The sequence below is a fragment of the Phalacrocorax aristotelis genome, chromosome 8 (assembly GCF_949628215.1).
Source record: "Phalacrocorax aristotelis chromosome 8, bGulAri2.1, whole genome shotgun sequence".
Classification (NCBI taxonomy): domain Eukaryota; kingdom Metazoa; phylum Chordata; class Aves; order Suliformes; family Phalacrocoracidae; genus Phalacrocorax; species Phalacrocorax aristotelis.
This window is the reverse complement of record NC_134283.1, coordinates 9,846,005-9,990,183: the sequence shown is the minus strand read 5'-3', so window position 1 is coordinate 9,990,183 and position 144,179 is coordinate 9,846,005. Positions and strand designations below refer to the sequence as shown.

The following is a 144,179-nucleotide window of genomic DNA, read 5'->3' as shown; positions in this document are numbered from 1 at the left end:
ATCAGATCTAAAACTGGATGAGTTGGTTGTTTCCTGATCTTTGTCAGGCATCGGCTTCTGGAGTGTCAGCTCGTGATTTAAAAACTGACACCAGGAGACGACAAGCAGCATTTACTCCTCCTGTGGTGGAAGGTGGTAGAAACAACTCATCTTCTAGAGTTGCTGAAGCGTGTCCAGAGATGGGCAACAAAGCTGGTGGAGGGTCTGGAGAGCAGGTCTGATGAGGAGCGGCTGAGGGAACTGGGGCTGTTTAGTCTGGAGGAGAAGAGGCTGAGGGGAGACCTTATCGCTCTCTACAACTGCCTGAAAAGAGGCTGTAGCGAGGTGGGTGTTGGTCTCTTCTCCCAGGTCACTGGTGATAGAACAAGAGGAAATGGCTTCAAGCTGTGCCAGGGGAGGTTTAGATTGGATGTTAGGAAAAATTTCTTTACTGAAAGAGTGTTCAGGCATTGGCACAGGCTGCCCAGAGAGGTGGCAGAGTCGCCATCCCTGGAGGTGTTCAAAAGACGTGTAGACGTGGCACTTCAGGGCATGGTTTAGGAGGCATGGGGGTGTTGGGTTGATGGTTGGACTTGATGATCCTAGGGGTCTTTTCCAACCTTAATGATTCTATGATTCTACGTTATGGTTCTGAGACTCCTCAATTTGCCTAAATTCTTCTTTAGGAAAGCCTGTGAGAAAGCAGTAATGTTGCTTCTAAATCTTATGTGTGAAACAACACAAACCGAATTTGGAATTAGACATAGAAATTTTCCTGATCATAGTATTGATATTATTTTATAAATTTCTTCTCTTCATTTTTGCATTGTCTAGCTGTTTCTGAAGTCAAACCAATTCACATATGTAGCACGTATCATAATTTAGCTAGTTAAATACTATATAGCACATGTCAGAATTTGGGTAGTTAAATATTAATTAGCTGCTTCATTTCTAAAGTCACTCATGTCTAATGCTTGAGCTCCAGATGTCTTAAAATGCCCACTTGAACTTAAGGAGTTTTTCAAAAATCTGTTTTGAATATCTGTTTGTTTTATGGGTATCATGAGGCCTACCAGAGGCAGTAAATAATAGCATAAATGTCCTTTAAATAAAAATATAAATTTGACAAAAAATAGATTCTTAGATAGAACTTTTTTCCCTCAGGAGCCTTTAGTCCCTTTCCTGTGCTAAGCCATCCTTATGTTTACATAGGTTCCTGTGTTATAGTGAAAAAAATTAAACAGTAATTCATAAATTAATTTTCTTTCCTTTCACTGCCTCCTAGCCGTCACTGGCAGAGCTGTTCTTTTAAACTTTTTGATTGGTGCATAATTAAGGAGGTATACGGCACAATAGCTTCCTATTTTAAAAAGCCATAAAGATTTAATGAGAACATGGCTTCAGGGCCTTCTTCAATGTGAAGGAGAAAAAAAGAAAAAAGAGGAAGGCACACATATTCCTAGTTCCTAGAGAACCCTGCTGTAGTACAATGAAATATTTCCAGACTGCTGTGGAAATTAAATGCTAGCCTCTTTTGAAGAGGCAGCTAACAACAGGAAGAGAAAAGGACTTAAACGATCAGAAAAATGAGCGTGCTTTGCAAGGAAAATGATTCAGGCAAAGTAAGGCTGATGCTAGCCAAGTACCGTTTGCAGATGGGTGAACCTTGATGTGTTAGATCTGCTGCCTTCTTTGTACATCACATTTGGTCAGTCTGGTTTATATCGTCACAGTTTTATTGTAGAAACAGACCTTTGCTTTCTTGGTCTTTTTGTCTGCCTAATTATTTCTAATTTGCCCCTTACAATGGCATTTTCTTTTAATTTTCACTCTAGAAGTGTTTTCCTTTCTTTGCTGCTTTATTCCATAAGCACTGTTCTCGCGTGCCCTCTCTGTAGCCCTTTTAATCTATCTGAGAGGAAAGCAAACTGATGCATCATCTAAGACTTCTCTCTGTGCTACTCATCAGACTGACTGTAAGATTAATTCAGAGGAACAGAGGGATGTATACCTTCCAAACGTAAAAGATAAAAACTTCACAGTGCTAAAGACAAAAGGTTCCAAGTTTGAATGATGCTGCCTTTTTAGATCCACTGGTCAGGGGAATGCAATTCTTAAGATCTATTCTTTAGCTGGCCCTTTGCAGCATAAAGTGCCCTTTGTGTTATGTGACCCTATAACGTAGAAAATTCCTTTCCTACAAAGTTCCCTACTCGTCATCATATGGAAATAGTGATGGTTTTTTAGGATGATATTGAAAGAGGAAGCAATATTTATAGAGCAGATGCTAAATTAATTGAATGCATTAACATGAAAGAGAGGACATGGTTCCAACAACAAAATTTGCTGTTGTTACATTTATTTATATTTAAACAGTACAAAGTACATCTTGAAATGTGCTGTAAATTGTCTGTCCATAGTGGTGGTTGACTGACGTTTCAAGGGAAAACAAGGCTCTTTGTGTCCCTGTGTCAGTGACAGCACAGAGAAAAGATATCAGACAACTTCTATGTGAATCATGGTCAGAACGGAGCCAAAACCTCAGAATAGGTGTGGAACCTAAACAGAAACAGATGGTGTCACCTTTTGCCCCAAGACATATGGTAATAAAAAATAAATACAATAACCTTGCACCTTCCACGCAGGTTACACACAGAAAGAGCAGAATGGGGTTGTACATTGTGCTCTCTTTCATGCTGTTGTTCTGTGTGTTTTCACATACTTAGGTGAAACTACCTCTGGCTTCTAGCTATCCAAATATAGATGCCTGAATCTAGATTCATGTGATGCAACCCATTTCAGGCCCTTTGAAAGTTCTGAATTTTTGCAAAGCTAATCCAAAGCTGCTGTAATCAGTGCAACCTTTCCATCCGCTATCATTGCTGGTTGTGGAACTAGATTTTGACATCTCCACTTTGCAGCGTAGGAAACAATTAACTTATGCTCTTTCTTCCCAGATCTATTCTAAAAACGTCCTCTTCGTATGCTATCCCTGCTGTCACATGAATTAGTTTACCATACGCATTTCCACACATTCTTCTACAAATATTATTTCCAAGTTCCAAGATGGACTAATATCCTTTCCAAAAAGTAGATCAAATTATTCCAGTTGGACTTTGTGTAGTCATAGGAGGCTCCAAAACTTTTCACAGACTTTTTAAAGAGCTTTTTATGTTTTATGCTAAAGTATATAGAAGTCTCTTATGTTTGATAAATATACAAACTATCTGTATTTTCAGAACCCTTTCCTGTGCTTCAAAAATTGTAGTTCCTTTTGTGTGACCCTCTTCAGCAAATTTCCTACGGGTGGTCATTGTGGTTAAAATAGTTTGATTTTTACTGTTGTTAAAAGAATTGATCCTTGTAATAATGATAGGCAAGCAGCTAAATTTTACTTGGTACCTTGTCCATGTAGATGAACAGATGGATTCACTCACATACATGCTCATATGGAATAGACATCCTGTTGTTTATCCTTGGCTTCCTGCAGCAGATTCTGCACTGCAAAGTCATTGTAAAAGCTTAGTAGTCTTGTAGTGCATGGTCTCAGCTGTAGGATCATCCTTAGCCTCTAGAAACTCAAACACAATGAGTATTTTGATATGTCAAGCTCTAAAGCTCTCTAGGAGTCTGGAAATATTCTGTGACTGAATAGAGGATCTGTAGAGGGTTGGAATATAACTTAGAATAAAGCAGAAGTGCTCCAACCTGTCTTGTAAAAAAATTAACAGTTTCCTACCCAAGTAAGCTTTGTGCTGAGACTTGAATTTGAATTCTATTTTTTTTCTTTTATTATTTTTTTTAGCATGGATAGAACAGCTTGCCAGTGTGAAATGTTAATACCAGTGCTGCAGTCTGGGTACTGAGACATGGGATATTACTGCTGTGGTTTGTTTTTTGACTGGGAGGAGATGGAGTGGCTGCAGATTGCTGTTGGTGCGCTTAGTAACACTAGTACTCTGGAAGTTGCTTTTCTTTCAGTTACCTTGTTAAGTTTGCACAGAACATTTTAATTGTCTGCCTGCAAAAATAAGGAAGACAAAAAGGCATTCCTGGGATGCTGAGCCCTCCCAGCACAGGCATGCAGAGCTCCTCTGTAGTAAAAGCTGTGTGTTTTATAGCCCATGCAGACACTCTGTGTCCCCTCTCCCCCTCCTCCTCTGATCCTGCCTTTTGTTGCTCTCTGTTGCATTCCTCCATGTGCACAGATATTTGTATGGTGATTTCTGATTTTCTTTGAAACATAATAGTGTGGTCATGGGTTGCTATAGAATAGATTGGTATTTAATTTGTCCTAATCTGTGTAGTGTTGGATCAGTGCAAAACTATAGTACAAATTGGTTGTCTTTATGTGTACATATTCCTTTAGTTATTGAGGTCCCTGGGAATGAAAAAGTTGCATTCATGGGATTCAAGAGTTCATGTTTTAGAAGTTGCCCCAGTAGCACTGCCTGCTGTTAAAGTCAAGCACTGCTTTCCATTAATAATTGCTTTTCATTGCTTAAGATTTTTCCCAAAATTTTAACTGCACAGACAGAAAGTTTCCATAGTAGGTGCTAAGTACTGTACTGACAGGCACAGTGGAAAGCTCAAGAATAATTGTCTGCAGAGCAAGGTTTAAACAGGGAGCAATAAATAAGATTTAGGTCATGCATTGAGCAGTGATGAGAAAACAAAATATTGAATAGCTCTTCATTAAGTAAGCGCTGCCTATTGCACTGTGGCAACATGGCAGAGGTCTTGAAGGGAAAATATTGTGAAATCACGTAATTGTAAATTATATCTTTATGTGCTATGTGTACATATAGACGTAATGGACAGGTATTCAAGTTACATGGTCATCTTAATGGCATTTCCTGACTTTTAAGCATTTGGTGCTGCAACCTTAATAGTGAGCTCTCTGTGCGTGTTATATTTATTGTGTGTGTTATTTCATTCTCTGATCAATTGTAATGAAATTAACTGTGTCGTCAAGTCCTGAAATATATTTCAGTTAATACCAGTGTTTCTGAATACCTTTGGAATGAAAGAGAAATAGCCAACTTGCTTGGCTTCCAGTGTAAGCCTTTTATGTGACTGTTCTAACAAGAAATGTATGCAAAGCCACTAGAATGAATGGCATAATTGCAAAGTGATTATTGCATGAGAGAGGACAGAATTGGTATTTAGCATAATATTCCTTTCCTTTATGTTTTTAAAACCTTAGTTCTAGGGAATACAGTAGAACTTCTATTTAAGCCTAATTGTTAGAATTTAGTGTTGTGCTGAAATGTCAATTTTAATTTCACAGCAAAGCTGAGACTTTACAAACACCATGGGATTCCTTGCCAGCTTCAGTGGAGAAACTGCTGAAACCTGCACAAACTTGCTAAAATGTGAAAACCTCTGTTTAGCTTACCATACAGATCATGCTCAGAGGCAAACCATACGTTATTGCTCAGACTGATCCAGTGCAGCAAGAAAGATCAATGTTTGGGATGTCTGTTGGTAGAACAGTTAAGGCCAGACACTTCATGGAGAGGCAACTGAAATGACCTAAGTTTCCCTGAAGTAATCGTTCTTCAAATGGATCTGGGAAGCAGAAGACATTCAGGGCAAGCTACAGTATTTTCAGATATGTTGAAAATTATTGTGATCACTGTTGTTGAGGGCTGCTGCATCAACCATCAAAAAATAATATATAGGTAAGAAAATAGTTTCATAGGAAGGATGGGGTTCATGTCAAGACCTTGTACTGCCAGTCGGTTATATTGCTTCTGTGTCATAAAACTGGTATTTAATACAGTTAACAAAAGTGGCCTTTAAATCTGAAGGAAACTACTTTGTGGCAGTTGTAACAAAGAACGTGTGGTGCCAAATTCCCAGAGCAGTCCTCTTCTATGCCACTGTAGTGCTGTCAACATATGGCACTGGCCTACGGCCAGCTCTCATGATTTTATTATTCTCTTAGGTGACTTTTATTGCTTGCAATGTAACGTGTGTTCTTTAAAACCCCATGTCCTGGAGATGACGTTTGAAAATAAATGCCTGTGTCTTAGCGGTACAGATACGGTGCAAAGTGTAAAGAGCGCAGGCACCCTAAAAGCTGAAAACCCTGAGACCATGTAACGTAACTGTGAACACAACCTGTGGCAAAAGCAAGGGATGAGGCTTTTCTTCTCCAAATGTTTCCTGTGGCACAAATCCAACCCTCCATTACCTCTTCTTACCACCTATAGCAGCTCATGTTGTGCTATTCTGCCTTCTTGCTCCCCTCTGGCTCCAGGGGTTAACTGAGTCAGCCAAATTTTCTCTGTTCCTCCCTCCAGCATAGTACCAGGCTCTTCCTTTGGGAATCACTTACCACCTTCTGGTAATAGGAGCTTGCATTCATTCTTCTTTGTCTCTGCTTTCTCGTGCATCTTCTTTTCTTTCCTCTTTCAACTTCTGCATCTCCAGGTTCTGCTTCCTGAGTGTGCAGCATCTTCTGCTTAGTAAAACCCTTCCATCTCAAAACTGCACAGGTGGCACAGGCAGACTTTCATGTACCAGCACAGGCATATCACTGCATGCATGGTCCAGTCTTCATTTCTGTCTCTGTCCTGATTCATGGTTTGGAAGAGAAAAAGTAGCACCCTTGACTAGAACTGGTCCTGCACTTCAAGGCAGCACAAGACCTGTGGAGTAGGTCTGTTCCTTCCTCTTCCACGCTCCACCTGTGCTGCTCTGAGGACTGACTCTGACATGAGAGAACAGAAGCTATGGAAGAAGATGGTTAAAATGTGACTGAAGAGCTGTATGGAATGCGGAAGAGACAGAAGGGCAGGATGGCATTGTGGAAGGCAGAGGAACTCCTGTGGTCAGGAGCAGTGGGACTGTGAAACATCTCTGTGTGTATGAGGTGACACATACTGGAGAAAATCTTTGTCATTCAAAAAACCAACACAACTAAAAATTAAAGAGTTTTGGGGAGAAAAATGAACTGTTTGTAGCCTGTTGATCAGAAGGGAGTATGACTATAATATTTTTTGGCAGGCAGGAGAAAAGGGATTAAGATTTGAAGGTGGTAATGAAAATGGCAAAAAAAAAATCATGAGGAGGCAGGATAGTATGTGTCTATTGTTGGAGAAAACAGAGCTAAAGAGACATGAGAGGAAGTAGGAAACAGTCCAAAAGTTCATAGCTGACATTGCCAAATTATTTCAATATATAATTGAAAGCTTTTTCAAAGGGATGGGAGAGAAATGGAATGTGAAAATGCTGAAGATCATTCCATCTCTTATTTTGACTTTAACCATCCAATAGAGGAGCAAGTCACCTTGGCACAGCTGGACCTCTTTCCTTACTCTATAAAGTGGCTTAGCCCTAACATATCTGATGCGCTTGGTAATTATAACGTGTACAGGTTGAAATGTTGCTGGAAATTATCAGCATACTTAGGTGCAGAAGGATTAAGACACTTTAAGAAGACAATTTTTTAATTCCATTGTCTTTGTCCTGAGCCTGAAGACTCTATGTGGCTTACAGTGGGAGTGAAAATCATGGTTAAGGTTTTGCTGAAGATCTGTAGATCAGTATGAAAATGGGGCCATCATGTTCTTGATTGCAACAAGTAGGAATCAACCTTATAATGTAAGACTATTCCATCTTTCATTTATGGAAACATCAGTTAAAAATGCAGCTTGGTATAAGGCAGAAAAATAAAATTAGCGAGAGTGTTATAATGAACACAATGATTTAAAAAATATGGAAGACTCTGAAAACGTACTATTCAAGTGCCCTTCCTTCATAGAGAAAAACTTCTCCTGACCCTGCAGGGTTTCAGCAATGTTCAAATATTAGGCTTATTTACTGAAATATTGATTGGATTATAACATTATGATGTTAGAATGAATATCATGCACTTGAGTGTCTGTGTTCTCTTTGGAAAGATATTTGATTCTGCAATAAGGAATGAATGTGCCGAGGGAATTAACATGCTGATGTTCAGCTAACTACTCATAGCAGCACAATACTAAATACTGAAGGCCTGTTATTTTAGTCATTCTTTTTTCCAGTGCTCTTAAAGTTTTGTTTTTAAAGAATTATACCCTCTGCTCCTCTGAGTGTTTCTATATGAAGGTCTTCCCTAACAGTTGCTTTTAGCTTGATTTCAGATGAACAAAGCAGTCAGCTCTTGTTAATTCTAAACCCAAGAGACTCCTCTTTCTGTACAATTCTTAATTACATGGCTTATTAAATACGGGGGCAGAAATGCAGCAAATTGTATGAGAGGGCTGTACACAATGAAATTAAAATCCTGCTAAAGACTGACCCACATCCACATCATATTACCCAGGCTTCTGAAGGTAAGAAGGAACAAACACAGACTACTGAAGGGCTTGGTACCTACTTACTAATATCACTGTCAGATTTCTTAGCAGACTCCCTGGCATAGGAATTACAAGACAGATATATGCATAGAGACTGCAGCCTTGATATATTGAGACTTGTAGTTCACACAGGGTATACAGGTCTGGAAGAAAATGTCCCACCCTTCGTCCCAAAGAACAATCCTGCCCCTTATTTAATATTTCAAAAATTACTTTCCTCTTTTCTTAGCACAGGAAAAAATCCACAAAAGGAACAATCAGTACCTCAATATATTCTGTCTTAAAGCTTAGTTAAGTTTTTTCTGTCAGGTTTTATTCTTAGTGTTTTGGGAGGTCTGGGAATTGATGAGCTCTTAGTCTGTTCTGTTGTGGAATTTCCTGCCATTTCCCAACACTTGGAAAAAATACAAAATTCAATAGCAACATAGTTTTTGCTGAAACAGGTTTCTTTCTGCCTGTCCCAGACATGCGTTCTTTCAGCACATGAGCAGGTGGCATCAGTATTGTCACACAGTATCTCCTCCTGGATTGTGCAGTGGATATTCAAAGCTTCCATGTTTATTAAAGGTGCTTGCAGCAAGGAAAGGAGGAAACTGCTCTGTTCTTGGTCAGGGAAAGAAGCAATAGACATTTATGAATTGCAGCATGGAAGAACTAGATGAGATATTAGGAAAGACACCCAAATGGTAAATAGGGTGAAGTCCTGAAACAGATTGCCTTGGGCTTGGGGAACCTCCATCACTATCCATTTCAGAGAGAATTAGGCAAATGTCTACCAGAAATTATGTAGTTATTGTTGATCCTGCCTTAGGAAGGAAGATGGACTAGCTGGCCTATTGAGTTCCCTTCCAGCTCTATTTGCTATGATTTTATGCTGCAAAGAAGCTGTGCTCAGAGTTTCACCAAGTACAGGATCTCTGTCATTTGTGCTTGCGGGACTGAAAGGATGGCAAAGCTTTAGTCTTAAAAGTTCTCGTGAGAGTAATCAGGAAATTTCTGTTCTACAGAGTTTTATTTCTTCATTTTATTAACATATTTTGTTTTAAATGAGTGTGTAAATCGAGTAAGGGTTAGTGAGTAAGCGTATAAGACAAAATTATTCAATAGGCCTGTTGTTTAGCTGCTGTGTTTGAATGAAAATGAATGCTTTATTCATAAACTCTACTCCTTGCTTCTTGACTTGATCACTGAGTCTTTCTGCTCTTTCTGCAGATCCATGAAATTAATGACTCTATCTTACAGGACTCTCTTCAGTAAGCAATTCACAGTTATCTAAACTGTTGTTTCCCTGTACTCCTTTCCCTTTAACTTTTTTACTTTCCTGACTCTGTGTGGGTCTTGTGTCGTTCAGGAGGCCCTGTGCAGCCCCTGTAAGGTTGGCTCAGTGTTTTTCTTCCCTGCAGTTCTGTGTTGTATAGCTTAATAGATGTGATAACAATCTGCAAAAATCTTAAGACTGTACATGCTGAAGAGAAGCAGGAATGGGTCCAAGGATGTGTGGGAAGAAGCTGACCAAGGAAGCATGTCTACTGAATATTATTATAAGTATCTTCACAGCTGGATCTATGAGAATGGAATATGCTTTCAAAAGATTTTCAGACCAGTTTAAATAAATTATGAAAACTGTTCTGCGGTGTCAGCTGTTGATGGTGCTGTCTCTCTCTTACCACACTATGAGAGCACATATGCTCATTCTTTCCTCCAGACGACGAGTTAAAGGGCATGAAAAACCTCTACTGCAGCTGCTACATATCATAAGAAAAAAATCCCTTGGAGTTTTGATGCTGGTTTGAAAATTCAAAGGCTACTTATGATCTTCAGCATAGCTGAGTATCTCTTAAGAAATTCAGTCCTCCTGCTCCCCTGTTTGAGATTTCTGTGGGTCTCAGGCAGCAAATTTTGCTCCCTTCTTTGCAGGTTCTGTTATTATTTCCACTTCCTGGTATTCCAAACCCAGAAGGTTTTAATGAATTCCGTGTACTTTTCTGCTCCTTGCAAGCACTGTTTGCTAATGCAATGAGAAAATGCTAATGGCAGTAATAAATTTGGTACATTTACTATCTTCTGAAACAAAACCTCACTGGGCTAGGTGATAAGAATGTAACTGTGCATCTTTTAGGTTTGTCTTGCCTGTTGAGCTCTGAGAAGCTGGGCAGATATGGAGCATGACGAGGCACACAAGGGACAGCCTCTGCTGTAATTGCAGGACCGAAGTCTTTGAAGCCACATTGGATCTCTGATTTGGTGAAAGATCTCTTCACCCTGCCTTCCTTCTAGGTGGAACTTCCATAGCCAGACTTCTCTTGAGATAGGCTCCCTTCTGCTGTTTTCAGGTGCAGTCTCAAACAGCAGAGCAGTGGTCATCCCTCTGTATTATTTCCTATGAGATTGTGAGTGAAAAACCTAGTCTTCATTGTAAGCGATGCTGTGGACAGTGTTTGTCCTCCTACCCTTCTGCATGTAGGTACTGCAGATGGAGCCCATTGGGGAAACGGTGCTTGCTTTGTGTGCATTCCCAGTGGTTTTTCTACCAGATCGTCTGCTCCCGTCCAGAACCTGGGGGCGAATGTATCACTAATGTTACAGCAGAGAATCTGATAAGACTTTCAGTTTTTTACCACCTCACTTTAAAACGCTACTATTGGTTTTCTGTCACTTGACTTCAGGCCTGATTAATACTATGTAAAACTGAAGATTTCGCAGCTATTCTTCAAAAGGATTTAAAGTCCCCTGATTTCCCATACTGAAGTAAGCAATTGCATTATTTCAATGTGAAGGAGAGAAAATTGAGATCAATATCCCATCGTAAATACAATACTGCAATTCGTAATAACAACGGTGATTTAATTTTTTTGAAAGCCAGGGGACCAAATATGTGACAGTTACCGTATAATTTCATAGCCACATATTTATGTGCTAAACTGCTCCAGTTAGTTGACTTGATGCCACAGGGCTCAAGGAATATATCTTCTGGAACTGTTCTGAAGAAAATGTCAAGTAACTTTCTTCTACAATATTTGGGGAAAACACTGTCTGTCCCAAGCATCCTTACCTTTTCCAGACTCTGTGGTGATTCAGGCTTCAATTTCCTCTAGGCTACAAAGAGTGAAAGGGATTATACACTCAATCAGGCTGGAAATCATTCATCTGCAGCCTGATTATCCTATAGGTGAAGACTTAAATGGCTGCCACCAGATTCAGAAAAGGTAAAGATGAATGATGAGTGGTTTGAAGGATGAAGTTTTCTTGCAGAGAACAGGGACGTTTCCCATGTTGTGATGTTTTGCCATGATGCTTCACCTCGGATGCAGCAGCAGTCTGCAGGTAGCAGGACAGAAAAAGTGGCAATTGATTATTCTTTTAGAAGTTATAAAGTTAGTGTGCTTTTGATTAAATCGCGTGAGAAGAACAGAAACACAGTAGACGTGCTCAGGCAGCTGAAGAACAAGGTTTTTACATGTGAAGACGGTACTCCAATGACAGAATCTTAAAGTCTGAACACTAAATCTAGGAGGTAGGGACAACTATTAATATTAATGGGAAGCAGCAAACTCTCCTAGGGACTTGTGGAAAGTGTAAGATGCAGAATAACTGTGCGTTCAGAGTAAGAAAAGAAACAGAATAGGGTACATTAACTGTCTCATTAAATTAAATATATGGATTACCATGTATTAAAACATGGTAACTGTTTGTTTTGCTGTTATTCCTATTGACCTCAGTAGGGATTATATAAACATACGGATGCAGGTTCGGTGCAGCTAGGCAGTATAGGTGCAGGTCCTTCTCTGGGTAACAAATTCATACTCCTGTCATCCACATCCAGAAGGACTTTGGTTTCCAGGATTCCTTATGATGCTGAGGAATTGCTGAAAACTTTTTCTGGAGATGAATTGGTTTGTTTTCTGTTTCTACAGCTAGATGGGGAAGGGTAATAAACCCTTTTGAGATGAAGGGATTGAGCTGGTGAAGTGCTGGGTAGGAGTTGGTATTAATTTCAGATCTAGAGGTGTTTGCATGTTATAGGTTGTGATAACTCTAAAAGTCTGACTGTTGGACTAGATTTACTTGAAGAGAATCTATGTTAAGGGAGTGAAAAAAGGTTAGATGACTCTCACAGAGAGAAAATAAGGAACTGCAGAATTTATGGATCCGCCCTGTGGCTGAGATTAGATAGCCAGTAACAGTAGCCTGGGGGGAAATGTACTATAATTTGCATGCGGCTAGGTAATTACAAGTTCCACCATTAAATCTTCGCCTCTACATATGGATCTATGGTTTAGTTGGGACAAGTCCAATTACCTTCCTGCACTCTACATGGAAATCTACTAGAAGTTCACTTGATGCAAAATAAGGCTGCCAATATGTTTGGTAGTATTAGTTTGATGTGAATATAGCATACCAGCTGGGGAACGGTGATGTGTTTCCATTTGCTTCCATGTATAATTCAGGATGTTCATAAAGAGCATGAACATCCCCGGATATCTGAAGGATACTTTGTGGCCATCATGGGAGTTCAATTGATTAGTTATCAGGGGAACAGTTGCAGAAAGTTTCACTCTGGCTAGTGAAATAATGTCATGCTTCCACTTAGTATAACATTCAATCTCTTTCGATAGCAGAGCGTGAGGAATAGATGCAGGTAATGGGACCCTGGATTTTTTATTGGAATCTCAGTCCTTTAATACAGCTTTGAATACAAATAGCAAGGTGTCATCAGTTCTGTACGTGGTTTGTACTCTTCTTCCAGCAAGTATGCTTGAAAGTTGTGCTTCTTCCTGTCTTTGCTTCCTCTCTGACCTGCTTATCCCTCCAGTCAAGGAAGCTTTTAAATTAAACCATTTCTGCTTATTCTTTCACAAGGTCTTTGTTAAGACAAGATAAAAACAGGATTAATTTTCTGTCTGACAAGTCTTTTGAAGTTCAGTTTTGTGAATACTGTTTTTTCAGTGGGTCTGGGCTGTGTCCTTGTAACCCGTGCTCCACTGAGAAGGGCCTAATTCATTTTTCATGTTCCTCCAGATAAGTGATCCTTGGAGAGAAAAGCAGTCTGATGTCACGCTGCTGTCCAGTAAGGGCTATAAAGAAATGATTGACCACATTTCAATCACTCATTTCAGCTTATTTTCAACTGATATCTGAAAGATTAAGACTTTGCATTGAACTGCAAGATCTTGCTTTCTCTCCATCTCTTCTTCAGTCTTTCCTTGCTGGTAAATAATAGATACAGAAGAACAAATAAAGCACTAAACATGTGCCCCTGGGACTGGAGTTTCCATCTAATCGGTGGTCCAGTCCAGTGTGAAATCTATTTGGTGGTTTAGGCTTGGTCCTTCTGGAACAGTATTCTTCCTGTGAAGATATTAAATGTAAAAAAATGCAGTACAGTGAAGCAATCACAGTGTCTGTTTGAGAAAGGCCAAAGATTAAGTTAACATAGAAGCAGATTTACCTCCCACTCATACAGAAGAGTGTCTGCAGGTCAGCCTTTACTGGAATGCTACAAGGGAGTCGGTATTGTGCCTACTCACACTCTCTGTCTAGCTTCTGTTCAATAGAGAACTTCTGGTTTTCAGTGCTTGGGCTTTCAAGTAAAAAGATTTTTATATATTGCATTTATTTTATGTATATATTCATGAGTATAATTATATATGCCTGTATATAAATGCATGTGTGTATATACATATAGGTAAAAAAATTAAAAAATAGTCCCCACACTATTGGCTCACATGGTGGAAACACCACCTGGCTATGCCTGGGAAAGCAAATGTCTGATGTCACTCTAACATCACTATAAGAATTTTCTTTTAATAAAAAAAAAAATCTACAGCTGATACCAGTGTGCTGTTTGCAAATCTTCATCATTACAGTGCATAAAATACACTGATTTTGAGCTTTTTAGCTTAATATATCCTTTGTATCTTGAAAATGGAATAGAATTAGACATAAGTAACTCAGAGTTGGATATTTCAGCTCATATTTTGTGCCTTTTGGATTCCTATGAAAAGTGCAATTCTATACAATCATTTGTCTTCCTTCAAATGAGTAATGATAATTTTATGTGAATTACCTTTGCATGCCAGAATGACCTGAGAGTCCTGGATAAGGTTCGTTGGCAGAAAAATGCTGAAAAAGGGAACATTTAATCACCTGTATATGAATGCAGAGACAGTTCAGTGGTTCCTAATGTATTCAAAAGTGACAGTGTCAGAACTTCCTGAATGTAGTACTTGGTGCTGTGGTCTGAAATCACATGCATATTTTGTAGTTTGGGCTTGGTCAGTGGGGTAACTACCAAACTGTTCATGGCTGTGGTGGTCCCTAGAAATATCCCATTGTATTTAAAAATTCTTTTAGTTTTGCTTCTCGTCTCTGTAATCCCAAGAGAGGTTGGTGGTATATGGCAGTAAGAAAATTATTCTTGCGTTGGGAGTATTAGGAATGTTATGAGTAGACTAGTCCCTTCCCCTGGACTTCCACTGTCCAAGGCTTGGGGTAGGTACTGTAATTCTTCAGATTTACCCAGTCTGTATAACACTTGTTCAGATGCCTGAAGATGTTTCCGTGAAGCCAATTAAAGTTAGTGGTGGGTGCGATAGAAAGGTTTGTAATCATGCTTTTATTTGTAGATAACAGACTGCATAAGAGGTTATAAGATATGCCAGACTTATGAATCACTGATGACGCCTCAGTCTTTCCTGTGTCTTTAAAAAGGCTAATAACAAATGCAGAGTCTTCTAACATTCCCCGTAACACTTTGTTACGTTGCAGAATAAAAAAAATTAAAGTGTGCTGAGGCCGACAGGAACTGTTTGTTGGCTTCAGTGAATATTGAAGCAGCTGCTAAATGAAATCTCACTGTGAACCCACAATGTTTATACTTTCTTTTTGTGGGGAGAATGCAGTAGATGGGAAAGGCAAGATATGTTGAAAGCTATGCATTGTTCGCTGTGAAGTAAAGCCTAGTGAAGAGCTTTTAGAAGAAAGAAAGCAGCAGTAATGTCTGATGGAAGAACTTCAAAACAAGTGGTAGCAGCAGTGAGGGTTTCCATCTTCCAGTAATATCAGTATGTCTCTCTCAACAGAAAAGTCTTGCCACAGGCAGGACTGGCAGATAGTGAGAGGTCCATATCTCCAATACAGTCTGATGAAGCAGGGGATGTCAAGCCAGTGGCTCTGTCTAAGCAGAACTTCTGAGGGTGTTGAAAGGCAATCTGCTTAAAAAGCAGGTGGTAAGATTTAGAAACCCTGTTTATCTTCATCCTTGAGAATTTTCATCAATAACAAACTGGAGTATAACAAATAGCAACTAAAAATTCTGACCAAAATATTGGATGTGATAAATAAAAAGCTGTCTTACTGGGTAGCTTGTGTGAAATGTCTAGGACACAAATTTCTGGAAGTTTCTGCTCATTACCATCTCTTCTCTTGAAGGAATTAAATAATATTGACCTTTGGAAATATGTGGCTCAATAGTTTATCCTGGCTTTAGATCTTGCCAGGCCTCACGACTATGTCTGAGGGGATTGTTTCAGATATATCCACGTCAATAAGATCTTATGTGAGGTAAAATAACCAACTTAAGAGAGTGGGACTCGGTCATCTTGTTGACAAGGTGCCTTCGTGCTAGATATATTTCCAATTGTTGATGGCATTTTCAGCAGATCCCAGAACAACGCTAGGTGAGTTCTAAAATTAATATCCTTTTTTGTGGTTCATTAGTTTGACTAGGTCTGGATAATAAACTGAGTTACAAAAAAACAAACAAGCAAACAAAAACCCGCATTTCATCTGAGATCCAATTCCAATACTGAAGGTGGGTAGGGGGTTTTTTTTGCCTTTTTTTAATTTCTTAAATTTTTTTAGAAAATTTGAACTTTAAGGAATCTTTATGGAAATTCTAAAAATGGCATGCTCATTTTTCTTTTCACTTTCATATGCCTACCAAGTCCCAATCAGAGTGATAATTAAAATGCTAAAATGCAATTAAATAATCTGTCTGTAAAGTGTTTCTAACCAGAAACTGAGATCTCTTGCAAGATTTACAGCTCAATTTTGCAGACCCAAGGGGATCTGGCTATTTCTGATGAGCCGAGATAGGCCCCTGGACTCCTGAATGCTTATCAGACCTGAACTCAGACGCCGGGCTTGGTGAAGTTCACTTGTCTCTAGCTTTAATATTGTTTTATCAGCTGTCATTGTATAACTTTCCTTCCTCCTGCCCCCTTAAAACCCCCTCAAAACCCTACCTGGCATTTTAAACCCAAAATTCTACTTAAATATTACTGACTTCAATACAATAGTTATTAGATCGATATCTTTTTAACTGCAATCTACAGACCCTGGTAGAGATCGACAACTGTATTAAGCAGTAAGGGTATTTAAAACCCTCGCAGATTTAAAAATCTTTAGAAATTTGGCCCACATAACTTCAGTGCATAAATATTTAGTTGTTAAATAAGTAGCTTAAATGGAATTAATGTAGGTTTACACATATAATTGCCACCTTATAAACACTGATTTCTATTACTGTATTAAACACAATCCTATGTTCTTTTAGTTTCCCCAAGACCTCATAATATTAGGAACATTATTGAGTATTTTATAACCTCAATTTCATAGCAAGGTAGGCCTGCCAGAATAGTTCTAATTATTTCCGAAGCATAATATGTATAATGTAATTAGAGACAATTCCTCATAATGGTAGAATTATTTTTTTTAAGAGTAACATGTTTGCTAGTCTGTATTCAACAATGTTCATCACTTTAAATTTAGAAATGTTTAAAGGTAATTATACATATCTTGAGCTGTAGTGAAGAAACATACAATTACAAGTTTGCTTAAGGGCTGTTCAACATTTGTGTTTTCTTTTGAAACTCTTCAAGCTTCAAGATTTGTAATTGTCCAGGACACTCACATGATTTGCCTAACTGACTCTGTTACCAGAGTGATACTTGGTGACACAAAAGCATAGGTTGGAAAAACACATTCAGAGGTCTATAACCAGAGGCTAATCCAGACTCCTGAAGTTCAAGGGAGTGCCCATTACGTTAGCGATTTTTTGACTTTTTGATTCCATACTAGAATTGGAATTTCATTATTAATATTTAATTCCATAATTACTTGATATTTAACCTTCTTATCACACTTGGGGAGGTGTTGAAAATTATACTTTTCTATGGGACAAAACTTCCATATTCCAATCAGCTTGATGTTAAGTTACTGTATATTCAGATAAGAAATAATTTAATTATTCTGTCATTCAAAATGCCCTTGCACTTCAGTACAATGTTCTTTCCCTTCCCTCTTGAATTCCTGGGTACTCTTAATTTTCTGCTCAACGCTGAGAAGGAACTGAGAACCTACGTATTTCTAACCAGCAAAGGTGCATGTGTGATCTTTTGCATTCTTAATTCAACTTAAATAGGAACACGAAGTTTATGTAAGAAGACATAAAAAGTTGGCCTTTTAAGATGCAACATCAGATACGGAAGAAAATTTAAAAGGCATGGGGTTATGTAACATTGCAAATGCAAGATTTAGTGTGAAGAAATGTGCCTTGTCTAACTGGTATTAGAAGGATAAGGTCATGCCTATTGCCAAGGGTTTCTGTGCCCTACAATGGCGATAGTAATGTAGTGCAATTATATGTCCATGGTATTCTGTCTCTCTAAGAGAATATGAGCTAGTAACTGTGTTCTTTTGTTTGTGGAGAAATTTTACAGAAATTGATAACTAAGGGCAGTTCTGATAAATACTGTGAGACGGAGATTTAGGCTCTGAAAAGTGGCAAAGGGAAATTTCTGGTCTGATTTTCATCTTTTGTTTTAAAGTAGAGGTGAATCTACTATGTACACAGACAGCTTGGAGAGCTGTATCTTTCCCCCTCAAGCTGTGTTTTTAAAGGTCCTTAGGAGATTATATAAAAGATGTTGACAGTTTGTGAAACACAGGAATCCTGCAGATTCATCTGCCATGTATCCGAATCTTTATTTCTAACACTCATGAAGTAATTATAGCCAGGCAAGCTTAAAAAGCTGTGGAGTTCTCACTTATTGTGCCTGTTCAGCCGAAATTATTAATTGAAAACTTAAGTTTCTAGAACTCCCGTCTTGGAAGACTTGAAGCAGCTGTTTAGACTCCTTGGTGAATGGTGTTGCTTTAAATACAGAATTAAAATATAACTCTAATGTTATTGATTCTTTATTGCAGATATTAATCTTGTCTTTTAGTGGTAAATAATAAACATAGGGGCAAGGGGAATAGGATGTGCTTCCCAATGGGATGTTAAGTAATTAAATTTTGAACTGTAACCACTGGATGTGGATATTTCATATGACTGCCCTCCTTTTATCATAGCTTTTTCTGCAAAACTGTATCTGTATTGTAGGTAGGAAGGGTGAACTCCTTTTGTGTAGTAACAAATTTTACTCAACTTCATTGCTTTGGGAGGCTGACTCATATTCAGTTTTCACTACGAAGAGAATTGGCAAAAAGCAGGATGGAGACCAGAAAGAGAAGATTCCTTTTCCTGTGTACGGGTGTGAAACAGGAGAGGTATAAAAAACATACAGGGCAGAAGGATTTCTGGAGAACTGCAGCCTCAAGTTAGATTCTTATTCATATTTAGGCTGAAAAAAAATGTTTGTCCTCATTTTCAAAATTGGTCAGGACTTTCTAAATTCGCTATGAGTGATTTGAGCTCTACACTTCTTAAAACCTAGGTACTTATTTTACGTTAAATATGGACAAGAGACCAATTATAGCCCTTATATTTTAAGCTGGGCCTAAGTGTATTACATACCATCATAGCATATTCAGTGAATCTCTAGCTCGTGGAAGATATTTTTCTATCCCTTAAGACATTTATAAAACCAATATAAAAGCCTCAGCCTAGTAAAATGCTTTGAATTGCCCAGAGGCAGGGCTTGCTGAGGCAGGTGAGTTTTGTGAGCCTAAAATAGCCTTTGAAACGTATGCACATTATCCAGTCACGTGTCGCTTAGCTGCTTCTCGGGTAAGCAGTCATTTGGATGACAAATGGCCTGGATAGGCAAGGTGTTGAGCATTTTGGGCTCTTGAATATTTAGTGGGATTGAGGGTGTCTGTCGTTTTCTGGACTGGATACAAACTGCAAAGGTCAGCTGTAATTAAAGACAGAACTCTCTATTTTTAATAGAGTCTGTGTGTTCAGTAGATATCTACTGTGATCTAAATATGTTAGGTATAAGACAGAGACTGGCAAGTTTTTCAGAACCACAGCTGGAGAGATTTTCTTTGTTATAATTGACAGATTAAGGATGTCTTTACTTTTGATAGTGTCGTAACTAATGCTTTCAGTTGGTGACATGATCACTGATAGTAATGACAGACAATTGGATCTGTCTGCCCATTTTAATGAGGTCTCATTGCAAAGGCCTTCTCCAAAGCAATCATTGTGTCACTAACCCTCCTAGTGCCTGTGAAATTAAAGTGGGGTCTTTCTGGAAATGTTCAAATTATTTCTTTTTTTTTTTTAATTTTAGTCTGTTTCTTAGTCAGAAAATTGGGGTTTCAGGATTGATTTCTGCTGGAAACCTGGATTTGGGTCTTCTGGAGCCAGATTTAGTTTATGATTCATGCTGTCTTGTTTCCATGGCCTGAGATTTTCCTCTCTAGCAGCAGAGCAAGATGAAAACCTGTGACACATCTGGCTAAAGAAATCTGAAATTGTTGATCATGTAACAATTTAGGTATATTAATAAGCTCTCAGTAGCTACTCTGGAAGTATTCTGGAATCAAACTTTTTCTTCTTCATCCTATATCCCAAGGAATCTACATCTTCCAGTGGAAAAAGTAGCGGACTTCAAGTGGTTATATTGAAATACAGATCTGTGGTTCCAGTTTGAATAACTGTATTTATTTGAGGAATACAGTGTGACATAGAAGTTTACTTTTGATAAATTTGTTCTGAGAACAGAATAGACATGTGTGAGAGAGAAAGAAATGCAACCCGCAAATCATCTGTTTAATGATTAAGACAAAACCCAGGTTATCCAGAGTGTGGCCACAGGGAAAGTAAGAATGTGGGTTTATAACAAAGCCCTGAACAATACCAACACAACAGTCATCTGGATCTTAAAAACACTAGTTTTATGAAGTTGGGTCAATTTATGCTTTCAGAAACATGCCAACATTTTACACTGATTTCTGTGGCTTCTTCTCTGAAGGAAATAAAAGCATGTTAATTTATTTAGAAAAACAGAATGCTTTACAGAAGAAATTTCCACATTCCTGTCCAGCTGACTTTTAATCCCCAAGTCAAGAACTGTTTAACACAATGCCATGCCTGCATGCAATACAAATTAGGAAAGACTGTGTTTTAAGCTTTTTGTACAGACAAAGCATAATAATACTGACTGTGGTAGTGGAACACATCATTTATTTTGCATGTTACACAGCATGTTAATCTTCACTGTAGCTGGTATTGACTAATGCAGTTTGAGTAAATGTACAGTTTTCTGGATCAGATTCAGAGATTGTGCAACCCATACCCTACAGAAATAGTTCATGCTAATTGTGCTGGTAAAACACAAGGCATCCTCACGGACTGTGTTTTCTTTTTGCCCCACCCCTGGCCCAAACACGCTGCCATGAATGACGATTTCTGGCTCCCATGTGATATTTCTAATAATCACATATATTTGCAGGCAGTATTTTGAAGCTTGGCATGTGGTAATAATATAGTACCAGTTAAATTAGACACAGAAGCTTTGCTGATTTATATATTGTTTTTAGTCTAGGGTTTTTTTTTTCTCTCTGTGCTTTCCCTTTTTAGGCTGAAATTCTGTAACATGCGTCAGTATGTAGGAGTTCCTCTAAAAACTCCTCTTAATGGAAGGCTTGATTATTAACCCAGAGATTGGGAGCTAAATGCAGGTAACTTGTGCCAAGAATGAGGGCATAATATGACCATACCATGCTGCAGCCATTCAATATGGCAATTCACACCTGTTTTTTCATCCCATGTCAGGTAAATGTTCTCAAAACTGACTTGACATGTGATTAATGGGTAGAATGGGGATTCAATCCTTAGCCATACCAGCCTGTAGTGCTATAAATTTAACTCTAAGTCTGAAAACAGCCCAAGATTTTTAGATTTACTAAATTGTTTCCAAAATATCATTTGATTATTTGTGAACAAATATGTAGAAGTAGTGAATGGCTTTCATAGTTGCTGAAGGTACATATATTTAAAAAATAAGTTAGCCATAGGTGAAACTAGCCAATACCTACATCAGTTTATTTTATCATTTGAGCAAATGGGCTGGAAGTCAAATTAGTCACTTATTTTGCTGTCATCTCTGCTCATTAGTGGGAAAAAAATAGAAATAAACAAACAGAATTGTTCTAAAAAGTAATATTTATTTAAGTAAATGTGTGCTACCATATACTTAAGGCTATGCAAATAAGAGCTTTCCTGTGTGCAGAAACATAATCAAAATATTTCCTTCAAATTAATTTATCTTTCTTTAATAGAATATAATGTGTGAGCTATTAGAAACCTCACATTTCCTCCTGGTAGCGCTAGACCTTGTTTACCTCTTGCGGCTTTTCACGGGTTTGGTTCACCTGAATTTTTTTTAACCCTTTCAGGAAACACTTGGTTCTTATTTTTCTGACATGGGATGAGTCTAGTGTAATTGTACTAAACTTGATCCTCAATTTCAAAATGAGTTGCCACTGTGGTGGTGTAGAAAAAAAGGAGTAGAAACGGGAAATTACTCTGTTTTTAAAATAGGCTTTTTATGAGTGCCTTCCAGGAGTGCATTAAGCAACATGACTTACATCTGTCTTGTGTATTTTGTTCTCGGATTCTCTCCCTAAGGGAGAATGGTGTGCACAGTGGAGCATTTTGTTTTGGTAGGGTTTGTCATTGGATTTGCTTTATATACAAACTGCCTCTGTTTATATTGGACAAGAGCGTGCCTTGCATGTGGAGCACAGGTGGTGAAATCTGTGATCCCTTTTCAGGCCTGTAGGAGTCATTGAAGGAATCATTACGATGCCGAGCCAGTGACATCACTTTACAGAGTGTCTTAACAAAACAGTTCTTGTTAAACATTTTGAAAACTCATTTACTCAAAGCATTTTGGGGGGGGGGGGACTGCTCTTGGTCTTGATTTGGGGATTTGTTTTTTCTTAGTTGCATAAGCAATTCCTATATATATGTTGAAAACCTCTGTATCTAGAGGGGACACTGAGTTCCACAAAATGAAGGAATTTCAATTTAGGAAATGTCAGCCAGAGCTCTCCTCCTAAAGACTTGCAGTACAAACCAAACTTTTCATTTACTAACAAAAATACTTTTTGATCTTCTCAGTAAAGGGCACAAGAAATAAATAATAGAAATGAAAGCTGATGGGAACGAGTACGGTTTGTTATTATTACCATTCTTAATTGGTTTTAGGTAATGTCCAAAAAGACCAATTAGAATGAGACTCCGCTTGTGTTAGAACCTATGTAAGCTAGTATAAATTTTACAGCTTTTTCTCAGCTGCATATCCTTTATAAGTACATTGCATGGTGTAGGCAGACAGGCTGGATACCAAGTGGAACAGACAATGCAGGAAAATATGTTGGCCTCCCTGACAATATACATAACTATGGAATGCAGATTTGTTTCTGTCGTTGCATTCACCCCTGTACAGCAAAGAAGTACATACGTATCTGGGCTGGAATTCTTCTGTGTTGTACATTATCTGCTAGACAGTAACAATAATTAGACTAAGTTTAGAATGTACAGAGTGGTGAATTTAAGTTTTCAAAACAAACTTGTGCTGGAGTTATGCACACAAGAATGCCTTAAATTGAGTATTGAAAGAAGAAAGAAACGGACTAAATCACTAATTTTCTGTGAAAAAAAGACTCTAAAATATGCTAAAGGATACAAATAGGCAGAAAAATACCATTGTAAGCTGGGATTCAGATCTGGTATCATTTCTTGTCCAGCTGTAAGACAAGGAAGAATAGAATTTTTTATCAGATTTATACAGTCTTGGCTGTGTCTCTGTGATGCTACCACTGTAACAATGAGACCATTTCCTTTAGTCATCCAGCAGATGCAGAAAGGATGCGTAACCTTCTGAAAAGAGTCTAACATAATTATCTGTAATCTGTGGTGGGAATACAGCATTGCCAGTGCAAGTGGTATGAATATTTGAAAGTAAAGAGAGAAGCGCAATCTGATCTAAAGATGTGTCCTAGAAAGTATGCTACTTCTTTATTTACCATAAGGGCTCACAATAGATTAAAATGTACATCAGGAAATTTCGTACTGGTATAATCTTTCTTCTGTTTACAGTTTTGCCACTTTATTACACAGCAAATTCCGTCAGACATTTGAATGGAACAGAAAATCTGGTTTGCTCCAATGCTATTTAATATTGGAAAAGTTAAGAAGAATAAGGAGAACTCACACTTCTTATTTAAGATGCTTCAACTTATAACTGAATCTGTATGAAAGGTCCATCTTCTTACAGAACATGTAACTAAGAAGATACTCAGGGCCAGTGGTTCTGTACATAGAAGTCTGTATATATTTTTCTAACATTTGAAAATAACTTCTATAAATCATGTCGTTAAGAAACTGTCTAAAACTAATAAAAACACCTTACATTCTTAAATCGCTGTTAGTTTTGAAATCAGAAGTAATAGTGGTCTCATGTTTTCTGCAGTAGGTAAAGCTGAAAAGTAAACACTAAACAAATGAGTCACGTGGCTTTGGTTGGCGAGTGATGCCAGAAGGGTTACGGCCTAGTGCCAGCAAGTGGCGGATTCATCTTCCCCGATAGAGAGTTCCTTACTATTTTCTATGCTGGCAGACATTAAATATTCTTTATTTTGCTAACTGTATGTATTTGGAAGTCATAAATTGCTTTATCCTAAGTAATTAGGGTAGTTTCAGGTAATAGGAATGATATAAATTATTTATCCTTTTATTCTCCTTTTTTTCTTTTTGGAGACGGAGAGGAATCATATTTTTATTTTACCTTTTTAAAGAAATAAAATTTATTTTGCTTGGGGAGCTGGGACTGTAAGAAAAACATGCAGTATGTCAAAATTTGCAGTAAAGTAATGAGCTCTCATTAACACTGTGTTCCACCCAAAAGTTTCTTACTCCTCCTAATAGCTTTTCATACCAACACAGTTTTCCCCAGTACAATCAGAGACTGTGTATAGCACCTAACTTTAAAATGACAGATACATTCAAAAACATGTTGCTGAGATTTTCTACTTACTGAATAGCTAAAGCAAATACACATTTCCTTCTAATATCCATGGCTGATGAAATAAAGACACACAATTGCATCTTGCTAAAATGTTAATATTTTTCAGCTTTTTTTTTCCTAATATACAGATTCCTTAGAATGTATACTGTATTTAAAGATATAATGCTAACTGAATCCTTGCAACAGCTTTCTGCAGTATTTCTATGGAAAAAGCTAACATTTCATGGGCATTTAAATAAGGGTGGGGTTTTAAATAAAATTTAGAGTCATTCTAGTTATTTTCCTCCAATCCATCACCAAGACCCCACAGAAACAGAGGATTTAAAATTATATTAATATACAACAAGATGCTGGGACTGGATGCACATGTAGATGGCAGTGGTCTGTTTATTCAGGTCTTAGAAACTAAACAAAACTGAGTTTGTAATGGGGTAGGCAGCGTGTGTGGGTGGAGGGTGCATGTGGAGTGAAAGGGAAAGTGGGTGATAGCTTGTCGCATTATAAATGTTTCAGCAGGAGGTATTTGGAATGGCTCCCTCACTTCCATGTTGTGAAATCATAAGGGAGTTATGCTGCATCCCAAATGAGTGCTAATGAAACCTTTATACCAGGCACCATCATGTATTCTGCATATGCTACATATGATGTGGGAAAAGTCAAATTAAAATTGAGGGAGAGAGAGAATATGCGATGGAGTGGCATAAAGGTTTTATCAGCATGAGTTTGGGAGGGGGTGCCTTACTCACAAAAGCAAAGCTGAATTTATTAGTTCGCATTTTTTCTCTCTCTCGGAGCCCTCGATCTTGGCACTCGCTGTAGAACTTGGGCTTATGGGCACAGGCTACAAAAACAGTTTCAATAATCTATTTTAAAACTCCTTTTTATCTTTTAATAAACACTTTTTTTGACAGAAGAGATGGTTCAGGCTACAAAAGTCTTACCAGCACTTGTTTGGAACGTTCTGTGTTTCTCACTCCTAATTTTGCAGTCTGGAATCGTGTGTGTGTGTGTGCATTTTGAGTGCTTTTAAACTCCCATATTTGAGCTTCAGGCATTAATCTAGCAAAAACTTCCTTATAAGAAGCAACATTTCTTCCTTTGCCTTCCCTCCTCCTTTTCTCTGCCACAAAATGTGTTTTTTTCCTTTTCCCTAGATGTATCATTTGCTCGTCCCTTCCAAACTCTCAGCATCTGGATGCTGTGCAATTCTGGATTAGTGAGTTTGATGTTGTATCCCAAGAGTGATCAAAAGTTGGAAATGTGAGAGTGCACTGCACAGGCTCTCCTAGGTGTTTAATGTCAGTGATGTAATGATCACCGTACCTATCAGAGGTCATTTTGTAAAAATGGTAAAACTAAAATCAACAAACATTTAAAATATCTTAAAAGAAAAAGACTGAGTTCTATAATTTTGCATCATTTGGCTTGTACTGATGATAGAGTCACATGTGCAAAATCAAGCTTTTCTAGGAAAGTAGCCACTGTGAAGTACTTGTGCCATTAGGAAGTAGCTTCCTATCTTCACCCTTGGTTTCTGCAATATTACTTTGGGTCTCTCTCTCTCTTGCCATTCCATATTGTTTGACCTGTCCGTGTCTGTAGTTCTAGAACAACCAGTATTTGTAGATTTTTTTAATATGTTAGCTGACTTCCAATTTTCAAACTAGAAATAGGCAGAAACAGTCTTTAATAAAGATGACCTTTACCTACACTGCAAGATAAGCAGCGACAGACGGAAGGAAAGTATACTAAAGCATGAAGGGTTTGTGGTACTTGTTAGTGACAGGAAAAAGCACTGCAAGACTTTTGTTACTCATTAAGGTCAATTGGTCATTATGTTCTTGCATCTATTGACTTTGAATCATGAAAGAAGAAAACCTTTCAGATTTTACAAGGAGGTAAGGTAGCATGGAGGAGGATTTTCCTCCCATGACTTGTCTTCTTTCTGACCTGATGCTTTCTCTCAGCAGGAGAAATTTCTCACATTGCTTTTTCTTTCTTGCCCAAAATGAGTGCTTTAATAACATCCCCACCCACCCGCCCTCAAAAAACCCAAAACCAAACCAAACCAAAACCAAAAAACATATATTATCTACAAAGGAAAAAAAAAAAAGAAAACAGGTGCAAGGTCCAGAAGATTTGTTCCTATATCTGATAAAGTTTTAACATTTTTTTTGTGGTTACTCTTCTTGAATATATTCTCTCTGATATATGGGTAGCAGGGAGGAAAAAATCAAATAATGGAGAAAGAAATGAAAACTATTATTGCCATAAATCTTCCCTTTTTCTCTATTTACTGAAACAGAAAATTGGCTAGCAGTTGAAATGCAGTGTATATACGCATGTGTGCATACTTCTGAACCTTTCTTACCAGTGTAAGAAGTGACATTTTCCTAATTTCAGTTTATATAAAAAAGGCTTTGCATGACTTTGGTTTTCATAACATGGAGGTCAAACAATTCAGAACAGAAACAATAACATTCTTCAGAAATTGATCCATGAAAATGTATTTAGGTTGTTTCTGGAATACTGCCCTTCAAAGCTCCTTCCCAAGTAAACTTGCAGTGACATTTTGAAAACAGAACATGGATGCCAGTAACTATGGGGATTTTTTGGATTGTTTCTGCTAATTTGGTAATCACACACAAAATACCAGTTACACAAATCAAACTCCAGTAATTTACTATCCAGGTGCCTGATCTTGTAACATCCAACATGCTGAGAAGACATTTGAGGATATTCAGCTCAGTTTATATATGTTCTCTATTGCTTTTTCTATTACTTTGATTGCTGATCTAACTTCCCCAGGCCTTTAACATTGAGAGAGATAAAGCTGCTACACTGTTAAAGCTCAAGGAATTGAAATATCAGAGTAATTTGATGTCAAATGGGTCATTCAGTTAAGAATTAAGGTTTCATCATGGTTTTATATCATTTTTTGTTCTTTTTCATAAAGAAACAAAATGTGGTGTTGCCTAGCTGGACTCAAGTGTTTGGGTAAGATAAATGTACTGACTGTGTGGATATAACACCCCCTTCCCTTTAGCAATAACATGGACAGGAAGGATTGTTGAACTGGAAAATCACAGGTCTGCAGTGTCCAGGTATCTGCGTGGTCTTCTCATCTCTGTCAGGCTTCATAAATGAAGCTTTGCAACAGCTTTCAGAGGTAAATACAGATCATCCTCCTTTTACAGAAGGGAAAACTGAACAACAGAGTGATTCCCAGGAACTAAAAGGCAGTGTGTACTTTTTACCTGAAGACACAGAAGTAGCCTGGAAGAGTTGGGAAGCTGGCTCAGGAGCCCTCCTGGGGTTTGGTACAGAGGATTTGTGTGGCAAGTTCACCCTCAATTTTCTTTGAACGTAGAGAGTCAGGCTAAGATTCTTTGCTTTTGTCAGAGACATTGCAAAAGGGTGAGAAGGGGAAGGGGCTTTGACAGAAAATGTGCAAAGAAGTCGTCTTTCTTTAACTTCCTGTGGCTATTCTTTGACTGCTGTCTTGAGCTCTCTCTCATTTGTTGCAGAATATTACCTGATACTTAAGCATTTAAATATAAAGAATACTTTATGAATATGGTAGATAATGTATTGAAAACATGCCAGTCACCACAATGATGGAGATCGGACCAAGAATAAAAAGCCCCATCTCTGATCAAGTGTTCATAGGCAGGGAGGAGTCCATACGCCGAGAAGGCTCTGGCTGGGTCCCCTGCTTTGTGCTGAGAGCACAGTGGTGTAAAAGCAAAAAGTCCGATTCCTGGGGGAAATGTTGGTTAATGTCAAGGTAGTTTTGCCTTCCTAGGTAGCACACTACCGGCCTACTGATTCTTTTTATGTAAAACCTGAATCCTGGAAAGGAATTACTTGACAACAGCTCTCATTAGTATTAATCTTGCTACTGTATCTTAGATAGAAGTTGAAGAAGCTCTATAGGATACCTGGTGGATTGTTATTCAAAACATACATATCTTCTTAAAGACTAAGAGTATCTGTGGATGAACATATGGGTCCATTGCCCCTACAAAGTCATACCTGTGAGAACAAATATCGTGAGTTGTCCATGTTTCGTTTTTATCATTTTGGGAGTAATTACACCATGAATCTCTTCTATTTGTGCCCTCTGGGGTTAGTTCTTTAAACTTCGACCTGACCAAATTTTCTTTTTCTCTCTGCATTTTTAAAGCAGGGAAAAGTATTTTCAGACTAAACATGACATGATTTCTAAAGGAAATACCATGTATTGATCCATAGTCATGTGGTCTGTTGTGGCTGGGATTGTTTTATTGCCTAAGTTTAATAGTTTTTATTGGTTAAAGCTTTTAGTCTCAAGTCACAGCAGTTACAAGGGAGCATTGTGAATGTCTTGTGGATGTAAGCAGGGTATTAACCTGTCTTGTTTAACTGCTAGCTCATTCCTCTAGAGGCATCATGTTTGTCAGATCATTTTTCAACTGTGTCGCACAGGCCTGCGTGTAATATTCATTCTCCCTGTAACAAGTTATTTAATTAATTTATAGATGGGGCGTTTAGGAGCTCCATTTTGTTACCCACTATTATTATCATTACTTTTAAAGTAAGTTTTGGATAAGTCTTCATTTTGTCAGGTTTTTTTTTCTCTTTTATTAAAGGCTGCATTCTGCACTGAGCAATCTTGTTATGATCATGCAGTAACTGAAAGTTATATGGTTCTGCTCTGGTTTAAGTATGAACATAGCATGACCAGATGGATGGTAGTAGACAGTATAATTTATTTTGTTGCTACTGAATTTCAGCTTAGCTTCCTATAGACCTCGAGGTACTTTCAAAGGCTTCTCAGAGGGGGCTGGAATCCCAGGGTTATCATGTAGCTTGTGTGAAGTGAGATTGCTGTTTGCCCCAAACCTTCCAAGTTCAGTTAATTTTACACCTACTCCAGTGCCAAAGTTCCTCTTTCTTGACTCTGACCCTTGAAACTGTCTACCCATTGCACAGAAACAAACAAGTGGAAACACAGCTATGTTAGAAAATCTGATGAACAAACCCTAGCAGAAGCAAAGGGCAGTTTGTATGTCTGAAAAGCATGTCCCTGAGGTGAAGACTAAGGAAGTATTTCCTAATCTTGAAGTAGTTTGCTGCTTCCTTTTAGCTTCTGTCAGTCACCTTTAGCTATCTCAGGTATTTATAAGGCACCTATCGCTTCAGGATCTAAGTGGCATGGGCCTCCTATGGAAGGCAGTTTAGATAAAATAACTACGTGGAATAACTAACTGACAGACTGCAGAGTGTCTTCAGATGTGAATTCACTTGGGAGAATGAGTACATCCCACAACATTTAACTACTAATATATACACTCAATTGTAAATATTTATAGTCTACAGTACAGCACAGAGTTTTGGCACATTGTCCATAAAATCTTGATATTTTGAGACTAGTAGAATTTAATTTTCATATATTTAATGCAACTACATTTTTAATCAGCTTTCCACAGAACTGTATGCTGAACTGCAGCAGGAGTAAAGTAAATATTAATGAAAACACATTTGACATAATCTTTTAATAATGAAGATCTACTGGGTAATACAAAAGTATTATAAATACAAAAACATACTTGGCTAAATTCTGAAGTAAGACTGCAAGACGAGTTTCCAGAGCCTCAATCAGGAAACGACAAATGTAGCAATGATAAACTTGGGGCAGTATATGTTTTCCTGTAGGTATGAAGGATGATGGGTAAAAGCATTTTGCAGAATGTAGCTTGGGTATCACAGAAATGCTGCTTTCTGCTGCAGTAAAATTCAGCATCAAAAATCTAATGCTGTTTTACACTTAGCTTGAATTACAAGGAGAATTATTTCAATTTATCACTAATAAAATATCTGATAATCATTTTAGTGGAAACTAGAACTATTCAGAAGATAGAGGTTACTTTACAAGGAATATAATATGGGCAGAGGTAAATTAAAGAACTCTTAACATGTTCTAGTGAAAATTATTGAGAACCATCTAAATGCGTGTATATTTTAACTAGAGGTTCTGGCTCACAGTCCTTAATTGTACTCAAAACTGTTGTTCCCAGTAATGTTGAACTCTGGATTGATGTAACTGTAGTGAAAATACAGTGAAGAAATAGGTGCAATTTATTTAGTTAATTTAGTTTAGAAATCAAAGGAAGGGAAAACATGTTAGAAATTACCTGCTGTTTTGCTGTTATTACAGAAGCAAAAGTTGTGGGGTTTGGGGGAGGGTTTTTTGTTATTTACACTGAGTCCATTTCATATGTTCAGGTGTTCTGCAGGTAAAAATACTAGCAGGTGCTGAGAGCACTTCAATTTATCCCATCTCATGAGCTCTCAATCTGAAAAGGTGACAAAAATGGCTGTTTCTGTGAGGTCTTTCACAGTGTCATGCTAGTCCTAAAACCCAGAGTGTCTATAACACATGTGCCATGCTTTGAGCAAGTAGAATACATTTTCTGTTCCTAAATAAAGTTTAATATTTTTCATCTGGAGTTGGTTTTCTACTGTCAGCAAAAAGGACCATGGATGCAGTTGTGTATTTATGAGCAAGTTTTATCTCTAAACAGATTTGTAACTAAAAACAGAAATATCTTTTTATGGGAGACAGCTGGTTGGGAGATTAAAGAAACACAGCAAGGGAGGGGAGTTCAAATTAACGAACATTCCTAGACAAGGAATGCCTGTAAGCATTAGCAAGCTTTTAGCTTGCGACCTAAAAACATATCTAATCTCATCCATGCGTCTGTACTGATGGGTTTCACTTTGTTATTTGCTGATAAAGAAATCTTTGAAAAGCTCAGCGTGGAGCCATAACTGTTGTACATCTTTAAGTATCAGACAGACCCTATAAACACGTGTTGGCCAAAAGTTTCCGATTATGCCATGAATTGGGGATCAAATGGTGCCAAGCAGTTAAATCTAACAGACCTTGTGCTGGTAAAGTTTTCATTGGGGCAAACTGTTCTGAGTCTTTAGCAGCTTCCCAGGAAGCTTCGAGGTCCTTGAGCAGTCTTGCAGAGACTTTTCCCCAGAACAGACATTTTGTTCTAGGGGAAGTAAAATTGGCTCCCTGAAGAGCAAAATGTCTGAAGATGGGTAGACAGGAATCAGCTTGTCCACAGCCCACTCGATGTGTAAGGCAGGTCATAATAGTACATTGTGTCGGTCATTTAAAACCCTTTCTGTCACAAGGCACCGTGCAAAAAAATTTGCATGACGTTCCTGCTGGTATCAAGATGGTAACCCTCAGATGGGAGCTTCTAAGCACATTTTTAATAACTGTACAGAAAGCCAGCTCTTGAAAAAAGAGGTAATTGTTCTGTGCAGTGAGCATTTGAATAGCTAGACCTTCAGTTATTTGACAAATCTGGTTGAACTTTTCTCATAAAGTATACAGTAATGTGTCATTTAAAAATAGTTGGAGTATGCCTGTGCATATTGTATTCTCTCTTTCCTTGTTTAAATATTATTACTAGGAATGCTGCCAATTTTGAACAGAACTATTGTTTGTTTTTAAATCAGTATAGTTACATTTGGAATTGTGTTCATCCTTCATACTGTATTCATTTTTGTATGATTTTTCAAGTTTGTCTTATAAGGGCACATCTTCTGCTGGAGTAAGCTAGCTCAGAGTTACTGACTTCCAGTTGCACCATAACAGAATCTTATCTATGTTCAGAAAATCTCCAGAAATATTTGGGCCAAGGAGAGAAACAAAGTATCGACATTCTTAATACCAACTGCTTTGAAGCTAGTTTTTTTTCCTCTTAAGCTTTACCTGATGTATGCTTGTGTTCTTGTCCTATATCTCACACATATCCCCTAAAAAAACTGAAGGGTGGAAATCCTGTCCTCAATGTAATTAGTTAAATCCAGGCTTCCCAATATAGATATTTTCATCACATCTGCTTTACTTGTTTAAAAACCAAAAGTTTGCTCCGAAAGAATGACGAGAAGAAGAAAGACTAAAATTATTTATTCTGATAGCTAATAAATGCATGAAAGAAGGAGAAGACTGACTTTACATTGCAGAAAATAACTTGAAGAAAAAATTTGGAGGAAGCTTGTAGGCTAGAAGGTATGTGCCTGCACATCTTTGTGCTGTGACCCCAACTCCCCCAAGAAGCTTCTGAATGTTGATATTTGGCCATAAAATATGGCTTAATGAAGGGGAAGTAGATGAATATAAACAGAAATGAGTTGAGAAACTTCAGCTCTGTTCCCTAGTTTCTCATCTTCTGTTTCATTTATGTGATATTATTTCTCCTACCCCACTCAGGATTCCAGGTCCTGTCTGGAAGATAGTTTATCCCCACCTATCTCTGACGTCCGAATTTCTCAATAGAGGTTTGTTTGAAAACTTGCAAAATCAAACCTTCCTAGAAAATATCAGAGAATATTTGGATGTACCCAGCACAAATACTAAGTCTGTGTGCTCTGGGAGGTCTCTCATTATCTGGCAATAGTTCACATCTATTTGCTCACAATCTGGCTTTTAGGTAGAACAACAAAATACGTGGCTGGTAAAAAAAAAACATAAAAATTAAATTTTAAAGCAGAAGAGTTATAAGACCCTTAGATTATGTTTCTGTCAAATCATAGCTTCAATGGAGATTTTTTCTGCATGTTTGATTTTGGGGGATTTGTGGTGGTGGTGGCGGTTTTGTTTTTTGGTTTTGTTGTTTTTGGGTTTTTTTAGATACTGCAGGATTGAGACTTAAATATTTTAGAGGTTAAATATGGAAATTTAGAACTGTTCTATTTACATTTTAAAGTGTTGAATGCAGGTATTTGTGGTAATTTATGCTTTCACCTTCATAGTTGCAATTACGTATATACATTGCAAAATCAGAATCCTATCTCTGAAAAATCTGTTTCTTTCATTACTTTCTGAGAGTATCATCAGTTTAGATCTTTCTCACACATGTTCATGGTTATATCCTAATGAGGAAACATTTTTCAAATTCATAAAATAAAAAAAAAAAAGGGGGGGGAAACAATGATTCTGATTCTTCAACCCAGGAAAGTAATGTGAGATTTGCTTTGTTTTGACTGGAATTCTTTCTTCATTATGTGCAATTCTAATCCAGAACACATTTTTATTTCCCTCAAATTGACATTCTTTCAGCATGTGCTTGGTTAGAGATCTACAAAAAGACTGAAGTACATTGTGAAAGCACAATTATTTTTTTTTTAACATAAAAATAGTATCGGTGAATATCTATTCCATATACTTATGCAGGGAATATTGTCCTTTTCATACTCCTTTCTGTCAGTTTCCAGTCATAAAAATTGAGATGGAAGGGACCCATAAATCGTTTGATGTATTCATCTGCTATGCAAAAATACTCACTAGATATTTCAAAATTAGATTTTTTTGTTTGGTCGTGGCTTGTTGGTTGTTTTGGGTTCATCTTGTTTTGTTCTCAAAATTATATAATTTGTGTCTTCCATTTATATTTATGCCATGTAATCTTGGCAAGTCACATCTTAGGTGTTTCTGCAGATGGCACTTAAAGCCTAGTTTTATTCATTCTAAGGACATATCTTGAATGCATCCTGGTACATCCTTTGTTCAGAAAAAATTTTAAAATTAAAAAGTCAAAATGGGTTATTTTTCATAAACATAAAAAATTGTAATCTAAACTTTACATTTGAGCAATGTTCATTTTTCCAGTGTGAATAGCCTTTGACTGCCTGGTGCCTACAGTAGAACTTTCACGCTCTTTGTTGGTGAGCAATATTAATGTTGACAATATCAGCTATAAAGCCATAAGAGGACTAGTTCTGTAACCTGTGTTTAAAACAAAATAAAATAAAAGTTAATAAATCGGTTTTGCTGTTCTTTTTCTTCTCTATTTAAAAAAAGAATCATCAATGTGGAGAACAATAGAAACTGCAAGTAAAGGAGCACTATGAAGGAAATTCCTTCTGTAGTACAGGCATTTATGAAGATGTGCATATGTATGGAACTTAGACAGCAAGTAATCAAAAAGTGTTTTTAATTTCAGGATTGGATAGAACCATTAGATTGTCTGGTTTGACCTTTTATGTGCAATAAATCTTGCCCTTTTACTTTACTGTATTGGGGCCCATGATGCGAATGAGGAATAACATTTTAACAAGAAAAGCCTGTAGATGAGAAAAGATGAAGGCATCATCCTTCCTTAATTATTGCTGTGTTGAATTATCCATTACAAATATATGCCCAGTTTGGATTTGTCTGGTTTCAGTATGTTTTATGGCAGGTATGTTTAGGATTTCCCCAGCTGTCTGTTATGTTCACTGTATTCATCAAAGAATTTAATACTGTTCTTCTGTAAAAAATAGTGTTTGGTCTCGCATGTCCGCCATTTGTCACTGAAAGTTCCCGTTATCACTGTGACATTACTGAGACAAAGTAACAGTTTGTTGGTGCAGTTCTAGCTACAAATCAAACCGTTAAATTCTAGTCTTGCTTGTGTGTCTCAGTGTCTTTGTGAAGGGGGTCTGGTTAGAATAACATTTCCGAAGTAATTTCTTTGTGCTATCTTGTCTTCTGGAGTCCACACTGTTTTCAGCGTGCATAATCAGCTTGAATGAATTTCCTAATAGCATTTCTGTGGGTGAAATTCAAGTATTTCCTTAAAATTAAGACCCAGCAGAAAGATTCATATTTAATTTCAGTTTCATTTATATCCAATGTTTGTTATAAATGTTCATGTTAATATTTTTAATGCCTTACAATATTTTTGCTAGTACTTTCTTAGTAGCCATAATACTTATAGATATTAATTGTTAGGATGAAGTTTGTGTTCTGCAGTACTGAAATCATAAAAGTCCCTGGTAGTAGGTAATGTAATAAGATATCCAGAATTACAACAAAACTGAAAAGTAGGTATGGTGTGTATTTTTTTGGTTTGGTGGGGTTTTTTTGGTGTTTGGGTGGTTTTTTTTTCTCTCTATTAGCTTGTATTCTTCCCTTTACTGGCAGGGCTACAACAGCACCAGTCACCTTATCAGTGAGAACTCCAAGGACTTTTTAAGTAATCCTCATTTAATGTTGAAGGATACAATGGACTGAACAGTTGCTGTCATACAACCAGGTCTAGGGTTCTGCCTGGATCCAAAATAAGTCCTTGGCAGGAAAATGAAATTAAGCTAAGGATATTAGTTCCTGTCACTGAAACACTTTTCAAATTTTGGAAAACAATAAGCACAGTTGCAGTAACAATTGAAAGCACTGCAAATAATAGAAAATATTTTCTTATACTGGAAACATCAAGAAAGTTATTTTAAAAAGAAGGAAACCTCCTGACATTAATGCAAAAAGCAAGAAGATTATATACCACACTATTGATTTAATACAACTATTATGCTGTTTAGTGGTTACTTAAAGGGTTAGCTGAAGGTTAAATAAGAGTAGTAGTAAAGTAGAAAGAAAGAAGAAAAAGAAGCAGAGGAAGATGCGGAAAGATAGAGTGGAATTATCTTATCGATAGCCTGGATCAATTATTTTTTTCCCCAGGAGACTTTACGAGATGTCTTATCATGATCCATAATTATCTCCTGCTACCGCAATAGCTTTCTCTCTCTTCTAGCAGCTAGACAGTTCTGCATCTACAATGTAGAATCCAATTTATTTTTATGTTGTATTCTCCATTCAAGGCATAACAAAATGCTTTTCAAATAGAGGCAGCGTTACATTTTTTCATAAAATTTCCATTGCTGTTTTCCCCAGTGAATTTTCCCAGATGGAAACACTGTTCACTATAGCAGTAGTCCAAGACATGTAACATATAGATGGTTTTGGATTGGATTAGTTGATACTGCTATATTGTAGTGAGCAAGTCAATATCAACAGGCCACAGATGGAGTTAGACTAACAGGAGATTTTAATAAGAATGTCTAAACCAAACATTTCTTCCCCAGATGTTTTAGTACATTCTGGTGGATATCTTAGTCCATATAAATCCCTTAGCACTGTCAAAGTTTGAGGATTTCTTTGGCTTCCTCTAAGGAATCTGTAAATGCTAAGACTTTTATGACTACAAACTCGCAAGATGACATAGAAGGTTTCAGTCATGACTTGTGGGGTATGTGCTGTTTATTTTCATACCAATAAGTAAGTCATTTTATACAAGGAAATTCAGAGGAGGAAATTGGCCATGGTGCAGTTTTTCTAGTTCCACAGATTGTGTATAACTCAGGTCCTAGCATGGCCTGTACCAAAAGGATTGAGGAAAAGTGAAATTTCATAACCTTGGATAAGTGGCTAAATCTGAAATAAATATTTCAGCTGAAATGGGATGGACATTTCAGGGTGAAGACAAGTTTCTTCAGTATCCCTGAAACAGGAAGATTTCATGTAGATCAGGTCACAAAAGGCAAGCCAGAATCAGGTATACCCCACCTTTTGTGCAACGGAGAGCATAGTAAAGGTTAGAATCAAGAAGAGCAATGGCTGTGTAAGAATTGAGAAAAATAACTTTCTATCCCAAAACCTGTGGAATTCTGATAGAGGGGAAAAAAAAAAACAACAGAAGGTGATCGTGGTTATTTCTGCATTACATACCATATTACTTTTAATCTACTTAGAGAAAAAAGCATAGACATGATTTAGAATTTACTAACGTAGATCATTAATTCTACTGTTCTTGATCTTTTGGAATGTTTTACTTCAAACATTATCTTAATGGACATCTTACCACAATCAAAGCATCAGTGGAGGAAAACAGAGCTAATTCTCCTGTCAGAAGACACTGAAGTGTAGGAACACTTTGAAAAAGTGTGGTTGGGTGTAGGCACTCCTACTCCATAGTGACGGAACTGCAGTGCAGAGTCTGACTAGTTCCTGAAAGGTTCCCCACGGAGCTACTGAGAATGAATTCTAACTAGTGTTTTCTGAGACTAAGAAGTGATTTCAGCCACTCAGGGCTCTAAGTGTATGGAAAGAGCTCCAAGGCTTCCACATGCTCCACATTCCCTTCACTGGAACCTCTAGAGCTGCGAGTATGGTTTCCTCCAAATTTCTGTTGACTAAGTGAACATGATACCTAAAAATTAAGAAAAAAGTGCATTCTGATGTGTTTAACACTAAATATAGGAGTTATTTAAAAAGCAAACATTTTCTTTTTTAAAGTGAGAGTTTAAGCAAAACTATGACAAACATTATAAGGAAATAAGCCCAGAGACTCCTAAAATATTTTATGTCTCTCCAGAGGGTTGTGTTAAATGATACAAATAATCATGTTAACCTGCTCATTAAGACATTACTGACAAAGATTGGTACAATAATTAAAGACACTGTACTGTGTTCTCATGTTTTGTTTTTACAAATCCAATGAGTTTTAGCACAATTTACTTAGAATATTCTGGGTTGGTTTTTTTTCTTATTTGACTCTTTTTTTGGGTTGTGGTTTTTTTTTTTTTTTTGTCTTTGTAGTAGAAATATTCTACCTGAAATGTTATTCTTCCTCCATACTAACAGGAAGAGTATGGCTAGCTACAGTGCTTTGGAAAATTGCATACTTTCAAGATGAATGGCAATTAGCACCTTTTTATTTTAGGATTTTTGTAATATCTCTTTTATTTCACCTTTGTACCTTGCCTTGTAGCTATTATCCTCACTGTTTTATACTGCATTTGATGACTTACCTAGGCTTTTTCTATCTGTGAATCAAACATCAAATGTTTATGATTTTTATAGGTCACTTCAATGTTATATTCATACTGGCTTCTTTCAGGCACTCTGTGCTTTGAACAGAAGCAGCAACACATAGTTTCCTTCTGTAACTTTTTCCCTTCACTTTATATTGTTTTATTGGGCTTCCTGGACAGTGTTTCATATGTCTCTAAGTTTTATTGGAGGTTCAAAGCTTTATTTTTTTATAATCATGGTATGAACTGGAGAGGGACAAGGATCAACATACAAATAAAGAAACCGAACACTTCTCTTTGCCAGTGGCATAAATGCAAATGAGTTTAGTGGTGACTTGAAGAATAGCAGCGTAAGAAGAGAAATTGTATTCTGAAACAGATGAATGATCCAAATGAGTAGTTGTGGAGAGCAAATGGTACATTAAGCAACATTAACTTCCCTGTGTACTCTGTGGCCTTTCCGTAAAGACCTGGTAGTCTGTAAGCCAAGAACCAGTGGACTGCTGGGTCTTATACTGCTAAGATGCGAACTACAAGCAGTTGTGGGGTTGGCACCTCAGTCAGAGCTTCCCGAGATTTTGGTGGTTTGGTCTCCCCTGACTTCTAAGCAATCAAATGTGTCCTATGTGTTCCGCACTGGCCTTGTAGATGGGGAATAGAGTTTATATGGCTGCAAAGCACGGAGATTTATCTGCTCCCTTATTTGTCCTGGTATAAGGGAGGGAGAGAGTAGATTGATTTTAGGAGTTTTAAAATTTTTGAATTGTCTTTGAAAATAATGTTTTAGACAGCATTAGTCAGATCCTGTCCTGTAACAAGAAACTTTAGTAAGCAAACAGGTCTAGGCCAGACTGTGGTAGACAGATGCATGTTTATGGCATGGAGATGTGATACTGAACTACCCCAGGAACAAAATCCTAGACTTCCTCAGGCTATGTGGATTAACACTATGATCATCATTTAGCAGACAGGATTAGCACTATGCTAATCATTCCTCTGGATGATGAGCATGTATGTCCAATTTGCTCTGATGGCTGTTCAGGGTCAGAATGAATAGCAATGTCAACTGCTTTTCACCCTTTTTACATGGCATATGTGTCCTTTAATTACCCCAAAACCATTCTTTGCTAAGAGCTGAGAATGCTGATAATTATTTTTCCAAGCCATCAGAAAAAGCAAAAGAAACTGGTCCCAAACTAATCTATCTATTCTATTAAAAGTAACAAGCATGTTAGTTTCCAGTGTACTCTAATGGAAACTTTTTCTTTATATCTGATATGATATTTCCACAAAGAATTACTGTTACCTTGAACATTATCAAGGCAAAATGAACCCATCATTCCTTAGAGGAATTTACATAAAAATGAAGCTATTCCACCCCCATATTGTAAGTCATACAGTAATCCACTCTTTATACTCCCTTGGCTTTTTAAGCCTTTTCTAAAGTATTGTACAATACAATAAACTTGATTTAAATAAACTGTTTCCTCATAAAAACAAGGAGTCCGGTAGAGCTCTTCTATAATTGTATGATGTCAGAAATAATGGACAGAATATTCTGTACATGAAAACTGGCACAATGCCATTGATTTTCAAACAGTTTTGTGACTTAATACCAGACCTTAACAGCCGTTGAGTGTTGCAACAGGCCCAATATGCGAAGACTGGACAGCAGCGTTGAAGTGAGTAGACTGCTTTAGGTTTAACTGGAGAAGAACAATGAGAGCTTGATCCTCCCCAAGCAGGAACAAACTGCTACAGCTACAATCAATAAAAGTTAGTTTTATCCGGGAGAGGTCCAAAATCTTTAACATACATACTTTCTCTTTGCCCTAAAACAGTAACAAACAAATGCAAAATGATTCAGGAGAGAAACAAAACAGAAAGAGGTAGTTATTTATTATTTATAAATGTATTAACTTGCTGAATAGTCTAATGAACCAAAGCAGGTATGTTTAATTTCAATGCTATTCAGCTGAGGAATGTTGCCAAAGCCAGCACCTGTGGAAAGTAAGTAATACCTGTCAGACCATGGCTTGGTATTAGGATCAGTAATTGGAACAGGCTGCCCAGAGAGGTGGTGGAGCCATGGTTTAGTTCCAGTCAGCAACCAAGCACCATGCAGCCTTTCGCTCGCTCCCCTCTGGTGGGACGGGGGAGAGGAACGAGGAATAAAAGTGAGGAAACTCATCAGTTGAGATAAAGACAGTTTAATAGGTAAAGCAAAAGCTGCATGTGGAAGCAAAGCAAAACAAGGAATCCATTCACTCCTTCCCACTGGCAGGCAGGTGCTCAGCCATCTCCAGGAAAGCTGGGTTCCATCAGGCATAACAGTTACTTGGGAAGACAAACACCATCACTCCAAACATCCCTCCCTTCCTTCTTCTTACCCAGCTTTCTACACTGACCATGGTGTCATATGATGTGGGACATCCCTGGGGTCAGCTGTCCCAGCTGTGCCCCCTCCCAATTTCTTGTGCCCCTGCCAGAGTATGGGAAGCTGGAAAAGTCTGTGACTGCTGTAAGCGCTACTTAGCAACAACTAAAACACCTCCACATTATCACCACTGTTTCCAGCACAAATCCAAAACACAGCCCCATACTAGCTGCTACGAAGAAATTTAACTTTATCCCAGCTGAAACCAGGACAGCATCTCTGGAGGTATTTTAAAATGTGTAGATGCAACATTTCAGGGCATGGTTTAGGAGATGTGGTGTTGGGTTGACGGTTGGACTTGATGGTCCCAGAGGTCTTTTCCAACCTTAATGATTCTATGAAAAAAGTGTAACCTTTTAAACTTTTATGTCATTTTCTGACTTTTAGATAAATGGGTAAAAGTGACAGATTACCAGCATGGTATAACTGAACCTTGTAAAGAATCATTAATACTTAATCAGTAGGAGATATCAGTGGCAAAAGCCATAACTCAGCCACAAGTCTGGCTGACAAAGGAGATCGTTAGAGCTCTGTCGCTGGTGGGGAGCATCTGCAATGCTTCCCACAAATTCGTCTGTGTACGAAGATGCTGACTGTAGCAATTCTGCTGCCATATCACAGTGGATGAGTTGGTGTTGATATACGGAACCAGAATCTCTCCTCTAACAGAAGTAGCACAGCCCCATTATTTTACTGACATAGATCTTGAAGTGGGTCTGTGTTGCTGCGTAGAACAGCACAAAAATTCTCAATTTTCAGATAATACTAAAGAAATTTTGGAGGAATTTATTGTATCTGTGAAGTTAAGCTACTTGCAGAATCATGGGAGGATGTTAAATCACAGAGGAAAAGGGTAATTTAAAAAAAATGTTATTTTCACATTTTTATTTTATGTATCTGTACATATTTTTACTTTGGCGCTCTCTCTGTGCAATGTCCTTTAGAACAGCACTTGCATGAATAGAAAAGAGACAATTAATATGCACACCTCCAGGAGAGGTGCTCCTGAGCTGCAGCTGCTGCCTGCTGAGGTAGATGCTGAATTGACAGACATAGACTAAATGTGCCTGCACTGTGCTAAGCTTTAATTCAGATGCAATTCTCTGTATAGCAATGACATCTTGGGGCTGGGAGTGTAAGAATATTGTCGTGATAGTTTCACTGCCTGGATCCAGGTTTGGACCTAATAGTAACAGAACCTTTACGCTGGAATAACTGAGCTGTTAAAATCACAAATTCCTGTGTAAAAGTGCCCTTTCCTAAGGCACTTTGTTTGATGACAATGATAACACTACTTTGTATTATGATGATAATACTTTGCATTTCTTCAGCATTTTTCATCTCAGGATTTCAAAGCGCTTTACAAAAACATAATGAATCATTCCTCACAACACCCTTGTAGAGAAGATGAATGACAAGTCTCATTATAATTGCTTTCTTATGGAGACAGATTTTTAGCATTTATGTTTAGTGGAGTTATGGTATTTTGTTTGCTGAGAAGGCAGTACATAAGTTTTTAATATATTGGCAAGTCTGTAGATTCTTTAGGCAACGTTTCATTTTAACTTAGTTATTCTTCCCTTTTCTTGATGCAGATCATCTTTCTGTGCATTAGTATGGTTAGGAATCTGATTAGATTTTCTGTTCTTGTTTTCTTTCCACTTGCCACTACTACTACTTCAAAATATTTCCAAAAAATGCATTGAAAACACACTTCATTTTGAACATAAGGTCTTCATCTTTAGAAAGAAGCCACGTGTAACTCTTCTATGCACTAAGATGAAGTTTCTTCCCAGATCTTAGCCATTATTAGAAACTCTTCCATTTTTCCCCTCGTTAGAGCTGGTAGCACAAAACACAAGTCACCAATGTATTTAATGGCTTCCCTGTGCTTTGCATAACTATTTCTGTAATCAGGGCAAGCATCTATTTTTGACATATGGATCAAATCTTTTTTGTTTTTCTCCTTCCGAGTATGCCTTATAAAGATTACAAAACAATACAATGCTTTTGTTTTCTGTGGAAAAAGTATATTATGTAATTATAAGCAAAATTTAATATACATAATTTTCTATTATTTTTACGCATTTCCATTATTTTCTAGTTATACAACAGTTTATAACAATGGATTATCTAATCTCTCTTTGCCTTTTAGATAGGTTTTCAAATATGTGCTTTCAAGGACTTTGATTGCAATACAATATTTTGATGGCCAATGAGGCTTACCTGTCAATTCCATCCAGAAAATGCGTAATGGTATGATAACCTCGTTATCTTGAACATTGCGCTGCTTTTAATAAACTTCACTTAACAGTCTTCATCAATCATCACATGTCATGTAATCTGCACCATGAATAAGTCAGATTTTGTGCTCAGACTTGATTATATCATTATAAATATTTGGTTTTATACATTTTAACTGTGGCCTTTTCACATTTCATTGCCTTTATATATCTAATATGTATGAAGACTGATACAGATAGGCTGTTCTTTTTTTTCTGGGAATATGTAAGTTATAAAGATATTTATACTGGGTACATTATCATGAGAACCCATGCACAAGCTCCTGGGGAACAAAGTCGTAGAAGTACTTTATTACCAAACCAGTGAACTTCATAATTTGAAAGTTCAGCAGAATATTTCTGTGCACATCATTATCGTATTAATTGATAAAAACACTCACAGGTGTTCTCATAAAACTTATTTAAGCTGAGTAGAGAACCGATTTTTTCCATTTTATTAGCTGAATGAAACAATTAAAACATTTAGTTTTTCTCATTGAAATGAAACTTAAAGTATTTTTATAATTCAACTAAATGCTGTATTCTGCTCAAAGAGGGCGCTGCAGTTAGATTTTAACCATTTAGAGTTGAAAACTTAATTTTAGCTACATTTTATTTTGGTTCACATTTATAAATAACGTTTTCACATATTTTGTTTAAAATATGTGAAAACAATGTTTTGACTTTCCTAAAATGTTTCCCTTTCCCTATTCCTCTCAGTCAAACCTGCACACTGGATGTAATGTCAATTTACCAATAGTTTGTTGTTAAAACTTCAATTTAGTATTTTGGCTAATAAGAAATAAAACTTCAGGTAAAACTGTTATGAACATTCTAAACTGTAGCTGATAAAAAGGCATGCAAATTAGGGCCCAAATTAAACAAGGCACTGAATATTTTGTGCTGAAAAGAGATATTCTTTTCGTTAATTGGGATTTTAATTGGAGATTTATGGAAGTTGACGTGCCAAATGCTTTGGAAGGTGAGAGATTGAGTGCCACGAGGGCTATTTGTTTTAGGACAGAGAAGTGAAATGCATTGAGGCCATGGATATAACTTCAAGCTGCACAGACTAGGAATACTGTTCTGCAGAAATGATTTTTATTTCATGGACTACTCAGGAATGTCATGTAGGACATGGTTCAGTACATGGTATACATTTTTGGGATATTTTTTATTATAATGAATAAAAATACCAGTATTATGTTTCCTAGTAACAAATTCATTTCCAGAGAATGAAGTTATATTGAAATTTGAATACTTTCTCTGGTCTTTTATATCAGGCCCTGCAGCCTTTATGTCTGATTCAGGCCATAATTGCTCGGGGTAATAAAAATAAACCATTTTACTCTGTATGTGCATTTCAGTTCCATTTTATGTCAGAAAATACTGCTAAATTATTGAATTAAATATGAACTAGAGCGTTGTTGCATCCTATCATCGACATAACAAAAAAAAATCACTTCTGAATTAGAGAAGATGATTTCTTTAAGGTTTTTTTCTCAGCTAAATTTAATGGCAGTAGAATTTGGAGACTTTTTCAAATTAGCCCATTAGATAATGTTTTATGTTTAATGTATAAAGTCTATATGCAGTTTAGATTATTTAAAATTATTCTCTTGGTATCTTTAAAATCTGCATACTTCTGTCACTGCAGCACATTCCTGAAGAGGACAATTTACAGTGCTTGATTTTCAGGGTTAAAGGTGCAAAAAAAAGTGTATGCCTACTTTGTGTGGGTTTTATTCAATACTTTGGTGTATAGAACCATTATAGTTGTACTCAGAAAGCATACGTATATCTGCCCAACTTCATGATTAGTCATTTTGTGCATGAGTGCATAAGCAAATTAAAAGGACACGCAATACTCAAAATTGCACACGTGGTACGGAAATATAGCATTAATCTCTTCTCAAAATCTCTTACCTATAGATCAGCACCAGAACAGAATTCGCTGTTAATCAGTTCTCTGGGATTCTCATTCATTCAGGAAAATTTGTCAGCTGAGCCTATGACTTTCAGAGTATCATAAGATGGGTATTGTGTCCTCCTATACCAGATGAGAAATTAATTTGAATGAAATGAAAATCACCCTCTGCCTCAAGAATTACAGATTAGATTGTTGCACTTATCTCACTGTTGCTTTTAGAGAATCCTGCAAATAACAGCTACAGAGATCTAAGAGCACAGGCCTCCAGACAGAAATAATTTTTTCCATTAGGTTCTATAGGAATACTGTTTAATGAATGAAGGAAAGGAAGATGAGCATCATCACTGGAATCAATATTGAGACATGGAAGTGCTAAATATCAGTCTTGTGCCCAGGAAAAAGCAAAATAACTCAGAACAAGATATTGAAATGTCTTCTGAGTTGATTTCAGTATGAGTCTATCATGAACAGGAATTAGGTAGCTGAATGTGGACCTTGATATCAAAATACATATATCTGTGTTTTAAACCTATGTTCAAAGTTTACTGAATGCACGGCTAGAAAAATAGCATAAACCTATCCAATAACTGAGGTCAAATGAATCCATTAATATACATATGCTCTCATAAATGCCCTCAGAGTTCCCTTCTACTTGCTTGTAGCCTTGCTTGTTCTGTTACACTCTTCCATGGTGTTCAATTTCTCTGCCAACCTCCAGGTCCTTAAAAGAGGTTCTTTTGGCAGCTGCAAATGCTCTTATGAGCAACTGCATTTGAAATTTATCCAACTCCCAGACAGTTTTAAAATCTTGCAAATTGAAAATCCTCCGATCTCCTGGGATATCACTGTTTAAGATCATGTTTAATCTCCTTTTAATATCCTCTCAGCAGTTTGATCCTGATCTTACAGTGATGTAAATTCAGAGTAACTCTCCTGAAGTCAATGTAAAATCTAAGTAAGCCAATGGTGTTATTTTGGATTTATGGCATGAGAACTAAATCTGGCATAGCATCCTTATGTTTTAGCTCATTGAAACAGCAAGTGTAAAAGTTTCTGAATCGTGTACGCTTCCGTCTTCATCTTTACTAGCCAAGAGGTTTGTTTGCTTTATTTGAGCTTGTTCTGAAGACTAATTTTGTTAATAATTGATCAATTATATTCTTTAGCTTCTTTACCTCACCTGTTTGCCTCTTTATGTTGCAGTCCTCCTATACAGTCTTTGTCTGTTATCTTTTCCACAGAACAGATACTGAAATGGTATAGGAACAGTGATAATTTAATTGCCTGAATCACTGCAATGGAAGAAAAAAAATCTCCCTTTTCTCAGCATGATCAGGAACCTCAAACTTTTGAGCATACCTTTTAATCCTGGTTTTATTGGACACTTGTAGCCACCACTACTAGCAATTTTAGTATTACTGTTAAGGGGCTAATAGGTCCATGAATCCAGTCTTTCTTTTAAATGTGTGAGCATGTGTAACTCCTGGGGACATAAGGGTGTTATTTATCAATACTGTTCTTAAAGTTCCTCTTCCTAGTACTCTTGAATCAAAATTTTCAAAGATTATGATCTACAACAAGCAGTGCAATCCAATTAAAACTTCAAAACAATGCCAAACTGCATTATCAGACTGAAAAAGAAAACGCCTAGCCCCATAATGTAGTACCATGTACTTTATGTATGGCACCAGAAAAATCAAGTTCTAAGGGGCAAGTCCATGAATTTATTTGCAGAAGGCTAGATGAGGCTTCATCGACATAACTGAATTTTAAAATCTGAGGAATCTATTAACTGGTTTATTTCGCCATCTTGTAGGTATGCTGTTGCAATTTTAGACCTGTATCTTGGTCCATTCAGGACAGGTCTCAGTGCCTGTTGTGGAATACAGAGTAGGCAGCAGTGGAAGAGAACATCCACTTCTTTCTGAAATGCCACAGAAAGCAACTTCTTTCCAAGAAGATGCTTAGAAAAGCTAAGGAGAGCCAGACTAATAAATATATCCCTACAGAGAACCTTTTAGAGGTTACTACATGGGAGAGGATTGCAGGTACTGCTTTCCATGGAAATGAGTTCATCTAGATGCTAAACACTTTAGTGAGGGCTATTTGCACATTCCTAGACTGCAGCATTGGAAAATGGAGAAAGATGAGGCTTTCTCTGAGTAGGTCTTATGGAAATGAAGGCATTGTCCATGGATTAAGGGCTCTGCAGATCCAGAACATATGTAGTTTTCTCCAGTACACCTAGGAAAGTGCCATCCAGATGTGTTAAATTGCATGAAATGCTTATGTGAACCATTTCATTGTGTTGTACAACCTGAACACGGGGTGAAGAGGCCTAGTCCATATGGAAATTATCATTAGTTTCTTTTTTAAATGTGCAGCTTTTCTTCCTTTGTTGATTAAATTTATGGGGATGGCGTACTGGATTTTCAGATGGAATATGTTTTTTTTCTTCTAGTTGTATTTGACAGTGTGGCAGCTTAGTTTGAGCATGTTTCCCACAATTTGTTAGCACCCACAATATTTCACTTGGAAAAAAACTGACATTGTTTGATGCTTTAAGCATCTGTGTTAATCTACCTTCTGATTTTGAAAAATGGAAGGCAAACAGTAACATATCTCAGCTATTGAATCAACAGAAGATTTGTAAGGTGTTTGTTTTTTTCTCAAAAACTGAAAAACATCACCAAATATACAGAACAAATAACCAAAAATATCAAATGACCAAGCAACAGAAATGCATTATAAAAAGCTGTATTTCTCACTGGTGTCATAAAATACAGTGGGGACATAAATCTTATCTTTTTAAATACAGGAACATCAAAAACGAAACTGGCATCCAAATGTAAGTCACATAAGAATTGTTTACATGATCATTGCTGTGACATTATTCCTATAGCAATGGTAGTGGCTGTTTGACTGTACAGATACACAGCGGATCTGTGTTATGAGTTGAGCTGTGCAATTGAAGAGTGACCAGCCAACACATGTCTTCTCATGAGCAGTCACTGGTTGCTCAAAGGGTAAAGGGAGCTCATTCAGCCCTTTCTCACATGTGGATGCTGCAGAGCTGCGGGGCTTGATCTAAAGCTCATAGAATTCAGTGCAAAGCCTTCCCCAACTGCTGTAGTCATTGGACATGCTCTGTTGAAATCTCCCATCTCATGTTCCTTCAGACATAGAATCTTAATTTTTGTACTGATTTCTAATAGATGCCTAAATGACACCATTTTTTTTCTTAGAAGGTTGCTAGATTATCTATGTAGACACGACTTAAAAAGAAATATATATCTGAGCTTCTTGAAGTAAAGCCTATAATTTTCAAGCATGCCTCTCATCACCTCTCTGAGTGTGATTAAAAACCCTTGGCCTACTTGTACATGGAACTAAAAATGCTATGCAATATTGGGTTTACGTTATTGGGAAATATAGAAAAAATATCACCAAACTCTAAATAATTATTTGGACTCAAACAAGATGATACCTTATTACACATTGGATTAAAAAAAACCCACTTTACTTAGTGATCAATGACATTTTAAACCACACAGCAGATTTATAGTAAAGCAGCGCCATTTCATTTTTCAACAAATTTAATAACTGAGATTGTTTTTGTGTTTTGTGATTGATTATAGTGTGAATCATCTAATGTTTTTAGTTATGACTCATCTGACAAACTCTAAAGTCTAGTTATATTTTTATCTTCAGATAAAAGCAATATTAAAGAATTATAATCTTATGGACTTCAAATAGTCAGGCAAACCCATATTTCTTTTTATAACTTTTTTACTCCAGCTCATTAGAGGAAGGTCGCTTAGTGTTTTTTTCAGTAGCAGATAGATGTTAATGCAGAGATAGCATATCACTTGGTTCAGTATTATGTACAGCTTAAAGTAGAATTTATGGCTAAAATTTTGTAATGCTAGTCTATATACAGCAGCTCGATATATAATTGTTTACCGAACTCTTGCAATTGTGATAGTGATTGATCTCCTGGATCTGTGCAACACGGTTATTCATATACTGATGTAAACCCATCTTTGATTATGGCCTTGTATGGCTAGATAACTAGCTACCACCTCATAGTACCTGGAATAGCATGGGGACATACACAAAAATCACAAATAACAATCTGAAATACTTGAGGTGCATGCTGGGCAAGACTGACTATCTCAAGCTGTGGGCATTAAATGAAGAAAGATCTTTGTGCTAGATAAGCATGACTGCCTGGTGTTCCTCAGTACAGAAGGGTTAGCAGCTGAGATTACAGGAACATCATTCTCCTTTAGATCTTGGGCACAGTTTGGGCTGTTTGCAAACTGATGTTAGATATACCCAATGTACATGTAAAGGGTATTCGTAGCAGAGCAGAAGTACATTCTAACAAATCAAATGTGTATTCTTTAAACAAAACACAAAAAAATGGAAAAAAATGCAAAATTGTGAAGACATTTTTTTTCTTAGGCTTTGGAAGCAGCATAACCATTAATTGCACAGCACACCCTGCACAAAGTGACTGACACTCAGAAATGGAATTAAATTACATAATTATTACCAGTTATTTAGCCATGCTGTATCTTACTATCAAATGATGCGTGTGCAAGCTGTGCACGCTCTCTAGTAAGTTGCAGTGATTTTTTCAAACTTATTTTCTAATAAAATAAATTACATGATCTATAAGTTGGATACATTAGAGGAGTGTATTTGGAGGCCTCATCCTGCTTGGCAGCCTATGCAGACAGTGCCATACACACGGATGAGCGTGCATGTACATATAAATAAAAATTCATTTCTTTCTTTTAATGCGCAGTGTCAGAAATAAATGAGTCTCAAGTTCCTAACTAAATAATACCTTGTCTAAATGAGAAATTTAATTTTCTGATCTGTATTTCTAAAAATCCATTAGGAAAAGACATTGATACATTAAAAAGTTTATGAGGCCTGTCTGACTCACCATTTAGGCCTTTCCCCTCCCCATTTCCCTCCCCCACCCCGAAACTCTTTTACACTGTAATTTTTGGATACTAGATTGGAACTATAAATAGAGGCTATAGCTGTGACTCTACATTGGTCAGCAGACCCTTTGCATACAGCATTTTTCAGTTAATGTCCTTATGAATACTATTCTGTGATAACCTACTTCAGTATTGTAAAAACCACCCAGCCAGGCCTTGATCCTTGATTGGGTCAAATCCACAACCCAAGACAACCAAAAGGCTCTCTCAGTGCCTCTGGAGATTTCCCAGGCTTGAGAGAACCGTTCAGAACAAAAAAGCTGACTAGTCCAGTCTGCCTGATCTTCAGTATGTCACAGTAGAGCTGAGGAAATGGGATGTTGGCCAGAATGCTGCTGCATGTCTACTTACCACAACAGTTTTTAAAACTAAATAGAATAGTCCCAAAAGATTCTGAAGACTGTATCAGGGTAAGATGGTCTCAAAGCTCAGTGACAGAGATGTCTAATTGTCCATACTTAGTAAATGCCGAACCACTTCCTTGGATTTTATAAAACAGGGTAGCTCCCCTCATCAAAGTCTTAATAAAAACAGACCTGGCTTTAAAAGTCTCTGAAAACTGGAGAAAAATAGACTTCTATTCTACTGCAGCCTAAATGAAATTGGACTTGATTCTGTTGTCTCTTATGGGTAAGCAGGTGCTTATTCTGTGGCCTGAGTCTGGCCACTTGGGTTTGACTGAAGATGACGATTTTCATCTTCATGGTGAAAATGAGTTACAATGTGAATGCTATCAAGGCCAGACTCCAACGGCAGATTATCGAGAAGAGCTTTGCTTCACTCTAGTACAGGAATGAGACTTATTTTTGTAGCGAACAGGGAAAGGAGATCACCAAGCCCAAAATATGGGTTCCTTCTTGACGTACTAGGCACATCGGTCCTGTATTTGAGTGTGCCTCCCTGGGAACCATTTGGAATAGGTGATTCGAGCTGATGATTTTTCACTGTAGCTAGTGCACTTACAAGAAGCTCCATGTGCACATCTGAAGTTCAAAAAACATCCCCCCAACCCTGCATAGCACTGTTGATAAGATTGTAGTATTTCTGTAGATCAGTTTGTTTTTTACTGTAACCTTCTTCCCACTTCAAAATTTCCTTTTCCCTCCAGGTTTCAGTGCTTCAAGTATTACCCACTGGTATAGCCAAAGAAAGAGTTTTGCGTTGCTAACTTTGTGGAGATAGTTTCTGTAACAGTTGCTTTGTGTAGAATTTTTTTAACCTCACTGTTTTTGCCTTTGTTTTACCCTTTCAGAAGTGAATTTATGTTGTTATTTTCTTATATTTCTACAAGGCAGACATTTGTTATTGGAAAAAACAGCTTTAGATACCAGCTGCTTTGAGCTGTCCACTCTTCATTGTGTGAAAGCCTTGTTTGCTGCCACAAGATGCACACTTTTCTTAAGTTATACTTGTCTTACACACTCCTCACTGTGCTGGTATTGTACCTTTGATTAGTTTTCCCTTTTTTTGGACTCATTAGGAACAATTTTTTTCTCTCCTGCTCATCCTTTGCTTTTTCACATAGGAATAAAATTTTGCTTTGTTTCATTAGCAAAAAGTGACACCGACATTGAAGGGTGTTTTGGACAAAAACTTTGTTCAGGCTATGTGGAATATCCTTTATTAATAAATCTCTTTTCTATTTCACTGTCTCTCTTGCTCTTCCTAAATTCCCAGCTCCTGCGGATAGCAATATGCTGTTCATATGCCTTTTAAATCTCTAATACTGTCAAGGTGAGAAGAAAAGTGAAGGAAATTGCAGGTCTGTTAAAGGTAGCTGAGAAGGAAGAGAGTCTGTTGGAAGCCATGTAGGAAAAAGGGCCTGTAGGGCCTGGAGAAAACAGGGTCAAAAGGTGGAAAGAAGTTTCTTCTTTCATGTTTACTGGGTAGAAGTGTCCAAGCTATTGAGTAGATGGGACATTGATAAATTTTTTTGAATTGCAAAAGGCTTTTTGGAGTTCAGTTTCCGAAGTTCACAGTTCAAGCTTTTCATGTACCCTAACACAAATGTCCAGGTTAAACTTACAATATACCTGCTTATGCTTATTTCAAGAACTCAGCTGCAATGTTTCCTACAACAACGATTCAATTAGCAGAAGTGCATGCACTCCTTCAGATGCTTAGAAATAAATCAGCTTTTCAAATGATAAATGGGTTAACTTCCCAAGCAATGAGCAGAATTTTAACAAACTTCAGATACTGTAAGCCCACAGTAGATAAAGAAAACTTTTTTTTTTTGGCTTCACAGATTTGTTATCACAGATGTTCTTAACCCAAATATATGGATATGCAAAAACAAATACTGTTTAAAATATGTATAAACTTCCTTTATTTATGTCTGATGCTGATTTCATTCTGACACCAAGTTTCAAGCAGCTGTAAATGCTATCTCCAGACCTCACTGTACTCCCCCCACTGCTCTGCCTGACTTCTATGGCAGCAAGATAGCTAAGGCCTGCTTTTTTGGTTTGCATCTAGTTTTTTGTGAAGACCGGTGGCAGCTGTAATTAGAAAGATTTCCCTCTAGTTAATCTGATACGGTCCCCATTGAATTTACATTGGCTTCAACGTGCCATTCATAAAGTTACCATCTAGCCTAGGGCTTCATAGATGAAGAGTCACTGACCAGTAGACATAGTCTGCAAAGGCAGAAATTTGCAGTAGTGTACCCTCTTTCCCTTTACTTTGTGTATGGTAGGATTGGCAAGGTCTGACTTGGGCAGCCTATGAAAATCTCCCATCTAACGTGCTGTGAATGCACACGAGTGCTGGCTGAAATTCAGTGGAGTAATTCTGCAGATGTTCTGGGGTATACTTTTTCCCTTCACGCTTCTCTTTTAGGTGACCCACTGTCATTTCTTGTGTAAGGATCCTGTGCAATAATTCTCCTGACTTGATGGCAGGGTAGTTTGGAACTGTCTGAATGTAAACTGTAATGGCTAAAGGGAATACATACCAAATGTTGTCATTTATCAGCATCACATACTGATTTTGTTTTGACCACTTCTAATTTTCTGTACCTAACATAAAAAGTAGGACTCATCTCATCTGACTTGTAGATGGTTGTAGGTAGGTTTCTTGTCTGAGCAAGTTGTTAAGAACCCTTTGGTACAGAGAGAGGTATCTCCAGCTAGCGGCCTGTCCCAGTTAGAGGGACATACTTTGCAGACATTGAATGAACTCTTACTATAGATAGCTTGTTAGATACTCAAATTTAAAATGGATTAAGGTAGGTGAAATTAATTCCACAGTGGTTAATAATGTAATCGGACTTGGGACTTATCCAGAGGTGCAAACATATAGATTTCAGCAGGAGTTTTGCTTTAATTTTGTTTGCAGATAAGAACCGTCTATCTATAGATCCTGTAGGAAGATGAACAAATGAGAGAAAAATAACAGCAGAATCTGATTAGTTTACACCAAGATTTCAATGCAGAAGGAAAGGCGGAAACAAGCAACTCACCAGATCAGATGTTACCACCCTCATTTGTTAACATGCCTCCTTGAATGGAATTAATGAAACCTTTCATTATAGATCAATATGCTCTTTGACTAGAGAATATTATGGGTACCTATTGTATATGCTTAATTAGATTGAAATTGCTTTCACATTTCCTTTATATTCAAAAAAATCTGATCTCAGCAGTTCAAAAAAGGGATTTACAAAAGTCATCCCCTCCGCTGTGCTGCTAGAGCCAGCAAGAAAAGGCAAAAAAGGAAAAAATAGTCGGCCAACTGCCCAGCTCTGGGCTTCAGCTTAGTGGCAATTTTGGCAGAGCTGCACTAAGTAGTACTCACTACAGTGTATCCATAAAGAAAACAAATGGTAATTCTCATACAATCATCACAGAAGACTGATGGTGTCCGTTAAAGGCAATAGGTTTGGACTGGGACTATACAGAACTATTTTGAGACATATTTCCCTTCCTCTCATATATTCTGTCCGAAACCAATTTCTTGACAAAACTGTTCCAAATGAATGTGCATCCCCTTCCTTCCTCAGCTACATCTCCCCAAAAACATTCTCAAGAGATCCTTTACATGCTTTATTTCTCAATGGCAATTTATTACTCCTTGAATTTTCTGTCAAAAACCACTCCTAAAACTAGTTTTCTTAGCACCACAGCCCTATTCCTATCAAAGCCCTTAGTACTTCAATACCAATTAATTAGCAGTCTCATTACCTCATGCTTTATGCTCAGCCCATGGTGTTTCTGGGTTTGTTCACTGTTTTCCCGTCTGTCCCAAGCTCTGAGTTTTCCACACCAGGGCTGCTCGCTGGTTACTCACCTGCTCCGCTGTGCTCGGCCGGCTGGGTCTCAGAGCGTGGCCCTGGGTGCTGTGTCAGTGCTCCAGGCCCCCTCGCCCTGTGTTCACCTCAGAGCCCTCCTGCCTGCACTCTTGCACCTCACGGTCCATGCAGGCCTTTCCCTGGTATGTTTGTGAGCTGAACTGCGAACTCTCAACACCTCTGTGAAGCAAATTTTAGCCTTAATTCCCCAAGGCCCGCAGCTTTGCAGCCAGGAGGCTCCTGCATTTTCCCTGGGGCTGACATCTGGCAGGACTTGCTACTCGACTGTGCGCAGTTCAATGTCCCTAGGCCTCCTTCGGATGCATTGTTTATCAGCTTTCCTCTTTCCAAATTCTTTGTTTGTACAGTGGCAGCTTTTGTGCCAATTTTTTTTTCTTTGCCTGGAGTTATTGGCAGAGCTAATTAACCACAGTATATAAAAGCCTTGTTCTTTGGGCTGAGTGGTGTGGTCACAGAGCAGCGTGAGTGCTGCCTTGAGGCACAGGGGATGAACTGTCGGATGGGTTGCCTGAGGATGGGTAGATTACCTTCACAAAGAGGTACCTAGTTACTTCCAACAGCAAATGCAATCCTTATTCTTGAGGGGCTGTGCATTGCATCCTTCCTTGCTCTGCTCTGCACTGCTCCGCAGCTACACAGATGGCACCGACTATGCTGACAGCCACCTCAGAGCACACAGGTCTTGGCCACTATGAGGAAAGCTGATGGGTGAGAGGGGACTTGCAAGGTCACACGTGCCTGTGTGGGCATGCCAGGAGGGGACTGCATTGTGTCTCTGGGGTTGGATGCGTACATCGACTCAGGGCACTCCTCCCTGGGCTCGTAGAGCCCAGCATCCCCGGGAATCGTGCCTGGGGGTTTCACTTTAAGTGGTGAAAACAGAGAGAGCGCTGAGTCCCCTGCGTAGGTCAAGTGTGTTTGAGAAGGAAAGGGTCTCACCATCCACCACTAGTGGGAAGGCAGCCTCCCTGGGCAGAGAGGCCTGGCCTCAGCTCTGGCTGTAAGCTACAACAGACCAAGATTTTCCAAATCCAGAAATGCTTGGGGAACTTTTAAAGTTTTGTCCTGGGCAAATGTCTGATCATGACAGGAAACACGACTGAATTCACCATAAAATGCTCCTTGTGTTTGACCAGCTCAGATGATTCATGTGCTGGTAGGGGGGTATGCCCCCAAGCAGGAGACCCCCTGTAGCAGTGGCTGTGGCTGGCCATACCCTGGGCCCTAGGTGGTTTCAGCCCACCTGTGGGGACACCGCTGTGGGGTGGTGTTGGGCTTCCTGCAGAGGACTGGCAACAGGGAAGGGATGGGGCATCCCTCCCTGCAGCCTGCCAGCACCACGGGATGGGTGTCCCTGTCCCTCTCGCAGACTTGCATGTGGGTGCCTGTGTGGCTGAGGGGGCTCAGAGCCGACCCGTAGGGTGGGAATGGCATACCCTACCCACCCCTGGGGCTGGCTGGGCAGAGGGAGAGGGTGCCCTGGGCTCCTCACCCCCTCACTTTGCCCTTCCAATCCCAACTTCTCCTCCACAGGCATCGGAGGGCACTCAGGACACGGGCCCTGCGGGAGGGCAGGCTCTGGGGTCTGCTTTCCTCTTGGGGTGGGAGGAAGGGAGAAGAAAATAGAGAAGAAGCAACAGCCTCCAGCTTTTCCCTTCCTCTAATCTTGCTTCACTCCCCCTTGCTCCTCTCCCTCCCTCTCCCTCCCTCTCCCCTTTCCTCTCCCCTTTCCCCTCCCTCCCTTTTTCTAATTCCTGCCACTAGCTCGGAGCCTCATTCAGCAGCCGCTGCCAGTGGAGTGTAATAGGCTGAAGATGCTGTCGTGTCTGCTCGGTGTCTAGTTGTGAATGGGACTTGCCTCCTCGCCCTCCTCCGGAGGTGGCCAAGGGAAGCAGCCAGCCCCGCTGGACCCGCAGGTAAGCGGCGGCCGCAGCCGCCTGCCCCGGGGATCCCCGGGGACCCCCGGACAGCCGCGGGGACCCCCGGCCAGCCGCGGGGAGCAGCGGGGCACGCCTGCGCCGGAGTTGCCTTGGGTGAGCAGGGCGGCGGGGTGCAGGGCGCGCTGCCGCCGGGCGCGGAGGCGGCTTGGCCGGGGGGAAAGGGAAGGAGCGGGCTGGCTGGGCGAATGGTGGTCTCCCGTAGCTCAGAGCGAGAGGAGCGAGCGGGAGGATGCGTGCGTGTGCACCAGAAACTTGACCGCAGCCGCGGGGCTGGGGCGTGCGGCGGGGACGGGCAGGTGGGCGGCGGGGCGCGGGCAGCGGCGGGGCGGGCGGGGTGCGCGGCTCTGCCGCAGCTCGGCGCGGAGGCGGCCGGCGGGCCCCCCGAAGGGGCCAGGCAGTCTCTCCAAAGGGAGAAAGGAAACACTGTGGCAAACGGTGGGGGTTTTTTCGGTTGGGTTTTTTTTTCCCCCCTTCTGCTCTTGCTCGGGGGGGCGGGGGCGGGGAGGGCGAGCGTTTGTCCGTTTTAAAATCTCCCTCTGGATAAACAGATATTGAAAGACCCGAACTGAAAATCTTTTACTTGCGCTGTAGCTCCCAGGCATGAAATGGATATGCAGAAATTCTGAGTGCGTGAAATGAAGGATACTCTAGCCAGAATAAAAAAAGGGAAAGCTTTTGATTTATATCTTTATTTATTTATTTTTCTTGCTGGCTTTCAAATGCATTACTATTCACAAGGTACCAAAATGGTATCTGTCTTTAATATGGGCTAGTCCAAAAAGCATTAGACTCTTGGGTGATACACGCGTAAGCACATTCCTAGGAAAGGTAAAATAGATCAGGCTGCAGGTCTCCATAAACATCATTAACTTTTAGAATAAAAGTGCTTCCTATGCAGCCCTTTGGGAGCACATATAGTAGTCTGACATCATGATACAAATGCCTTTACCTTCTATAGAAGTCCCCCTTTATTGTCTACTCTTTTAAATATTCATTTGGTGAGGAGAGAACCAGTATGTGCTAGGAGATCTTCTTTGTACCCTTGCTATAAAGGACAGTGTGGCTGTGTAACACAGTATTTACCTACCAAGATATCTGTGACAAAGGAACCTCTTTAGCAAATCAGGTCACTAATTCTGAAATTGGCCCTTTATAAGGAGAATGCTCATTTCTTTTTCACATTCCAACGACTAGTAACTCCCTGGGAAAGACTTTCTTCCTGTTGATTTGTGATGGTGATACAAGAAGAATTCCACAGACTCTGCACCCCTCTATTAAGAAATTAAATATTTTAAATTATTTAATAATGAAATTGTTGAATGAGAAAAGCACTAACAGACTCAGGAGCCGGGAAGCACGCACTCAGACATTACTGAATGTCTGTCTCTTCCCCCTCCGTTGCTCTTACGCTTGCTTCAATGTTTCCAAAGTCTGTGTGATTCTCCAGGTGACTACTTTGTTCTCTTTTTCTGCGCTGGCTAACATTTATCAATAAATTGCTTTCAGTGTAGAAGTTCTGCAATAATTAATCTGACATCTGCCTGTGTCAGGTCTGCCCACTGAGATTTGGAACACAAATAGAAGATTGTACTTAATCCTTTGGATGTTTTTATATGGAGAGATATATAGGAGTATATGGAAGTGGAATTGCAGATGTTTGCTTATGAACAGCATTTTCATAGCAGAGCGGTGTGGTTCATGTTGCTGGGGAGATGGGCAGTAAGAACAGTGGGGAGATCGAGAGCAGGTCTGGTTTGAGCTTCATACCTTAACACAAAATCTTTTTCTTGTCTATTTCTTAGTCTACTACACTCTAGAAAACGGAAGTTTTTTACTGTACTTCTAAAGCAGTTCTCCTTCCTCTTGCAGGAGAACAACAAAATAAAGTTACAGAACTAAGAACAAGTTCTTCAACACAAGATCTGGAAATTATTTAGGAAAATTACCTAAAAGACATCTTTCTCTTGCAGACTCTTGTTCTTAGGCCCTGGCATAGGATTTTTTTTTCTTCACCTCAGCCTTGCACTAGGGCATCAGAGAATGAGCATGAACAGAGAATGCTATTTATAGACTTCTCTATATCAGCTTTAACTTTGCTAAAATTTTAGTGTTGCCTGTCCAAAATATCACTAAGTACTAGATTACTTCATTACCAGAAATGCTGCTACAATAGGGTACGTCAAGAGATGAGATAAGTCATTCTGATTTATCATCAGCAGTTTCAGAAGGAAATATGCATGGAAATGGTTGATTCAGAGACAGGACGACTAAATTTTTTTTTTTTTATTTTGCATAAAAATATGGGGAAACTGCAAAGATTAGAATTATTTCTGTGATTTAGCTGATAAAATGCTTTAAAATATATCACATGATTTCAGCTTCAATTAATATGCTATTGTGACAGCATTTGACATATTTAATTTAATTTAGTGTAAGAAACATATGCAAAATTCTCTGAGACTAACATTCTTGTTTTCTGCAAATGCTGTAATTAAACAAAGCCTAACTTGAGAAACAAATGTTTTGTTGCTGAGATTTCCACAATATTCTTAGAAGTTATTTTTAGCTCAGAAGTCATAGGAATTTAAAGTAATGTCAGACTTAAAACTAGTGTCTCCTCTTTTTGGTGAACCCCCTAAACTAATTTTGAATCCATTTTGTGAGCTGGATGTTTAGCGAAATACCTTCAGTGTGTGAGAAACAGAGGTCTCATCTGGAATCAATTAATTTGGAACAGTTTAGCAACATACTTCCTGGACTTCTTTTGTGTCTGAGTTTTTCTACTACCATTTTAAGCTAAAAATCTGTGTATAATTTCCTATGCTATAACACCCCCCCCCCTTTTTTTTTTTTTTTTTTAAATGGCACTTCAGTTTTCATTGTTCCTTTGTTGGAGCCAACCCAAAGCTTAGGGAAGTAAATGGAAAGATTGCCATTGGTTTAAATGTAGTTTGGATCAGGCACTTTGTCTGTATGAATTACGAGGATTAACTTTACACTTAAGTATTGTCATTTTATGTCATATATATATCTATTTTGCTTTATCTCTTAACAGTTAAGGAACACTGTAGTCATGTACTTCTAAAACTCTTTTATAGTATTTTAGAAGAAAAATGTAATCCTGTGTTTGAGTTTTGATACTGAAGTCTAGGGTACTCTTAGGCTGCGAAGTTATTGATTCATTTAAGCGCAAGCCTGCGTACGCCGAATTATTAAACCCATTCATTTTCTTTTCCTGTGTAAGTAAGGACTTTAAAGTCATTTAAATATTACCGAAGGGTAGCAAATTTGCACAGGATGCTCCCAGAGGAGAGATTTTGCTCCAGGAGCCGGGATTTGCGGAAGCCATTCTGCCGGCGCTGAGCCTTGCTGTCGCTCCGCCTTGCTCAACAGGTCCGCCGGAGGCGGCCGTGGGGGCACCGCCGTAGCAGCGGGGCTCGGCCCGGGGCTCTCTCACGGGGGGGGGCTCGGCCCGGGGCTCTCTCGCAGGGGGGGGCTCGGAGGGGGCTCGGCCCGGGGCTCTCTCGCAGGGGGGGGCTCGGCCCGGGGCTCTCTCGCAGGGGGGGGCTCGGAGGGGGCTCGGCCCGGGGCTCTCTCGCAGGGGGGGGCTCGGCCCGGGGCTCTTTCGCAGGGGGGGGCTCGGCCCGGGGCTCTCTCGCAGGGGGGGGCTCGGCCCGGGGCTCTCTCGCAGGGGGGGGCTCGGCCCGGGGCTCTCTCGCGGGGGGGGCTCTCTCGCAGGGGGGGGCTCGGCCCGGGGCTCTCTCGCAGGGGGGGGCTCGGCCCGGGGCTCTCTCGCAGCGGGGCTCAGCCCGGGGCTGGCGGCGGGGAAGCGGCGGGGCCGGGCGGGCACTAGAGGGCACTGATGCTCTTCGCTGCCTCGCCGCCGCCGGCCCGGCTCCTTTTCAGGGCGCTATGAAAAGCCGTTTTGTTACCACCGGCATTGCCGGCCCTCTCTGGGGAGACGGGATTCAATCTCGCTGTGGTTCGGGCTAATGCTCAGGCAGTTTGTCAGGATTAACATCTTTCTAGTCAGTGGATCGCGTTACCTTCGGCGTCGTATTACCTCCTTGGCGCTCACTACAAAGTTTTGGACTCGTGTAACTTCAGATTGTCTGAAGAGTGCCACAGCTGGGGTCTAGGTGTAAAATAAACAGCTCGGTCCTCTCAGCGGCAGTGGTTTTTAAGGGTTTTGCTATCTCTTTGCTCCTTTTTCAAAGGCAGTGTCAGTTCCTGCTATGAAGAGAAAGAGTTTAAAGACAGCAAAAAAATGATATGGCAAAACAAAAAATATTTCTTTCAAAAATATTGTCATGCTTGAGAGATCATATAAAGACATCCTTGATAGAAAATAAGACATATTAGGCCAAACTGGTCTGATTTTACCCGTACACATCTAGGTCAGTAGAGCTTACAACTGAAGAACCGAGAAAAGTAGGTTGGTCCAAATCGTTTCCATATCTCCTGTAGTGCCTTGGAATGTAAAAGAAATTGTTACAACCCATCATTGCAAATGCTGACTAAAAAGGGTGTATGTGACAGTATAGATTTTAAATGGTTGCAGGCTTGGAAGGAGTCTTATTTCTACCTGCCCTGTTCTGGTGTTCTTCGCTAGACATCCACTTTGGGTGTTGGTAAAGGCAGGATGCTGGGCTGCACAGATCTTTGGTTTGATTCATACACCAATCAAATTCCTGTGTATAAGAAATAAATATATACTATAAGTAAGAGTGTAGAATTTTATAATATTATATCCACTTGGGCAGATACGCAGCCAGACAAGCCAACATGTCCAATAGAAATTGTTGTCTACAAGTCTGATGCCAAAAATCGGCATCACAATGCCACAATAGTTGTCCAGTTTTGTGCCAATCACCTGATTTAGGACATTAATTACGAATTAGCTTATTAACAACTCTTGGTGACAGAGTTAGTAACTACTGCACTGGAAAATGAACACCGCTTTGCTGAGGAGCACTGTGTTGCAACGAGCAGTCCAAGACCCGTTAACTGCCCACCCTCTGTGCTCCAAGACAGGAACATCCCTTAAGCTCTTAGATTACTCAAGGTGGGTGGAAAACTTAGAGCTCCCAGTCCTGTTCAAGGGCCTCCAGATAATATTACATGTGCTGGGACATGTGCCTTGCAAGCCAGCAGGAATTCAGAGACAAATAGCTGGAGCAGCCAGCCCCACTGCCGAGCAGTGCCCTTGGGGAAGGTGACATTATGGTTAATTTTGCCTGGCAAAGGCATGAGGCCTTCTTCCATAACTGCCTGGGTGGTGTGGTGGCTTTCAGGCCTCGCAGTCCCACTGAGCTCTGCTGGCTCCATGAGCCATAATCTAGCTCATCAATTTTAAAGTGCTGTCTTAAGCAAATTCTAAGGGGGTTTTGTGTTTTTTCTCCAAAGTTTGGCAATGAGTAAGAGTCCTCTCCCTTCTGAATCAGCAAGAGTTCATCAGAATTCTTAATTGTAATGCAATGGCAGAGTTGGAGTAGTAGTAATCAATGTAAATGGATTAAAAGAAAAGGACCAAGTAACTGAATGTAAAAGAGTAGCCAGGATTTTCCAGAGTGGTTGGTGAACAACGCAGCAAAAGGTTTCCAAATGTAATTCATTATTATAATGAAGTTTTAATAGTTCACCAACAGATATACTGTAGCCACGTTACATCTAAACTAACATAAAATGCAATTATGGATCAGGAAGTATTATAAAGTAGACAAAATTGAAGAGAACTTTGAAATGTGAACATAAGCTGTGGGAAGTACCTGTCTAGACAGTAATTACACTTAAGCTTTGATTTAATTGTATCAGTACAGTCTGACACTCTTCCAATGAACTCCCAATGATGCTGTGGAGACACAGGCCCACATAGGCAAAGACTGGAGTGATGAGCAGAAGGAATTATATTCAATAACCCTTTAAAACACAATTCACAGGATTTCCATATTTGCAAGCTTCACAGCACCAAGCGTTTAGCTCCCTCATCTTTGTATGGTGCAACTAGTGCAAGTTTTCTTGCCCCACGAGCACGCATCAGTACTTCCCCATAGCTTGAAAACAGCCTGGCTTAGATAGGTGTGCACAGGTTTGTTCCTTGCTTCTATCCTCACACTAGTAAGTGGGATAGAGATTAAATTTTTAGTTTACCTTCTTGCAGCCACCATTTCTTTTCACGTGAGCTCCTAATCACGCAAAGTCTGTGCTAGCTTGGTAAGCTAATAAATTCCTTAACCTGATGTCAATCCCATTGGAGACCTACTTCTTCTGCACTGCGTTTCAGTCATCCTCATTTTATACAGTGCGATCATCAGATATTCCATGTGAAAGTATTACATTTAAGGTTAAACTGGTGCCATAGAAACTCTGGTTCAACATAATTTTTATCCCAGTGAGGCTGCTGATATATATTTTTAAATAAAATAAAACTTCAGAAACATATTAATTGGTCTCAGTGGTTAAGTTAAATAGTTAAATACATGCACACATATCATTCTGCCAAGGATAAGTCATTAGTTCAGTATAAACCAGAAATGATAGCTCTATTTGAATCAGGAGACTAAACCCTATTTCTATTAATGCTAACTGTTTTATTAATACATGCATGTGTCGACATTAAGTCATAAATTTAAATGGTCTGTCCCTTCTTGATTCAAAGTAATTATCTCAAAGATCTTGGCTGTTGAGTGAATAACGGTGTTACTCCTTTCATTTTTTATCAACTGATTTTATTTTTTCTTGTATGTAAACATTGTAAGGCAAACAAAAGAAATAGAGTTTGTGCGAAGTCGTCTGGCATTTGAACCAAAAATAAATGTATTTTTATTACCAGAGCAGAATACCTGTAACTATACCAGCCCCCAGCCAAGGATTCTCAGACCTTTTCAGAATTATTTAGTTGTATAACAGATCTTCTGTGTACTTTATGCACATTTATGTATATTTTCATTTATATAGTTAAAATTAATTTTTGTGTTCCTGGAAAAACTAAATTTTTCACTTTATTTAAATTAATAAATTTAATCACTTAAAAATTGAAGCAACAGGTAAAAAATTACAACCTTTAAATTGAGAGAAGTGATGTTCAAAAAGTTTATATGTAATTTTTTGAAAGAATAATTTAATTTTATCTGAGAGAAATCCTGATATGAATACAGGATTTTGAATAACGTTTACCAAATAAAAACCTAGTCTCCTTAGCACTAGAAAACACACTTAAAATTTTAGGATTAAATCTTGCCCTTTTCAGAGCGGTGCTTCCCACAGGCAGTCCTCCCTTTCAGCAGACTTAACTACATATTGATGTAGTTAGATATTTCTAAGTATCACTCAGTTCATTTTAGATCACCATTCAAGACAAGATTTTAGTGCATTTCTTCATTGCAGGGTACTTTCTAGTCAGAGCAGAAAGGGTTGTAAGCTTTTTCTGAGGAATGACCAATATTAAAACAGTTGAATGCTGCCAGGTTAATTCCATATGTACAGCGCCCTGGACAAAACCTCCAGTTTCGTATTGCGCGTAACCTGCACTATTCAACCACAGAGGATACCAAACTGATGTAACTGAGGAATCACGCAAACGTTTACCCAATGCATGCAGTGAACAGATATTTTTAAAGGTAACTTCTTCCCATTCTCTTTCACCGTATTTTTCTTGCAATTGAAATTCTAGAGAAGACCTTCAATGTTTCACATTAGTGAAAGTTACCATTCATTCACAGTTTCAAACCCAATTTCTCCAGACATAAGATGTTCCAAAATTTTGAAAAGCAGTTGAAACATAATTTTACCTGGGGCTCTGATTCAAATAGAAACTTCGTCCGCCACTGATTGTTGCCTTTTTATTTGTTACCGCTCTGGTTATAGCCAGTATAGCTCAGAGAATATGCCTGATTATTATGCATTTCAATTCTTTTTAGCGAGGTGGCAATTTACATAACATTTCTTTTTCTAAAGCAAGAAGAAAACATAGCAGGCATTGGCATTTACATACAAATAATTTAGCATTCACATACAAAAGGGCCGATTAGGTAGCAATACAAGTGACTGTAGGTCAGACTTAGGATGGTCATTATAGTTCTTTCTGTCCTTAAAACTGTGAAATCTGCAATATTTATGTAGAAAATTTGCATTCATAAACTATGAATATGTAGTTGTGTTTCAAGTACGAATTTTAACAATCCTCTTAGAGATCTCTAGTACATGGTCTTCCGGGGTGCAGTCTTTGGCTATAGCCTTGTAGCAAAGCTAGTTTAAGATGATCCATTCCTCCATGATTCCCAGTCCTATACGGCAGTTCACGGTCCACTGATTTGTACAAAGAAAGTTGATTTGGAGACTTCAGAGCTATTTGGGTGTATCTGCACGATTTGGGTTAAAATAAAACATGAACAATATCTAAAGTTACTGTCTATATGACCTTGGTGAGATTGAGCCTGTGCCTCCTAGGCATAGTTCCTGGTTTCTCAGGTTCTTGCATCATCGTCTTGAGTTCATTGAACTTGCTTATGTTTAGATGATATTTCTTGTGCCTCAGTTTATTAACTTCTGCTCCCCCTCTACAGCACAAAATCTAATATTCAGTGAACTTTTCACCTTCAGAATTTCCCACTTTTCAATGCAAACTTTGCTCTGCCCTCCCATAACTTCCTTTTTATCAGGTATAGTGGACTCTTGCAGCCTTGCTTTTTGTTTCCATATTTCTGCTCTACTCAACCATAGCCACTTATCCTCAAATGCGGAGGCATTCTTCTCTGATTGATGGTGTCAGGCTAATCCAACATTTCCCTTCTCCTTTGGCTATTACTTCTACCTGAATTAAACAAGGACTTCCCATTCCTAGGCTGCAGTGTAATCATACCCCTCACTACAGTTTTGTAGTTAGTGATGTCCAGTTACCGTCTGCACACATTACTGAGGTTTTTGGATCCGTAAGCGGATGTCTTACTTTCTTTGTATTTGGCTAGGTGTGTGTAAAACTACTGGGAGCAGTTAGAAATTATAAAAACTGATTCTCATTATGTTCAGTGACTTCCTATATATTTTCTTCATAACAAAGGAAACTCCATGTTTAAATAAGGTGACATTGGTATGATCTGAGAAACACTCAATCTGTCTCATGAAAAAGGGAATGGAAACCAGCCTTACTGCCTCACTAGACCGTTTATGTATGATATGCAGATGTCATATGTAACTAAGACACAATGAACTCCATTGAAAAAAGAAACACAAAGATTTGCTCCATGCTGTAGTGACGTACTGTGGCTCTGCAGCATCACAAATTAGTAAGTGGCTGCTGGCCTGTTTTTTAAAGGAGCAGTCAAAGCATGTGATGAAAATCAAAAGTCAAATTACAGAAGTCTAATTTTTTTTAATGGCGTTGAGTTGACATTGAATGCCACCTTATTGTGACTTTCAGTATGTATTTGTACATTTTCAAGGCTAGGGAAATGTCTACCTTATTTAATATATTCTTAGAATTTTTTTATCATTGTTAGCAGACTTTTTTTAATTACTTCTATGAGCGGGCAAGTTTAAACTATTTATCTGGCATTCTCACTTCAATGGTAAAAATTTTGTCTGGTCAACCTGATGTAAACCAGAGAAACTGTATTGGGGTCCATGGGTTATTCAATTGGCATTGGTATTATTAAACAATGTCCTTGATGTGGAAATTTAAAGTAGTTTTGGTAATTACTTTAACTCATGGTTTTAAACAGAGTTTACATGGAGGTGTGCATTTCAGGGCTAGGCCAGTTTTCAGTCCTGCTAGCATTAAGAATCCTATCAGTACACCAGCATATGTAAGAAATTGCACTAATATTTGTTTAATTATCCAACCAAATTGAACAAGAAATGAGTTTGGCTGAAACAATCAAGTCTATAGAGAAAGTGCCAGCTCTGATACTTACCAAGATTTGACAGTTGCTCGTTGTCATGACCTTGGCTCTTTTTTATGTTGAGCTAGGGGTCAGAAAGCATGCTAGCTGTAAGCACTGCCTTCACAAGATCCTGTAGCCTGTCCTTTGCAGCAGACTTGAACCAGATTGCCTACATGTATCAGGTTACTGATGAACTGGGTGCAAATCTGTATTTTGTTCTCGCAGCAGTTAAAGCCTGTTTCTGACTATCACCACATACAGGCTGTGGAACAACTTGGCTGTTATGATACTTCCCTTCAAAAATGAACGACAAGCAAGTTATTTCTTGAAAGCTGTACATAATGTAAGAGCTACCAAGAATAAGACTTTTAATTTTATTTATTTATTGCAAAAAATTTGCAGAAGTTCATTGATACTTCATTAAGGAAAGAAAGTAATGTAAATGAAATTAATAATGTGCGCAAAAGACTTTTCCATTAGTATTAAATCATTTTGCCTACTGGAGGAGAGAAGAATGCTTTTGCCTAGAGATATACCCCATCTGGAAATTAAATCAGTTTTTACTAGAAATGAAATAATTCAAAATAAACTGTAGAAAAGCTTGTGTTTTAACTGTTTCCGTGTGCTTAAAAGTAGACTATGTTTAACCCATAAATGCCTTGGGCAGTTTATTACTTTAACAAATACTAATTGCTTCTTGAATTTGAGATCATCAGCTCCTCCTTTCATGCTTCTCAGTAATGTTACAAGGAGTATCTTGAGGCACTCAGATATGATGGGTTCCTGTTTCACATGTTAGTTACATATGCAGCTTCTGTGACTTTATGGAAAAAATATAAAATTGAACTTCCTTTCTTATTCTTACCAATTGATTATGCGCATTTCCCCTTTGGCCTTTATAAAAGGCCCCAAGTTTAATTTTCCAACAAATTAGAAACATACCAAGTTTTTAATAACGTATCAAGTGTTTTAAATGTGAAGACATGAATTTCTATCTACATCCTCATGCCCCAAAATAATTTGTCTGTTATCTATAGTAAGCCAGGCATATTTATTATGCTTTCTTAAGCCTGTATCCTTACAAATTGAGATGTCAGTCTGAATGACATGAATCCTTTCCACAGCTGTGCCTTGAAGGACAGATGCCTTTCTACCATGAATGATACCAGAAAAAGTCGTGTTGCAAAACTGTTTTTCCCACTTCTCTGTAGTCTGATGAGGTCATTTCCATAATCCATGGAACTGTTGCTAAAATTAGGGGGGTATATATATGGCTATGTTGTTGAAGCTGTATAAGGAACTGAGTAAGAGATCCCCATACATTAATTGTGCCCCTTTAGTAACCTACTCATGTCCTAAAAGAATCCTAGAACGAATGAAGAGGAGCGTAATTCCTCATTTATGGAGAGGAATTCTTTCAGTAATCATATTCAAAATTACAAATCAGCTCAGAGAACGGCAGCTGTATTGACTCCTGGTTTCTGTTCTGTTTTGTAGGCAGCATGGCTAGGACTTTGACTTGTTAATGGCCAAGATGACTTCATCCAGATGCTTACCTTTGAGGAGAGGGAAGAATGAAGGCTTAAATATCTCTATTTGTTTTTCCTATTTTTAAGAGCATTCTTTCACCTGACTAGATGAGCGTGTGCCCACCTAGTTGGAAAGCATGGAACATGATGAAAACCCTTGTATTGCAAAGGCAAAACCCCCTGCTTCTCAGGAGTATTTTTATGTGTCTCAGTGACATGTCATCTAAAGAGCAGCTACCAAAGCATAATAATAAGGCAATTTAGCTTGACGGAAAAATAATTGCAGCTCATTTAGGAGGGGCAGTTTCAGCCTTTCAGTAAACGTCCCACCAAGTCTGTAGTATAAGGATCCTATTGGACCTACTATACTCCTATTGGAGCAGCATCCCCACATGATATTGTGGTACTCACTGTGAAATACCAGAACATTGCATAAAATCTGCTACTAGTGGCAAAAGGGTTAAAAAGCATATGGGCTAGTTATCGCTCCGAAGCTTCCAACAGCCACATTCTACATCAAAAAGGGACTGCAGCAACTCCTTGATCAAAGCTCAGGTAATTTAATTATTTGCCTTCATGAACCAAGGGGTCCTTGAACAAACTCAGGATGCCTGGATATTAGAATATGGGAAATTTATTGTTTCACTCCTTCTAATATTCCAACATCAAAGAGAGCTTTTTCCTATAAACAAAGCAGTCTGAAGTCAAAGAATTCAAGCAAAAGCTAGTGTGGAGAGATTCAGTTTTCTAGGATCTTTGTGAGCTGGAAATTAAGCTGATTCCTGTGGGGTGAGATATTTACCATTGTGATTCTTTGTGTTTATTTTATATAACTACACATCTGTACCAAATCTTGCAAACTGAAAAGCTTAGCTCCAACTCCAGTGAGTTCACTCTAGTTGACGTCATTTTTCCTGTTTCTCAATCTTACATGTTTCTTATGTTTTGTTTTGCAAATCTCTGTATGCCAAGCTCTAAGTGGCTCTTCCACCACGTCATGCTTTGGGATTCTAATTAGCACAGTGTAATGTAGACTGTACACCCTAATGCAGAGAAGAGAGTTCATAGCTGGTTCTTCCAGCAGCCCCAGCCAAAAGTCAGAAGTTTAGCGTGGTGACAGAAGCTCATGGTCTGAAGGAACAGTGCTCAGTCCCAAGTGCTCTTTATGCTTCTCACCATCAATGGTGGTCACATTACTTCAGGATTAATGAAGCAAAAATTGGTTGCCATTTTTAAAACCCTAAACATAGAAGAGATGTGCATGCTGATTCAAGAATGGATTCTCAGCCTGCAGAACTAAATGTCACTTTATTTCTAGGAAAGATTAATTCCTTTTGTACCCCCACCCCCCCACCCCCCCCTTTTGGTTTTTTTTTTTTTGCATTTTCTTCTTTTGGTCCACCAGATTTCCTTTCACAGCTGGGGCCTGACCCCTCTTTTTTCCATGTTTATGGACCAGACTTAATATACTGAAATTTCTTATGGTAAGTTCTAGTCTTAGTGTGTGTGTTGTGTTTATCTGCTATGTCATTTCTTCATAAAAGCGCTCTCGTTGCGTATGCTGTCCTGATTTTCATGTGTTATTTTCATGACCTGCAACAAACCTGTGTGTCAAACTGCTGTTGAAGCCAGTGAGATGTCTCTGAGTGGAATGCTTCCTTGTATCTTAGCAGGAACAGAAATAAATTATTAGAAGACAAATCAGTAGAAACAGGGAAAAAATGCAGTCACTACATGTGACAAACTTTTCTGAGAATTATATTAAAGTTATACAAAGAGAAAGAAAATAAAACAGATTGGCTCATCCCACCTTCTTATATTTACCTGTGAAATAAGATGTGCCACAAATTTCTAATACTGGAGATCCTTTTTCAAATGAAAACTTTTCTTTAAAAATGCCATGGAAATTTGTATAGAACAAAAAGACTGCTAAATGCAAAGTTATGATAACTAATCTAATTATTTATCTGAAATAACAGTAAATAATTAAGACAATATAACAATGCAGTATTCTGAAATTCGTTGTCATGCTGGTGAGGAGATCTACAAAGTATTTTGTTTAAAATGGTGACATGATGCTTGGAGACATGCTCCTCTGCTTCGTGTAAAGAAGGTATAGGCTACTTCACATATCGGCTAACTGTAAAACAGCTCTATCAGCTACGTGCAGTGCAGTTCCTTACAAGAAGGTTGCAGAATGAAATCAAGTATACTCAGATGTAAAGACATTCCAAGTTCCTACCATAGTTCCCAGGTAACTCTGTTGCTGGAAGAATAATACATTGTGTGTGTGAAGCTTTTGAAACCACCGAGTCCGATTTTTGACTTTCTTCAATTTGGACAGAAAACTTTTTTTCAGCTTGAAAGACCTTGCTTTTCATTTCAGTTAACTAAACATGTTTGAATTATCACCATGTGATAATCTTATTCCATATTTTCCAAGAGATCAGCCAGAACAAAGGTAATTATTTCGCTCAAAGTGAAGTTACTTGGTTGGTATCACACCAAATCTACAGTAGCATTCAAGACAGCAGTATTATAGTCAGCGAGGCAGTGTTACCAAATGTTTTATGTGCGCATGCATGTGTATAGTGCGTGTTGTGTGTGTGTGTGTATATATATACACACATAAGAACATGTACCCTTCCCCAATATCTATCATAGTTTTACTGTAAAGTCTCTGATGTTAAGCAGGACCATATACATGAGTTTAGGGAAGCCTTAATTTCTGTCATATAGACCATGTGGTGGTGTGAGTGGTTACATTTGCCAGTGAATGATGTAGTGACGGTGCACATTCCTGTGCCATTACCAGAGGAGGAGGAATTGATTAGCAATAACACACTTCATTAACACTGCACTTTCTCAATCATTGTAATTGTGGCTCTTCCCCTAAAACATCAAGTGGAACAGGTTTCATTTCAACCAAATCAATCTAATGTGTTAAAATTTACATAATTTCCTCTCATTGCGTTTATAGAGCAGCAGGAATTTTAATTTGCATTGTCTGTATAGTCTATAATCAAAGTGTTAAGAGCACAAGGTTTATTCATTATGTATGGCATGTGGTGACAAATTTACATAATAGGTTGCAACTTGCTGAAATATTCCTTCTTTTCCCACCCCCACCTTTGCGATTTTGCCTATAACTTATTTTCTATAAACCTGTTAATTCAATTACACAAGCCTTTGAGTTCCACAGAACATTTATAGTAAGTGGATAAAATGTCATACTAAAAAATGAGAAGTGCTAAGGGAAAGCATTGAAAACTGGACTGTGTTTCCTGATTTCAGGCGAAAGCTGGTATTAAAGACTGTGGTGTGTGCTATTGCTGTATACCAAAGGTAAACGTTCACAGACTGAATGGAAAGGTACCTTTTTTTTTTTTTGTTTAGTGGCAATTACGATATAGTGAGTCTATTCTTTAAAAATTTTCAAAACTAAGTTAAGGACTAAAAAGCAATTCAGAAATTAAGATGCTGTAAATGGAAACCTCAATCATTGACTGTTGCCTGCTAAGGCCAATGTTTGCTTTATGAAAATAAAAGTGCTTAACCAGATATTTTTAATAGAAGATTATTATATTTTAGTAAATAGAGGATTTTGATAACACCTGGAGCAGCTAAAAATCTTATCTAAATGAGGAATGTCATGAATCCATTGGTTTAGATACATAGGTCCTCTATGGAGTGTGACAGAGCTACCATGGCATAAGATTTTTCATTTAGATCTTTGAATTTCTGAGTTTGATATGTGGCATGGATCAGACAGTTGCCCTCTCCCTTTTACTGCCCAAGTAAGGATATTCAGACTAAAATGTAGGAATACACATTTATTTTTATTATATCATACTACCTTATAATGCAACATTATAAACAAACATATTCTGTGTTCTAGCATGTACAGAAATTCAGGTAGTACAAAATTTATCTACCTTTGATCACAGAAAATCCCTGTAGAACTCCTTAATAGAAATGCAGAATGTGTTTAGATGTTGACAGCCATGCTCTTAGTAAATGATTATATGGACAGGCGTTTCAGTCCTTTACTGAAACATTCATATAAATAATTTTATTAATACATAATTAAATCCTTAATCTGATGTTAAGATTTTCAAACCATCATAGTATTTGAATTGTGTTTTAGTCCATGCTAAGAAAAGGGTGTGTGGGTGCGTTACATGCATGATGACTTGTATTTTCAAGTTACATAAGTACAGGAGCAGGCACAAATCTGACATTTGTGAATATTTCAATCTTTGTATGAGATTGGAATGAAACTTTGGTTTATATAGAGCTGTTAACAAGCAACGTGTGCCAAAACGCTTCTAAACAGTGTTATGTCAATGTAGGTGCAAGAACTGCATACATAAAAGTTAGAGTGAACATTAAAACTAAGTTCATATTACTAAAGTTATAAGATTAATACATAGTCAGGTAATGCTTAGTAGGTTTAGAGAGGTGCAAAAGACAAATGTAAAGCCGGTTAAGCTTTGAGAGAGAGAGAAAATCCAAGGAAAGGGGAGACTAATTTTGCAACTGAACTTGCCAATGGAAGGGCCTATTAAAGCCATTATGAAGCTGTAACACTGGCCACTTTTTTTTTTTTCCCCCAGCTTTTCACAGAAGCTATTCTGTGTGCTGCAGTCTTTGAAACTGCCATCTCAGTCTGCTCTCAAGCTCCTCTGACATGGAATCTTTTGCCTGCCTTCCGTCTTTTTTCTTCCTTACCTATTTTCCTACTATTTCTCCACATCCATTGAATATTGTTTAAAAATCTGCAAGGAACTATCAAGAGGGGAAGGTTTACAGGTAGAGGCATGTAGCAGGAGCAAGTAATGTAATAGTGGTTGTCTGTCTGTCCAGTCATATTCTTAGAGAAACAATGTATATGTTCAGTATTCATATTCTTACAGCAGACCCATTCTGATTGTATGAGCTGTAGTGTAGGGGGCAAGGGAATGTGCTATAGTTTTTAAATTACTTCCTTCCTGTACGCAGTGCGCGAGAGCTGTATGAACCCCAAACTGATTTTGTGAGCTTTGTAGAATATTCTTGTGAAATTGAAATCTTGCTTGAACTGCACCTGGTTTTGGACTCTGATGTTTCCAAGCATCAGCACATCTTGCTGTTGATTAAGCGTCAGCTGAAAAAATGCCAGTTGGAAATGTCACCAAAGCTCTTATTTGTCTGAGCTCCTCCTGGCCATCTGGGGGGAGCCTGCCTGCCTGCGTAGGTGAGAATGGATGTTCCTGAAAGCCCAAGAAGAAAAAGGGAAAGGTGGAAACATATGAAGAATTAGGTGCAATGCCAGTTTGTACCATGTGAGCACGTGCCATCTCTGGGGAATTGCACCTGGAGGTTAATTGAACCAAGTGAAGCTCGATGTTTACATCTAACACTGATAAATTAAACTACTGGGTTCAGCCCGGGAAAAGTCACTTTATGCAGTAGCGCCTCAGAGTTGGCTTAGTCCTGCTGCTGTGAGCTTTCTAGGAGAATAAGACCTGCTGAAGTCTAAACAGAAGTACACTCAATCTACTATTGCCATGAAAATAAAATACAGTAGTCAAAGCAATATATCTTAAACAGCTCTGCTGATGTGATGTTCAGCGGTGCACCTACTGCTGAAGGTGCTATCGTTTATATACCACTTCATTCAATTTGATACATAGTTTTTCTTGTCCGTGGCTTCAGCAGCTGTCATGTAGATCAGACTTCATCTGAAAGCTGCGTTTGTGACACACTTTATGAATAAGAAAAATGTGTTTTACAACTCAATACGAGAGATGAAAGAGAAATCAGATAAAGTTAAAATGTTTTAGAAGTTTAGCAAGTTGTGTCTTGAAAAGGCTACAGAACTTAGCCAGCCAATTAAACAAAATGTATATTAATTAGTCGAAATAGCAGATTAAGATATTTATTGTAAATACTGTGATGCTACAAATAAACAGGAACATTCTTTTCCGGAAACCAAAATACAGTTTCACTATCAACTATTGAGTTGATAGTGCTATAGCCTTTTCAAACAAAGCTAAGTTCAATAACTTAGCTTTGTTTGAAAAGGCTATAGCTAATCCAGTTAGAGAAATGCTTAAGATTATGGTAATTAAAAGACCAACAGCACCAGCAGCACTTCCTTTCTAGCCTCCTGAGGGATAGTTTGGCATCCAGGCAGGAGAACGAGGGAATGGTTCACCTTTCTCTTAGATGTTGAGGTTTCTGCAGGATTTAGGCAGGCTCAGTTGGACTCACTGGGATTGTTTTCAATTTATACTTTTCTTCTTCTGTAATACGAAATATGATTTTTTTAAAAAAAACCAGTATCATCTGGGGCTTTTATATAATAAACATGTTCCTCTTTCAAGACTTACACCAGTGGTGAAACATTTTGTTTTCTCAAGGCCTCTTCTTATGGCACATTATACTTACAGGTTTTTGGTCTTGTATTGCATGCCTTAAGTTTACTATAGCATGCACCGAAACCTATATGCTGCATACATATGATTGTGCTTTTGAGTGGATGCGCCCTTCTAAATTACTTCTGCTTTGCGTGCCTGAGGTGGCTGGAGTCAGAGACTAAAAATGTCTGGTGCTTCTTGTCATTTTTTTTATTTAGTAGTCCACCACCATATGCGTAAAGGCAATTTTTTTGCTTATTTGTATAACAGAAATGAGAGCAGAAACCTCTTGTTTTAAGCACTAATATTTACAGGGTGCATTAAAAAAGTTAAAAATATTAACGTTGTTAGCCTTCAAAGGAAATAGATCCGCTGCAAATAGACAAAATATTCCACTAATTTAGTCATTCTTTCTCTCCTTGATCCTGTCTCAGTTCAGGGACTATACAAAAACTCAGTATTTAATAGGTTTTTGGAAACTTAGTTTTAAATCAGGGAAAGATCAGCAGTATGACATTGCCAGCTCTAGACGAAAAATGAAATGTCATGTAACTGAAATAAGTGCTACAAATCTTTGTGAGGCAATTTCTGTATTTTTTTTCCTGCATGATTAGATTTTATAAATATCCTACGGTTTACAGGTATGTTCTCATCTCCCTATCTACTAGTACAGGCTGATGGGCTGTCCTCCACTCTCAGATGACAATCAGCCGGCAGCAGTTAATGACAGCAGTGGAATTTTTGGCACCGTTTTTACACTGCACTGACTCCATGCTCACAGGGTAATTATCTCTCAACTTTGCTGTATGTCACTGAATACAGGACATGCATCAGTGCTCCTTTGAGAAATTTCCAAAGAATTTATCTGTGAAACTATGATTTCTAAGTGTTTGTGGGGAAAGGGACCCTTGACTCCAAGTATGACAAACGCAGGGGTATTACCGACATTGGTTTCTTGGTTTCTCTTTCCTGCAGTGCTATCAGTGAATGTGGGGCAGGGTATAGCATCGCGATAGGGTATGATAGGCAACTTTATATATTCTTGGATATCAAAAGAATCTTAGCACATATTTATGTGGAAGGTGTCAGTACTTTTGAGGATGGATTAATATCCTTAAATATAGGCAAGGGGAAAGATTATGGAGGCATTGTACTTAAACTTTCTGTTGCATGTTAAGTTTTATTCTGCAGCAAGCTATGTTTATGGGCTTCATCGTGAGAGCTGAAATAAAAGGTGGAGTAAGCAGTGCCAGAGCCAGGAAGAACATGGATCATCTTTGCTCCATATGCACTCTGTCAAATAAAATTTCTTTTTATTCATTTTGCATTAAAGATGACAGAGATAAAATGAATTCTTATTCTTGACTTTTCACCCCCATATTGAGTAGTCTTTCATCTCTTCAGTGCCTGGATCCTTCTTCTAACCTTTGCCTCTATTGCCCATTTTTATGTATACTAATACCACAGATTCCCTTTCCACATTCTTGAACTCGGTGAGATTTTTACTGCACAACTTTAATGGGTCAGGTCTAAGTGTTCAGAGTGCCACATACAGTGGATTCCCAATATGTTTGGGAATAAGTTCAAATTTTCTAGCACGCTCACTGCAGGGATCCCAATTTTTTTTTCCTTTTGGGTTCTTTTTTTTTTTAACCATGATTCTAATTATTTCAAGCATAATTATGCACTTCAAAATTTTGGGAGTACTAAATGATCTGCAAAACACTAAAACAGGTAGCTCATATGCATCTTATCATCCTCAGAAGCAAATAGTATTAGAAGTCTCTTGAAGAGGCCATAGATTGCTGCAAGGAAGCTGAGTGAAGAGGATTGAAGTACTTATGCCAGAATATTTACATGGCACTGAGCCTAAATGGTTGTTAGAAGAGTTTCTGCTATTGAATGATCAAGATAAAGCTGCTACAGACCTTCCAACTCATTCATCTGTACAAGCTTTAATTACCTAAACCTGGACCGGACTTACTAAATCAGTCTAGTTCTTCTGAACGGCAGTCATTAAATAACTTGCCCCCAGTAATATCCTGGTGTGAGCTGTTGCTTCTAAAGTCAGTTGGAAGAATCACTATTGGGATAGGGATCTTTAAGCCAGGGAATACCAACACTTTTCTTAAAAGATTCTGATAATAAGAAGAAAAAGAGTGAAAATTAAGTTATTTTTTACAATTATCCTTTTCAGATTTATTTTACATCTTTCAGCTCAGAGAAGATGACCTCTATTTTCAGTGGTTTTTCTGTATAAAATAACTTTTGTGCTCTTTCAAATTAGATATTATGTATTTGTAATATTCTCACAGAGCTTGAGAAAACGAAGTGGCATATTTTTGATTAATTGATCCCTATTGAAATCTATAGTCTTGTCCTTACCATTGAAAAATAAATTTTGTGAAAACTCCTTACAGTATATCTGTTCACAAGATATTTCCTTTATTTCATTTGATCTTTTCCCGTTCTTTTTCTCAAGAAGTTCAACGCTACTAATTCAGTTCTGATTACTTTTTTCCTTAGATTTAAAATGGAGGAAATGTAAAAAATTTTGTTTCTGCAGTAAACTGTTCTTCAAGGAGGTGGTGAGGGTACTACAGAATGAGACAAAATTCACATAAATCTGGCTGTAATAGTCTCCTGAGGAACTGTTAAGGTTTTTGAAAAAAAGAGTATTAAATCAATAGAGGCTAATAATTTATTTGAAGTGTTTTCTCCAGAATTCTATAGAATTTCAACAGATACTTTCCTTATTCTTGAACTGTTATTTTCTCCAACTTCTTTTAGCATAATGTTAGCAAGTACTATTTCACTCATAGAACAAATAGATGCAATTCTTTATGTAGAAAAGAAAGGGCATTTACTACCTTGAAGTTATTGTTTCTCAGATGCTAAAATAGGCGAAAATCATAAAGAACAGACTTGCCGTGGTTTTAGATATTTATTTCCTGGAACAAAAAAAAATCTCGAATTTTTAATTCACATGAAAATTAATTCTATCCCTTACTATTCTTAGCAAATGACTCATGTAAGAGTTTTCAAAGTCATTAGCAAATCTTTCTTTTGATAAGATGGAAGATTGAACTTAAGAGGAATTGCCAGCTCCCACATCGTGTCAGTTGGACTCAACTGAAACTGGTTTCCAAATGTATTTCTTTGTTTGCGTCTTGTTTTTGTATAAGGCAGACTATATGGATTTATTGGAAGTCATATGGATACATGGAAATGTATGTATAGTTAGTGGGAGAGTCCTATGTTTCATGTAGCATCAGTAGCAGCTGTTTCTGTTTAGCATGATGAGAACAGAGAAAATCCACTAGATTAGACTCATGGAGCTACTGAATATAGAGGCGGCCTGTATGGGTGAGACGTCTGAAATAACATCTTTCTTCATATCAGTATTTGTAATTAGTTTTAGGTCAAGACAGTAACAGAAAACAAAATTTGCTTCGAAAGTAAAAGATGTTACCTTTCAAAGAAATTAACTCTCTCTAAACATTTTGCTCCAAGTTTAAAGTTTTTTGTGGTTCAAAATTTAAAAAAAACCCCATAAATTTCTAGTGAAGAAGATATGTTTTTGGTCTTGTTCTGCAGTAGAAAGTATTTGCTAATATAGTTATGCCAGGATATATAAATCAATAATGATCCTTAATTTAAGCACAGCATGTGCTGGCAGAGGAATGCTTTTATCAGTTCATTAATAAAACTCATATAGCAGAAATTATTGGTCTTTGCCGGCTGAAATACTTCTATTCTCAGGTTTTTCTCTTACAGCGTTGTCAGTGAGGAGGGGCTGAAATCATACATCTCTCATGTAGGCTGGACCCATATTTTCAGGGTGCCAGGGAAAGTGAGATTGCTAATTTAGATGTATCTAAAGTTTCTGCTACTTAAAAAAAAAAATTATAATACAATTTTAACGAAACATTGATATCATCAACAGAAAAAGGTATCAATGAAAAGGGATTTTAAGCCCTGTAAAAATGACAAAAAAGATTGATAGAGTATATGGGTTAATGTCACATTTTGTAATCTAGGGGGATCTTAGTAAAAAAAGTGGGTTCTTCTCCTACCATTGTGATTCTTGTAATAACTTGTTTTATGACCTTTATCCAGCTCATTCATTGTTTTACACCTTCCCAGATGGCTGTGCCCATCTCTTATAATATGTTTGCACATGGTTTTAGAAATCAAAAGCCTTTAGGGAAATAGGTCGTACTGTCAAAATAAGAATAATTTCCAACCTGAGTAATCTAAAATGTCTGAAGAGTTTTCTTACATGAAAGCCTTGTACAGAAGACTAAAAACCTGTAAATGTAACATAGCCTGAGTACAGCTGAATATGGCCAACACTGCACTTCAATTCAGAACCTGCAGAGGAGTTATATGTAACTATACACATCAACATTAAATTAGCAAAATCACACACTCCTTAGCTTGGAAATGTCACTAATACATTGCTGCTGGAACATATGTGGCATTCATACGCAGTACGGTACAATCCTTAGTAGTTATGGTTAAGCACCATTTTCCATTCTTCTGCGTAGAGCTTTTAAGTACAAAGCATATTTACTCCCGACCCGGGGTGTTTTTCTCTGTGTCTGAAGTTATGATTGTTTAAGGAGAGGTAGGACAAAAAAATAAGTGATAAAGCTCTCAGGCCCCTTTGTTACAGATCAGTCTTTGGATATGTCAATAACAGTTACACGAGGACAAAACTGCTAAATCGGTACAGCTCTTTTGCTTCTTGCCCACCAAGAAAGCTAATATTACTGCAGCGCACATGCTCTCTAGCATTTTTCTGCTGTGCAAAAAGCTCTCTGTTATCACTGATAACTGAGAAATTATCAATGCCAAGTTCTTGTTCTTTCAAAATCAGCTGGCTAGTATTTCTTTAGGTCAGAGGCATCCTGGGTTATGGTTCTCTTAGGTTAAGATGTGCTAGAGCTGCTAAGCAGAAATGAGACACTAAGGAAGATGTTCAAGCAGTGAAAAGGTGCAAGTGATGAGAGGTACAAATATTAGGAGTATTCCTTTCTATGTAAGCCTTTGTGGGTTTATTTCCCTCCCACCACTATTGGTTTATATGCAATGCATCTGTCAGTTTGTACTATGGGGATTTAGTACAAATGAAGAATTAAATAGAGAGAGTGAGAATCAGCTGGCACTAGATCTTTTCTTTGCCAGTAGGTTGAAAATAGTGCCTGACAAACACATTCTTTTTGGTAGTATTGTCCTTTAGCATGAATTCCTGTTTCTTTTTTGTTGTTGTTCTTTCTCCAAAACTTAGATTTTATGAAAATGTGGTGTAGATTTGGTTTTTTCTTTGTGTATATGTGAGAGAGAGTTCTGACTGAATTTTATATGTTCCATATTTCTGTTACTGCTCTGTACTTAATACACTGCTTTGAATTTTATTATTTTTGTTACATATACTTTCTACATACAAAAATCCCATGAATTAAGAAAAATATGTTCTTTGCTTTTGGGATTTAGGAACAAGAAGGGGAATTTGGCCAAAACAAGAAAGGAATGACCAGTGCAAATGCTAGAAATATACTTAAGGTTGTGAAAATGACAAATCAAAAGAATATGTAAATTTTAAAGCACATAAACCTAGCTCAGCTTGGGATGGTAAGAGGGTGACATATTGGCCCAACAGCTGTACTGAAGCGATCTGAGCAATGGCACTTTGGCCATCCAGAAAAAGCTGTGCTCTTAAAGACACAATCAACTTCACCTTGCCTTCCTTCCAGCTGAAGCTGGTTAGTCCTTAGCTCCTGTTAAACAGATACCAGTTACAAGATGTTTTATCTCCAGCAAAAAACTACCTGCGAATAATCTGAACCTGCTACTGAAAACGTGCTAGTACATGCAAGACAGTTAAAAAGGTTAATATCAACTTATTGAATTGGAGCTCTTTCTTCCCAGGAGTAGGAAGAATTTACTCTTGAACTGTATGTAATTTATTTGGGATTGTACTAAATGGTAATGAAGGAGGATGAAGTGCTTGTGCTCACACAATACTGCAGAAATGCTCCTAGTAAGAATACAGGCATCAAACTGAGCTTCTGCTAGTATGTTGCCAGGATTACAGAGTATTACTTGTAATACATCAGGATGGTTTGATCTCTTAAAAGCTCTAGTAGTGAGTTGAACTTGTGCTAGGCTTATTTACTTTTTTCCTAATTTTGTGGGACTAAATTTTGAGTATAAATCAGATGTCACCTGAATAGCTCTCATCATGTTTGTTGTTTCACTGCAGCAAAGCTGTTTATATTGTCAGATAATAAAAATAATAGTTGCTTAAGTGGGTATATTTTATTAGGCTTCATATCAGTGGAAATTAGCTTGACCAAATCTGTATATAGAAACATTTTTGTGTATATATAGTTGAAATTTCTAAGTATTTTATTATAAGCAGGTGGTTAATTTGTAACAAAAAAAATCATCAGACTGCTCTTCATTTGCAGTGTGTTTGTACAATAGTTACATACTAATATATTAATTGAAAATTAGTTAATTTCAGCAAAATATTCAGCAAACACTTGTGTATGTCATCAGCTTTCCTCACCTCAGTAGACTGCTTGCACAAGGTCACTAACATGCATTGTTAGCATGATCATATTTTATTCTGGTAATTTTTGAGAGCTGTTTGATGCATTTTGAGTTGTGTTGATGGGGTGTACAAGTGATAGGATAACCTTCAGTTTCCTAAATGGATAAGTGTAGTTCTTTGAATTAGGTTTCTGATATGCATATTAGTAATCACAAGTTGAAAGTCTGCTGTGAATTACTTAAAATGTGCTGTTTCAGCAAGCATGCCTGTTAATCTGAATTCAGGGAAATTTTTGCAGAAATAGAATCTGAAAGTATGTGAAACTGATAAAAAAGTTTTAATATGAAATGAATGTTTATAGATGCACTGGCAATATTTACATAGCTTTTATAATTGCTTATGGATGTATCAGAGTATCTTTGATTTCTTATCATGTAAAAGAAGAATGAATTAGACAGGGGTAAGTAGCTAAATACAGAAACACTCTTCTCTGCTTTCAGATAATTGGAATTAGGTTCTCCTCAATACAACTGATAGCTAAAGTTGTATCCAAGAGTCCAAAGCACAACTGCTCATCTTTGTAAGACAAAGACCTGTAATAGAGGAGCCCGTGATAAATAGCACTGGTTCTGGAGTACCGTGTGCGACAGACCTGTGTGCCAGTGCAGAATGGTTTCCCTGGCTCCCCGCAGCGGCTTGCCCACGTGGCCACTGCACTGCCCGCTGCGCTGAACCTAAATGTTTGAGAAAACCCTTAGCATACCACTGGCATCCTACAAGTAATTGTCATTCCTGTAGGATTCCCCCACTCAATACAGTCTTGCTGTTCCATACTGCATACTGCTATTTTTACATTTGTTTATAGTCTGTCCAGATCCAGAACTGAATTGATTTTTTTTTTTCTTGAAAATGTAATTGATTTGTAGACTCAGGAATCTAACATCTTTTTTTTTCTCACACTGGGGTACTTAAAATATTTCCACTGTTTGCCTTAAAGATAAAAATGAACTTGTGTGTCTTGCCTTCTATCATAGAATGTGAATTTAATGCCAAATGCTTGCATAAAACTTCATTATAAAAATTTCTTTACAGTTCCCAGCTTTAATTGCTTTACAGCCTTGCCATTGAAGGCAATGAAAAGTTTGCAGTAAGTCTTCTTCCCACTCTTTGAATACATAAAACTTATTTTTAACCTTTTAGTTATTGTTACAAGCTGATGACTTCAGCTCTCTGATGCCATTTTCTTACTGACATCTGAGTGAGTCATACAGTCCCTTTTATTCGTTATTTTGTTATTTTTCCCATGCTGGTGATGTATCTTTTGATCCGTCTGGCTCACATATTCTTAAGCTCTGAATTCAGCTGCAAGGTTGGGCACTTCTTGTTAGAGTATTTGTTTTCAACTACTAATTTTTATTTACTTCATCAAATGTGCATTTGACTAAAATCTTTGCAGCTGACTTCCATCGAGGACAGCAGTTTCTTCATACCATGCGATGTGTCTTCTGTACAGTCAAGACCTTCCATCGTGGCCAAATTCAGCTTTTGAGCACAAATCTTACCATCCCAAAGTCATCAGGTTTTGTTATGTGGTGACTAACAATCAGTATTTGTTTGATTTACTGTTTCCTCTGAAGTTACTAGTTCTTACTCATAGTAATGTTCGTTTGCCTGATTGTGATCATTGCTGATAACTGGATTCTGAAACTCAGTTTTTACTTTCCCTTAATATCAGAATGCCTCATGCAGTTTATTACTGAACAGTTTAGAATAAAAGGTAGTTTTGGATAAAGGTTAAATGTAGGCGGGTAGCTTTCAGGAAATGTCAAATGAATTTTAGCAAAATTATGAAAACTTGTTTTCGCAAAGCTTTATGGGATGTAACGTGCTCTGTTTCTTAAGGATTGCAAAGTCCTCAATATTTTGGGTAGTTATCTCTCCAACCAAATTTGGATGTTAGTTTTGTTGAGAGTATGAAAGTTAGATAAAAGTAACTTGACCCTGAAATTTTTTTCACATCGTTTATATGTCCACACAATTTGTAATGACAAAATTTTGTCCTCTGGCTCATTTATATTTCAGAATGTTTGATGCTTTTCCAGTCTATAATTGGGTTAAAATTACACATGTAAGCAACTTTCATTCCTCTGGCTAACAACGCAGATAATGCACCTAATCCTGCGTGCTGCCAGCTAATAAACTCCCAGGGAAGTGCACAGAAAAAGCATGCTACTTATCTTTTAAACGTCCTAATCCAGATGCTTTATTTCTTTGTGCAATATACTTGTCAAAATTAGATAACCTTGGTTTTCCTTTCTAATGTCTATAAAATTTCTTTATCCATCTTGGTCATTCATAAATGAATTTCTTACAATTTTTTTCACCAAAATAATCTTGAGTTCCTTCTCAGGCTTCAAAATGTTGTTCAAAACCAAAGGGGTTTGCTGAACAGGAGCGTTGCCTCAAAACTCTGCAGCATGCTTGCTTGCACAGAAATCCTACCAAAATCAACGGTGTCCTCAATATTTATGTCAGCTTTTAATGAGGTGTTTGCTGGGGCAAATGCGTTGCCCCGGCAGAGGCAGCTGTGGTGTCCCCCAGCCAGTCCTCCCCTGCTGTCCTGTCCCTGCCTGGTGCAGGGCACGGCTCTGCCTCGGCCAGGCAGGGAAGGACGGGTGCAAGGACACACACAAGTACTTCTAACGCCAGTGTCTGCTTGCAAAAGCTATTAGCTTGTTTGAAAATGTCTGGTTCATATTAGTTAATGTGTTAGATTAGGTATTACTTAACAGTAGGAAAGCATAATTGTTGGATCAGGTCTACCTTTTAAAAACCAGGTCTGGTGTATGGTTTGGAAAATATAAAAATATTTTTATAACAGAGATTGGCTCTTGCATTCTTGTTTTCCATGCAAGACCTTCCATTTCAACTGCTTAAATTACTCATTTTAAATACTGTGCTATGTAACCAGTAGACAAGATTGTGGCCTACTTAATATCATGCAAGTGAAAAGGGCATCAGGACCTCCTTCGTTAGTGTGCTATAATATTGAAAGAAATAAGCATTGAAGCAAAAAGGTCTGCCCAGGGCTTTTACATTTACTCATGAGGTAGGTAGGTTGCTATGGTCCCCACCTGCTGCTGTATCAGGTGTGTTCCCAGTGTTTTTTGAGTAAGTTTAACATTGTGCTGCCCTCTATTCATGCCTTGAGACAAACCTCTGCTCAGATCTCTGTGTGCAATATATGGGCGCTTTTTTTTAACAGCAAGGTATAAAGAATGCCAGCAAGTGAGCTATTGTGCTTTTACTAGCAACTGACTTAGAACAATGTCATCTGAATAAGAAGATAAAGCCTTGGAAATCCCATTTTTCTGCTTTGCAAATGCGTACATGCTGCTACTGGAACATGTTCAGAACCCAATTCAAGTAATCTTGCAGTTCAAAATGGCAACAGTTCTGTGTCCTTTGACAAGTTTGGGAAATAACCTTCATTTCAGTAGCCAGTTGGTCCCTTCCTTTTTCCCCCTTTTCAAATCTAACCAAATATCAAATCTGTTTGATCTGGAACCCCAGATCAAGATATCGTTTGTGTGGAGGACAGTAGAAAATATTGTGAAATATTTCATAATACCAGCTCAACTGATAAGCTGCTGTTGCTTTAAAAATATAATGTGAAAAATATAATGAGAAAAGTTTGGATTTTGGCCAAAAAAATTAAAACCTTTATGGTGGTTTAAACTGTTGTGCAACTAAATACAGCTTTTCTCTGAAACAACCCATTCCCTCATGTAACTAAATGCTGCCATATGTTTAAATTCTTGCAGGCCTCCTAAGGCTGACCCAGAAGAAATGTCAACAAATGTTTGTGAGTCCTTGTGGCCTTGTAACATTTTCTTTAAAAAGTGAAGAATGGAACAGCAGGAGCTGTAACACTCCCACAGAACAGACATATGAAGGCATATGGCTAACATGGGAGCCTGCTGGCTCTTCAGAGCTTGCTGGCTTCATTCTTAAGGCTCCTTTTTTTCTTTTTTTTTTCTCAAGACAGCTAAACTTGTCTTTCTGTTTCACAAGTTGCTCTGTTCTACTCAGAGCTGAGTTTAGCAAGCCCGCAGTTCTGTACGGCCCCCAACCTGCCGTGGGAGAGCAGGCATGTCTGTTCCTAGAGGCTGCAGGTTGGTAAATGCAGGTACAGTGCAAGTGGTGTGTCCCTTTAGACTGGTCCTGAGTGTGGCTTATCCCTGCAGTATCTTTAGGCGGTCATTCGCCCTGTATATGTAAGGGCTCAGATAGCAATTTCCTCCCTATCTGGACAGTTTCTGGGAAAGTATACTCTTTAGAGCATAAACTTAATGCTGGCTCTGATTTTGGAAATTCAAATAAATTGTTTGCTGAAAGGTACCGAACAGCTGCACTTAAGTTTCCTTGCACATGTGGATTTATTACATTTAACTATGAGGTTTGAGTTTGCTGTTATGGGGGAACATCTTCAAATGCACAGGATCACAAATTTTTTCAAAGGCAATGTGATTTAATCATATAAGAACTTAAGACTTTCAATAGAATTTATGCTCCTAAATCTCTTTGATGCTTTGGATTATTTTTTTTTTTTTCTTCCCTGTAAGTATCCTTTCCTGCAATGATTATTTTTAATAAATTGAAATATTTCTGTCCTGGAATGAGCTAACTTTAGTACTGGAAACTCAGGGCACAAAGAAATCTATAGAGAAAAACTACAGCCCAGCAACTCTACTTCTAGCTCTCTCTGTTTCGTATTTCTGATAATATGCCATTCTACTTCCTCTTCCTAAGGCACTTACTAACACCTGTGTAGTATAAAGTACAGCTTTGCAGGTTTATGTGTTTCCGGAGGCTGTAAAGGCCACGCCTGCACCATGCAAGCTTGGGTAAATGTGTGGATTATCGTATGCCGAGAGCAGGGAAGGGCAGCACATGACTCAGTTTCACAGTGCTCCAGTGCGAGCATGTGTGAGGGACCCTTATGGTGCATTTTGAAAGGGTGTTTTGCCCTGATGCTGTGCAGATGCGTGGGCTTCTCTGCTGTCATCTAAACTTACCTGTTCAATGCAGCACAGGATTTTGCTCTGAAACTTGCAACTTTTGGTCATTTTTGTTTCGCTCTATTCATGGATGTGCAGTGTTTTATACCATGAAATCTTGACCTTTTGAGTTAAAGCACTGTGTATTTCTCAATACCACAAGATATTTCTTCACAAAAAGTATTTTGGAAGATAATTTATGGAACCACTCACAAAAATTATACTGCCTTGATGTGGGAGATTGTTGAGGTTTTTTTCCTCAAATGTGGTTGGGAAAGTTCCTGTGCCCTGAAAAATAAAAGCATAAAACCAGCACATGAATAAAATACAAAAATATAAAAGGAAAAATCCAATATTTAGTGGAGTTTTTGTGGTTTATTCCTCATCCTTTCTCTTTTGCTGTGCACTACAGTTACAGTAATAAGTAAACAATAATGTAAAAACAATGAACATCTTGCATGACATTGACAGAACGAATAATTAGATTTCTTTTTATAAAGGGAGTAGGGAAGCTTATTATTGTCATTTGGAACTTCTCAAATGAATTTCCTAAAGTGTTCAGCCATAATTTAGCATGCAGAATGCTGTCTGTTAAAAAGGACTACATTATAATTACAACTGCTGTGAGTACTGCCTGGAGAATCAGCAAGGTGTTGAAGCAAAGTTGGACCACAGTGTTAGGTAAACTTACTAGGTGACTTGTTTCCATATAACTCACTTAGGTTGATGCTTTCTGAAAACAAAATAACAGGTTTGCTTAGATATGTTGAGTTGTCAAATATTCGTAAGTCTCGTGAACCTGAAGATAATACCGAAGACGTGAGTATCTACTTAAATTATCCAAATGGAGAACTCACCGAATTGAACATTAAGTATGTATATAGCCTTATTTTGGCTCAGTTCCATAGCATACATATGGAAAAAGGTTTACTCCCTTAAGTAATAACTACACGGCTATATGATTCTAGTTTTACAGCATCTTGATATTCATTGTGAGAGTAAATTAACTTACCTTCACAATATCATTTTCAGATACAGGTGTTAATTATTATCTCCAGTTTAGTGATGGAGCTGAGGAGCAGAGGGCATGTCGATAAAGTCTATTGTTGGCAGATGGAATCTCTGCCCACCGGAGCTACACAAACATGTTTTATCACGGTGCCAAATCTGAATTAGCAGGTCTGATCACAAGCTCATATGCCTCGGCTCGCAGTAGGACTTGGTGGGTTGGGCACAGTGTGCTGTGCTAACCACATTTATTCAGCTTCAACTCAGCTTGGAGCTTGGGTGGAAAAAGCTCACATCTGCCAGCAATACACTGTGTAGATAGTCCCAGCAAATCTGCCCAAGGCCACCCAGGAGACTTAAGTTATGGCCTGGAATATTCTTCCATCCCTGTCTAATTCAGCTACAGGGAAACAAAAATTGCTGCTGAATGAAAATTATTCCACTTATAGGTTGTTAGATAAGCTTTTGGCAAATAAACCCTTCCATGCGTTTGCTGGGGAGTGGCATTTCTACACAGTTGGCAAAGTGGCTTCTTTCATTATTATAAAGTTAACTTTGTTTTTTATTAGGTTATTTCCATACGTAGTCTTCCTTTTTGTCTAGATAAGTTAACACTGGGCACTCCTGGCTGAGTCCCAAAAGAATGCAACTGAAACTTAGAGAGTAACTGCATTTCTGGCATCATTTAAGAGAGTGGAGATAGGTTCTCAGCTTTCAACCAACTAGGGGGTTTTGTTCTTTTGTTTGGGGTTTGTTTTTTTTTTTACTTTTTTATCATCCTTACTGCTTCATAAATATATCATCTTGGCTTGCTGAATGTGAGTTTACTAGCTGACTGCTAATGCTATAGTACTCTGGAACTCATTTATTGTTATTTAAAGCAAATGCCTTTATAGCACCTAAGACTGTCTCCATCAGGCAAAACTCCCATCGATATCAGTAGGAATTCTTTCCTAATTATGCAGTTTCTCCTGAATATGCACAGTGCTTGCTCTGTTATTATTTGGTTATGCATATTTCTATTTCACAATCATTGTTTTGAAGAAACCTCATAATGCACTTGCTCATAGCTTATAATAATTACACCACAGAAAATGAAAGTCTCGGTGGTATTTGGGAGGCATAATGAATAGCAGGCAAATGTTAAATATTAATGTCGAATATTCTGGTTAATTTTGGCTCTGAACTTCAGTGTTACGAGCGTTTCATTACACGATGGAACTGAAATAGAGATCTGTGTGTGTTTCAACTCTCAAGGACAGATAGGTAGGCATGTTATCAAGAGACAAAATAGTTCCATAAAAAATAGAAGTATATTGTAATTTCTGGAGTGGAATATCCCAAAATGATAGGTGCCGGAAAAGCAAATCATCCTCACTATGAACATTCCTGAAGTTCTGGAAAGCTGTCTTAGTTGTGAGTAGAAACTGCACACCAGGCGTCATGAAATGCTCTTTGTGCTTGCACATCTTCCAAGTTCTGTACTTACCCATTGATATTTTGCTGTATCTTTGATTACTATTTCTTAAAAATTGTATACTGTTGGGGTTAGTATCAAAACATCAGTTAGTCAGTATTGTTCAGTCCTGAAAACTGAAATGTATCATCTAAAGAGGCTTGATTTTGGAATCGGTAATGTTTAGCTTGTCTGCCTTCATTTTGTAAGCTTTCTTTTGTCAACACTTAAAGATTGTTTCATGGTCAAATTAATTGTTTGACATTGCCTTGTCCTTGATTGAGAAGCCAACTGTGTAATATGCTTTGAGAAAATACAAAAGGAAATGAGGGAGAGATGACTAGGAACGACAGACACCGAATGTCTTTCAGTTGACCTAAAATGAGTTTACTGTCTATTTTCCCTTCCTTCCACCCTCCCTAGATCTAAACAAGCTATAACCTGTGGGAGTTTGGGAGGGGGATGGAAGGGGGGATAGGGAAAGAGGTGTATTTTGTCCAGAAATAATACTGAATTGAACTTTTAGAAAAAGCTTTACAAATGTTTGAAGAGTCATTGCTGGGTTTGCATAGGCTTCCTAGAATGAATCATGTATCTTTCTGGAATGACAGATATTCAGACAGTGGAATAAGGCACACAGAAATTCAGAAACGTCAGATCTCTGTGGTGACTTTGAACAACAACTCTTTTCTTTATTTATTAATAAAAGGGAGAAGGTAGGAAAAAATGTCCCTAAGACCAAAGAACTCTGTCTCTCTCGAGTCTCTTGGACGAATTCTGAGCTATTCTCCTTTATGGTATCTCTGATGTCCCAGAATTATTCTTTCTTGGGTGTCTCCAGTGGACCCGGAACCAGCAGGATGATTTTGCAGAACATTTATATAAAGATTTTTTGAAAGGTTAGTTGAATTTTTTTTTTCTGTGCTGAGTGTCCCCTACAGTTTGACTAATGGGGGCATTCAGCATATACTTCAGTGGCTCTCAATTTTTAGGTTTTCTTTTCAGGTCACTAGAAGAGATTGATAAAAGAGAGCAGAAGAAAGCCAGAGGAAAGAAATAGAGAACAGCCTACTGAAATCGGCAGCAGAGAAAGATAAGATAAATAGGGCACCAAATGCTAGTGGAGACAGACTTTGTTATAGCTTTGCTTTGGAGAAAAGATCCAGCCATTTGTGTTTAGTGGAAGAAAAGCACCAAAGAATATGAATATGAAAATGGCAAGGGGAGGAAACAAACAAGAACAAAAAATCTGCAGGGAAAATTTGCCATAAAAATATTTCAATGATGACAGGATCCTGCTCTAGTAGTCACTGACATCTGCTGCTGGTGGAAGCTGAGTTCCAGCATGACTTAGAAGGCTGTATGCCTCTTGCAATGTTAGTAACTGATTTTGTATGCTTTGTATGTATAATATGTTTATCCAAGAGGGAATTTTCTAAGAGGGCATTTTACTGGTGGTGGTTAAAGAATATACGTTTAAGTTAATCTGATAGAGAGCAAATATAAAAAGTCAAGGTTTTAGAGGACAAATTACTTTTTTAAACGCAGGGAATTCAAATTATATACAGTGCAGTACACAGAAATACATGTTTATGCATAAAAAAGTTGTATAAAATATTGTTAATAAGATTTATTTACCTGCATATATCTATATAGGCACATATGTATAAAAAGTATACATCTAGTTGCTGTGGTTTCTCTTCTTCCAAATTTAGTTTTTAGATGAAACTTAGAGAAGTTGGAAACATTGAAATGGAGGGCTTGATTTACGATATTTAAAATGACAGAACATACCTGCCTTCAGGCTTCTCAATCCACTTGTATTCTTAGTACCTGGATGAGATGGAACTGGAGCAGCATGAAGCTAATTAATACAGACTTTATCCTCAAGGGCCTATCATCTACCTTCAGGCACTTGTGACCCAAAAGCAAGAAAAACCTGATAAAGTCATATTGTATTGGGTAAGTACAGGGCCTGGGTGCTCATGTGATCTGTAAAGAGCTTTTTTGAGGGGAGCTAATTTGTTCTTTGTGAGCCCACATGAACCCTTTGCTGCTATTTAATTTGGCCTTGGACAGATGAGGTTTGGGCTTTAGTCTGCAGTCTGTTAATATTCTGAAAAATGTTAATATGTATTTTTGTCTATTCTGAGAGCATACAGCTATTCTGCTTTTCATTTCGTTAATTTCCGCTATCGTCTGTGGCCTTCATGTCTAACAGCTTAGTATTCGGGATGGTCGACTACTTTTCAGTGGACAGATTTTGGAAGCAGTCAGGCTCACTGATTCCGTGCTTGTGGCATTGCAGCCTGCTGAATGTTAGTCAGCACTCAACAGCATGGTGAAGGGATGGGAACGTCGAGGGAAAATATTTTGATAGAGAGTATAATATTCGATCAGAAACAGAACAGTTCATAAGAAAGAGAAACAGGCAGTTTACCTGCTTTGAGCAGAACGTTGTTTGTGTGAAACCTTCTCTGCAGCTCTTGGATTTTGTCATTTTCTTGTGTGTCCTCTCTTTCTCGTGTGTCTTGCCTTCCACGAGGCATCCCTCTGGGTAGCAAGGTCATTTTTTCCTTCTGGAGGAAGGTACAGGATGGTACAATGTTTGGTTCAATATCTGTTTTCAAGCCTCATTTTATGACAAGCTTCTTATGCCAAAAATGGGTTGAAAAGTTAGCTCCTCCAGGACTGAACTCTGTGCTGTAGAATACCAATATTAATACTCTCCTGCCTCAGAACCAGGAGGTAATAAAACCAATCTACAGTGTTCAAGTACTGTGGTGGTGGAAGCCAATATGAGAGGAAATGTGTGCTCCTCTATCTCTGCTGCTCAACACAGGTACACCTTAGGTCTGCTGCAGGTGCTCTGGGTCCTCAGGAGCACACACAGAGTGGTGCAAATGTCCCCCAGACCCTGAAATGTGGGTAGTCATCAAGTTCATTGGCCCTGACCTGACGATGGACCCTGTAATTGCATACATAGGTGTTTATCAGGTAGATTATACAAGATTGCCTTTTTATTCTTTCCAGTGCAACTCTTGCCCTTCGTTTTGCTCTGTTACTTTTCATGTGACTGTCTATCAGCATAAGATGATAAGGCGTTAAAGAGTTCATGTCCACACGGAGAACCCTTGGTCATGCTGCTAATTTCAGCTCTTAACATTGATGAAGTAATAGCCTTAATAATCTAAAGAAACTTTTACATTGGTGCTGCTTTCAGTGGCGGAGTTGGACCAGATGACATGCAGAGGTCCTTTCCCACCTAAATTATTCTAGCATGTTATATTGGTTGCTGTGTGTGGGGATTCATATTACTTGATTTTGCTGCCTGTAGTATGTGGAAAAAGATAGATTCTCCTGGAAGGTGATTCTGAGCATAAGCTTATTTAGATGCTAAGATAATAGCTTGCAGAAGCAATTTATACATAGCCAAGGACACTACCCTCCTAGTCAAGGCACCCAGATAAATATTCCGTAGCAGGGTTAAATGCTGGTTTTGCAATAAGAGACTTAAACTTCAGTGCAGATCCATTTTTTTTATACCTAAACAGAGACTGCTGACTTCATAAAAATATGGTGTGGTTGTGTGTCCTGTAGTAGGAGCTAGAATAAAACTATGAGAGCTGACAGGAAACAGATATTGTTGAAGACATATTCCTGAAGGGCGAGCTGCTTAAATAATCAGAATAACTTTATGCAAATTATATTTATACAGAGGATACAGCTTCATGAGGGAGGGGAGTTTGGCAGTTCATAGCATAGAATAGTAAACATCAAAAAATGGCATATGAGAAGTCAAGTTTAAACTTTAAATCAGAACTTATATCTTTAGAACAGTTAATTATTCTCTGAGGAGAGAAGATGAGGGAAAAAATGGTGAAGCTCTGCACCCAAATAGTAGAGGTACTTAGCTGGCCTGTGGGAGGTCTGAATTCAGATCTTTTTCCTCTGTTTTTTATACTGATTTGTACATTTTTCATAGGTGAAATGTTTTATAAGTGTGCCTTTGTTCACTTTTAGAAATGGTTCTAAGGTTAAGTGGTGTGTGGCAGGGTCAGACTGCAAATTCATGGTACAAACATGAAAAGCTGACATGGACATGAAACACTAAGTCTTGGATTTTATCTTGTGATTGTGAACTTAAAACTGTTATTTATTTTCAAATGCTGTTAAATTCTCTTTTGGTTTTTTTGCATTTTTAACAGTATTGTTTATTGTATGCATTCTGAATATTTAATTTTCCCACTTCAACATCTGTTTAATATGCGGGTTAGAAATACCTGTATGTTTTGTAGGCTTGTAATAATTAGACACGGGGGAAAAATGCTATTCAGCCACTCAGCCCATTTGCCTGGTCTGTGTAAAAGCATTGTTTCCATGTTGGATTTGAAAAAGTAGTTTGTGATCAATAATTCAGTCAAGAAGTTTCAACTTCAGGCTTTAATTCAGCCGCGCAGATTACTCTGGCACTTTGAATATGGTCAGTACTGTTTGCGTAAGCAATACTTTAGATTGGTAGGGTTTTTCCTTAATAATGGTGTGTGGTGTAAATTGTCTTTCCATAAGCGCTTTTTTAGTAAGTTGCAATCAAATAACTGTTTATGTGGAAACCTGATGCAATGGAATTCTGACTATGTTAGAAATGCTTTTTGAAGTTGGATATATATACATATTTGGAATATTGTAGTCTCTCTAAATCATTTCCATGACAGCTGCCAGAATTTTCTTTGGGCTTGAAAAAATGTTGCAATAATCTGATGACCATTTGATTTCAGAAACTGATCCCTAATGCCTTTGTATATCTCAGTAACAAGGACCTAAACCTATGTAGTTATAAATCCACAGTTTAAATTCTTTTATGATTGTAAGTATTTTGTCTCTATTTCATTAACTTCTCAGGTTTCTTTCTGTTTATTTCTGTAATTGCTCTTCTGGGAATATTTAACTTTAAAAGCACATTGGATACAATTTTGCTTCAGTCTGAAATCTTCCTAGATTTACAATAGTTTTCATCTCTTTTAGTGAGTGTAATGTACCTTGGTCTTTTTTATAGAGACAAATGTGTGTTCAGTCTAATTCCCTGCAATCAGGAAAGGGAAAATGAAGAGACGAAAATAAATAGAGGTTTGGGGTTGTTTTGTGTTTCCTTGATCCAAATCTCATATTTTGTATGTTCCTTGATTGTATTAGTTTATTCATTTTGCCAAACAGGCTACAAAGCTGTGAATATTTATTTAGTTCGGTTCCTAATAGTTTTTCTAATAGGGAATTATTTTGGTACAATGAAAGACATTTGTAAATGAAGCAGATAAGCCCTTTGGCAGACAAGGAGTGTTTTGTTCAACACAAGAATTCTATTGTCCACTGCTTTAGTTGTCAAGTGCCTGGGGAGCCCAGGATTTATGATGATGTTACAATGGCCCTTTCAGAGCGAAGTCTAAGAAGCTGTGAGATTCCGTTCCTCTGCTTTTCAGACTTTCAAACCTTTTTATCATGCAAGGACAATGCAGGATTCAGCTGCTTCTTGGGCCACAGGACTGCCCATTTAACATCAGGCATTGTGAAATAATTACCATAGTGACAATGGGTTTGGTTTTTTTCCCCCCCTCTAACTAGGAACATTTCAAAATTGTTTGTTGCTTTGTATAAACCGACTCTGAAGCCACTCGCTTACTTTACAAAAAAACCAAACCAAAACAACAAAAAAATTCTTGTTAGGAGATTTGATTTAAAGTGCCACTGTGTCAAATCTGTTTGGAGCATTGGAACTGTTTAATGGATTTTTTTTGAGTTTTCTTGTAATTATAATTGGACTTTGAAATAGCCTTCTGTAAATACAGCAGTTCTTTTTCTTTTGGCTTTTCTCCCTTTTGTACAGGTTATAGAGTTAGTAGAACCTTATTATTGAAGCCATATTCAACTGCAGCAGAAAATAAGAAAATAGAAACATAATGTGCAGTAAAAGTAATATGTGATACCTACGTATCAATTAATCAGCTAAACTATTTCTTGTGCTATAATAATGATGGAAATAATTCAGCAACCTTAAATTACGTTTGTCATGAAAATTGGTATCTGGAGGAGTTCCCTTGCTTGATGTTAATACAAAGATTTATTTGCTTCAAATAATGATTAGTGCTACCAAAAGTATTGATTTGTAACCTCTGATGTCTGTTTAAATGCAGTGTAACTGGAAAATGGAGCCTTTACTTGACAGTTAAATTATTATTTACATGGGCACTTCACTGTCTGGTGGTCAGGTGTATGTACACAAAAAAGCTTAATAGTGTAGCAGGTCAGGCTGAGGACCAGTAGTATCTATTATCAACTATTTGCTGCTTTTAAAAGCAAAAACAGATCTTGAAAAAGTTAGACCATAGGGATATGTACGAGGATATTCTGAGAAATACTTATCTAAGCAACTTCGAGTGTCTTTGGCAAAAAGGAATCCTGAGCTGCAGAGTCATCTGTAAAGATATTGAACAAATTATCAAAATGAGAAAGTTTATTCAGTGTTCATCTTTCTTTTCATTCATTCATATGAACTGTGGATTAGTTCAAAAGGGTCCTCTATGAAAAAAGTTTATTTGCTTGCAAAATGAGCATATTTTAAAATGACATATATAGTTCATTAAAAATTGCATAAATATGTTGCATGTGTGGAGTATTTTTACAAACCAAGTGCTTTATAGTTTAGTGACTTTGTCATCACACAAGACATACGTTACTTCATAGAGCTCACCTGAGCAACATTCACTTTCTAGAAATGTGTTTTTTATTGAACGTGTATCACAATATCTTAAAATAGTGAGTTGACATATCTGCAGTCACAACTGGTAATAGAAGCCACATGATTTTATTTCTTCCTTTGATGGAGTAAGTGTGAAATATGTTTGTGTAATATTGCATTATTGAATATGTAATATTTAGTCAATGCCTATTAATTTCTCCAAGCTTTTACTACCTGCTTTCAAAGTTGTCCTGTGCTGTTGAACAATGCCTGCAAGAAAGCTGGAGAGGGACTTTTAACAAGGGCACGTAGTGATGGGACAAGGAGTAATGGCTTTAAATGAAAAAATGGTAGATTTAGCTTAGATATGAGGAAGAAATTCCTGACTCTGAGGGTGGTGAGGCATTGGAACAGGTTGCCCAGAGAAGTTGTGGGTGCCCCATCCCTGGAAGTGTTCAAGTCCAGGTTGGATGAGGCTTTGAGCAACGTGGTCTAGTGGAAGTTGTCCCTGTCCAAGGCTGGGGGTTGGAACTAGATGACCTTTAAGGTCCCTTCCAAGCCAAACTGTTCTATGATTCTATGATTTTTTGCAAGTAAAACTCAATTGTTTTAACAGGGGTGAAAAGTGGGTATAAAATGGAGGATTGATATAAATGAGGTAGCTTTGATAGTTAAATGCTGTAGAAAATCACTGATTTGGATTTATCAACCCAAGTTCCAGAGGTTATTTTGCAATAATTCCTCCTAGAAATTCTCAATTAATAAATTTGAAAGTACTTGGTAATCTAGCCTGATTTTCTTGTCTAGATGAATCCAAGTCCTAGGATTTAGTACCCACTTAAGAGTTTATCAAGGAATCAAATAAGCATCAGACATGCAGTGTCTACATCAGTACATAACAATAGAACACAATGAGTATTTCGTTTGAGTTCAATCACATTAACTATATTTTTTTCTTGTGTGGGAACATGTCCAAAACACACAGGATGATGAGGGACTGTTCTGTGAAACTGAGAATTCTTAACTTACTAATTTAAATTCAAGAAAATACTCACCTCAACTCATAAGAAAGTATAAAGCTGGCTTCTTTTTGTTTCTGCACCCTTTATTCAGACTGTGTCAACTCACTATCCCATTTATGAATGAATTTTAACCAGCAGAACAACTTTTTGTTGTGAGGTGCAGAGGCACCTCTCTCTCATTTTCTCCCTTCAAATGTCTTATCCTAGATATCTTTCCCCTACTATAGTGGTAGTTCTACTTACTAAAATAATCTACTCCCTTTTCCATCATAATGGTAAAAATACTAATTTTCTAATATGCCTTTAGAGCACTTAGAAATGTACAAAGCACATCTTGTTGGCTAATGGTATCTGCAGCTGTTACTTTTTTTCCCTACAGTGTGTCTTATATTGGATAATGTTCCCAGAACAGATTTTTCCACAGAATTCTGTTTTTTCAGGAGGTAACAAAAAAGATGTGAAGGGATTTTGATATGGCCTCCAGCATTTTAGTTATGGGAACATTCTTGCAATAGTAAGTCTGTTAAGGTAAAACCTATTTAATAATTTTCTCCTTGGAATTATGAATATTATTTAACTGCTAGTCTTTAAACTCTCTTTAGGCCATTGTGATAGTTTATAGGCTAGACTTCAGTTTTCTTTTATTATGGTACCAACATTGCATTGGATTTCAAATGAACTTTTTCATTCTTTGCAGCCAGAGCTGAAGTACTGGATAAGTGGCAGCAGAAAACTCACATCTGCATTGTCATCGTAGTCTCACTGAGTGGCATTTCAAATGTGTGGAATATGCTACATAAATTGGCAACAAGTTTCCAGTGGGTGAAGGTAAGTAGTATATCCAAACGTGTGATCTTCTGAGCGATGTCAGATATGCACAGCTAGGCTCTTGTTTCTATAGTGTCTACAATATTTGTACAATATAGGGAACATTCTGCAGTGGCTAATCCTTTGCTTGATGTGTGCTGTCAGCCAGTTGTTCTCATGCAGCACCGAGTTTATCTGTTGGTCTTGATTGTCACTTAGGAGAGCTGATGCTGTAGGACACTCGCCATCCTTCTACGTCTGTAAAGCACAGTTTGATAAGGTCCATTTTCTGGGTCACACTTGTTTAATTTCTTTTTTAAAACATTCAAGAACCTCTTGAGAACTCACAGCAATGTAGCACTGAAGTACAGAAATGTAAGAAATTTTCTAATATTTAGGCTTCCAGCTTGATTTTTATCAGTAAAAGAGATTCATAATTTTTCTTATTCTAGGCCTGCGTGAGTGATTGATTCCATATTTGGTTTACTTCTCCAGTATTTTTTGCAATACCACAGAGTTTAATAAAACCACTCAGACTTGCGTTAGAAAAAGAATTTAGTGGTGACTCTTAGGCTTCAGAGAAGGCAACTGTGGAAAGCATGGAAGTAGAGCAGTATGGAAAACTCTAGACCTAAAAATAGCTATATCTGCTGCTCTGATGCCTTTCATTTTTCATATCCTCTGTGACTTTCAGTTGTGCTATGCTGCAGCCAGTGATTCCACAGAGGTGAGAATTGTCCACTTACAGGAGTATCCATGCTTTTTTAAAATTATCACAGAAACAAATTAAATGTAATAGATAATAAATAGGTAAATACTATCATTTTTACAGAATTAAAGGCATGATCCCATCTGAATTGTCTGGGATAAAAGGTACAAAGCCAGGATATTAAAGCTCTTTGTCTAGCTGATTCATTCACAGCTTTTACATTCAGTGCACTCAAGTCCTGCTTGACAGATGCTTCATTTCTGTGGAAATGTCCTTGAATGATGATAATCTTATTTCTGGCAACCAAATGGGCCCTATACTTAAACATCCTTGTGAGCGGGTATATAGGATATGTGTTTACGGTATCCACCGACTTGTTAAGGTAGACTGTAGCAATTAGTATCAGGCTGAAACAGAGCGTATTTGACAGTGATACCAACAGCATTCAATCTAACTTAGGTGGGAAATGTGTAAGCTCCTTTGCTGCTTAGGAAGAGCTGTAGCTCAGCATGCGAGGTTCTTATCCTGTCATTTGCTAAATGTAAGGGCCAAATTTTGCAAACAATGCTAAGTTCTTGTTCTGATACAGGTTTTCAGTAGAATGAAGTTAAAAAGTGTTTGGTTTGATTGAAGGCTTCCTGAGTAGGTTTCAAATTCATATATGGGTATCAAGAAGACATAACTAAAATATCTTAACTTAGTTTTGCGTTCAATTTCTGAGTCTCCCCTCCACTAACAGTTATGTGAGTTTTCTCACCACTTTTTCAGTTCTCTTCTTCTGGCATTTTCTTGTATCTCCCTTCAAGGTTTAGTTCAGGGCTCTTTCTACTCCTCTTCTTCTTGACTTCAGAGCTACACTTCCAAGCAGATTTAATTTTTACAAATTAAAGAACTGTAAGGAATAACCTGAAAGGAATACTTGAAGGCCCATCACTCTCACCAGTATGAGAGATAAGTGCATTTAACAAACTGGGTCTCTACTCAAGTTTGGTTTTTTTTCATTTATTATCTGAGAAACTGTTGAGTCTATTTTCGTAGACTTTTTTACATTTCAGACTTCAAACAAGTAATTTCTGAAAGAAAGCTTCCTGCAGAGTGAGTGTGCGATGTTCCCTCTGGCTGGAGTGTGAAGTGCCTCCCTTCAAAAGAGGAGGAACAAGCACTGCTTTTGTTGATTATCATGTAAACCTGGGCATCCATATGCTTTTTATATTCTCTTCTCTTCTTTTGAAGGGTCTGTCTTTCTTAAATTGTTTCCAGCTGTGCCTGTTCAGGAATGCAAATTTCCTGTTATAGTATCTAGATAATCAAACAGTTGAGAAGGTAAATATTCATGGAGACAGAAAGGCACTACTGAGCTCATCTGGAACTATAACATAGGCTTGGCTACTCAGTCACACCAGAAGATGGCCAGTAGCTTCATTACGTGGGAATATCCTGACTAGAGATTTCCTTCCTATACTGCTTGGATTTTCTGTACTGAAGTTCTAGAGGGAGTGAGAATAGGCACAACAGATAAATTTCTTTTCAATTATATTACTCTGAAAAGCATTATATATCAATTATGTGTCCATGGGACCCCCAAAAAAGAATACTGCAGTATTTAAAAATCCCTCTCATATGGGATGAGAAACTTAGGTACACTTACTGGATCAGTATTGTATAATGTATACTTTGCCTCTTTCATATATAACATCCTTTTCATTATTAGTTTTTAATTCTCACATAGTGAGCCTAGACTATAATGGGGGAAACATGATATTCCTGACATACAAAATAGATCTTGGAAGGAAATTGCTGTGTAGTTTTATTTCTGCACAAATGCCACGTGGAAAGATGATTAATTTTCAGTTACTTAGAATCACCCTGTCTTATTACAGTGCTAGCACATTTAATAAGGCCTACACGTCTGAACAGGAAGTGTTACATCTCCAGTTGCTTCCTTTAACCTGTATTGTGTCTCACTTCACTTCTGTACAAGTAGCCATTTATATCGGTTTTAAGACCTGAATTTTTTAATTCTCAACTTCAACCCCCAGAAGTACAACACAAGAACAAACACCTAGTATATCTGCAGGGTTAGCTTATTGCATATATTTTTTGATGGTTGTTAGTAGTCTAAATGAAATGGGCTCATATATGAGGGCAAAAGCTTTGATTTTAGCAGGATGATGTTCCAAAGTACATCAGATCCTTAGGTTCTTCTTAAAGTAAGGCCCGAGAGTGAAATATGAAAAGTAGCAATTTGCTCGTGTCAGTATCATTTCACATAGTCTGTGTAACAAGATTGAGTGTGAATTTGTTACCTCTGCTTTCCTTGTGCTCTTCAAGAGTTGCTTGAGCTAAAACGTTTTTGGAAATATAGTTAGAATAATTATAAGACATAGATCCTTGTCAAACAGGTACCAAAGAAGAATGATTATTTTGTTATAAATTACAGAATTCTAAAAGACATCAGGTAGAGAAATATGTTCACGCTGCCCTATCTTTATAGTCTCAGTATCTCTATAGTCTCAGTACCTTATAATATAGACATTTAAGACTTTCCTGTCAGCTTTTTAATAGAAAATTATTTCTATTTATTGACTTAGTTGTTTCCAACAACAAACTATACATTTCAACAAACCTGTACCTGAACTGAAATTCTGGTCTCAGTGGCAAAAGGTTTGTTTCAGCTGAAACAACAGAGTAATCAAAGACTCGTCTCTGCATTTTCCCAGCCTGCTGGGAAATCCCAGCCCTATTAGGGCTGCAGTGTGCCCTGTGGGCTGGAGCAGCCTGGCTGGGCTAAGCCACAGGAAACTCCTGAGGTTCCCCCAAGGCATGAGATTGGCCGAAGCAAAGGAGGGACTGCTCTGCGCAAACTGCAGAAACTGGCCATAAGAGGAAAAAGGGCATTAAAAGACTGATAGATTCACTAAAAAACTCACCAAAAATCCAATCACTTGTGAGTCAAAAGAACTTCAACATTTTGTGTTTAGTTGTGAAATATGTGCTCTGATAAAATTAATTTCTGACAAAAGTTCCATGGTTATTTTAAAGGTGAGAAATGTGAACCAAAAGCTAAATCAAACTCTTTCAGGAATAATTTCGGTGGGAATTTATTGAGAAAACTGTTGTCGCCTTTAACTATAGATGTTCTCTATAGTTGATTTCTTTGGGTTTTAATAACAATAGCATTTATTAAAACACCATTGTTAACCCAAAAAGCGGGTTCATTTGCCCGGTGTGCAAAATGCCAAACTACACACAGAGTGGAGGTATTTTATTTAATTAATTTTTGTAGAAAAATTGGTGCTAGGTGGTAACCCACAAAGCTAGCACCCCGCACCAAGGCATTTCTACAGTTAAATGTGTCAGTAACAGCTAATATTCACATGCCTCAGCTAATAATTGGTTATTTTCTTTCTCTCTTCGATGTAAAGGTACAGCTCGCTTTTAATTTACCATGTGTGCTCAGAGAGTGGGGAGGTTATTGGGGGGCGTTTCCTGGCCTACGGGCCTGATTTTTAGTACGATAATGAGGATAGGCCCCCTAATGGGCACTTTGCTTTAGTTCTTACCCACATCCCAATTAGTTGTTCTCCTTGACTGTACACTTTATCATCTCGTTCTCAGCGTCTTGTGAGGCGGGACGTTTGCTTTGATCAGTCTCAGCTCTCCTCAAGGATATAGTCATAAAACAAGTGCTTCTCTATCTCTCGGTTCCCATCTCTGGCCATCAAATTCTGTTTTGCCAAGCTCACGTAGTTCATTGTTGTGGCTTAGTGGAAGATTCAAAAAATTCCATTTTCTTTAGGATATCACCATTGTGCCTCCCAGAACAAACGCACACATCCAGGGCTAGAAAAAATAAATGTAAAACTAAATTATGTGTCTTGCACATGTATATTATATATAAAAAGATTACTGCATACTCAGCCATTCAAAGTTTCCTATGCAACAAAAGCTGTCTTGAATTCCTCTCGAAAGCTAGTTTGCTCTCTCAAACATGGGCATATTCTGTATGATATAAAATAAAACAAAATGTAGTATATATAATTCTTTTGAGGTATTTAACCAAGCCAGTTACTGCCTTGTTAGTCACAGTCGAAGAAAAACTTCTTTAAAATGGCTTCAGTATCTTTCAGGAACACTTGCTAATATAACCATGCAAACATATGCCATTTCTGTGGCTTTACTAATCTGGATAAACACTAATAAAGTCACACAAGTTGTGATTGGTAAAATCTAATGTAATGCAAAGGATTTTCATGGTTTATTCCTGACAAGCTGCATTTGCAACCGTTCAGTTACTTTATTTTAAAATGGCTTTTGAATTACATTCTGGTGCTGTAGGGGAAAGCCTTTTGACAAAGGCATGACATAAACCATTTATATTGCAGCTCCATCATAGTTCCCATAGCTAAACTAGACTGGACAGTTCATTAAAAAGAAAAATTAATAGTACAAGGTTGTAGGGAAACAATAACAGATTATGACTGGCCTGTGGCAGCCCACTGAATTCATGCAGTAGAATAAAAATGATTCCCTTGTCTCATAAATGAAGGTTTGTTCCAAGGTTTTAGGCAAAGTCTATACTTCTAGTCCTTTACAGGAAAAAGCTATACAGTTTCTTGTCTATAAAAGCAATACTTTGTAATTCCTGCAGAAGATTAATACATCCTCTTTTGGGATGGAAAGCACATATTTCATTATACTTTGAATACATAATAGCAAACATAATATAAATGAGAATAGAATAGAACACACTAAACAGCTACATCAGAGAAAAAACTAACCTTCTTGGACATGGGCAGAAGCATGGAGGGGCAAAGTGAGGGCAAAATCAGGCCTCAGTCCCATCTTTTCTGATCTAAGGTAGTAACTGCTCTAGACTAGTTAAAAATCTCTGTAACTCAGTGTGGCAAAACCAAAGGATTTGTGATTCAATGGCATTTCTCTTAGGTCCTTTGCCACTACCTGTGTAACATCATATTTGATTTATCTCTTGTTTAAGGTTGTTCTTAAAGGTATAGCCAACCCTAATGGCCTCTGTCTAGATGTTACTGCATATTTTCCCAATTTCCTCAGCATTTCACCGTTTGGATTTTCTATATAATTCTGGTATGTGTGGCAAGTACACAGACTTATGCTTTAATGTTGAAATCTGAGTTTTATTATAGCAATGCTGTAAATTCCTGTCTCAGAAGATATTTCAAACAGTATGGGCTCTGGGATGCATTAACCATTTCTTTTGGCCGGTAGCCACAACCTTTTAACAAATTCAACGGGATAACAGGAGAGGCCAGAAAAGGGGAAGTCTGAGCCAGTGTAATGTTTGGTATGAAATACAGGACTGATCCTCCAGTGTATTCTCTGGTTCTGTTTATGAACATGATCTTCTTTTAGAAAAAACAGCCTAAAATACTGAAAAGTCATGGTTCTGGGATCTGATCCCCTTGTACTTTTACAGGTTTACACCTATTTCTACAAGAGAACCTGGGTACTTGGCATCCCATTCTCCCTTCTCTCCCCCCAGAACAGAAAAACAGATTATGTAACCTCAAAAGTCTGGTCACTTGGAGAGGCATCCTGGCTATCTTAGCTTAGTTTCATGCTCTAAGCTGTATTTTGTGAAAGGAGGCTCCACTGAGGCAAAAATAACCAACCAGCCAAAAGACTTTCCCTTGACCTCCTGAGTTGTTTTCATACTTTCCCTGTGGGCAACATGTATGAGTTGCAGCGTGTTGGAGAGTGGAATAGTTCTCTTAATTTTTAAAGGCAGTGTGTTTGCACAAACATTTAGCACTCACTAATGAGCTGTTCATTTCAAGCCTGGGTACTAACTGCAAACTTCACTGCTATGCTTTTCTGTTTACTTGTCCAAAGGTACCGCTTCAGTCTTCTCTCCCTCTCTGCCCTGCACGAGACAGGAGGGAACAGCCCCATCACAGGGAACAGGCTTTCAGTGATCCACAATGACTCACTCCAAGGAAAGCTCAACAAAGACTGTGTTGTGCTGTTTCACAGTAAAGCTAGTGACCCAGTGGTTACTGCTACTTTGCTGCTTGCAGGATAAACAGAATAATATAACAGTTGTGTATTCAAGAAACCTCACATCAAATGGAGTGACCTTTATTCTCCTTGTAGATCTGTAGTGATTTGATTTGCTTAAAAAGTGCTTTCGTTTAACAAATATAAAGATCAATTAAATGTTTAAGTGGGAAAACTTCCCAGCAAAGAATAGAATGATAATGGCTTTTTTAATAACTGTCAAAACCAACTTTCCTAAGCAGAGGTTGGTGCCCTGTTGGCCCAGTCATTATCCAGGTTAGTTCTGCTCCACACATACGGTTACCTCCTTCAGCACAGACTCGGTTTCCTTTAACATGAGCTCAGACATGGTTGACAACATTGTCTTTTGTTCAGCTGAACTACTTTGCCTGTGAGCGGTTACCAGGGTGTTGCATCCAGGTTTCAGACTAGGTTGCTTGAAGTCTCCATCAGTTTATTATGCTACAGCTTGTGAAGCTCATTTAGCCAAAGGAACAAAACTTATATGTAGAGCCAAGAATGTACTGATAACCTAAGTCTTAACAGTCTAACCAAAGACTTATTAGTTCGCCTGTGTTGAGCTCTTATTCAAGTTATGTACAGTTAAAAGTGATACACACAAGCTTTCTAGTATCTCCCCTTTCCCTGGTGTCACACTCACCATCAGCTGCCTCTCAGGCAGATGTCTTCAGGCAGAGATGGGGGTCGAGGGTCCTTCCATCCTGGAGCAATACAATGATGCTTCCTTCTTCCTCCTCACTCTAGAATCCACCTGGAGTCATTTTTATGTTTCCTAACACACTCCACATCTTCACACCTTGCACTTTCTTCATTGCTCTGTAGTTCCACGTTACATCCAGTTTTACTATGAATTGTGTGTTCTATGCATACTCAATATTGTCCTTTGTCCTCTGTGTTACCTCTAAAACTGGTTTTCTGCAGCTTCCAAGGTTGCATTCATTCAATGGCCAGCGAGCATTGACCTGGTGAGCAGTTTACAGCCCTGGGGCCTCCACTATTGTCTTGTACCTGGACTTCCAAACATCCTCGTATCATCACATGCCTGTCTCTATGCTGCATTTTATTTGGCAGTCATAGGTTGTTAGTTCTATATGGGATAACTAATTGTTACCGCTACTTATTCATTACAAATATATACATAAACCAGCTGTATTAGAACACACAGTCATCTAAAGCTAAGCAAAAAGCCGAAACAAATTAGGCAATAGTCACCTGGTCCTTAGATAATCTGTCACGGCCAAATATGTTAACCAAAACCAAGCCCCAGGCAGGCCAAAACAAATCCCGATGAAGCCTAACAAGTCCTAATGGGACCCAAAGCCTGTGCTGTCAGCTTTACACACAGCCTTTGGCATGTTGCAAGAATGGTAACACCATTTTACTGCCTTACAAGCTCTGAAATTTTAACAAGTTCATATTACACACAGAAAAATATTTTTTACGCTATTTAATTAAACCCCGTTATTAAATAGGCATTTAGTAAACATTCATATTAGCAATCTTATTCTTACATAATCATTCATGTCATGCATTATAGTTGGTTTTAGTTATAGCTGTGTTTACAAATAGCATAGCATAATATAAGTGCCTGCGAATGACCTTCATAATGAGTTCTTCTTGCTTGTAGTATATATTTATCATTCTTTGGGTCTGATTCTAAGCTCACTTACTGAAGCTTAAGCCAGAAGGGGTCCACAAAATTTGCAAAAAGAGTTGGTTTCTTTCTAAAATCACATTAAGCTTTTTAAGGCAATGTTTACCCTGACAGCCATTACATTTGAACAAGAAATATGTCTGTCTGTTCAGAAGGATGTTCCCAGTTCTTGGATGAATCCCCAGATCCAGTTTCTCCAGCTGGTGCCTGTCTGGTGCTTTATTCTCTCTGACCACTGGATTTTCAGGAACCTATTTTTGGCTGTAGGTGAAGTACAAATGGTACCAAATAACTCCTTTTTCTTTTGCTCACTCTTGTGAGTTTTTGAGTTGAAAACACTGTCTCTTGGTCCTTGAAGTGGAAAGAAAACATAGGCGTAGCATTGTAGAAGAGCACTACGTCACTATCCTTGGATGTGATACTGTAAAGACACCATAAGGTTTTAAAATGGTAATCCATATGGGTTAGTCATATGCAACCTTATATTATTTACCAAAGAGATTTAAAGGAAAAAGGAAGATGGGAGTGTTCCGCATTATACACAAAGAAAAACATACCTACCAAAGTTTTGCATAGGATTTTAAATTAAAAACTCCAGATTTTTTCGTAATGTGAACAAAACCAGCAAGCATTGGTATTGCATTTAAATTCTGTGAAGTCTGAGATACCAGACTAGACCAGAGAACAAGGTAGAGAGTTATGTCAGCCTGTTCTGATGGTTAAATCAGTGGATGCTACAGGTTGCTTAGCAGGTATACGGCAAATTTCCACAAATTATAGGGGAATCTTTAGCAAAGTTAAAAAAACCCTTAATCTGTGAAAAAACATGAACAAAACTCATGGTACACTCAACACACCGCAACTAACAATTTTAGCCTGACTTGTAAGTAAGAAGAAAAGTACTGATGAAATATAAAGTTATGTATTTGGAAATAATTGGAACTGTGAAAGCCTCGTTTCTCTCTATCAAAGATGATAAAATTCAGAAGTGAGAAGTATTTGATCCGATGAATTGCCATACACAGAACCTTCTTAATAGAACTATAGTAACCCCATCTCCAAAGCCACATGCTCTTGCAAACATGATATATTTGTGCTCACATGGCAAATGCCATTTTATACAATGCACTTGCTCATTAGTCTTGGGCTTTCAGTCACCTTCATCTTGTCTGCCTGCTTCTTGCTTCTAACATGGTAATTTGGGCTTCTAGTTCACCCTGGCTCTCTTGGGCTTAACACATATGGTCTTTAAAAGCTTTCTATCGATGCAACTTCCATTTTCTTTCTCTGTGCACTCCCAGGACTGTCAGCAGTCATTTTAGTTTGTTTCTTCTTTCAACCATCAAGTCAACATTTTCTTTACAAAAACTAAAAAAGTCCAAAGTTTCTAAGTGTTGAATCCTTCTTCTAATACATGTAACAAGTACCAATGTATTTAGAAAGATTATGTTTGGTGACAGACTCTCTCATCTCTCTTTACCCTAATAGTTCCTTTTCCAGAAAAAACATAATTACTCCAAGAGCAATTTATTTAATTACCATTATGAGAGACTTCAAAGGAAATTGGCTGGATTGAAATAGTGATATCACCCTGGCAACTTTTTGAAAAGAACATTTTGATAGAAAATATGCTGAATGTAATGTGGAAATTGCTTAATGTGAAAAAAAAAATGCCTAATCCTATTCCTTTGACTGAAGCGTTGAGTCTTTTTTATGTGTGTGTGTGTGTATAAATATACACGTGTGTTAATTCTTTTTATTATTTTTATTAGCATCTATTTTTCTTCTGTGGATAATTTCTTTCCCCTGACCTTGCCTTTTATTAAGGTCCTTTTATCCAAATATTATACTATTGTTAATCCAGCAGTTCTACCATGTGTCAGGTTGTCTTTCTTTTTCACAACTTCATTTTTAAGTAATGCTTCACTGGTCTTCATTAGGGAGAAAACTAACTGTTACTGATTTGGAAGCTAAAGCTTTACCTGGGTGGACACACATTCACTCACACTCAGGTACTTTTATACTGTCCCGTTGGTTAAAAAAGACATTGTCAATCTAAAATGCAAATATATGCCACAAGTCCTGCTATTGCACTCTTAAGGTCAAGACTTGCCCTTGACATCAGAGAAATGGTGGCAAAAGGTAGAGTATGTATAGTTCCAAAACATATAATGCACTTCCAGTGTATACCTAATTATACCTGATTCATAGCTTCAGCTATGAATAATACTAATCTAATTAGACAAACGCCTATTTTTGCCAATTTCTCAGGGTGAGCTTTCTGTGGAACATCAGTTTCTGAAACTAGGGCTTTTATGCAAGAACAGCTAAAGGTTCAAGTTGTTTAAATTTTGCCTCTTTTGCATTATATCATTGCGCCAAACATCATTCCAACCTTAGTAAGGCACAGCCTTAAAACTGTTGTTGATAATGGTTTCTATCAGAACAGAAATGTTTTGTCACTATCATCTGTAATTACAGGTCAGAAATAGGGCCAATCCATAGTCTCTGGGATGTATTAGTGTTTCATATGATCAGTTAGAAATATGTAATAAACAGGTTTAACTCAAAATTAATTATGTTCATGTAAAATATACTAAAGTACTTCCCTGCTTTTGCAAATGTACCATTTGCATGAAAAACAAAGTTTAATTGTAAGCTGACAAGCCTGTCTTTTTTTGTGCTATTTATATGCTTAGCATCTGATTGCATCACCTTAGCACCTCTTGTTCCATTTTTGGTTTTGTATCGTAATATTGGGAATTACTTTTACTCCTTATAACTCTGGAACACTGAAAATACAGATAGTTCCTCTGATTTGTGCTCAGAGCAAGTCAGGCTGCACAGGAAGCTGAAGGGAAGGTTGTAACTAATGAAGGTAGTGTTTTCTTCGTGTTTGTGTGTTTGTTTTTTAGTTTAAATGGAAATATTCTATGGTGACTACTTACCATGAGACATCTCAGAAGACACTCATGCAAATATGTTTTAATTATAATTTTGTCATTTAATACATTGTAAATAATAATAACTTAAATTTGCAGTTTTGGTCCTTTCAGCTATAACCTCCCATTAGGTGCTTAAACAGTGATGGTCTCCTTTGTAAAAGCTATTGATGCAGTATTAGGAATGTGTTTGAATATTCTAATGTTATTTTCTCATGCTATCGAGCAAAAATAGGTCTCTTCACAGACAATCTCTGCCTATGAAAAAATCATTGATTCAATTGTTCATTAAAAAAATCTCAAAGTGGCTTTTATGCTCTTTATGGAAGAAGTTTGCACTAAACTAGAACAGTTAAGCAAACTATCTTTAGTTTGCTAACAGTAAAGCAAACCATCAGAAAGTACCTTTCCCTCTGCAGCTCCAAGAAAGCTGAGAAAAGGAGAAGGCTCTTTGATTAGAAATTAATCTCTCACCTTTCTGTCTTTCTTCAGCAAAAGTATTTGAAAAGGAAAGAGACTCTTAGTAATTTACTAACTATAATAAATAAATAATATATATATTATATATAATATAATAAATAAATAAAGATAAGTGTTGCAGAGAATCTAATTACGTGAACCTCTCTAAATGAGAATCACAATGGTTGCTAGACTTAAACAAACTGCTCTCAGGATGGTTTGCATGTGCTTCCAAAGAAGCCATCTTTTATCAGAAACTTTCCGACTTGAGAGAGACCAAACTGAAGGGGACCAGGGGAGGAAGTAGTCCAGTAGAATTATATTCAAAGTGGAAAAATGTTTTGTAGAGAAACACATTGGTCATATAATGGCACACAGGATGCTATAATAGTTTGGCGTTTCAGCAGCACTGCTGAAGCTGCCTCTAGAAATGAAGCTGTAAGTGCAATACCACAGATTCAGTTTAGATTTCTGATTGCGTGCAGGCTGTCAGCCCTTCAGCAAGAGATTATAGATCAGAACAAAAATGGATTGCTTTTTGGAATTCCTTCTGGTTTGGTTTGGTAGCTGAACAGGCCTGCCTATAGTCATTAGCTTTTGATAGGTTTTCAGTTATCACCCTATAGTCTTTACTTTCTGTCTCATTTTTGGCATGAACCAAAAAGGCTATCAGTCACAGCACAAGTGTTGTTTAGCCATTCATATGTATAAATCGTTGGAGAAAAAAATGTTCAGGATTGGCTTAGCATGTAAGTATAGCATTAGTAGTTGGAAGTAAGTTGACTTTAGTCGTCATTTATTTCCTCCTCTGGGTGTCATTTATAGCAGCTTACTAATAGCGAGCTATATTGAAACGAGCATGGACATAGGCTGCAGCTATATTGGCCTTTGAGTATACAGGAAATCATGAGAATTCCAGTTTGTCTGAGATGCACAAAAACACAATTACTATTTAAAATAAACTCTACCAAGAGCTTAGTCATTACTTCAAATGACTCTATCCATCACCATGTTCTTTAATAAGACTACCTTTCTTATGCTAGTTGTTTCCCTGTAGAGTATATGCTTAAAAACAGACAGCCTCTGTCACATTTATCTTAAGTGGATCTCCCCAGGGCAGCAAGTAAATGTAAAACTCTGTTTACAGCCATTTTTCATTTCCCAAGCCTTTTAATATCACTCTCTCAGGCTTATTTCTATGCCATTCACTTCATAATGTACTAAGTTGCCTTCCTACTTTCTACTGCTTTGTATGAGGTACACCAAATAGCAATTTCACTCTTCTTGAATGAGTACAAACTAAATCAAAGCCTGGTGAAAATACTTTCCTTCCATGATGATTTCAGAGGTGGATATTGAGGGATATATCACATCATCTTAGTCAGGAGGTTATTTTTCTTCCTCTTTCCTGCAAAATGACTTCTGTTTTCAAAGAGCCATCATTTTATGGTTTTGTCTATGGTTTCCTAATACTGAGTCTCAAAGCTGCTACAGGAAAATATGGTTACATTTCAAAAACTATTCTTTGGAGCAGCTGGAGATTATTGGCTTTAAACATCTCAGTAATGCAATACAGCGTTATAAAACATAATTTAAAAATGCAAAGGATTAAGATTTCCTTTCATAGGTTCCTACAGAACCCAGAATAGGATTCTACAAAACTTACTTAGCATTTTTAAGGCAATTTCTATTGCTGAAGATGAAAATCGCCCGTTCTGTAAAGATTTTATTTATGTATTTAGTACATACAAATCTTGCCATGACCTAGAATCCCTCTGTAGTAGGATACCCCTAGAATCTTGTCTGTTTGCACACCATATATAAAGTTATGTATATGCTTAGCTCTGCAGAACCGCAACCTCAGGTTACAATCCTTTACAGTTGTATTGTGCTCCCATGCAAAACAACGGAATATGAATTGGGGGGTATGAGGTTCTCATTATTCAGTGGAATCATGATTATTCTTCTTTTCCAAAATATCTTTAAATATGAAAAACTTCCTTTTCTGGCCTAAGTACTTTTGTCTCATAAGACTAATTATGTTTTGTGAATGACACAAACCACTTTATATCCATTTGCATTCAGATGAGGGTTATTTGCTGTTCGCTCCAGTGAGACCTGAAATGTGCTTCAATAAGAAGAGAGATTCAGTGTTTCAGAAGAGGTCACAGGCAGTTAGTTGCTGGTGGTCTGTTTTAGAATTACACATTGGGAAAAATGGATTTAGCAGTTACATATACAACATGAATATCTTTTCCCGTATTAGAGATCAGAGCTCATAATTTAAACAAAATGTTTTACATTAGACTACTGTATGTTGGCCTTTAATGCTTGATTCCCATTAGATACGTATATACATGGCTAGTCTCATGGGGTTAGTCATATTCATGAAGTCGATTTGCTGGGTGTGGAGTCTTTCAGTTTTTAATTTTCCTATTTTGTATGTGATGAGTAAGGGCCATGGTCCTGGCACTTAGAGAGGGAACTCTGCTGGTGTATGAATAGAGCTCTATGTCCCAAAGCTGCCCTGGGAGAAGGGGTTCTTTTGAGAAAGCGAAAATCCATCTCCTAATGGGATGATTTCCTGGTTGGAAAGATATGCATAAAACCCTTAACTGCTGGGGTGCAGCTGAAAGTTAAAAAATCTGATATTGTCTTGTCTTCCAGTTCAGCTCACTCCATTTCAAGTAGAATTTGCAAATGATGATACACCAGTGTTGCATCTTTCTCAATGCTGCATATCACGTAAGTAGCTCTATCAAGGAAAAATCAGACATACTCTTTCCAGTGGAAAAATGCAGTAATCCTAACTCTAGTCTTGTCCAAATTTAGGGTACCTAGAATCTTACTGAAAATTTGGCATTTTTCAGGACTAAATGATTTATTTTAAGAGCTGGCTTTGCTGTATGTGTCATGCAAACTAGATAGGCTGTATAGCAGATCTTGATATGTTGCGTAACATTATTTTATGTAAATGAAATGAGATGCCTTCTTTTCCACAAGTTCATTGTACAGTGAGTCTAAGCTAAAAACTATTCAGAGATTGGTCTGATAATGCAGAACAGTTTAAAATCAAGAAATAATTGAGAGAATTCGGTTAAACGTTGAAGGTGCTGATTCTTAGTATCTTATCTTGTTTCATAAACAAAGGGGAACGGGCTATTCCTCTACCTTTACGTACCATTTTCTTGAAATGAGTCAAGGAGGAGAACAAAGTTTTGTTAAACAGGAAAAGTTAAATTAAAACCAAATGCTAGGTTATCAGGATGTGTGAAACTTACTTGTTAGGGCTGAATAGCTTTCTGCAGCAAGAACTAGTTTCCTTCAAAAATATTTTCATATTAATTCATACACATTTTTTGAAAGTACTTAGGCATCAGGTATTTGAATACAGCAATCTACAAAAGGACAAAAATACATGCCGGGCTGAACTCCTGCATTCACACTGCTATGCATACATTCACCAATGCACATGAGTAATGAAACAGTTGTGCACAGAAGCATTCCACATCCCTGAATTAATGTATTTTTTAAAAAACTCCTATAGCAGTTAAATTCATGATATGCCCTAAAGATTAACCAATATGAGCTTAGCAGGACTTGACTGATTATTTGATCTGGAAATCTTTTTCCTACCTTCTTTGCATGTGAACTGCTCAATTTTCATGATTACAGTATTCAGGGAAGAAAGTCTCTTAGCTAACCATTTAAGTTAAACCATGGAGTATGAGCCCTGAGGCTGCTTAGAACAGCCCTATCCCAAAAGCAGAAAAATGCCCGGGTTCTTGTTAGTTTTGGTAGACCTGATTACATGGAGGAGAGGCCCCTGCAAAGCTGGGTGCATTGCCTGGCCTCAACAGGTCCCTCCCTGCCTCCACGGGCAGCAGAGGGCTCAGCCAGCTGCGCCGGCCTCTCCATCCTTATGCCCAAAACTGAGGCACTCTGAACTCCAGAACTAATATGATCCAATATTTATTCTGTCGTTAAAAAACTATTCATTTCCTTGTCGGACGATAAAATTATTGCGAAATAAATCATTCGTCTTTTCAGCTAATTCTAATTACAGCTAAAATTGCATTTGGACCGGGAATTTGCTATATTTACTTGATACTTTTGCAAAACATTTCAGAACATAATCAACCATTATTATATTGCTGCACTGTGCTCTTGACTGGTTTCTGCCAAGCGTATTCCTCAGAACAATTGCTATTTTAATGTATCATCCAGAAGTTATGGCCTAGACAAATCAGAAAAATTGTTCAGTCTAGTATAATTTGGCATGTGGTCATTTAATAGCACACAGGAAGTCAGCATGAATGTTTGGGATTATTTTTGCTATAAATATAATGAAAGAAATTTAAAATTGGCTAGACTTCACTTCCGTGACTGGTCTTGTCATTAAAATAATCTTTGCTGGCTCTTTATTTTTGTCTACCAGTCATCTATAAGCAGTCATTCAAAACTGTGCGTGAAGTTTTGTAGAGCGGACTGACTTTTTCTCTCAGCTTGTTAGAGTAAGGATAACCCCGTAACACCACCTCCCGACTGTGCTGCGCTGTATGTTGACAGTCTCTGCACTTTGCGGTCTCTCAGTGCGAGGGTGCACAAGGAGAGCGCAGCTGATGCTTTGCGGAGCAGTCAAGGCCCTGGCTCCACTCCACGCCATAGTCTGTGGGCATGGTTATATCATTTTTCAGGTAGATAGATGTGTACTTTATTAGTTGAATAGCATATTTCCGTTAGGAATATTGATGGATTTTATTTCCTAATGGTAGAAGAATAGACTTTTCTTATGTTAAAATTGAAACTTATTAGCTTTGCATTTCCAGAACAACTACAAGTACAAAACATAGACATATTATCTGTGTAGCTGGAAGTGCCTCGAAGGCATGGTCTAACAATTATTTAGGGAGACCTGTTATTTCCATGCAAACATTTTGTGTGTATACCTCACCATGTGTGTTGTCTTTCAGAGCGTGGACTAGATATTGTTTTAACATTTCTCGGTTCTACATACCTTGACTGATTAACTTACATGGGCAGCATTTGGGAGTCTCACTGTGTTCATGTGCCTGTCTGATGTGATGTGACCTTGTGTGGTGGCTGGTTAACTCTTGTTTTTCCTTTATCCCTGACAGAGCTATTATTCAGTACCACAACTGCCAACATTTCTTTATATGCAGTTAAAATATGTTAATGGAATTCTCCCTTTTGAGAAAAAGTACATCTTCGTTCCAACCTGGCATCCGCTACATTTAAGGAAATGGGAAGCAGATTTTTTTACAGATTTCTTAGTAAAACTTAGGATTTCAAAATTTTATGTTGCGCAATTCTAAGCAATGATGGAAAAAATCAGGATGCTGCAGTTTGGTCAACTGCCGCTGACATTTGCTTTGCTGCAGTTAAGGAAAATAATCTATGTGCAGAAATAACAATAACGTTGGGGATATCTCTAAGATTGTGATTATATTTTTTTAAATACTAGAAACAATCACAGCAAATTATTCTGACAGTTCACTAGCTGTGTAGCATTGTCTGAATAAAAATGCTGCACGCAGAGAATTTGCAGACACCCACCAGAGCAGCAGTCCAGTCAGCTGCGGCAACTGCCATCCTCAGATCCGTGCTCCATGCTTACAGGATTATGAGGTATTTTTCCACAATAGAAAAGGAATTACTTTATAAATTGCTTAGCTGGTTTTCCATATTTCCTGTTTGAAGAAATAGGAAGCTCTAGGCTTACAGCAGCTGAGCTAACATTAAAATGTTTGAAAGGTTTTAACTATGTTCTTTTGGAAAAAAGAGAGAAAAAAAGGACTTCTTTCTTGTTAATAATACTGCTTCATTTTTTAATGAAGTTTATTTTAGCTTTAACTTAAGAGTACCTTGTGCACTTTGCCTTTTAGGAAGAAAGGAGTTTATAAAAAGCCAAACGATAGCGGTTTTGAATTTAAGTAATTTCATAGACTTCAGTGGAACCCTGTTGATTTATTTTATTAGCTTTTGTTATGCTGATAGGAGTGAGAGGGCTTATTACTGTGGTAGCCACTATGTAACTGAACAGAAAGTGTGAACTTCAGGAAGGGAGAAGGCGAGAGGGGCATGAGGAGGCCAGGGAGACCTTATTGCCCGCAGCTCTAGCTTTAATTGCAGCCTATCTAGCAATAGGTCACTTACTAAAAAGCCAACTTGCTATTACTAGCATGGAGTCCTTTCACATTATAACTCAAACCAGAAGAAATTACCATAAACAGCCTTAGTGATTTTTTTTTTTAGCCCAAGCAGCAGATGAGAGAGAATAGTTTTCTTTATCTTGAAGACATGTAGCTTTATTGCTTCCTCTCTCTACATGTACATGCAGACCACAAAACAAAAGGTAGCAAACAATTTTTGCTTTAAATCCTTAGTAAATTAAGCATGGATGTGTAATTAATATTTTGTTTCCAGCACTTCAGACTTGAATAGCTGATAATAAGCAGCATGTGTATCAGCTTGGCTCTTCCATTGTTGTTAAGCATCTTTATAAAGTGTTTACTGATTTACATAACACTATTGAGAAGTTTGGGAATAATGGTCCTATTTGTTTACTTATTTTTATTGTTGAGATCATTATGTGCTGTTAATGAAGAATAATTATCAGTGAGTTTAATTTTCAAATGCATCCAAAATCTACTAATGCAAGCAGTTGGCTTACATTTTTTTTCACAGTACGTTTTAAAATGCACAGCTGTTGAGGCATACCTTCCTATTTAGTTTCTATTTGGAGCATGTAGGCCCCATTTAACAGTCCAAGAGCCCAAGCACCTCTAACTGCTGCATACGAGTAACGTGCTATAGATCCCTATAGCAAGTGTACTTGTCCAGCATAATTAGCTAAACCGGGCATGGTGTTGAAGCCTGTTTGGCTCAAAGGATGCTCCACAGCAAACTACAACTAAAACAGCAGCATCATTGATTAACTGAATGCAATTATGAAGCAGGTTGACTTGGCCTTAATATATAGAGTTTGGTTACATCAATAAATCTCTGTAGACAAAACAGCCAAAAGAGGTAACTTCAGACCCTGCTTGCTGTGAGGTTAAATTTATACCTGCCACAAGGATGTAATTCCAGAGGTGTTTACTAAACAGGACAGAATAACTCATTTTACATCTGTGGGATGAACAGAGAATTTTATGGCCTCTATTTGAAAAGACTTACTATGGTTTAATAAAGTTAAAAGGTGGTATGGAAGCTTGGTAATTAAATACTGCATACTGGGGGCTTCAATTTTATATTTTCCATGCAAAAAGTGTGGGGCAAGGGGAAGCGTCATTTCCTTTTAGAATTACCTATTATCATAGAAAGCCACTATAATAACTAATGGTGAAAGGCTTTTCATATTTAAACTACTTCCAAAATAGGTTAAATCTCAGTTTTCAGGTCCTTTAAGTCCTACCTTATTTTCACCCCTCAACAGAATGGAGATAAGCAGTAAACTCTAAAACCATAGACCTAATGCTCCACACTTCACATGTACCTGTCGTGTCAGAATAAATGAAATAATAATAAATGTTCTACTTAATAAATACACTTAGGAAAGCCAGATTGTGTTTGCATCTATATGTCTGACTGTCATTTAATTCATTGCGCAGGAGCCATTGTGATGTTGTAATTGAGGTGATTACGGTTTTCAAGAAAATAAAAAATTAGCTTTTTTTGGAGGAAATAAAACCAAATATTTCATTCCTTATTTATGAATTACTTATAAACCCATGTCTGTCAGTGTTGGGTGTGTATTTTGATGTAACTGTGAAGGGACGTGGACGGGAGGACATGACCGCTCATGGTTTAGAAAGACATCCCAAGATGAGTGGGTTTGGTACCACTGAGGTGTTTATCTGTTGCTGGAGGTTGTAGAATGTGATGTAGGCTCAGGCTTTTCCATATATTCACATTTTCTCTGCTCCACATACTATGTGTAAGATGTCCTTATTTCTCATTTAAAAATCATTCTGTTTTAAAGAAGATGGTAGCATATATTTATACATATGCCTGTATAAGTATAACTTTGAGTGTTTTAGCATTTCGCAGAAGAGTAAAGTGAATGACATGGAAAGCTGAAACAAATATCATAGGGAGTTTGTAAAAATTGGTTGTTCTGAAAGGATTGAAGGAGAATATATGGGAAACCCAGGGATAAATCAAAGTGGCCTTTATGATGGATTGTTAGCTGCTGGGGGTATAGACCTTAGTTGAGGGTTCACCATATTATGCAATTTCTGCTTCAAATATTAATTCTGACCTAGTGTTTTAAGAATTATTAGAAAGTAAGAAATCAATATAATTCTGGTAATTTAAATCACAAAAAAAGTGGGAATAAACAGTCAAATCAATTGTTACATTATCAAAAGTATCTGAATATATTTTTATTATTTTATGGCATTTATCATCACCAGCACAAAGGCAGCAGAATTGGCAATCAATGCTGCTTCTCCATTTTGATAACTTGATCCTCACAGGGAGGTAGAAGGGCTACCTCAAGGGTCTAAATCCAAAATGTAGGTCCTTGGAGTTCTGTCAGCCACTGCTCCTGCCTAGAAAAACATAGGTAGTCATTTTCAGCATAAAAATCTGTTGGTCATGAAAAGGCCTGTGCAGAAAGATTCCATTCCTGATAAGCAAGTATCTTGGTATCTTTCTTATACGTAAACCTATAGCTTAACAGCTTATATTTAAAGCTTATATCTAAACTCCAAAGAGGGCTAAGATATAAATTTGGTATTTCTACAGCTACCTTTCATCTTGGACTAGATCCAACTGGAAGGATCATGAGACAATATGATTCTCTATCTTTCAACTTCCAGGTGAATACCCTAACCAGCAAAGTCAGGATATTTTACAGGGTGGCAGTTACATGTAACAAAACATCAAATATGCTCATTATTCAGTATTTCATAATTATTAATATATTTTAATCTTCTTATTACCTTGAAATTTTCCAAGGTAGTCCTAGTTTTATTTTGCTTAATAAAAAAAATTATTGCACCTCAAAGACATAAAAGAACTGCCAATCTTCTCCATTTTACTTTCTTTCAGGAATTAAGTTGGGAAGCTGCGGAGCATTAAAGTGATGTGTTTAATGTGTGGTGGCAGCCTATGTGCAGAACATTTTATCTGAAACTTTTCAATAGCCCCAAACTTTTTGACTTCCAAGGTGGAAGGGGTAGATTCTTGGATACTCCTGTGCCTACAAAATAACCAAAAATGAAGGAGGACAATTGTTTACATGCCGCTCTTATCTGCCTGGGCATGCTATATTACAGCCATGCCATAACTACAGAAAAACTGAACCACGCAAGGCCATCACTTCATGGTCACCATGAAAAAGGAAAAGAAGGACAAGTTCTGCATCGTTCAAAAAGAGGCTGGGTGTGGAATCAGTTCTTTGTTATAGAGGAGTATACGGGACCAGATCCTGTACTAGTAGGAAGGGTAAGAAAGACTTTCTTTTTCGTTCATTGATTAATAATTATTATTTTGTGAGTTGCTTTTTTTTTCTTGCCATTGCTTTTCTGCTGTATTAGCTGCTGCTTCAGCAGCTACTTATTCACCCAAAATCGTTTCATTGTAGCTCAATTAAGGTGCTAAGCAAAATACTACCTAAGTGAATGCCAGCTTTTCCATTGACCTCAGCAGTCTTTGAATGCAAGTGTACAAGCTGTAATCTAACACAACAGTAAAGAACCAGAGCGACCACTCGAGCAACGACATATCTCAAGAATATCTGGTATCATTCTTGGGTCTTTAAAAATAGTAATTAAAAACGTCATGCCTAACCCAGCAGCTCAGTAAAAGTGTGCTGCTCAATAGGTATCTCTTCATCCTTTCATTTTGAAGTTATCAGCAAAATTAAATATATGCGGGGTATTTATAGAAGGAGAGATATATCTGTGTGCACATGTGTATGTACACACATCCTGGACTAATTTTTATTCCATTACTGTCTAATGCTAACAGAATATAAATACACAAATAAACCAGTATATTTGCCAGCTTGTAAGTGGTCAGTGGAACTCTTAAGCCCAGCACAAACCAGTGAAGAACAGGATCAATGACAGCAAATACCATCCTAGGTATTCTGGCTTAAAAGTTGGTTTTGCATCTTTTGTGCATCTATTGTGCAATTTGTAGATCTCAATATAAAATTAGTAAATCTATAATTTGGCTCAATGACTCCTTTGTTCATCAAACTGAAGTGTGCATGGGTCGCGGAAGTATGAACGTTTAGTAAGCACTGTTACTTCTTTTATATTAAAGAGGTTGTAATTAAAAAAACTAGTCGACAATCACTGATTAGCTCATTTGTTACATCCCATCTGCCACTTACAGCTTTTTACATGCAACCTAGTAGAATATGATTAGTATAAAGTGTACAAAATCTTTGTGAAAATTACTCTTCCTTCCAACTTCATTTGACTGAAGAACCTGTTATAACTCTCTTCCTTAAATCTTAAAGCCTGGGTCTCTGTAGCACCCTACGTGTTGTAGCATGCAAGTCTGTGCAGGCAGCTTCTCTGAATGCAGGGCAGATGTGCTCACAGCGTGTGCCCGAGTATGGAGTATCACCTGCTGGAAGACAAGATTTTTTGAAAATTATTAACTGAATAGTAATTTGATAAACTTTTCTATTTCATAAGCACATACATGAAATGTATACCATCTTGTTAAAGTATGTCTGTTTCTCACTTTGTAGCTTCATTCAGATATTGATTCTGGAGATGGAAACATTAAATACATTCTCTCAGGTGAAGGAGCAGGAATAATTTTTGTTATCGATGACAAATCAGGGAACATCCATGCAACAAAGACACTGGACCGAGAGGAGAGAGCTCAGTACACTCTCACGGCACAAGCTGTAGACAGGAACACTAACAGACCTTTGGAACCACCTTCTGAGTTCATTGTTAAGGTTCAAGATATAAATGACAACCCGCCTGAGTTTCTTCATGAAAACTACCATGCTAATGTGCCAGAGAGATCAAATGTAGGTAAGTACTCATAAATGCACTTCAGTTCCTGGCCTTATGGAAGATGTTGCATTGTCAGTACGTCTTGGCTTTATTTAATTCTTATCATATGGAATTATGTGAAGTAAAATTTACTTCATGCTCAGCCAGTGACTCAGTCAATTTATCTAATTTGCTGACCAAATCAAAACCCTGCACAGCTACTGTCATGGTTGAAGTGTCTCTAGATGGTTTCTAGAACCGGACTGTTTCCTCCTAGGAAGGAACATGAGGGTCCCCTGGAACTTACAGAGTATGAATCCTCTGGGGTAAATCAAGATCATTCATTTGGGAGAGCTCTGTAATAAAGCTAAGGAGTCTACTGTGTGCTGATTTTGGTTCTGATGGAGTTAATTTTCTTCACAGCAGCTAGTGTGGGGCTGTGTTTCGGGTTTGTGCTGGAAAGTTTAGTTGCTGCTGAGCAGGGTTTACACAGAGCCAAGACCTTTTCTGCCGCACACCCCACCCCACCAGCGAGAGAGCTGGGTGGGTGCACAAGGAGTTGGGAGAGGGCATAGCTGGGACAGCTGACCCCAAGTGACCAAAGTGATATTCCATATCATATGACATCATGCTCAGTAAATAAAGCTGGGGGAAGAAGGAGGAAGGGAGGGATGTTTGGAGTGATGGTGTTTGTCTTCCCAAGTCACCGTTAGGCATGATGGAGCCCTGCTTTCCTGGAGATGGCTGAGCACCTGCCTGCCCAGGGGAAGGAGGGAATGGATTCCTTGACTTGCTTTTCTTGCATGCACGGCTTCTGCTTTACCTATTAAACTGTTTTTATCTCAACCCATGAGTTTTCTCACTTTTACTTTTCTGATTCTCTCCCCTGTCCCACCGGTGGGGAGTTAGTGAGTGACTGGGTGGTACTTAGTTGCCTGCTGGGGTTAAATCACAACAACTGCTACAATATCTGTTCCATTTTCATCTCCTGTTTGAGCTTGTGTCTGTCTCAGAGATTTCTACGGGAATGATTTCTCTGAAACTTACTGAGGAAAGCATAAAAAGACATCTCTATTATTTGGCTGTCTAATGACGAAAGCAAGATAATGCTTAAACTACTAAGGGAAAAACCCACAATTGTACAGTGTGACTGCTGGCTGTTATATCTTCACTGTTTAGAACATTAGCAACATCATAGCTAGTGATAAATCTTATTGGATAGTATGAGTCTATTTTGTAAATCTATTCATTTACCAAACATGGAAATAAAAAAGTTAAGAAATAGTTGTACCATATGATTGAAATAATCTCTGCATGGTTCTTACAGACATGTTTGCTTCTGACTTGTATTCCTTCTGTGTTTGCTCTCCATTTTTAGGTACATCGGTTATACAGGTAACAGCTTCAGATGCTGATGATCCTACCTATGGGAACAGTGCCAAACTGGTTTACAGTATTCTTGAAGGTCAGCCATACTTCTCGGTGGAAGCTCAAACAGGTATTATTGAGCAGTTTATTTGAGCAGGACCTCATAACTGGAATACATTAAAATGAAGAACTAAATATATTGACTGAGGCAGTTCAGTTGGGTATACCTGCTGATGCATTTGAGAAAATCTTCCTTCATTCTCTCTTGATTCTCGCTAAGCTCTATTGCAGGTTGGTCCCCTGGCATTTGGTAGAGCTTCTTGGTACACTAGAAAGATGATACTATTTCTTTTCTGGTGTGATATGGTATAATATAAGTGGCATTTTCTGTGCTGAACTGTAATTCTCCAGGGTTGTTCTGTGTTCAACTATGTTGAATATTTGGGTTACTTTCCTTGCATAGCATGATGCACAGTGTAGGGAAAACAGAATATGCACCATCACTGCAAATTTTGCTGTATTTTGATGCCAACTAAAAATGCAGTATCCAGTTTTTCATGATGTGAACCTGTGGAAATTTGTACATGTCATATTTCCATTGTGTTTATAGGAATTATCCGAACTGCCCTTCCGAATATGGACAGAGAAGCTAAGGAAGAGTATCACGTTGTAATACAGGCAAAAGATATGGGAGGACACATGGGAGGCCTCTCAGGGACAACCAAAGTGACAATTACACTTACAGATGTCAATGACAACCCACCAAAGTTCCCACAGAGTAAGTAACAACAAAATCCGTACTCACTTTCACTGCTAGAATCCATATTAGTATAGTGCAAGACATAAACTTCAAAAAGCAGTAACTGATGGATTATCACAGCACACATATGAATAGATAAATATTGATTAGACATTTTTGCTAGTAACATATAGAGCTTTAGTATCTGGATTATTTGCTTTGTGTTGCAGTGAGACATTTTTTAAGGTTGAGATTAGATTACAAAGATTCCTAACCCATTTTTTTTTAAACTAGTCATGTTATACTAGAAATATACCTATGATATGATCAGGGAGACATAGTCCGGACTTCTCTGTTAATGGAGAAAGAAGCCTCATTTTTTGAAGGCTTTCTTGTGTGTTAAACCAAATCAGTCAAAAACACTAGAAAATGTAGCTGCCCTGCAGCAGTGCTAGGATAAGTTATTTAATTCCTTTCCCATTTTCATAATTATAGTGTGGATGTAAAGACACTTTAGAAAAGCAATCTGTGTTTACTGCTCTGCTCAGACCACAAGAACTTAAAGAAATCTTTGTGGGGAAATAGGAGGAGGTTAAAACAAAAATGCCTTCATGTATTGTGTAAGAATGGATTCTTCTGTATTGGGAGAGTTGCAGTATGCAGCAGTCACATGGTGTGTACATAGCAGAAAGCTCTGCAGTTAAATTTACAGTGTTTGAAAGAAGTCTTCAAGTGGCCTCATGTCATGCCTTTCAGTACTCCAAGTTCATAGCTATTTGCAAGCATAGTTATGATAGTAATTTTCAATCCACAAATCCACTTTGTTTTTTAATGAAGATGGGCAAAGGAAAGGAGAGGTCCTTTACGGTCTTACAGCTGTATTTCTCAGGCTTGAAGTTTCTTGCTTCTCTTGGCCCTTGATGAAAGTGTTGCATAATCTATTAACAGCTCCTGGTTATGCTCTTTCAGGCCTTTGACTTCAAGTGAGTGAGCATAATTTTTTCTTTCACCTAACCTTTCATTTTAAGCGTTGACGCTTCATTCTTTACTTCTATAAACACTCCTAATGAATGGAGAATGTCCTTAAGGCTAAAAGTTAAGACTGGATACTCCTCAAAACTGATATTTACATGGCAACATAAACCAAATTTAGTACAATTTTCATATTGATGGTTGGTCAAATAAGTTGATTTTTTTATACCTGTATTATTTATTTTCACTTATAAAATTAATCAGGGCTGGCATTAACAGATTCAGTCTTCACAGTTGGGTGGAAGTACATTAATGGACTAAGACATCTGTTCGGCATCTCATCTTTGCATGGGTGTTTTCTTTGTGGGTTTTTCTGGTTTTGTTTGTTTTGGGGTTTTTGGGGGGTTCTTCTTTGGTTGGGTTGTTTTTTTCTTTTGGAAGGGGGAGGTGTTGTTGGAGTACATTGTACGTGCGAGCCCAGCCCACTCTGTTTCTCATCTGAGCAACCATTATGACACTGATATGTCTTAGACATGACCATGTCGCTAACAGCTCTTCTTCCAATGTGGCACCTTCCTGGACCCTCATAAATGGATCTTGGCTTAAATGACATAACCAGTCCCAAAACGTAAAAAATCTATGTCAGCATTTTCTATCATTCTAATAGGAAAGTATTAAATCATAATAATGTCAGGTTTTGTATATGTCACAAACACACCTTTTCACTCCAAATCATAACCTGGGACCCCATACATGGTATTTTGTTGAGTAACTTCATCAAATGATGGAATTTTTTTTTTTCCTACAAATCCATGCCACTTCATTGAGTGTTTTGGGAGAATACTTAAAATTATCACAAGTGCCAAAAAGCAGTTACTCTGCCTAATCATTCACCCCCAACTTAAAACCTTAATTTTCAATGCTTTGTAACCCAAAACCAGGATTTGACCTGTTTACATAAATATCCAAGTGATTGACTTTTTAATTATTTCCCTTTTTTTTTTCTTAATTTCTTAAACCCTTAATGAGTTATGTGCTTAAAATTTGAGTTCTTTGTGGCTGGAGTCGATGACCTATTTTGGTGACATGTGTCAATTGTTTTTATGGGTAATGAGCCAAGCCCCTGCCTGGTGTAAGTCTCCTGATGTTCTTAGGGTGCTTGTGTAGCAACAAAGAGCAATTATGGAGAGAGGGATAAATAGATAATTTTATTTTCTCATGCTTTTTTCCCCCTCCAATTTATCAATGCCGATGAAATGGCAGAAAATGCTGACATTGATTTGTACATTTAGGATCAGGTTATGTTGTCTGAACTCTGGAGTGGGTTGGGAAGGTCCTGGAATCAATGCTGCCTAAAGGACAACTGTTGGAGAGAGATTTGTCCAGGAACAGTGTTGCTTTCCTCTGGTTTCCTGAATACACAAGGAAAAGTCTGTGTGGCAACACATCTGTGGGAGGTTTTGGGGTGGTTTTCCTAATGGAGTTTGATGAGGGAAAGCCATCTTTTGTTTGGTATGGAATCCCATGCAAATTGGTATGTGTTCTCTGTTGTGCTGAATTTAAGTTATCATTACTTCTATACGTTCACACTCCAAATTAAAGACATAGAAAGCAGCAGATTTATTCTTCAGCCAGCACAACAGAGAGGTCTTATCCAATTCGTTGTATATAATTTGTGACTCCTGAATGAATGGGTAGAAACGATTCTAGACTCTACAGTGTTGAGGTCATACCATGAGTCACATGAAAGAGATTTTTTTTTCTTCCATTTTTGTGATAGCATTTCTGATATGAATGATAACCTTGATGTCACAACAGTTTCTGCATTCTGAATTATTGATTGCCTTTTTAATCCCGCCATGAACAGAGCGCTACACAGATGATGTGTAAAACATCAGTGGGGAGGTAGTTTTATACAGATTAGCAACGTGTTTTAAGATTTCACAGATGACATGCTTCTCAGAGCTCTTTATAACATAACACTCCTTCAGGGGATTTGAAAATGTAAAAAATTACTGTGTTTATTTGGAGCTTATGAGTTAAATTAGTAAATATACAACTGGAGAGCAGACTGCATACTTAAGGCAAATGCCTTTTTTTTCTTCCACCAGGTGTATATCAGATGTCAGTGTCGGAAGCAGCTGTCCCAGGAGAGGAAGTAGGAAGAGTGAAGGCCAAAGATCCAGACATTGGGGAAAATGGCTTAGTAGCTTACAGCATCATTGATGGAGATGGCATGGATATGTTTGAAATTACAACTGATTATGAGACGCAGGAAGGTGTTGTAAAGCTTAAGAAAGTGAGTAACGCTTACTAATGCATAGTATTTTTTGTTGCTGACAGAATATTTGATAATAATGGATTACCATCTAAGCTAAAATATCAGTAAATGCAATTGCACTTAATTTTTTTCTAAAACTGTGATTAACTCTTAATGTTCCATTTCCCTATTAGCTGAATTGGAATGGAAGAAAATAAACAAGAAGAGTTACATAAATACTGTACAGTGGATTAACTGCACAAACTAAGTGAATTCATAATAAAAAGTCACAGTAAAATACAGTGTCATCAGCATTGTTAGTGAATTTTTGCCTAGTGCTGATAAGTAGCAGACATTCACTGTCGCTTTACGTTTGGTCTGAACGGCCTCAAGCCCTATAGTTTGAATTCTTCAGACATGTATTGTCCACAATATTGTTACACAAAGTTGTCCGCAAAATAGTCACAAGCTATGCCAAAAGCAGCAAAAATACTGAGGTGATTTTATATGCAATCCTTCAGTGTGATCTTTAAAAGTGTTATTAAATGAATTTTAAATTACAAATTTTAAATAATAAATCTTACTCATTATTTAAGCATTATTATTTTGACCTCAGTTTCTTTATAGCTATTTTCCTCCCTTGGAAATAATCAAAACTCAAAGGAGAAGGCCTGGGCAACTTAACTTCAAAGTTAGCCCTGCCCTGCACAGGCTATCTCTCAAGAAGAGATCCAGAGGTCTCCTCTGGTCAAAAACACGCTCTTTTTCAATTACTGTATCTGTTCTAGAGGTGGGAGTGTATTTTTTGTGTAGTTTTAAAATGTGGGTGAACTGTCACACTGTTCAGTCTATGGTGTCAGCATACTTTGTGAATTGTGGTTGGCACCTGCTTCTCAGATATTTAGAGGCATGATCGTTGTGAGGCTACCAATACTGCAACACTGCAGCCACTTCATGTTGATGACAATGCAGATATGCTGTGACTTTGATCAGGGTCTCCAAAAGTATTTACCTCATGGGGCATTATTTCACCTCCCATTTGTAAAGTGCTATGAGATGTATGGATGGAAAGAACTACAGAAATTAAAGCACTGAAAACCATCTTCATATTTCCCCTATTAGTAAATAATTTAACTTCTCTTTGTCCTGTCTCATGGTGCCCCCAGTAGCAATTCAAGCCATATCCATATCTCTAAATGAATGCCTGCCAACTTGGGATAGATCAAGCCTGGCATTTTGTGGGAACTACCTTCCTATCCATTGCTCTTTCGTGCTGTCTGGAAGGCTCCATGAAGAAAAGGTTATTTTTCCCAGTAAAGATGGTTTCCTGAGTGAGGCAGCAAGCAAGAGCAGGACAAGGACTCTGTTGCGATATTTTGAGTTCCTTCCTATGATGCTCCATACATAGAAAGTAGCTCCTTCCATTTGAGTCTTTATTTTTTTAAATACACAAAGTCCAGTCCAAGTTTGTTGACATATGCTCACATTTGTTTTATGTCATTGAATACTAGGGGACTGATTACTGCTTTTTACTCTGGTTTTCCTAACTATGGAATGCATTGTCGTCTTGTTTCTTGCAGCTTTTAGATTTTGAAACCAAAAAGTCATACAGTCTGAAGGTAGAGGCAGCCAATGTACATATTGATCCTAAGTTCATCAGCAATGGGCCATTCAAGGACACAGTAACAGTGAAGATATCAGTGGAGGATGCTGATGAGCCACCTGTATTTTTAAAACCAAGTTATATTTTTGAAGTACAAGAAAATGCAGCATCTGGCACTGTGGTTGGAAAAGTACATGCCAAAGACCCTGACGCTGCAAACAGTGCTATAAGGTATGCTTCATTAGAGCAGGCCATTTGTTTCTAAGCATTAGCTTTTAAAGTTATTATGCAAGTTAAGATAGTGTGATAGATCTAGCACAGTAATGTTCTAAATTCACCCAGAATATTAATGACTTTAACCATACAGCATTGATTTTATGTCTTGTTCCATAAGCTACTAGTTTCTCAAAGCCTGTATCACTAAGAAAGCATGACGTGGGTGTGTCTACCTAAAATAGACTTAAGGACAGCTGTATTAGACTCTATTCTAAATTATATTTTCTATAAAATATCTATGTTGTTATCACAACATGTTTTTTCTCAAAAGATAGAAGCCTATGCAGTAGATTAAAGGTTATGTTGGGTAATGGTTAAGCGTTAATTGCTGATGACAAGCACATACACACACCTACTTTCTGCAGTTACGTTGGGTAGTCCTTGTTTATTTTTGTCATGTTCTTCGTGTAAATTAAATGATAAAGCCCTGTTTTGTAGGTATAGTTAACATTTCAAAGAATTGAAAGGTAAAGATACTAAAACCAGAGCTGTATAAAGCTGTACAAATGTATAGATAATATTTAATAATCTGGTATGATCAATTAACAATCTGAGTAATCCAGAGATGAGAAGACTTAAAAGATCTTCATGATTAATATGAAACAGAAGAGAACATAAATACCTCAGTAGATATTTTTATCACGTTTTATTAGAGAAGAAAATAAGAATATTTGGGGGCTTTAATATAGACACTTCAAAGGACAATTATTTTCACTTATTACAAACATTCTGATTTTTTCTAAATGTAGAAACCAACCAGGTGAATCTCCTTTTAAACAAACCTCATATCATCCTTTTGACAATGATATTAAGGGTAACAATAAGTGTATTACTTACAGTTATTTAAAAATTATAACGATATAGAACAATTTTGGATGCATGAAACCACTAAATCCTTCTTTTACCTAATTACTGACTTTCAATCTTCTATAGATATTCAATTGATCGTCACACTGACCTTGAAAGATATTTTTTTATTAATGCAGAAGATGGCAATATCAAGACAATGAAAGCTTTGGATAGGGAAGAAATTGCTTGGCATAATATCTCTGTCTTTGCAGTTGAAGTTCGTAAGTATTTAACTGAGATATTTTATAATCAATGGTATAAATTCTGTAGTCTTTGAATTGTCTCAGTTTGATAAGCTGCAATAAATCCTAATAGAAATACTTTAGCCTATTTCTTTTTTACCTGGGTAAAGCTGGGATTTTCTTTTCTTTGTTTTGAGAGGTTTTCCTGCCTCCGTTTCATTTTGGCTTTGCTTACTCCCATAGACAAACAACACCAGGAAGCCAAAGTTCCAGTTGCAATTAAGGTCATTGATGTCAATGACAATGCTCCAAAATTTGCAGCAGCCTATGAAGCATTTGTCTGTGAGAATGCTCGCAGCAACCAGGTATGACTGTGCCCACCACCTTCCCAGTGCATGAATTTCTTTCTTCAGCGTGTTAGCCCAGTTTTGTGTTGGCAGCTCAAATGAGTGGTAGTAAACGAATGTATATTTTGAAATTTTGGCCAAAATGCCTAAAGCATGCAGAAAAGCACTTTCCTGCGTTTTTATTTTGAACGGCTATCAACAGTTATAGATACAGTGCTTTGGGCATTGACTATGATTGATGCTGACTGTGAGTATGCACCATCACATGGGCAGCAAAGCTGTTTGGGAGCAGCTTTCCCAGTTGAGAGCCTATTAAGAATATTAAAGAAATACTCGGCATCTTATAGGAAGAATTACAGAACAGTGCTTGGAGGGTTTAGCCTAAAGATTTATCCCTGAACTATCAGTGAGGAAGAGGGGTTAGTATCATATAGAGATACTGCTCTACACAATATCTGCACTTTTGGAGTTAGTGTAGCATTTTGGAAAGGACATTGTGCAAACTCCCTCTGGGCTGCTGAATTTTCTGCATAATTTGATTTAGTCTACTAAGTTATAATTAGCACATATTTGTATATGAGAAAGTATATATAGGTGTACGCTTTTCCATCTATAATTCTGTGTTGGCTAAATGTAATAGCAAATAAAGATTGCCTATCCAATATTGAGTCTTTACACTGTTTAAAATTGCATACATTTGTTGAGGTATTTGGCAGGTTTCTGCTATTTCAATATTCTTTGTATTCAATGGATTTCTCAGAATGCTGTCTATATATGATGTAACCAGAGAAGGAGACGTTTGTTTACAGCCTACTTTTCTTTTACAGCAATTTATGACAATTAGTGCTGATGACAAGGATGACTCGGCCAATGGACCAAGATTTATCTTCAGTTTACCACCTGAAATTATTCATAATCCAAATTTTACACTCAGAGACAACAGAGGTTTGTGTGAAGATTCCCTCTATACTAGTGTCCAAAGAAATGACAAAGGAAAACGAATGGCCAACATAATGTCACATAACAGCATTTTCATTAACTTTGACAAATGATTGTTTTCCAGAGATTTAGAGGAGGAAAGCAGGGAAAATATTGCTGAAATACAGGGATGTTCTTGGAATAATGTAATGTCGGTTAACTCACTTTCATTTTCTTGAATACATATTTTAAATTACATAATAATAATCTACATGAAAAATCCACTACCATTTTGTCTCCCAGGAAGAGGGTAAAAAACATTGACAAAAACATTCACTAAGTGTATTGGGCAGATCTCTTTGATTTAGAGAAAACTTACTTGCTCAGCTTAAATTAGCTGAAGCAGGAAAAATGTTAAGTTTCTTATATTTGTTCACCTTTCTCTGCTTGCTGTTTTTTTTTAAATTATGGTTCACAAGAGACACGGACTAGATTCCTAAAGGAATAAAATCACTGCCACGCTGACCTTTTGTAGGAAATACACATGTGGATTTCTGTTGTGAAACGTACCCAGATTGAATGTATCTCAGGATATGGGTGTCCTGAACCCTTTGCCAATTTTCTGTTCATGAAATATAGTATAGCCTTGCATTCAGATTGTTGTTAAAATGTAAGAAATTTGTGGGCAAAAAAACCCCAAAACCCAAACAGGCATAGGTGAACATCAAGACTTATTTGATCATCTACCATAACAGCATCAGTGAACTTAACTTGCAGAGTTTGAGGTAGCCAGAGCGGGGGAAACAGAAAAAAGACAGAGTTGGCCATTATAGATATTTATTCTTAATTTAGTGATAATCAATATGATATTCAATGTTCATTTCTTATTTTATTGTACAGGGAAAAAAACTGCTTCAGCTTGTAAGAAGTTGGTTTTAACTAGCAAGCTTTAATATTTGAAGGAAACTTGACTGTTTTCTGAAATGTAGAACTCTGTTGAACTGGTTTAAATAATGAATCCAAAGGATTTCTTCTAGATTGCCAGAAGTACAAAAGGCAACAAAAACCAGATACATGACTTCAGTAACAGCAACTTTCTCTCAGGTGTTACGTTGTGGCAGACTTTATAGCTCTATCACATCTGAAGTGAGGGTAATTACCATCAGATTCCCCCAAAAAAATTTCTGTTATTCTTGAAGGATCAAAGTAATGCTGTTGCCTAGTGCATGACACTTGTACGTACACAAGCAATTAATAAAGGATCCAGTGGAGGGAGGGTATATTTATTCTCTTTAAAGTAGTAAAACACAATTTTTGAAAAATTGATGAATGTATTTTTAGAGAGAAATAAATAAAACCATATTTTTTTCTTGAGACCCTGCGGCCAGGTTTGTCTTTAAAAGATATTTTATGGTCACCATATCAAACTGAAAATGGATTAGATTTTGTAATCTAACAGAGAAGCATAGGTCAGAACTGAGATACACTGATACAGCTGCAGACAAACGGTATTACGGTTCCTGACTCCAGCCAATTCCACTAATCCTTCATTTCCATATGCGGCAAATTAATTCTTTTTTTATAATGACGAAGTTAACTCAGGTAAAAACATTTTGTAATGGAAATTATGTCAGTTGAATGTAGTGACTGTACCTGACAGTACTGCAAAAGGTTATTTCAACAAGGTGGTATTTAAGGATTGAATCTTCCTGTATAATATTGTGTTTAGGAAATGGATAGTTTAACAAAATCCATCCATTTCCATCCTGTCGTCCCCCCTTTTTGCACAATCCTCAGTGCAGTGATGGTGTTAATTTAACTGTTTCTGTGTTTCTTTTTTTAATAAGTTATGGTAGAGAGCAAAATAAAAATTAAAATTCTATGCACTTCCATATAAGAAAACTTCTCAGAAAGAGTGTGCTACCATTTGCAAGTCAAATAATTTACATGATCATTTAAAGTTTCATTTTTCAGTTGTAAATCTGAGTAGTCTATATTCTGTGCCACTGCTTTCAGAGGGAATTGCTAGTTTTAAAGAAAAATGGCTTTATTAACTGTGGAGAACAGTTAATGAAAGCTCCAATGTTTGGGTCTATTACAGAACTTTAAAGTGAATACAGTCCTATAATTATCATTTAATAGAGTTTCTTTCTACCAACTCCTAAAAGTAATCACATATTGCAGTAATCCAAAAAACGTAATCACATTCTACATCCTATTAATAGCCTACTGTGTTACCAAGTTTTTCAGCTGAGACTATCTTCCATAGAAAACGTGAGATAATGGCTTATCACATGCTGTGATAAAACACTGAATTACTTTTGCACTGTTTACTTACATTGTACCACGTAAATAAACAGCACCGTGTTTGCCCAGGCTCTGTTCAATTTTATTCCCATTGAAGTCAGAGCTTCAAAAGAGCAGTAGAGGCTTGTGACACTTCACAGCAGAGAGATGGATTTTTAGCAAATAGATTTCCTTCTTTTAATACTGCTCTGTCCTAAACTGAAATGCCCTTTACTTGGGCTCACTCACCTTGTGCAGAGGACTGGCACAGAGCCAGCGTTGCTGGAAGGTTTGCAACCACCTTGCTTTACCGTGCTGCACAAGGACGAATTACACCGCAATGGCAAAAGTGAGGTGTAGTAATGTTCTCAAATACACGGGGTAGTGCTTTACAACGACTGAAGTGAAGTTTGCGAGGCCACTAAAGTCAGTGGCTAAAATCCACTTTTTTTACTAGAAACATGCCCTCTGGCTCTCAGTTTCAGACCTTTTAATTGACATTTTGAAACACATGAAAGATACAGTTATGGGATTTTGCCATGGATTATTCACAGCAATTGCCGCTGCCTGGTAACGATTTTAGACAGTTGGGCCCCTGAAATTGTTTAGGTTTCTTGCTGAATCAACACTCATGTTCTGATATAGGTGATAACGTTCACACTGCAGTCAGCTTCTTTAATCTACAAGCCTTCATACAAATATATATGATAACAAGCCCCCAAAAGCTAAGCTACCTTTGCCTGTGTGTAGAGGAAAAATTGGAAAACCATCAATAATATCACCAGAGAAAAAAGATAAAAATCAAACATCAGGAAAATCACTATAAAGATCACCATAAAATAATGTAATCTGAGTTTCTAATTGTGGAGATTTCGTGCGGAGTATAAGTAATCTTCATTTACAACACTTTTGGATATTGGATATCCCAGACAATAATAGCCGGAAAAATGAGAGCGTGTGTCTTTCTGGATGATGTTGAGATGGCTATTTTCTTCCTTCTGTCTTGTGTCAACCCCCATTGTGTTCGTTAAGACTGTCAGTCAACTGGCTCCCATATGTGTTAAGTAATAGTTTTAAGCTGGTATTGACATTTAACTTCTGTTTCTTGGCTTAAAAAATGCCATTATACCTGGATTATAGTTATACTCCTGGGACTTGAAAATAATGAAAAAGCAAGGATGAGAATATTAGCTAGGATTAGATGTTATCTTTTATCTAAGTTTTTCCTTTTATGGATATTATGTTTCTTCTAAATATGAGAAGTGAACATAAAAAGAAAAAAAGGTTTTTAAAAAAATGACTATTTTGAGTTGATAAGTGGTAGTCCTTTTTAAACTTCAGCCAGGCATGTTACTTGGATTTTTCTTTTTTAAAAAAGCATATTGAAGTAGAAATCACTTCAAGTTAAACCAGATAAATCAACCATTGGATCAAATTCAGCCTTTGTGTATTGTAATTGGCTGCAGTGGAATTGGCCAGTCTATATAATAACTGAATATTTTGCCATCCTTTTCTTATTTCTAGTTAGGAATATTATTTAAGCTGCCAAGCATCAAGAGAAATATAATAAAAAATGCATAGCCAACAGATTACATATACTAATGTATAATATTGCCTGTGTTTCCTTCCAGATTGGCTTTGCAGCTCTAGGCAGTTGTAGTTCAGCCCACTATTAATGTTCATATTTTTTGCCACAAGAATAATCTGTCCTGTTGTGATCTTCCATTTAATAGAGCAGATCTTTGTTCTCATATTGAGGAAATTAATTATTAAATGCATTTTAGAGAACCCTGTGGAATAGTTTTATTTTATATCAATATATATTAACTCAAGTATTAGTTGATACTTAATAGATATTAGATGTTACATTTCTATTTATACTAAATTGTTATGAGCCCATTAATTTAAAGCCTTAAAATAGGACTCCTATCACACTGACACTGATATCACTAAGGTCCTTTAAAAAACTGTGCTACAAGCCTAGCTGGGTTAGTTGTATGTAATCATTTAGGGGGTTAGAAAGACACTGAAAAGAGACAAAGGGCACCTCCAAAAACCACAAGTAATACATAATCAGATGTTTATCAGCTTCTCTGTCCTCAGCAAACATGACCGTCAGTTAAAGGAGAAGTTAACAAGCTGTTTGTTTTCTATCCAGACGTTATTTTCCTGAGATTTCAGTATCAGAAAGACTACAGTTCTGTCATGCTGAGGGTAACTAGTTGGTGGGCCTGGAAGGAGAGGTATAGATACAGAGACATGAATTAATTTGGTGTGTCAAAAACAGATCCTATCTAGGACGGTCCTAAAAGAAAGTTCATCCTTTCTGGTGTGATCTGCAGAAATTACTAGTGGGAGAGTCAGATAAGCAGGGCCCTAGTGCAAACATCCTTCTCATCCCAAAAATTGGCATGTGTCCACCACACTTGGGGACAGTTTCAGACCATGCCCTACACCAGGGGTAGGACAAGGGTCCAAGGGTCGCTAATATAAGGCAAGAATACTTCTCTTTTAATATAATTTATTCACTAACTTTCATGGAAATTGCAGTGATTAGATCATTAAAAGAGGTTTTATGATTTGCATTATTAAATTCTGGAATTTATGCTGACTCTTCAACAGGAAAATGATTAATCTTTTGCAGTACCCCAAGGCAACAGTAAAATGGGTACTGTTGGAGGTGAATGGCCCTCCCTTAGTAGATAAAAGAATCATTCTTTCCTTTTTTTCCTTTCTGTTATATAGTGAAGAATAAAGAACATGGCAAAACAGAAAAGGCTGGGTGAAGTAAATCCTTATCCTAAACTAGCTTCTGAAGGTCCGAAAACCACAGATATGATTGTTTAATTTTATTTACTTCAGGATGTTTACGATTTTATAAACTTTGGTTCCGCCTGAGAACTGCGAAACAAGGACCAAAATAAAAAAATGCTGTTCATGTTTCCTCACCTTTATCCGGCGTGGCTGGGAGCAGGAAGCACTGGCCGTCTCCTCCCAACATTTCATGTCACACACTTCCCTTTCAAATGCTTTTGTCCTAGGAAGTGTCAAGGACTGTTCAAAATGACCTTTTGTGCTGAGATGGCAGCTTGGTTTCCACCTCCTGCACTAGGAGGCCCATGGCAGGCAACTGCTTACTGAGAACTGGAACTAGTGTTGGTGCAATACTTTGAACTCTTCCTCATAGCCGTGAAATTCAAAACGTGCCCAGACATACTGTGCATGTATGATCAGGCTTTCTGAATTCTGGCTTTGGGAGTTTGGGTGACAAACGGGTTCTGATAAAATACTGCTTACTTTAGTGTTTCTTACTGAAACTGAGGCTCAAATCGGCTAATACGCAATAAACATTGGGTTTTCATTTTAGTGAGAGTCTCATTAACACAGGCCATTTTGGTACAGATTTCTGCCTTCCATTTCTGTAGGTCTGAGACCAAGAACAATAAATCAGGGGAAATTGTTTTTTCCCTTCCCCTGAACACTTTAACTCTGGAAAGGGACTAGAACCAGCTCAAACAGCAATGCCAAGGCCCAGTCATTATAGCTGATGAAGTATTGTGAGTTTCCCAGAAAGTCAGTGGGTTGCTAAAAGGAGTTACTAACAGATTTTATTTTATTTTTATTTTATTCCTTGTGTTACTCTCATCACCCTAAAATAATTAAAATTGAGTGTGGTACTGTATGAATGAAATACAATACTGTAATTGCTCTTGGGTCATTAGGAAGGTGATACATTGTACTGGTTTATTGCAGAAATAACTGTAAAGCACCTGAAAATTCAGAGCTGTTGTAGCAAGATATATTCTTTCAATATTTACTAAGAAGATGACTTTGTGGAAAAAATAATAATGACTATCTCTTTTCTTTAAGCAGATAACACAGCGAGTGTTCTTGTTAGGCGTGAAGGATTTAGTCGCCAAAAGCAAGATTTATACCTTCTTCCTATTGTAATAAGTGATGGTGGACTCCCCCCTATGAGCAGCACCAACACCCTCACCATTCGGGTCTGTGGCTGCGACAGCAATGGCTCCTTGCTCTCCTGTAACGCTGAAGCCTACATCCTCAATGCTGGATTAAGCACTGGAGCTTTAATTGCCATTCTTGCTTGCATTGTGATTCTATTAGGTAAAAAAATTTGTTACTTATTACTCCTCCACACTTGTTTGTGTTAAAAAAATTAACCTTGCCTTCAGCTCCAAGATGGATAAATGAATCTTAATTTCAGAAACCGAAATTACTAGGTAATTTTCAGGTACTGAAATTACTACTTTTAAGGTACTAATCTGCCTGGCCGAAGTGCAATATATGATAACTGCAATAGCAGACACCAATGAATTTGTCTATGTGTGCTCAGAGAATGTCGTTTTGTGGCCTAATATCCGTTAATCAGGGACACTGTTAAAGGAGGTCATGACATACGGTTTTAAGTTTTGTGATCTTCCCTGGTCGACAGGTTCCTTATTGAGGTCAGCCAGGATTAATGGCTCCTGCCAGCTATTTCCTTCTAACTCCTCTTGTGCTGAAGACAAATAAATGGCTCAGAAGACCTGCTTTTAAGAAAGTGCTGTAAAGCATTTCCTGATTATTTGAAAATATTTATATAAAGTGTTTTAATTTGCTCATGCAAATTTATAGTCTTTCTTTTCTTATGTATTTTAAAGTTATTTTATAGAAATTTGAAGTGAGAAGGAACACAACAACAAAGGCATATGTTCTAAGGTGTTGCTAAAGAAAAGTTCAATTTTTATGGAAATGAAACATGGAATTAGAGCTCAGCTTTGGGCATACAGGAGAAAGTAAAGATTCATCTTTGTGTTTTGCAGATTTACATCCGATTGGGCTGCTCAAAGGCAGTGCCACAGCGTTCATGCAGCACTGGGAGCCCACAAATGCTTTTCTTGAATTAGTCTTGCAGTAATGAGCAATTAGTAAGAGCAATGGCATTCAGCCCAAACAGAAAACCTCAAGTTAGTACGTTCAATTCTGTGTACAAACATCAATGCATTTACCTAGCTAGGTATGCTAAAAATGCACAGTAGCAAAAATACACATGAACTTCAGCACAAAAGCTGAGGTTTCAGTGAATGCAATAATCTATTTATGAAGCAGCTACTGTTTGAGTGTGCGGTCTAACTTGCCTCTTTTTTTTTTTCCCTATAGTCATTGTAGTGTTGTTTGTAACGCTGAAAAGACAGAAAAAAGAACCTCTGATTATTTTTGAAGAAGAAGATGTCCGAGAGAACATTATTACTTATGATGATGAAGGTGGAGGAGAGGAAGATACTGAAGCTTTTGACATAGCTACTTTGCAGAACCCCGATGGCATCAATGGATTTATTCCTCGTAAAGACATAAAACCTGAGTATCAGTATATGCCAAGACCAGGGCTTCGGCCGGCTCCTAATAGCGTTGATGTTGATGATTTCATCAACACAAGAATACAAGAGGCTGATAACGATCCAACTGCTCCTCCCTATGACTCCATTCAGATCTATGGCTATGAAGGCAGAGGCTCAGTGGCTGGTTCACTTAGCTCATTAGAGTCAGCGACAACAGATTCTGATTTGGACTATGACTATCTACAAAATTGGGGACCTCGATTTAAGAAACTTGCAGACTTGTATGGCTCCAAAGACACTTTCGATGACGATTCTTAACAATAAAGTTTAAGATTTGGCCTTAAGAACTGTGTCCGATGTTCTGAAGAATCCAGAAGAAATGTAAGCAGGTATTTTTTTAAAAATCAAGAAAAATCTCATTTAAACATTTAAGTTTGACAGAGAGGATTCCTTTGATAAAAAAGGACATAAAAGTGGTAAATACTGTGAAGTACCTTTTCCTACAAAAGGCAAATATAGAAGTTGGCTGCCAACTTCACTAGAGGAAAAAACCCACTTAAATACAAAATATTTAAATGAAGGAAAATGCTAAAAGCGAACCTACAAATAAGGGAAATCTTTTATGTATTATGAACATCTAAATCTTTTATGTCAAAGAAGCTTCCACAAATTAGAAAAGATAACAGTTCTGAGCTGTAATTTCGCCTTAAACTACGGACACTCTATATGGTAGTGCATTTTTACACTTGAAATATATAATATTCAGCCAGCTTAAACCCATATGATGTATGTACAGTACAATGTACAATTATTATGTCTCTTGAGCATCAAACTTGTTACTGCTGATTCTTGTAAATCTTTTTGCTTATACTTTCATCTTGAACTAATACGTGCCAGATATAAAAACTCTGTCTTGTTGCAGTGGGAGGCGCCCTATTTCTATGTCATTTTTAATGTATCTATTTGTACAATTTTAAAATTCTTATTTTAGTATACATACAAATATCGGTATTCTGACATGTAAGAAATGTTACAGCATCACACTTATATTTTATGAACATTGTACTGTTGCTTTAATATGTGCTTCAATATAAGAAGCAGACTTTGAAATAAACTGATTCTTTTTTAATTCTTGTTCTGGTTATTAAGCATATAAGGAAAAACATAGTGTTTCTAATGTCCCATTTATAGTTCCGACTAATTTACTACAATTGTGACCTTTTAATAGCCTTATTTATTATGTGTTTGTAGTTGGTTTGTTGCCTTGTTAAGTGATTATTTAAAAATCAAGTACATTTTACAAATGTTTTTTAGATTAAAAAAATGTAATGTCTGGTGAACATTTTGTACCCTCTCTATCTACAGCTTGTGGCTGCTCCCGGAACACAGTAATAATCTTCATATAATACTACTGTGTCTTCTGGATTAAATTACGTGTAATACTTTTCAGTATTTCCCATGTAATATGCATTTATCTTATATCTTAGAAATTCCAGAGGTTTCAGAAATGGCTTTGTAAGTGGACAGGAGTACTCTGTACTTACAATTTACTCCAGACTTGTGAATTTCCGTAGCTGTGCTAAGCTTCTGCAGGTTCTAGAGACTTAAATCTGACCCAATTTAGCTATAAGTTCCCTAAAGACTGTTCTACCTGACAATTACCTTACCTGAGTAGTAATTAAGAGTCTGGCACTTACTTTTTTTTTTTTTCTTTTGATTTTTTTTCATTTACTGCAGTAGAATAGCATTGTCTACTGATAGGAAGGCATTTTAATTTGTGATGACAGAAATGCAGAGTGCTTTCAGAGTTGTTCTTTGTAATGTATGTTTTTAATTGAAAAATGATCTATAACTTTTTTTTATATTAGTTCGGAATGAGCAAGGGATTGGAATATGTTCCGCGCATCAACATTTTCCGCATCTGTGTACAGCTGTACTTCTGCTAAATTTAATATAGTTTGCTGTTTAGGGTCAGAGATCAGCAGCTGCAATATGGGAAGAGGCAATAAATAGAAATGATATACATTTTTCTACTGCTCGTTTTACAGACCCTGTCCTTCATTTGCAGTCAGGTACCAAACTGCTTGATCTGAGAGGAAATCTGATTTGTTGGTGTATTATTGCTTTTCTGAAGACCCCCATATATGTAGTTATATTAAAATTTAACTCGTTAAAATTATGAATGATGTTTCAGCTCTATATTCATAACATATTCACTTGTCCCATTATATCCCTATGTTTTATAAGGCAGAGTTTGCTAAATCAGCAGATTTGCTCGACAATGTTTATTGTAATATTTCACTTTACTATAGCTGTATGCATTCTATATAATTCTATAGTTTATTATTAACTTGGTTCAAATTTCTTTGGTTGTTGATTTTTCTCTGTTTATAATCCAAAGAATATTTTGCTAGATTTGCACATTTCTCCATTATAAATTTAAATAAGCATTAAAAAAATGAAATGAGTATCAATTTACAAATTAACAAATGGAAATAAAGTTAAAAAAACGTCATTTGTAGGACTCCATCCTCTTTGATGCTATCTGGGTTTATTTCACTATTGAGCAAGTTCTAGAATTAATAACTGCATTTTCTACATTTTTATGTTTAATTTTTAAGAAGGACATTGTCAACTACATTTTTTAATAGTTTTAAATGTTTTGAGTTTTAGTCTCTATTGTTTGTAGCACTCTCGTAGATGCTTGGAAATAAATTTTCTTTCCCTGCTGGTTTTGTCCTTTTTCATTTGATTATTTTTCCCCTTCCCAGTGAATATGCAATTATCATAGTGCTTTATTAAGTTAGTCTTGCTAATCTCAGCCAACACTACCTCTGAAATGCTGGGGATTATACTCATTACGTATCATCTGCAGCACCCCCAATGAACAATGTGTTTTGGCACGACAGGACATTTGTTTGTGTTAAACTTCACAGCGGTGGTTGCTGGAGTCTCAGGTTTATAATTTGAGAGTGTAAAAACCAGCCCAGCGCAGCAGTACTGGGTTAGTCCCTGACACAAATCGGAGAAGTCTGTGGGCTGGGGCTGTAGTTTGTTGCAGTGCTCCCAAGGATCTGAGCAACCTGGGAAGGGATTTACTCACACGAGTTACTTTATCATAGTCTCTCTCACTTCCTGACTGAGCTCAAGGAAGGACTGAACCTCACATCCCTGGAACGCAACTGAAAGATTAATTACAACTTCAGTGGGTTTGAAGACAAACCCTAATTAAAAGAAGGATCACCACGATGGAGCCAGGTAAGGTAAGGGGCAGTAGCAAGAGCAGAAGGCATTTTGGCCTCTTTTTTCCCCTCTTATAAGTCTTGCCTGAGACATCATTTGGGCAGGAATGGGGGGGGCACAAAAACCCTCCAGATACCCTCAGCAACAAACAGTGTGACATTAGCCAGGGGTGATGTTTATTTTGTGACTGTATGTGCTCCTGCTGGCAAAAACACTCAGCTCCTTGTCTAGCTGCTTATCAGCAGAAGAACGTGCATCTGAGCAAGGTTGAAATGCCCCCCATCTCACATATATCCACAGTGCACTTGTACACAATTTCTCTCCTCACCGGCAAGAAGCAATTAGGTATGCAAGTTCAGTGTTGGTTGCTAAGGGAACTCTTAAAACTTACACTGATATGGAAGGGGAGGGTTTGTTTGGGATTTTTTAGATTGTCTCTGTCATGTTCTTGCCATTATGTCAAGTAGTTTTTGATACTGTGTCAAGGGGTACAAGCTTGCATGCTTGCTGCCAACATTTACGTGATCTTGTGCAAGATCATGCCTCAGAAACTGATATGACCACAGATGAGAAAAGCTTTCAAATAATGTGCATGTTTTCTTGGCTCCATATTGTTGACTGACTAACAAAATAAAATGCTGAATTTTACCATGTTGTTGCTGATTGATAGGCTTACAGAAAAAGTGAAGAATGGGAATTTAAATCAGGCTCACAAAGAGGCAACTTTAGCTTTCTGAGACCCCAAAACCTGGAATTCTTTTATGAGTTCCCCATCTAGCAGAATTCTCAGCGTTACATCTTTTTATTGAAAGGCTCAGTAAACAAAAACCTAGGTAGACTGATCGAAATACTAAGCTACTGTAATCAAAGCTGAACAATCAGCACCAGAATAACATTCTGTATTAAAAAAAAAAAAAAGAGAGACAGAAGAAAAAGGAATGGCTTGTGGAAGGGAATGAGCGAGCTTGTCAGAATTAGTTAAATGCATGTCTTTGAAGCTTTATTATTGTTCTCCCTAATTTAGGCTGAGGCAGGGGGATCAACCAGTTTGACCCAGTTCCATGTCCAGGTGTGCTAGTGAACAAGTCTTCCATTATTTAATATCAATAGTCTCAGCACTTGGTAAAGCAGGCTGTTTCAAATCCGTGACTGACCGAGCTGGGCTGGCTACAAATACTGAGGTCACAAGAAGAACAATTTTAACCAACGCAGATTTGTAGATTCATAGTCATTTGAAAAACATGCTTCTTGTAGTTCTGTATGTGTCACTCCCTCCCTCAGTAACTGCAAACCCTGCTTCCAAAATTAGGTCTTCTACTTTCTCACAGCAGAGGAAGTGCAGAAGCTATGACCCCGCACACAAACAGCAGCTTTGCCATGTACAACACAGTAACTTCATGCGTGCATATGCACAATGGACTTTGCTAATGTCCAAGACATCTGTCCTCTCCTGGACAGAGGTGGTGGGTTGTACATGCCAGTGGCAAGCACTTACCCATGCAAGACAAGTGCTTACCCATGTAGGGGTTTCTGCAGAGTACATGGAGCGTTGCAGGTTTCTCCGTAGAAAGAAGGAGAACACAGGTGCCCAAAGAGGAGGAGACTTGCTTGGAACGTGAGTGACTCTGAGACCTCTTTCCAGGTCAGAGAAACGTCCTTTTCAAGAGTCTTTCAGACTTTCCATTTAAGCCAATTTGTGTTCTACAAATAATTAAATATCCACTGAAGCAGGGACTTGAACCTGAGATTATCAATGTCCCTTTGAGTTCTTTAACTGCCAAACACAACATCTGCTTTATTTGTCTTTTCTTTTTAGTACTTTAGTCCATTGCAGTAACTTATAACTGCATCAAGAACAGCAACAGCCAAAACACCAGCCAGGCTGGTGGGCAAAGTACTCCATGGCAGGGCAGGAAATTGCTTTGGACTGGCAAGTTGGGAGTGGCAAATTCATAGCTGGTAGGGATGGGGAATAAATCATCTTCTACTCCATATGGCAGGAGGTGAGAAGAAATAGACAAATGTCTCATTTTTCTGCATTTCTTTTTCCTTTTATGTTTGTAAAGTCAGGACCAGTACCTAACTACTTAGCTATCTAAGTCTAGGAGAAGACTTTCGGTTGGAGTCCTCTTGGCTAGGGCTGTTTGTTAGACACTTGATTACAGGGGTGCTCTTTTAAAATAAATCAAAATAAAAGCTTAGTAATTTGACCTTTGGCATGTTTAAAAACCAGAAAGAGAAGAAAAAAACCCTTTCTTTGTAGTTTTTTTAAAGATATCTCCCAAATTTTAAGACATGACTAGCATTTTTGATGTGTAATGAAAGAGACTCCGTGACTGCTTTGGACTGAGGTTACTGATTGCTTTCCTTTTTTTTTTTTTTTAAACAAGTGAAAAAACGTGTTTATTTTAATTGACCAGATCCATATGCTGTTCTCCAGGCCTTTCTGCAAATGAAGGACTCATTCCATGAGTCCATGACTCACTACTGTGTCTGTCATGGCAAATTTCCTCTAGCTCTATCACCGGCAGGCCTTGCAGACATAACACTCCTCTCACAGAGCTGCTTTATAAATATGAAGTGCTCCTGTATTGTTCTTTGTGCTATATGGAGGTCTTGGGGGGGGCTGGGGAGGTGGATTTTTTTGTTGTTGTTTTGGAGCTATGACGCTTTCACTTCCACAACAACAAAACTGGCTTTCCATGTTCACATGCTGTGCTCCGTGCCCTGTCTCTGGGTGGTAAGGTTTCAGGGAGTAATAAACTCCCTCATACTTGGCAGGGTGTCTTTAGAAAGCCCCATTGTTCCCCTGCTGCCAAAGATGGCTTTCCTTCCAGGACACTATTTTCCCTGCTGCAGCCCCAGCTCATATTTTCCTTCTTCTTATTAGCGTACTGAAGAAAGTCATCATTAATCAAACGCAAGCACATTTAGCAAAGTTCAACGTGTATGAAAAATTTATGTCAACCTTTAGGCTCTATGACAGCCCCAAGGCTTCACTTAATAAGTTCTATAATGACTTACTGTTAATGGCCAATTCACATTATCTCTTTGAGGTCTATTGGGCCTTTCAGTAACTTTTTCTATTATTGATTACGAATCTGTTGTATGTTACCCAGACATATAAGCAAAACTGTTGTTTATGTTCTTTGCTTTCTAAAATGGAAAGTTGGATGCATTAAAGCATAAAAATTCACACAACATAATTTTCTCTCGTGTTAATTTATGTCGCTCTAGTATAGTGCAATAGCGAATAAAAGAGGAGCTACTTGTGGGGGGCTGGCAGAAGCTCTTGAAAATTACTAGAAATTTGACATATCTTTTCCATTGATTTAGCAGAAATCTACACTTCAGAAACAATCATCCAGCTATCTATAACCCTTGCTAACAGTCTCAGAAGAGGTCAAAGACAGAATGGCTGACTGCCCTAGGTTCTGCAGTTTTGGTCGCTGATAAATCATATTCAATCTCAGACATTTAATTTCTTCTAGAATTTTATCTGAGGAAAAAAATTCAAAGGGAAAGGTTTCTGACAACCAAGCACTGCCTGTTTCTGTGGCTTTACACAATGCTCTAGCAAATGCTTTTCACTAAACACAATCGCTCAAGATTGTTCAGTGCTCATAATTGTGGTATTATTTTCTAAAGCCTAGATCCTGTATACACTTACTATTTAGCACAATGTTTACTACTGTGAATAAATGGTAGCACTCATAATAGTAAGTATAATGAGATAACACTACTGTAATCTAAGTGCTCCCACACCACTGGAAGCTAATACGTCGCACTGTGTTGAAACATCATTAAATGAAAGACTATGAACACTTTATGTGCCTACACGTACTGCCACTGCACTGCAGCCTATGCTGAAGTGCCCAGTGTCATGTAAAGTTCCTTTCATGGAGAAAAATTCCTCCAATAACACCTAAGGGTCTCACTAAACTGCTAAAATGTTGTGGGGTTTTTTGGGGTTTTTTTGTCATGGCCACCCAAAGCGAACTGATTGTACGTTTCATTCATGTAAGTACCAATATGCAACTGTAGTAAGGGGGAAGAAATAGAAGAGGAAAATAAATACAGCAATAGGACGTGCTTTAAAACATTTTGAAAAACCAGGGGGAAAGCAGCAGGAATTAATTGTATTGAGCGATACTGTAAATCTCCAGCAAGGTCAGCACCTATTCTCAAACCACTATAACACATAGATAAAAACAGAAGTCTTTCCTGCTGCCCCCTCCTCCCCTTTCTCATCACACTTGTAAAACTAAAATTGCTCCAAGTGCAGAGACGCAAGGGCAGAAGCCACCTTACTGAACACACAAATACCTAGGACACAGGTAAGCAATATTTTTGTTGTGCCCAATGGTCCAT

At 37.7% G+C, this 144,179-nt stretch overlaps 1 protein-coding gene across 7 annotated transcripts; it reads left to right on the top strand.

Moving 5' to 3' along the window:
• Positions 1–55,953: 55,953 nt before the first annotated feature.
• On the top strand, positions 55,954–139,296 carry CDH11 (cadherin 11). 7 transcript variants are annotated; one of them, XM_075101340.1, is made up of 14 exons: positions 55,954–56,131; positions 96,505–96,635; positions 111,103–111,180; positions 117,514–117,909; positions 119,171–119,465; positions 120,805–120,924; positions 121,405–121,572; positions 124,617–124,804; positions 126,346–126,599; positions 127,578–127,714; positions 127,919–128,040; positions 128,850–128,967; positions 135,097–135,351; positions 136,387–139,296. In XM_075101340.1, the coding sequence occupies exons 4-14, from the start codon at positions 117,682–117,684 to the stop codon at positions 136,881–136,883; spliced, it is 2,382 nt and encodes a 793-aa protein (XP_074957441.1). In that variant the 5' UTR covers positions 55,954–56,131; positions 96,505–96,635; positions 111,103–111,180; positions 117,514–117,681; the 3' UTR covers positions 136,884–139,296. The 7 variants fall into 7 exon arrangements, with proteins under 7 accessions (XP_074957441.1, XP_074957442.1, XP_074957443.1 ...); XM_075101341.1 differs by lacking the exon at positions 111,103–111,180 and adding an exon at positions 74,635–74,748; XM_075101345.1 differs by having other exon boundaries at positions 55,958–56,131; positions 135,100–135,351.
• The last annotated feature ends 4,883 nt before the right edge of the window (positions 139,297–144,179 follow it).

Bases quoted from the DNA above. Each gene is read 5' to 3' on its own strand.
- CDH11 (XM_075101343.1), top strand. From the start codon at position 117,682: ATGAAGGAGGACAATTGTTTACATGCCGCTCTTATCTGCCTGGGCATG. The intron at 119,466-120,804 runs GTAAGTACTCAT...CTCCATTTTTAG, and splicing joins GCCAGAGAGATCAAATGTAG to GTACATCGGTTATACAGGTA. The intron at 127,715-127,918 runs GTAAGTATTTAA...TTACTCCCATAG, and splicing joins TGTCTTTGCAGTTGAAGTTC to ACAAACAACACCAGGAAGCC.